The sequence below is a fragment of the Pagrus pagrus genome (genome assembly GCF_965226575.1).
Source record: "Pagrus pagrus genome assembly, chromosome: 11".
Classification (NCBI taxonomy): Eukaryota; Metazoa; Chordata; class Actinopteri; order Spariformes; family Sparidae; genus Pagrus; species Pagrus pagrus.
Genome location: NC_140195.1, coordinates 22,483,426 through 22,588,917, shown reverse-complemented (window position 1 = coordinate 22,588,917; position 105,492 = coordinate 22,483,426). Strand labels below are relative to the sequence as shown.

The following is a 105,492-nucleotide window of genomic DNA, read 5'->3' as shown; positions in this document are numbered from 1 at the left end:
CTTTTCTCCTCTCAAATGGAGTTGTTTTAGCTGAAACTTAACTGAACTTTCTTTCTCCATTTCAATCTATTCTCCACAACTCACTTTATCACACGAGGCTCCTCCGACTCTCTACGAACCTCTATGACATCTGGTCCTACGCCAGTTCCTTTTCACGCTGTGTATCACGGCCTCGGGGGGATTAAAGCCAGTGGCCTGCAAGCTCATATCTCTTGAATTACAGCGAGTGAAATGCACATGTACAACTTATAACGAGGAGCTATGGCCAAAGATTTTTGCCCCCAGGGCCGGAAATAAATCACCTCTCAGTGACTTTATGCAACGTAGAACATTTTGAATCTACGTCTTTATTCAGTTTATACATGTTAATCACTAACTGTATAATATTTAGGCACATGTAAGTATTATTCAGTGAAGGTCTATATGATTCTTCTTCATGTGGGACAGGTAGGGCGGCGCCCTAGCGCCCCCTACTGATGAGCCGCCACTGGCTGAAATGCTAGGATACTGTTATACTGCTGTGTTCGGAGTTGTGAGTTGTATAAACGTAGGCAATCTGACAAATTATTGTTTATGATTGATCAGCAACAGAAAAGATAATGGCCAACGAAAATCAGGGACATCGGAACGTATTTCAAGTGAAACAGTGAACTTGTTGTCTAACAGAAGCTAACAGGATTCATCAAATCTCTTTTATCTTGAAATGTGGCTTGATGTCCCTCCAGATTTTCACTATCCATTCTCTTTTCAGTTGCTGATCAATCAGAACGTGGTGGTATGATAACAGTTCATCAGATCTCTTACGTTTACACTTGCAACCTTGAACACAGCACTACGACATTTGAGCTTCCCACCCTGAGCGTGACATCAGAGGCCACCGTGTGACGGCGGTATATACACCTTAACATTGGATTTGAAGCAGTAATGGTAGTCTCTACAGCTGCAATGATCAGCAATTGATCTACGGCTTCATTGAATGAAAATTAATTGCCCAAAATGTTGATAATTGATAAACTGTTTCAGTCATTTTTCATGCAAAATGTCAAACATTTGCTGATTCCAGCTTACATGTGAGGGTTTGTTGCTTTTCTTTGTTGTTTTTGATGGCAAAAGAAGAATCTTTGGATTTTAGACTGACAAAAGAAACAATTTGGGAAACTATGAATGAGGGTTTTCACAATTTAGTCCAACTTTTTTGATTAACAGCAAGACTGCCCAGGGTGAAGTGCCTTTAAATGTGTGCACTAGACGCTGTTGCTCTGTTGAATTTCATAGATATAGACTTTATTGTAGGGAAGCTTTCAGGACCTTCCTCTCTGACTGAAGCTGTATCATCCTCATTGAAAGCAAAGAAGTCATTCAGTGCTGCTGGAGGCGAGGGTCTGTTGTGTTGCATTCTGCCCTTCGTGGGGGAAAGCACAACACTTTGTAGGCAGCGGTGTCCTCAAGGCTTCTCTCCTCGTCTCTCAGCCACCACACTTTAAACTTCAGCAATGTGACCAGCTCACAGTGGGTAACACAAGTAACGACATATTGTTTTATTAGTAAATGTAATGTGTAGTCCTGAATTTAGGAACAGTAATGGGTTACAGATAAACCTGAGTACATCCTCCAACACTGGCTGCGATACAAGGGTTTGTTGTCTGTCCCTTTGTTTAACGGTTTCATTGTTGTCAGTGATAGTGAACTGATCTTTATGAAAACGACATGAAATCACACGTTATATTCACACAGCGGTGGTGTTTTCAAATTTAGCCGGCTGAGCAGAGGCTGTGCTCCATCATTCCTCCCCCTTCTCTCCCTCTCTCTGACAGGCTGGTGGGTCTCCTGTTGAGAGGTGACCTTTCTCCTGAAGGAGAGAGAGAGAGGGAGAGAGAGAGGCAGCAAATGAAGCGAGAGAGGTAGTGATGTGTGTGAATGAGTGAATGATAATTTACCGGGATAGAAAGATAATTGTTTGTGTGTTGTCAGACGGAGATGTGCTTGTGTATACACAGTATGTCAGGATGGATGGTGACGTAAATGATGAGTGTGTGTGTGTGTGCATGTGTGTCTGCGTCTGTTTTTGACATATGTGTGAAAGTGATTGTGTGTTAATGTGTTTATGTGTTGTTGTGTGTCACACTTTCTAAAATGTGTGAGTGCGAAAGAGACAAAGAGGGTGTGATTGTGCATGTGTGTGCATACCATATGTCGTAGGCTTTGTAATTGTGTGTGTGTGTGTGTGTGTGTGTGTGTGTGTGTGTGTGTGTGTGTGTGGTTGTCTGATGGTAAATAAAGATATTTACAGCATTGTGTCTCCATGTGGTAACCATGACGACATCACAGTGGGAGAGGCTGTCTGTCTCAGTGCATTATGACATCAACACACACACACACGCATACACACGCTCTCTCTGTTAGTGATTACAGCTGGTAAACACACACATAGTTGCTGCCTGGTTACATACACAAACCATGAATTTACCCCAAAACACACACAAACACACACATGATGCCAAGCTGCAGGTGTGTGGCACTCGAGCCTGAAGAGGAGGAACATGCACGTCTCTTAACCTCGCGCACACACACATAGAGATGAAGACACTCTCAAGTGGAGCAGGAAGAAAACCTGTTAACACTCAGAGGGAAGCGTGCCGGTCTCTGAAGTACTCTGTGAACACACTGTAGAGCGGTCATATGCTGTGTGTGTGTGTGTGTGTGTGTGTGTGTGTGTGTGTCAGCCTTTTTTGTACATATTTGCAGAACATATTTCATTAACTTAAAACCACACACGTCTAACAGGTTACAAGCCGTTAAAATGAATCATATTTACACTTCTTTTAATGTTTACCCATTTTAACACTTTTTTCATTTTTTAGATTCAATAATGTCAAATTTTATATGGGGGGTTAAACCCAGAGAATTTGTAAATCTCTGGAGGAGGTCACAGGGAGGACTCGGTCTACCAAATTTTCAATCACATTACTGGGCAGCTAACATGCATAAAATTGCGCTCTGGATCTCAGATACAGATAATAATTGGATCCAACTAGAAGCTAACTCATTTCATTCCTCGTCCTTAAAAGCCCTGGTGTGTAGCAGCCTTCTATTTAACCTAGACAGTAGGACTCCTCTTACCCCATAGCTATCACCACTTTGAAAATGTGGCAACAAATTAGGCAACAACAGCTTCACCTATTTGTAGAAATCAACTCATTGAACCAGCCAGGATTGATTCAAGATTTGCCGCTTGGCACAAACAAGGTCTATCCTGCCTGGGTGACGACCATGGTCCACATTCAACCTTTAAGCACTAACTTGTTCAGGTTTCTCCAACTGTGTAACTTTGGTAATGCCCGAGCTTGGTGGAATGTTAGAGGTCTTTCTTCGCTCTAATACCAGAGGTATTGATACGGACTCTGGGTTGAGCTGGTACTCGGCTGAAACAAGTTCAGATAATGTACTTTTAAGAGCATGCGGAAATCCTCATTGGGTAGCCACATCGTTCTGTGATACCAGGCCAGCCTCCTTCCCTCCTTCCCTACACAGGCTGCTACACTATCCAGTGTCCACAGGGATTAACAACAGTCAGTCATTTCAATTCTCCTGACTGAAATGAATATAGCAAATTCTGATCAACACATCAAAACATCAGACAGGTTGTTAATGAACTCCCTGCTCGTGCCTTGGTTGTCAGATTGCTGTCCTGTTCACACTACAAAACTTTCTGTCATGTAACTGGGAATCTTGAAGTCATTGTGTACTGCACACTACATGACTGGTCAGTGACGGGGGGTCGCATATTAAAAGGTCGTTCACCAAGGGGATTCCCCGATGAGTCAATCTAACAGTCTGTAAATAATTTCATACTTTAAATAAATCATTTTGCAGTGAAACATATAGCTGCCTGCCTGTATTGGGGTTAAGCGAGGACATCTTTGGCTGCATCCAAATCTCCACCCTCCGGATTTGTGGACTGAGCCTTGCTGGACTTCAGTCGTACGTGCTGTGATGCGTTTAGCATCAACTTGTCAATTCTGCGACTGCATGAGACCGCGAGGCTAATATGACAGGCCTTCAGACTAAATTAAATAAACGCATATGGATACCTCGACAGCCTGTACTTCTCATATTTCTGTATCATGATGTGGTTGAATATTATTGCTAGCCCACATGTTTCATGTAGCATTATGATAAAGTAATTGTTTTACACATTCATGAACGCGCCTGCAAAGCCAGTGACACATGTCTTACACTGGTTACATCACAGTGTTGACCTGATGTGGAACTTTTAATTTAAAGATGCCAGCAATATTATCATCAGCATCTTGTTGCTGCTGTTTACATTCACCCTGATGCAAATTTAAAAATGAATGCATTTTATGTTAATGTAAATACAGTATGTATTTAAATAATTGTATGTATGCATGTTCATGTTTCTTGTCCCATTTAACTGCTTTTAAAGCTGCATTCTGAGATCTCAGTAACTGATTTGGTGAGCACAAAAATATTACAGATTAACTGTCAAAACTATGAAAACAGAAATCGATGTTGCAATAAACTAGAATTATCAATTAATGTCAGTTTGACAGGATCAAACAGTGAGGGTTTCATTATGGATCAGCAGCATCACTCAGCATCAGATGCTGAACGTGGGGAGAAATCGGTCACACGAGAGACAGATATAGACTTTCTGCAGAGACACATGAGTGTTTTAAATGAGAGGAGGCACAGCTCTCCCCTTTAAAACAAACACCCCTCTTGCTCTTCTTACTTAGCCATCACTCTTGCTGCTGCTCTTTCCACCTGTTGTTAAAGCAGTTGGATGCATTTTCAATGCACCTCATAGCTTTTCACTTACTGAATTAGAGGCAGACAAATCAGGTTTAGAAGAACAAGAAATAAATCTCAGCACTTGATCTGGAAATATCCCCTGGCGTGCTGCGAACATCTCCGACTGATGATATCTAACAGTGTAAAATAATCTGAAAGAGGGATTTGCCTGTGATGATATTGAGGTAAAGACATGTTTCCAAATACTATCCATCACCTCGCCGTGGGTGTGTGTGTGTGTGTGTGTGTGTGTGTGTGTGTGTGTGTGTGACAGAATGTTTGAGATACTGCAGGTGTGTGGGTGGCGGAGACAAGAATTGGATGGAGAGAGAGAGAGAATGAGAAAGTGAACAAGAGAGAGAGAGAGAGAGAGTGAATCATTCCCCGAGCAGACCACCTCGACAGCGTGATATCAGATGCATTATTTGATGATTGGATCGCTGGCTACAAAAGCTGATAGATCTCCGCCTGAAATTGATTTCTGTCTGGATGTGACTCTCTCTCTCTTTCTCTTGTGCGCACACACACACACACACACACACGCACGCACGCACGCACGCACGCACGCACGCACACACACACACACACACACACACACACACACACACACACACACACTCAGAGGCTATGAGACAGAAAGCCAGGGGAAACTAATTACCAGTTCACAGAGTGTCTCAGAAACCTGAACCTCAATGAAAACACCTGAAGGACTGGCAGGCTGGCAACTAGAGACAAAATAAATTGGGAAATTAATGTTCTATTATTGGACCGAGTGTGTGTGTGTGTGTGCGTGCATGTGTGTCGGTGGGTGGTGGTATTTCCACAGGGTCTGATGATTTGGTCGCAGGTGACTCTTGGTCTTTTTCAGGGGCAGTTTTATAATTGCGCAAAAAAATACAGTTGCTCTGCATTTTGATGAGTCAACACTGAGTTTGTGAAGTTAAAGCTGCGATATGTAAGAATTTTAGTTGTCAACATTCAAATATTCACTTAAAATGATCAACTGAATGTGCAGAAATAGCAGTTTTGATGTTGTGACCTACCGGATATATTTCGTTGCATAGGGTTAGGGTTGGAGATATCTACTGATGATAGCATGCTAAACTGACAGCCCTGTGCTTGCGGTGTAAACATCAACACTCTCCAAATGCTCTGAGCTCCGAGTCCAGACCGCTAGCTGCACTGCTAACTGAGCTAACTCTCTAATGGCAGCTACAACTAGCAGCAGTTAGCGGTTACTCCGGTGATATGCTGCCCACTATTGATTTGGAGAATTCTTACATATTGCACCTTTAAGATTAATTCAAATAAATCAAAACAAACTGTAAACAGCAACAAGCTAATATTTTTTCTGTTCGGGCTGTGCAGGATCATATTTTCACGCCTTGAGCCTAATTTTCTGACCACAGCTGTGTTCTTTATTGCTGTTTTATGTAGCTGTTTGTGTTTGCACTTAAATTAGACATGGTGTACTGATGTGCAGCAGAAATAGTAGTTGATATACTGTATTTATGTTTGAGTGTGGGTTTTACTGTGACATACTCTTGCCATAGAGGTGATAACAGTGGCGTGTGTGAAGTGAGATGAGTAAAGCATGGCACCTGAGAATCGATCTTAATTTTCACACTACTGGCTGCACTCCAGGCCTCATTGTCCAGCGTTAGTGGCTGACTCCACTAATACTCTTGAGGCTAAAGAGTATAAAATCCCTGCAGCCAGGTGACAAAATCTTGTGAAAAGCCTTACCAGAGGAGAGGAGGCTGTTATAGCAGCGTATCAATGCCCATGGTTTTCAAATAAGCTGGTCACGGCATAGGTAATACTGATAAAAGGATTTCTCGTTATGTCTAGGGGATTTAATTACCACTAAGCCTCATGGCTGTACCAGCTGCTAAGAGGCCACAACATAGGCTGAATACCTTGGGTGTCAACACAAGAAAGGATGGAGGCCTTACCTGAACCCTGGTGAGCTCAAGTAGCTCCCCGCACGTAGAACAAATGACAACCTGAAGCTGTTTTTGTGAGAATCGCCCTACTTTTAACCCTTTCTCAGATGTACTCCCGATTGGTAATTTCTCCTGTTAGTCTCCCGATTTCATGGCGCAGTGGTACTTGGAAACCCGACCCAGAGACAGGTGAGCACAACGCACATAAACGACCCTGCTCTCATCACTGCGTTCACTCAAGCCCTCCGCTCTGCTCTGAAGCAGGTCCCAAGCAGAAGACATACGCTTTCTGCAGACTGTAGTCCTGCATCATTTCATCCTTCCTCCTCTTCTCTTTGAAGGTCTATCTGCAATGATAGACCCTCTGCACACACACACTATATCAAAATGTCTGAACATGATGATAATTTTTGTGATGCAGGTGTAAATTTTAGATGTTGACTTTTAATCACCTTTTTGTACATTTTGTATGTTTTTTATATTTATTTTACTGTGAGCTATAAAGACTGGCTAAAACTCATTTTACTTTCACATCCTTATATTAATTCTATTAATCTTTGGTGCAGGGCTCTATGGGGGCGGGGGCGTTGAGGGTGGACCAGAAAATCTCCCTCTTTCTCACAGCCTAATGTTGGCAGGTGAAACAGAACTCTGCAAACTATTAAAAAACACTTAAAAGAGCCAACTCTTTGGGTGAAATTTAGGTGAAATATTCCTTCATTACAATGAACTTGTTGCTTGAGCGGAGCTCATCATCATACTGCAAAACAGTGTAAATGTCCTCTCTGAGCATGCTCAATACATTTTGCCCCACACTGTTGCTGTGGAGTTGCAGGGTTGCTTCATAGTTACATACGCAAACTACATTCACCACAGGTATAAAGGTATAAAAACTGATGATGATAGTGAAAAGATAAAGTAACTCCACCATTTTCCTTAAGAATTACTGCTGTACCTCAACACATTGTAAATCTTTGAGGTTTTAGACTAGGGATGCACTATAACTCCTCGGTATTGACCGATAAAGGTTTTTAAATTGTGACCGCCCCAGGGCCTCTGCTAGGGCTTGCTGTGTTGAGCTGTTTCTGTGTTGTGTGTGTGTGTGTGTGTGTGTGTGTGTGTGTGTGTGTGTGTGTGTGTGTGTCCCTTGCTGATTGGAGCTGGATGTCATCAGCGAATTGGAGGCAACTGGACAGGCTGCATAAAACCTGTCCAATCCTAGTAGTCTTAGTTGTTAAAGTCTTAGAGCCAGCCATGAAATAGAGAGGTCAGAATGACGGGCCAAAAAGATGGCTCTTCAATTATGCACACCCAACAAACTGTTGACTAAATAGCTTTCTTAGCTTGCCCAGTGAACGTGTACATTTTGAAAAGCATTGTGTGTCTGCATCTGCCATTGGGCCATCACTGTAAGAGTAGACGCAATATGTTTGTTCCACCGCAGGAGAGACTCGATGTTCTCTGCAGTCTGTATCAGGATGGGTAACTGACCTAAATGAGTGGAAAAATATCGGCATGTAGGCAAAAAACCCTGTGTTGTGCATCCCTAATTCAGACTGATCACACAAAATAAGTTCATTTCAGTCATGACTGGCAACATTTGTTAGTTGCAGTCTTAACTTTATTTGGAAAAAAGTCAGATGGAGCAAAACCAGCAAGTAGTTTGAGTTCGAGTGAATTTAAACGCACGTTCACCTCCTGCTGCATCTCTGCCTCTGAGTAACATAAGTGGTCATAGTGATGTTGTTACTGGTACGTGTGTGTGTGTGTGTGTGTGTGTGTGTGTGTGTGTGTGTTGGGTTGGGGGGTTACCTCTCTGTCAGAACTCTTCTGTCACACTCGGTAATGATCAAAGCCCTCTGTGGGACCCCCTACCGTACACACTCACAGCCAACCAGCCAACTGGACAGGAATTGCTCAGCCATGCAGCCCGCGCTCCACACGGCTCATACAGGATCTCGCTCACACACACACACACACACTTATACATACACACATACATGCACGCGATTCCTCTCCGGTTTCGTGTCTTTCATCCCTCCGGTTCCTCCTTTTTTCTTTACATCGTGCTGTGTGTTTCTCCGCCTTTTCAGCTCCGTTTCCAGTTAAAAGTTCTCTGTTTAATGTATCCCCTCTTGTTGTCTCCCTCTTTTCTCCTGCAGGCTCATTGTTACACAGCGTTTTTCCTTATACTTTTCACGCTGGTGCACCGTTTCTTTTCTTAAATTCATTCTTTGCTCAGTTTGCTGTCAGAGTCTTTGTCTGAGAGAAGATTTTATTATTTCACTTTCTCTCAGCTCACTGATATTATTGTAATGAATGCCCGATCTCCATCATTTCTAGTATGAGCCTCCCTTCTGTCCCAAATTATTCATATTCTTACTTTTCTACCCTCAGCATGCAACCCAATCGTCAGTATATGTTTGTTTAAATGTTTCTGCAAACTATGGATGTGTTAATCATATCATATCAACATTTCTACATACAGGAATGTTGAAACTTTATGTTTCTTTGTGTTTCAATTTTCAATTTTATGCTGTTGAAACACCCTGGTTGAGGTCTGGTTAGGTTTGGGCAGTAAGAACAACTTGGATAGGGTGAGTAAAATCATGCCTTGGATTAAAATACCTGGATTGATTGACCCACATACAGCTGCAAAATATCCAGACTAGTCAAAGTGGTCTTGAACAGTGGTCTCTCATTTGGCAGCAGTCTCGCCTATCCGTGACGTCACCACCATCCCGGCCTTCTCCTCATATGAAAGTCAGCTCATATACATGTAATCTGAACATAATATGATAGATATTCCAGAAATGTTGGTATGATACGTATAATACATAGAAATATTTGTGTTTGCAGAAACGTGCAATACCAACAATTTTTTCAAGCCTGTCCTCATCAGAAAAACATAATCTGGGGGCCACCTTTAACGTTTATAGTAATTATTAGAGCTGCAAAGGAGGAAGTGAGGAGATATAGTATAAACCGTCAGGTTAAAGAAGCGCAGGACTTTCATTCAGGAGACCGCTGTTTGATGTAATGTTACATCGTGTACATAACATGCTCTAAGTTACTTAGGTGATAGATACATTTGTAACAGATCAAACCACAATGATTTCTTAAACCTAACCAAGTAATTTTCTTATCTAAACCTAACCAAGCTGCGACTGTACTACGAAGGTCTGGTACATGTGGATATTTTGGCACACGCTGACAATCAACTTGTTTAGTCGTTTTGGTATTAACTGGCAACTACAGTATTTGCTGCAGCATATTTCTGTCACAGATATGAAAATAGGACACACAGGCAGGCAGCTTTAATGAGCAAATGTTAAAGTAAGAAATCCAAAATCCGAAAATGAAAAACAAAAGACAGGCCAAAGTCCAAGGAAAAACTAAAGAGAAATACAAAACAGAGGACAAATCACAAAACCACGAGAAACAAATCAGCAACACGGATCACAAAAGGACCGGGGAACAGGCAGAGGAGTACAGGAGACACATGGACCAAAACAGGATGACAAGGACTGGCACGAGGACGGAAACAGAACCTTATCTTATATAAATTTAATTCAAATATAACAACATTGCAATCATGTCAACAAGTAGATAGCAATAAGTTGAATAATTTAACACTGTTGTTTGTTGTTACACTGGTTTGCCATTGTTGAAAACAAAGGCTTAATCATAAGAAATGTGATGTTGGAGCCTGTTTCTCGCTCGCAAAATATCATTTATACTTCAAAAATATTTACATATCAACTTGCAGTAATTAATTTTTCTACAACACTGGGTTGTTTTGTTTCTTTGTCTTTGTCTCTTTCTCTCATGTCATAACAACACAGTACCAACACAAATAATTATTCCCCTCAGTTCTCCTCTACAGTCTTTCTCCTTCTTTCCTTCCTTCCCTCTCTTCCCTTCCTTTCATCTTTCCAGTGGTCTTTTCCATCAAGGACAGATCTGATTTGATAAATTTGTTTTCACTTTTTTTTTTTTTACTTTCGGTGTCTCTGCAGGAGCCCCAGCTTCAAGACGGTCTTCAAAGGATGACGTTAGCCTGACTTTCACCAACAAAATATTGCCATTGCCTAATTATCACTCTCTGAGAGCTTCAAAAGACTCACAATGTGGCACCAGTCCTTCTCAGGGTTATATTTTATTTTGTTAACAGGTTACAAAGCCAGTGAAAAACTACCTGCTGTTGGACCGTCGTCCCTGCGATTACCGGAGTGATTGAACCCTCATCATGAACCACTGATTCATGTTACGTCTCTTTCATTTTAAAGGAGAGCGTGCATCCCACCTCCCTCCGCATCCACATCCCCTCCTCCAGGCCCTGCGACAGCCCACAGAGCAGAGAAACAGGAAATGGAGCAGAGAGACGCGACAGCCCAGCACGAGACTGGAACCAAACCCTCCCACACACACACACTCACACACACACACACACACACACACACACACACACACACACACATACTGATACACCAACCCACCAGGAAGCCCCATTTGTTTTCTGACTTGTCGCCCCCAGAGATGCTTTTCTGCTTTGCTCACAACTGATCATTCCCCACATGTCCAACATGCTGGGAGAATTTTAAATGGGCTATTAATGCTTTGGACGCAAAGTGAGGAAATATTTTTGACCTCTTTGGTGGAAAACCTATTAGCTACAGTACTTTCACAGTTCATAAACATCTTATATTTTTTCAGCATTCCCCTCCAACTTTGTGTTTACAATGTTGTAGGGGCCTGCAGCCAGCTCAGTTACAACTAACAGCTGCATGTTAGCAGTATTAGCAGGGAGCTAATGGTTTAAACAGGTTAATTTATCAAAGCGTCCGATGATAAAGTATAATCACTGGCAACTACCAAGCTAACTAGCTCCTATTAGCTAGCAAAGTTAGAATTATAACCTGCTCCACATGTGTGAAGTGAAGCTAAACAAGGTGTTCGGACTTCTAAACATTAAATGTCATCGGTTCCCCCAGTGAATGAATCAAACAACACTAGGTGGTCAATAAGCTGTTAAGAAACCAAAAGGATGTTGATGTACAACAAAACAGTCAATGTTAAAATGTATGCCTTGCATAAACATTAACAAATTGGCTCCGTTGAAGGGGAAGTCCAAATGTTTTACATATCGATGTATCTGTTTTGTAGAGGGCTGTATATGGTTGGAAAAAAGGGAGTGAACTTACCCGACCTCTGCAGCCTGCTCCTATCTCTCTGCTGCAGGCTAACAGCTTGAGGCTGTACTAGCTACTAGCATAACACATCCAAATCTTTGGCAGAACTGTCAGTGGTGAAGTTGTGCTGTGGGTAATGTACAGTAGCTGTCAGGTTTGACAGGGAAGGAAAATGTGTGGGATAAAAAGTCAATATCTCTCTTTATTGTGTATCAGACTGTTATACTGTAGAAGTGCTCTTCAAACATTATTAGGCTTTTGGGGGTTTTGTCTTTTCTTTATTGTGTTGTGTAGCATTTTTATGCATGTCAAAGGTCTGCAAAGTGAAAAAGCCCAAAGTCCACACCAAAGGGAGTTACTCTCCCACAGAAAAGACACTGCTCCTGCACTGCCTGAAACGCCTGGTTTGGAGTCGAGGCTTTACTTCCGTAACTTATGTCTGTCACTATGTAACAGGCGTTATATAAATATATATTTATATATATATTATAAAATATATACACTCCAGTCAGTCAGAAGACATACAGTTGCGTTATTTTAGATCACACTACCTTGCTTGCCATGACCCACCCTACTCTGCCTCTGATTGGCTACATCCTGCCCGTTGTGTAATGTGCGTGTGCAACCAAAGATTGAACAGAGTGTGAATAGAGATGCTGCAGCAATGCACCATATGAGAAAAATAACGTGTTTTTTTTTTTAATAAAGTATGTAAACCTATTCTACAAGGACCCCCAAATAAAAGTGTGAACATGGAAATTATCATAATATGACCTCTTTAACAATGAAGAGTATTTCATGAGTTCATCAAACTCTATCTCTTGTTTTCATCGTTTTGATTGAGGGACCCCGACTACAAAATGCTCAGATCAGCTCCTCACAGCAAGCACTTTCCTCAGACAGGCTATGTTTGGAGGTCCTATGTGAAGCCATGTTATCCTCATCAAACAAAGATCACTGTGAGCTGTAGAAACTCATTCCTTTTGACTTCAGATGGGAGCAGATTCATATTTGATTGTGCCATATCAAATCTATTGGCGCTGCAGTTTTCTCTGCAACTGGAATCGGTGCGTCACTCTGCCTTGAGACACTGCCAACCCACCTGAAAGAATCTCATTAGCATTGGTTTCAGCTGAGGCTCGTCTGATGTCTGACAGACTACATGCTGTTTCAGGAGCTTCTCAGTGCTGACGATTTGGGGGGGAACCAGTGCTGTGCAGGTAATAAGAGGATGAGCATGGATTCTGAAATAAAAATAGCCTTGTTTAAATGAACGCATGGCATTTCTACCTCACTTGTTAACTAGGACAAAATGGGAAAAATGAAGCACTAAACTGCCTGTATAATAAGCTGCACCAAATGCTCCACAGTAGACACAGGTGCTACCCCCAAAACCTAAATCAGACCCCAGGACAGAATCACTAACCTCGGTCATTCCCAGATTACTATACTATAGCTGGCCGGGGCTGACTGTGCACTGCACCCAGAACAAAGCGGAGAGAAAGACAGAGAGGATAAAAGAGCAAAGAGAGAAACCCAGAGAGGACGATTTTGAAAAAACCTGCTTGTCATCGGCTCTGCGGAGCTGAAATCCCCTCTCTCAGCTCTCTGGCTGGTGAACAAGCAGGGAGCCACAATGGCCAGCAGATTCCCCTGGATTTGGAGCACAAAGGGTGGGCAGTCGTCCACCCAATAACCCTCAAAAACCCCCACCGCCCTGCCACATGCATCCCTCCTCTCATCGCCCCACGCTCCATCCCTCCATGCACATGGCCTTCCATTGGAGCTGAGCGTCAATGGCTGATGTAGCCGCCGGATTCAGTGTGTGCACACACTTACCCAACAAATCATGGAGATTTTGGCCAACTGTCACAGTCATGCCAAACAAGTATGTCATAGTTGGAGTAATTGGAGTTTTGCTGCAGGCAGAAACACACAAGTGTTTGTATTACTGTGTGTGTGAGGACAAGGATAGTGCCTGCCTGGGCGCTAATCCAAGTTTAATCTTTACCATCATTTTACCCCAAAATAAATTCTAAATACATCAATTTGCTGAAATACCAATAAGGATAGTGACACACTGACTTTCTATTAGCTGTATATGTGTGTATAAAGTTTTAAACCCTGGATAAGAGTGCAGCTTTGTCCCTGGCTCATTAAAAGTTACCTGCTGCGTCACAGGTGGACCCGGCAGAGGAGGGCTCGTGACCCATTTCCAGTCCTCACCCTTCGCTTAAGAAACTGTCGGCTTCAAGTTTATTGCAGCCAGGTGTTTAGTGCACTTGAGTTTGGCATAATCATTAGGTTGGTCTCAGACAATTAAACAATGAGACGATTAAGCTCAATTAATGACTAATGTCTAATGTCTCAGGCGCTGTTACGATCCTGCCTGAAGCGAAGGTACGAAGATGGCAGCAGGTGGCTGAGTGTAGCACAGCGATGGAGCACCCACTTAGCCAAGTAACAACTACCAACTGTGTGTGTGTGTGTCTGCATTTCTATGAGAGTGAGCCAAAGCCTGACTCTAATCACCAGGATTGTGCCACTTGTGACTGCCATGACAGTGAAAGTAATTGCAGCAGCATTTGGCTCCAGTGCTAATAGAAGTGTGATGAGCAGCCGGGCGGCCGCTGGGACCAATCGCCTCTTCAGAAATGGACATCAGAAGGTCTTTAATACGACTCAGCCGTGGGTTTAAAAAAAAAAGAAAAGTAATTGCTGTTTTGATGTTTTATTTTCTTCTCTGCACTGAAAGTTCATCTGGGAGGAAAAGGTACAGAGGAGGGCAAAGGTTTCCAAGAAGACAGAATAATGGATTTGTAAAAGGAGAGGGTCCAGGTCTAATGTAAAAGAGCATTTATTTAAGATAAAATCAAAAACTAATTTAGGGATAATCAGTAATCTCACAATGAATCAACAGTCACTTTATTTCTGGCTTGAAGAAATCATTCCACACCGCTCAAATGAGCTTCTTTCATGGGCTGTTCGGACTCCAGCTGATATACTTTAGACTGGGCATTTAATCAGAGTCACCCTGTGGAGGTATTTATTTTATTTCAACTGGGCCACCGTGAACCAGACCAGGATAAGTGGAAGTGGAACATGAATAGATGGAATGAAAGACGATTCCTGTGGTTTTGTATTTTTTTAACTATGAATCTTGTATAAGCTACATCAAAGCCAACACTTTCCTGAGGCACAGGTGTCAGACTACCATGGAGGTAGCCATTTGCTTCCATTTATTTCAGTACTGTCTGAAAATCAGTTTCAGTTCATCCACAGTTTGGTTTTATTTTTGTTAGTTACATTATCCTTGTGCGGTAATGCATTTACAAGGACCAAGCATGACAACATCTCATCTCTGTTTGAGGAGACCTATGTTCATTTTCAACCAAAACATGGGATGTCAGACCACCTCCATCTGTAATTGTGGCGGCCAAAACAGATATTTTAAGACAAATCATTGATGTTTACCTAACCCTAACCATGTGGTTTTTGTGTGTAAACATAAGCAGAGCATGAGCACGGCGTTGTGTAAAGAGAAACATTTAAAAAAATTTAACCAAAACAAACATAAAGTTGCAACATAAAGAAATGATCAGTTTTAACTACTGTGTGGTTTGCAGAAGCATACTTAGATAACATTTATTCTGGCAATTGGGCCGGTTATGAGGACCATTCGGTGAATAGAAGATTCTGCTGAACAGTGACCTTTACACAGAAAGAAGCAAATTGGCCTCTGAGATCATCCAGGTCTCATCAGTCTGCATATAAATAATGAATCGTGTGCAGTGCATGAAGATCCATGGTCAGGTGGCTCTCGTCATCATGGTAAGAAAAATAGACACGTAACAGTCACAGACAAAACTACTTGGGTTGGTAACTTAAATGAAAAATAAGTTAAATACATTACATCTGTTGACTTATGGTGATAATGTTAACATGGACTTATGAGCTGCATTCAGATGTACCATGAAGTCCCTGTCAGCTCAGCCCTGGACAGCCCCGGCCCATTATAACTCCTGGGCTTCATCCTAATAAATGTCTGTACCTAATTTCATGGCGATCCTTCCAAGAGTTATTAAGATATTACAATCTAACTGTTCTTCAGTGTGACATCTCGAGGATGTTTCAAGCCTCTGCAAGCTGATTTTCATGCCATTCAGAAATAAAGAAACATAAATTGTTGCCTTTACCCAATAACAACCTAAATCAATGGGTCGATCGTCAAAAAGAATTAGTATTAAGAAGAATTTTCGTTGCATTAAATATGTGTCAAGAGCAGATGTATTTTTCATGTGTCCGTGACCAGATCATGATAAAACTGTGCAATTAAATTTTGCACTGAGTAGGTTGTTTTTGCTGATATATGGTTTTTATCTGAGCGTGACACAGCAGCGGTCCAGGAAATATTTCCCCTCCTCAGTTGCTCCTCAGGGATTTTATATACACCAGTTTCATGCAGCTCCAAACATTCAATCAGTCCTAAACCCACAGGTTAACTCAGAAATGTCACACAATTTGTTATTACTGCAGTATTATCAATCAAAAAGTCGAAGGGTGCAAGCTGTTTATAGACATTTTTTACTATCAATCCCAACTTTCTTTTTTTACAGCTGTTCGCTTCAAGGCTGTCTAAGCGAGGACGATCCACCCGGCATCTCATTCTGCCCTGAAGAGACGGCGACGAGAGGATCAGCGGCTCAGCTGACCCACAAAAGGTTAAAAATCTGATTTTCTGCTCTCTTGTAAATGTAACCAGTGACTCATACCACGCTGCCTTCAAACCTGGCCCCCACTTCCAAACAGTTTCTGGGCAAATGACCAATGCTATCAAAGAAAAAAGCTTTGATTCCCATGGCATATTTATTGATCATAACACTGCCTTTTGATATGTGCTGCTAGAAGGGGTGCTCTCCCCTGAATATCAATGAAGTCCCACTGACAGGCAGATAGAGTTGGAATATCATCAAGGGCCTATTCATATTTCATATTTCATGTTTTCTATTGCAGCCTATTCTCTTCTGTTGTGTTCAATTCTGCCTCGCACTTTTCATTTTCTGCTGTGTTTTCCCCCCCTCGCGCACCTATTTCAATCTTTCCTCACTTTTCCTCCTCTCCTCGCTCACCTCCTCCTGCCCGGCTAATGTTGTGTGTGTAATCACGGAGCGTGCCTCAGTCAGGTAAAGGCACCCGGAGATTGTAGGAAACATAAAAACCTAATTCTTCCTGTTCTTTTTTCACGGGATCAAACGCCTAACGCAATGATCAAACGGCACGTCATTTCTTTTTTTCTCGCTTCTGTGTGGTTTTTTATCTTCGCATTATCAAACTGGTCTTCCACTAACAATTGTTTGAATGTGAATGTATGAAAACATGGAGCCTCGCCAGCTAAAGGTTTTATTTTTCTCAGCTCAAGATGTGTGATTGCTGCATTGAAATAAAAAACTGTTAAAGGTCCCATATTGTATAAAATGAGATTATGTATTCTCTGACTATAAAGCAGGTCTAGTTACTATATAAATGCTGGGAAAGTATAAAACAATCAATCCGAGCAAGAAATGCACACAGCCCTTTTACAGAAACTGTGCCTTTAAACAAGCCGTCAGGACTTCCGTGAAATTGTGATGTCACAACTATCCAGTCCTTTCCTCTAAGCCACGCCCCCAGCACGCCATGGTTGCAAAAACACATGCAAAGCTGATGCTTAAAAGCAGTGGGTGGTGCCTGCACAGGCCTGTGAGAGCTGACCAATCAGAGCAGATTGGGTTTTTGGGGGAGGGAGGTCTTAAAGAACAGAGCGTTCAGACAGAGGGTGAATAACGGTGCTGAAGCAACACACAGTATGTGTTTTTTGAACAGTAAATCATGCCAACATTTTAGTAGACACACAAAATAAAACCTGACAATTAGCATAATAGGGAGCCTTTGAAATAAGCTGGTTAAGTAGTTATTCCTCACTCACAGTTTATATATTTTGAAGCGTACAACACACTTTTATTAAAATATATCTTTCAAATGGTTTGAACTGACCTTCCTCTCCTTCTCCGAGGATCACTTTGTAAGATGACTTACTTAAAGAGAGAAATCTGTAGACCATACACACTTTCTACTCCCTACTCTACTCAGGCGTGGGAGAATTTTTCTTTTACAGATGCAGAGAAATTAAAATTCCCATCATTTCCAGGTTGACTACTGTTTGATTACAGCTTTAAAATCTCAGTTATGCTTCAACGCTGCCTGATGCATCATCTTTACAGTACAGAGCGGCCCTTCTGCACATTATGGCCTTTTAACAACACTTGCCAATGCGTGTGCACAAACTAATAAGTCCTGTTCAGAGTCATTTACGTTTATAAACTCAAAACAGGAAATGTATGAAAATGAGAAACATAACCAGCCACGCTTTATACTGTACATATTTGATCCTGAGAGTGGCAGTCTCTCTTTTTTATTTGCCATCCGAGAGGCATGACTCTGGAGATGGCAATGTCTGTCAGTTGGTCTACCACTTTGGTCCAGACTGAAATATCTCAACACTACTTGATGGATTGCAATGAAATTTGGGGCAGACATTTATGTTCCCCAAAGGATGAAGCCTAATGACTTTGGTGATACCCTGACTTCTCCTCTTGCACCAGCAAGTCAAAGTTTTCACTTACACTGTGAAATATCTCAACATCTACTTGATGGATCGCCACAAACTTTTGCACAGACATTCATTGTTCCCCGACAACAAGTTCTCCAGATTAAACGACAAAAAAACGCAGTTTGCCCATGGCCTCTACAACAACACATAAAAGGGTTTTCTGATGTGACGTCCCTGTCAGCTGGATGACATTATTTGTCAGTGCCTTCCGAAACACTTACAAATCACTGTTTTGTAAAGTTGTCTATTTCTGCTTTGAGAAAACACATGCAAATAGACAAAACACACTCAAAACAACTTTAGAGATCAGCCACTCTACAGCACTTTAACATACCCATTTTCACCACATCACTAAAAGGCCCAGTGTGATGTTACAAAGAATTTGGAATGACTGTAGCTGCAGTTACATTTACAGCATTTACTCAATCTGATTAAAATCATTCTGATTAGAGATATTACTCAATGTTTACATAGATACTAAATAAAGGGATCCGATAAGATGTGTATTTACATGCCCCAAAAGTATTTAATCAGAATATACAGTAACTTGTTTGACAAGCACAAACTGATCCCGCCTGCTGTGAAGCATCTAATCTAACTGAAACATGACGGCAATCAATTGAGCACATTCTCGTAAATTAGTATACTTTTAACGATGGAGCAACAATTATTTAAGTAAAATTTCAACTTTTTATTACTTTGAGCTATATACATTGGAACATCTTGGTGAAAATGATGGGGCAACAACAGATACACTGATTATTAAAGTTTATACTTTATTGTTATCATACTTCTCCTAAGAACTGTATAGCTTTAGGTGATGAGGAAAAGGTCTTACAGTGGGGTTGTTGCGTTGTTTCTGTCCCTCCTGGAAACTCATTCACATCACCTAATGTTACCCATATGTGGTTAAAAATGAGTTAATACACTTATACCAACCAGAGAGAAACAATCTAATTCAGCGTTTCCATGGATATTCATCGCTAATATACTCCTCTGATCAGATTTAAAGGTTTACATCACTTCTTGAGATGGTAACACGAGGCATTTTTTTCTCTGATCTGGCTATAATGTCAGTTAATAGTGGAATATTGTGTCCATGTAAACACAGCAAGTGACTGATATCTTATCTGTGCAATGTTCCTCCTATTTGCACTTTATCTGTGAAGGGCACCCCAGCGTTTTGATATAATAAACCCGGGTGAAGGCCACTTCAGCATGTCTATTACTGCTCTTAAGTGATGTTTAAGATGTAAAAGAAATGGAATCTGTATGAAACCTTTCAGTGGTGCTGAATAGCTTATTTTTGTGTGCAGTTATGTAGTACAATAACTAAAGAAACTGCAGAGCCTCTCCATAGTTTCAAATCAAATCTGTTACAGCTTGTTCACCACTTCAGCACTGAACAGGTCAGAAGTCATTGTATATTTAATTTATTTGATAGCCTTGGTATTTGAAGGTTTAAAACAACGTCTGTGCATCAGTTATGAGGGTTAAAGTTACTGTGAAGGACCAAAACCCATTGAGGTATAAAATAACATGATGAGAGGCCACTCTCATCTGATCCTGTCTTCACACAGGATTTTCGCAGGCTTTGCCTTTTTTAAGCCTCTCCTCATCTTTATCAAACATTTTCTTTTCAGGACTGCCGGCACTGAAAAGAAATAAATTCTAGCAAAACCTTAATACTTGTTTTTGTTGATGGCGTAAACATGATACACTTTAAAGTGAGTGAAAAATATTGGTATCAGTTTCAGCCTTCAAAACCCAGACGAGTTGACCTGTAACCTCAGTTCCCCTCGCTTTCATCTCCCCCTCTCTGTTCACACTCGGATCAATAAACACCATTTGCAATAATCCTGTTTGCTGTAACCCTCCTCGGAGTACCAGATGGATGGGTTACCACGTTGCAATCCCTGCCAGAATCGCACAACATCCATGAATGATGATGAATGAATCCAGTCCGCCCACCGTGGTCATTATATAGCCCAAAATTAGTCATTAAGTTGGATGTCTGTATTTTTGTGTACAGTGTGTCTTTAGAGATGGACCGTCTGATACAAACTCATGTTGACTCTGTGAAAACATCCTGTTTCCGTTTGTACATTGAGATCCAAGAGTTGAGCTTAATGACTTTATCAGAGTTCATCATCATCATCATCATGACTTATTGCCACTTTAACAAATGTCAATGTAGATGTTTCAGAGACAAATGTCTCCATTTCCTTACGCAGTTCACTCCTGTTCAGTTTGGTCGGTAAAGGTTTGTTGATTTTTTGACTCATCTTGTTAAAAACTACATGAAAGTAGTATATTCCAACTGGGCAAGGTTTCAAAGAGCTGTGTCTCCATCATCATCGTGGCTTTTGGTCAGGAGTGGCCTCTCGCCTTTTTTCATCAAGAGTCCGTAGTCTTCTCGTATTTACAATGGATCCACAACAGACAAGGGGCAGCATATCACCAGAGAAACCACTAAACGTGGCTAACTGTATCCGCAATCAGCTAGTTAGCTCAGTTAGCCGTGCAGCTAGCGGTCCGAACTCAGAGCTCGGAGAGCATGTGCTGCACAGGTGCCTTGGACCAGGACGGGCGGGGCTAGCGGTATAGCATGCTAACTTCTGTAGATCTCTGCAACATTAATTTCTGAATGTTTTCAACTAAAATTCTTACACATGGCACCTTTAATGTTTTGACCCTCCGGCCTGTTGTTTCTAACTCTTCTGGGAGGTAACTCTAACCCACAGAGAGTTATTGCCCAACTTGACACTTCCCTCAGCTCTACAGATCATTTTTGTGTCTTTCATCTCATTGTTTTTGTTTCCAGCCTCCAATTTTACTGTTCTTGCTAGTGAAAAAGCTCTAAAAGAATACCATACCCTACCTTTTGAGCACCAAACATCAGACAAAAAAGGTTAGCGACTAGCTGAACAAAGTGGGGCATAAACCGTATTCACACGGCAGCCATTTTCCTCTGACATCAGGCTCCTGGTTTGGATGCTTGAATTTTGGAATAATGTTGCAAGTCATTGGGAATTTGACAAATTGTTAACATTTCACCACTTTTGGATTGATCAGCAACAGAAAAGATGATGGATACTGAAAATGTGGAGGGACATCGGGCCAATTCAAGGTAAAACAACATATTGCGTAACCCAACACTAACATTCAACCACCTCCTTACTAACATTACCGTTTGATTACATCCAGTACGTTTCACTGCCTGGCTTAAATAAATGAGTCCAGCGTGTACGTTGATATTTTAGAATCAATTTACACGTTTCTCGTATCATATTAGACTATCAAACAGTAATGTTAGCTAGGAAGTGGTTGAACGCTAGCGTTAGCTGGTGTCTAATGGAAGCAAATGTGTTATCAAATATGTTGTTTTACCTTGAAATAGTGATGTCCCTCCACATTCTTACTATTCATTGTCTTTTCAGTTGCTGATGATGCAGTGAAATGATATCGATTTGTAAGATTCCCTGTGTTGATAGGACTTGTAACCTGGAACACAGCAGTACGTCACTTGGGGCTTCCCACCCTGAGCGTGGTGTCAGAGGAAAATGGCCGCCGTGTGAGTATGGTCTATTAAGCAGCTAAAGAGCTGGATATTTCCCTCAGGAGTCACTGAAGACCACAGACAGCTAAAACAGAGTGAATATTGGACTATTAGTGGCCAGATACAAAACTGCAAATGAGTGCTAATGCTTGCTCCTTGTCTGCTGGATGTCTAATAACAAGTCCACTAAATCAACTTACAAAGTGATAAAATGTCAGTGTTGTTTTCACAGCTTGTGTCTGCTGACCTCAAGTGGCCACAACAATCTGTTATTGCAGGTTTAATAAATGACATACAGTACATAGGCCTATATGATATTATCTTCATAAAGTCAAAGCTTATGGAATTACTGAATAATCTAAACTCAGGTAATTACACAACTAGAACGTGATTAACACATCTTTTCAACTCTCACAAGAGAAGACATTATCAAGGACTCCGGTAACATGCCAGAAACCTATTCTGACCTGCCCTGCAGCATTTAAGCACTCTGAGGTGTTTTATTGGCCGACGTCCCACCTGTCTGGTATTGCGAGCATTTTAAAACAAACAGCACCACTTTTCCGAGTACGACTCGAGCCATGTGTGCTGTGTCACCTCTCAGTCTTTTTTATAGTCCCATCCATCTTCCCTTCACTCTATTTAACTCTAGTTTATTGAACTTTATTGAAGCAGGCAGTTCAGAACAAACCCATCTGACTTTAATGGCCTTGAGAGGAGCAAATGATCCTTAGCAGTTATTTTCACTTTTTAATTTTATTGTAATCAGGAACGAGGACCGGGGGAGGGCTGGGGCTGCTGCGCCGTCTCCTCTCTTCAGACACTTCGGTTTCTGTCTTTCTTTTGCATCTCCCCCTCCCTCAATCCATCCCCCCTTCTTTTTCTCACCCCTCTGTCCTTGCCTCTGTCTTTCATGTCTTGGCCCTTCTCTCTCCTTCTCTTCCTCTTCCTCTCTTGTGTCCTCTGTCACCTCCTTCACCTCCCCTTTTCCTCTCTTCTTCCTTCCCTCCCCTCTCTCCCCCTCTTTACCTCCTCACTCACCTCCCTTCTCTCTTCTCACCCCCTTCTTCTTCTACCATCAATCCTGTCTACCACCCCCGCCCGCCCAACGCTCCCACCTTCACCTCCTCCTCCTCCTCCTCCTCTGCCCGGCATGACGTGGGACCAGATCAAGGAACTGTGTTGCCGGGAGTAACGGGGATTGAGAGCGACGCGTTGGAATGCAACTCCAGCCGAGCCCCTGAGAACAGGAGGAGGAGGAGGACGAAGAGGAGGAGGAGGAGGTGGAGGAAGGGGAGATTGAGAGCAAGTATTTCCACTTCATCCCTGTGAAGTGTTCTCTCTCTTATCCTCTCTTTTTCTTGTCATTCTCTCCTCTTTCTGCTCCCCCCTTCTCTTGTCTTTCTTGTCTGAAAACATTTTGGACTGCTTCCCTCCTCGCTCACTGAAATGAGGCTGTTATGCTCCGTCTTTCTCCATCTTTTTGCAGCCCCGTCTCTCCTTATCTCCTCTCTGACTTTATTCACCTGTCTCCTCACTCATCTTTTACCTTCTACCACGTGCTTTAACTCGACTTGGCTTCACCCTCTCTTTATTTTCTCCACTTTCTTGCCTGACTTTGGGGGTTCGTGTTTATCGGCCGTCGGTCAGGCTGTGCAGCCAGCCGTCTGTTTGTCTGGCTGCTCGCAGTGTAAATGCCAGTGAAAGCGACAGGGGGAGAAGAGAGAGAGAGGGCAAACACACGGAGATGCAGATGGACACACACACACACACACGCATTGTCACACAGCTCCACACACACACACACACACACACACACACACACACACACTCTCTCTCTACTTTATCAGCAGAATGAAAGTGCTTTCTGGCGGTATTTGAATGAGACAGAAAAGAGCCCTATTCAGCCCCTGTGCCCGGCTTTTATTAACACTGCGCGTCACTGAGGCGACATAAGCCTCCCCTCCCTCACACCCTCTGTCTGTCTCCACACACACACTCACACACAAGCAGAGGGAGGTCTCCTGTTCAGGTATGATGATGCCCCCTCCTTGCTTTTTTTTTTTTTTTTTTCTTCTTCTCCTCCTGTCCCTTTTCTCTCATCCCTCTTTTTTTCATTGGCTCCTCCTCACTCAGGGGCTTTTGTTACCTCACCCCCTCCTCCTCCTCCTCCTTCTCTCCTTTTCCACCACACCTCCCTCCCTCCCTCCACTCTCACTCACTCTCTCTCTCTCTCTCTCTCTCTCTGTCTCTCTCTCTGCCGGTTTGCTTCTGCCGCTGAATGGAAATACGCACAGATGCGTAAAGGGGCGATCAAACTCCACATATCCACCGGCGGCAGCGGCAGCATCACCGACCCCCTTCTCTCAGGACAAGAGGACTGATCAGGGAACAGACTACTATTTTGGACAATTGCTCAGGCCTCAAGCAGAAGCGATCACAAGCCTGGAAGCCCACCTGTTTGAACCCTGTTTGCTCGGATCACCCGGCGGGGCTGAGGAGCTCCAGCAGCCCGGACGCAGAGAGGAGGGACCCGCGGTGTCCCTGCTCGGATGCTTGGATGCTCCCTTCTTCTTCTTCTTCTCCTTCTTTTTATGTTTTTTTTTTTTTTTTTTTTTTTTTTCTTTCACGAGCTGCTGTTTCTAGTCTGTGGCGATCCAGAAATAGCAGCAGCCAGTCTAGAGGTTGAGTGAGGGAGCGTCTGACGAGGTTTATTTGCGGTAGTTGTTGTTTTCAGGGGAGAATTTTTGCCCGTTTTGTCTGATTATTATTATTTATTTTGGGGTTTTTTTTGTGCGTGAGTCTCTCTCGTCATTTCTATTTCGAGTTTCCAGCTTTGATGCCACTTAGTCTGCTGGAGTCGTACTAATTAGCGCCTTGATTGACAGCTCGGTAATTGGATTTATTTCATATCCGCTCCTTGAAGTTGTGAAGCCTCTTAAGGAGCGACGGGAATGGTTTCTCAGGCTTTATTTCTGTAGAAAACAATAATAACATACCTGCTGCAGACTTGATGGGATACTGGGGGGAGTTTATGCAAATTCTAATGCAGCCACTTTTACCAAATTCTCAGTCCTTCTCCAAGTCATTCCAGGAGCTTTGGGGCCCAACAATGCAGGACAGAGCAGGGTCTTATGCCTTACAGGCAGAAGTGAGGGAATATTTTACATTTCATGACTCTTTTTTTACACAAAATGTTCTCCCTTACTGCAGAAATGTCCCTCTTAACGAGTCTCAATCTGTTCTATAATCTACTTTTATAAATCTTGTGATTCAGGAATATTCCAGAGAAAAAGCGTCCATGTGTGGCAGAGGGAGGAGGATGTCCACGCTCATGATTAAAGGAAAGCAAGTTTTTTGTCCTGTGAAATATGTGAAATCACCGCTCTCCCTGTCAGGTGTTTAAAAATGAGTTTGATTTAAAAAAAAAAAAAAAAAAAGAAAGAAAGAAAGAAAGAAAGAAAAAAAAAACTGTTAATCTGGATGAGTTTGCAGCATGTGGTGGACAACAGGTGCCACAGAGCCCGTTGGTGGAGCAAATTATTTAAAGGAAGTTCATTTTTAATTCAATCCTAACAACTAGACTTACACTGGAACAAAATGTAAAGTTGCAGCTGAAGAGGACAATCATGTTCGAACTGGAACGACTTTATAAAAAAAAAATACTCTGACACTAGCTTTAAAGTTTAGAATATGTGCAGAGCTTATCTAGACAGTGCACGCCTCAAAATAAATTGGACTAAAATCCATTTATAAATGATGATTCTTTTGCATTTTCGACAAACTTTGTAACATTTCTTGTCTTTAGCTGTCCGTATGAGTGTTTCATTTCCTTTCTTTTATTTTGAAGGTCTAGACATCCACCAGGGGCACAGGTATGTGGACTATAGATGACAGCACTTGTTCTACTGTGTGTTATCTGTTCCCTATGAAAAACTAAAGGCAGATAAAGTGATGTAGTAGCGATATAGAAGTATGTGTACACAGGGCAAAATGACGGACCTGTGCTGTAACCCACCATCCAAACAGGGACTTTCGGTGACTGCACCATCTAAAAGACTAGAATAAGACGGTTAACAAATTCAAAAATCCTGCACATCATTTGTACATTGTATACCAGGATAGTTCAGTCTGATCATCAAGAGCCGACAGCTGCACAGTTGGAAATCCAGCTGCCCTCGAGATGACAATGTAGGGATACAAAGCCCATTTCTGTTCTTTCTGTGTGGATGTCACACCTGTTGCCACACCTCAACACCGGCTGGCATCACCCACCCGTCATGATGCTCGTGCTTTTTCCCTCTGACTCACACAATGTGTTCTCTGGTCAGTCTGTTGATCGGTCCTTCGGTCCAGTATGAAGCTGTATTCCCAGTGTTCCCAGGATACCCAGTATACGGTGTCGTCTTCTATATGCACTCTGTCTTCATCTCTTCACCTGCTGTTACCCTGTTTTCCAGTTTTGCAGGCCCTCAGGGATTTTATCTCAATGTCTTTCCATCTATCATCTGATTCTGTGTGTGTGTCTGTGCATGTGTGTGTGTGTCCTTGCTCTCAAAATCCAGTCTTCCCAATGCCCAGTGCGCTGTATGGCTTTTTATTCCTATCTGACTGTACTGATGGTTCATATAGGGATGGAAGCCATGCACCGCGCTGGGAGCACAGCGCACTAGACCATGGACTCAAGCCCTGTCACCTCACATACACACACACTTACACTTACACACACACACACACACACACACACACACACACTACTATCAACTATATGTATAAAAACACTCTCAAGAGCCCACATGCTCACAGGAGGCAATAAATGCATGCACACATGCAGGAGACCGTGAAGCGAAAACCTGTCACACAGTCACACGGAAATATGGATGCACATGCACTGCACACATAAACATACATTCATTTATGCGTATGCATGCAATAGGTGTGCATATGTGTGGTGAATGCTTTATACACACACACAAACACACACACACACACACTGAGGACAGAAATGGTCCCCTTGGTCCCATCAGGCCCCAACTGCAGTGAGTCAGTCTGAAGCTGTCTGACTGTATCAGCTGACAGACGGCTCTCTGAAGTGAAACACGCACATCTGCCACAGAATCCCAACGTGATCGATACGGATCACATCAAAGCAAAATGAAAATTAAATTGAACTGAAATAAACAGAATTGATTCAGATTCAAGAGGCAGAACTCGTTTCACACAGCCCCCTGTGCAGGATGACAAAATAAAAGAATTCATTCAGTCACGGTCTTTTAATTCATTCTTATTCAGGGTCCCAGTGGGATGGAGAGAGTATCCCAGCATGCACTGGGTGGAAGGAAATGGCTGACACACAGAGAGAAGACTACAGCCACATTCTCACGTCTGAGTCCTTATTGTGAGGAAACCTACGCCAATGCGATGTGAATCAAATTGAAAATCGTTTTGTTAGTGAGGTGAGGCTGACACATTGTGATGCTCCAGTTAGAAAAGCCTCAAAACAAAACAATATATTCATTATACCTTCATAACAGAGCAGAATCACATCAGTGTAGAGGCTTGTCACAGCAGCAAAGGACACATTTTCCATGGAAAATGAAGAGAAAGACTGGAACAAAACAACAAAATGAAACATCACACTTCTGTCATGGTGTGAAATGGCCGTAAAATAGAATTGAAATAGAAATAGAGACTTAAATCTGTTACATCAGATGATCTGAAATAGGTGAAAACCTACAGCAACTAATCTGTTTGTGACTACTTATGGCTACTAAGCCAAGTGATTTTGCCTGCCAATGTTGGCTAATGGTCTCATGTGCACACTATGGATCCATTCACCATCATACTACACATACACATTCATATTACAACAGAATCAGTGCCACAAATCCCTGATATATGACTAATATGAGGTCCTCATAAGTACTTTTGTCTAAACTGGACTGTGGCTCTGACCTTCAGTAAAGGACTCTACTGGTGGTTTTATATTGCTTTAGGTAAAGTGTACACCACACTAAATATGGCAACACCATTTTTCAAACCGTACCATCGCAAAGAACTGAATATTTTTCAACCTTCCACTCTTCCCACATTTAAGGCTCCATTCAAGCCTTCAGTGGGGTGTGAATATATTTTCCTGAAATCCTGACATTTTCTTCAGGTAATCCATCACATTGAACATTAGGTCCATTTTATCTATGGCAAAAACACATTATGATAAAGATGTATTATCATAATGTGGTCATGCAGGAGACTGATTTTTAAAAAGGTGGGCTTAAATCAGTAAAATGGCCTGTTCAGGTGCTCAAAGGAAACTACAAAACTGAGTTTATTGCATATGCTTAAAATGGTTAGCAGGAATGGTAGACGATTAGTGCTAAATCAGATGAAATGTGCAAAATCTTTCAACGGCCTTTGATGCCTGCTGGCTTTGGCAATGTGGATGTATAGACAGTTTTGTTATTGTCGGACTAATCTTGTATGCATCTGTCTGAGTGCTTCAGAAATAAAAACAAACCTATTGTTGCCAGACAGTTGTGTAACCGCCCACCATGACTGTCTCTTTTCATGAAACCCCATGAATGTAGTTATTAATGTGTCACTGCAAAAACTGTAACAGCTCAAGATGACATTTTTAATATCTGGAGTGTGTGGAGCTGGAACAGAGACAATGGCTTCCTCGGTGGCACGCCACACCTCGCATATAGCACAACACCGCCGCTCAGTGTCCAAAGTATGGTATTACATCGCTCAAGAACACGCCACACAATATGTGTAAGGCTGCCCTTCAGTTAAGAAAGCGGCAGAGACAAGAAAGAAAGTTTGTGTGCGTGTCAAAATGAAAATACAGATGTTGGGGGTTTAAGAAGGTACATTGTGCCGCTTGGCGCTACTGCAATTAGCGGCGGAGAAGAAGACGAAGGAGCGGACGTGACGTCAGAGTCCTGCCCACCAAAACAACCGGAGTGCAGTCTCTTGTGTTATGAAAGCTGCTGAGTGAAATGTTGAATAACTGCAGTTTCCTCGCCTTTACACAACACCATGTGCAGAGCTGAGGGACTTCCGCCGGTCTAGTTTTGCCAAACAATATTTAAAGAAATACATTTTGCTTTGTAAAAGTTTGAGGAAGGGACAGAAAGGCGACATGGCGAAGCGGAGAGAGTGTGCAGTGACTGAGGCCGACAGCGTTACAAAGAAACTGAAGCAGGTGCTGAAGGAGAAGAGCAGCGGGGCGAAAGCTAGAGGGAAGAAGAAGGATGCAGGTATGAAAAGTCCTGCTATTTACTGAGAAATTCATTGCTAATAAATTATTTTCCTCCCTTTTTGCTGCAAATGATGTGTTTGCCTCCAGAAATGAATAGGAAACCCACATTTAGCTTGCTAACTAGTGCAGTAGTGACTATGTTTATGTGACTGAGTAACTCCGAGTTTGTGGATAATATAAAGTTACTTGATTTGAATAAGAATACACTTTATATCTCCTTCTAAATGCATTCTGTTAGATTGTTAGTATATGACTGTAACGCTAAGATCAATATAGACTGGAGTTATCACATGAAATCATGGAGCCTACACTGTCATTATAATTTATGTTGGTTGTGTTGGTTCAGTGATACAGATCAATGACTGTAACATCGGCTACAAACTGATATATTTTCCCAATATATTTATAAATTGTGACAAAACATAGTTTAATTCAATACATTTTTTTGTTGTAACCTGTCATACAAAAGCTGTCATCAGACAAAAGTCTTCACATATGCTAAAACACAACCCCTTGTTTTTTAACCACACATTTTTGGGAATAATTCATTTGGACACAACATTTTGTGAGATAATAACATTTACGAGTATATTATCATAAAACTTTTCTAACAGTTCAGCCCTAAAGAGCAATGATTCATTTGGAGAGAATTCACCAATCTTATTAAGACCTCATCATGTGGCGTTCATCTTTGTAAATTGCTTTAACGGTGGAAAATGCACACATTTTCAGTGTCGTTTCAGTTGTGTTCATACATACATACGGCTTGTTTTGTTATTGTTTCCGCCAAATACACACTTTTCATGCAACCAGAGTGCAGGTGCATGTACGGGTGATGTGCCAGGTCACTGGAGTGGATCTGCTGGCACAGATACACATCTGTGCTCCACTTCATCAAAACATGAACCATGTTTTGTTTTTTACTTTCAGTAAGCTTGAGACCAAAGGACTATTTCTGTCCTGAGTGTGTGTCTGTTTAAATCATGCACCTTAATTTGCATCAATCTCATCCATCAGTGACTGCGTGTTACATTAGTGTATCTTAATCCAGCTGGTCTGTCTGCCTCTCTCACTTTGCTTGTATGTCTTAATTCAAGTACTTCTGTATCCGTCTCTCTGCTCTTGTCACATTTTTTGAATGCACATTAGGCTAAGCTGTACTTAATTCAGAAAGTCTAGCAGCAGCGGCGGCATTATGCAAATATGCTCTTTCTATTGTGTCTGAGCTGCAGCATTATTGATACCAAGCTGCATGCTCAACAAATGAGGCTATGGTTGAGATGATCGGTAGCCTGCCTTTCATGTCTTATGACAAGTGATTCATTAACTATGATTCTCATAAACCGCTCTGCTTCTTTTTGTGAAGGGGACCTCAACAACCACCACTGTTCTGTTTGATTTCTTTTTATTAGTGTTTACTTATCTTTGGCTTTTAATCTAGAAAACGATCTTTGATCCTGTGACCTCTCGCCAGAAACTCTAAAGCTTGAGCTCCATCTTGTATGGACTAAAAACAGCACCACTTCACTATTTCTAAACACATTTCTTCTTGAGTGTTTCCCCAGGGCTCACAATATAAAACGGCAAGATAGTCTGTGATGGGGATCGTGCTTGTTTAGGCTGATTAAACTTCTGGTTTGCATTAATATGGTTGAGCTTCATTGATTCTAAATATAGCAGCTTTAAATTATAACAGTTTAGACTGTAAGAGGCCAAAAGTGACAAGTATAAGGATGCAAATGAAACTACCGTCTTTTTACTCACAGCAGCTTTAAACCATTTCCCTCCATCTGTCCCTCCAGGTAATGGCATGACAGGGGAAGAGGAGAAGCTTGAGAGGAAGGTCAAACCCAAACCACGGTCCTCCAAAAAACAAGCAACGTCCACAACAGCCACTACTGTCAAAGCCAGTAAATACTTCCAGTCACCAGTGAAGGAGGAGAAGACTGATAGTGAGGATGACTTTGACATGGTGACCTCACCACCACCTACGGTTAGAGTGAACGCCAAGAAAACAGAGAAAGAAGAGGAAAAAGAAGAAGAAGAGGAGGAGGACAGTGAGGAGGATGACGATGATGATTGGGAGGAAGTGGAAGGTAAGTGACAGATTAGTAGAAAACAGCGCAATGTATTGTTGTTATTATTATTATTATTTAATTGCAAAGTGAGAAAGTGGGAGAATATTGTTTTTATAAGGGGCATAGCATGTTTGGAGGAAAGAGGCAAACGAAAGTGACAAAATCATTGAGTGTGTGTTGTGCTGATCAGAGCTGGAGGAGCCGCTGGGTCCAGTTGGACCACCAGAACCCATACTGCCCTCTCAGTCAGTTGAGATAGAGATCGAGACCCCAGAAGTCAGAAAAAGGTAAGTGGATGTTTGTGCATGTTTATATACTGAAGATACATATGAAAGATTATTTTTCAAAAGTGTTACTTATTATTTTATTTGTATTACTTAACTCTAATAATCATAATTTCGTACTGGCCAGGCAAAAGAGGAAGGCGGAGTTTGAGTCATATCTGAGACGGATGATGAACCGATACCAGAAGGACCTGCTAATAGACACACACAAGGTGAAAACACACAGATTGTACCCAGCCGTTCACTTTAACGCTCTTTCCGAATCCTGTCTGATTTGAAGTCACCACTGTGGGATTTCAGTCATTACAAACCTCTTATTGGTCTCTCAGGTCCACCTCATGTGCTTGATAGCTGGTGGGATGTTCCGCAACCGTCTGTGCAGTGAACCAGACCTGCTGGCCATCACTCTGTCACTGCTGCCCGCCCACTACGGCATGGTCGCCAAGGAACGCATCGACCAAAACTACCTCTCCGGACTGCTCAAATGGTGTGTGCTTGTAAAATATGAAATCTGACTTGTTTAGTGGTGCCTGAAGCTCCAGAGTCACTAATCTCAACTCATCAGTTATGATTAACTAGGTGTAAGCACCACTGTTTTTTTTATTTCCGTTTTTCTCTCTCTTCTTCCCTTCTAGGTTTAGAGCAACGTTCACGCTCAACCCCAGTCTTCCCTATGAGGAGCGTCAGGAGCCCCGCGGCCTGCTGGAGAGACGGCTGGCCAGCCTGTCAGCCAGAAACCACCAGGAAATGACTCATGTTGGTATTTTGGCACAAAACTAGTACATTTCATAAAGTAAAATGCAGTGTTTGAGTTTCAAAGGTTGAATAAAGTGAATGAAATAACTGCAGATTTAAATTAGCTCTAAGATAACTCTGGTACAATGCATCAAATGGCCACATTTATGTTTAATATTGTACAAAGTCCCTCTATAAATTGAATATATAAAATAATTCACACACTCCTGTGTGTTTTGTGTTTCCTGCAGCTGTTCCTGTTGGTCCTGAGGTCTCTTCAGCTCTTCTGCCGATTGGTTCTTTCTTTGCAGGCGATTCCTTTCAAACCTCCTTCAGCCAAGGTATACTGACAATCTGTTACTGAGCCCTTTAGAGGATGCTGATATAATTGCAGCAGCCACACTGTCAAAGGCTGAACTCTGTACAAATGTGATTCATACAGCATTATGGTTTAATGGTTCAATATTTACCCTTTGGTACACCTGGAATGGATATCAGTGGTCTACACTCTTCAGAAGTTATGTCTGTTAAAATGTTTCAACAGTTTAATTTCACTTTAAAAAAGCTGATCAGTGGAGGGACAAAAATAACCTCTCTACAAACTATTGCCTCTTCTTATATCTTCGTCACAGACTGATTACACATTATTTAATTGGCTCGTATTTGTGTTCTTATACACGTAATCTAATTTGCTTTTTGTCCTTTCTCCAGGGCAAAGGGGCAAAAACATCTGCTGGTGCTGGAAAGAGCAACACAAGCCAGGATACCTCCAAGACCAGCTCCCCTGAGCAGAAGGTCTCTCCTGGCACCAAGAGACCGGCAGGAGGAGGGAAAACCAAAGGAGAAAGAGGAGGAAAGAAAGCAAAGAGGAGTGAAATAAAGGAGGAGGATGCCAAGGAAGAGGAGAAGACTATAACATCAGGAGGGCAGAGGCCAAAGAACTCAAAACGCCGCAGCATTGCCTCAAAAGTCAGCTACAAGGAGGAGAGCAACAGTGACGGGGAGGGGCTTAGCGATGAGGAAGAATTTCAGGTGACCAGTGATGAGGAGGACAGTGCGGATTCAGAGAGTGGGGCTAAATCAACAAAGAAGAAGGGAAAAGGGAAGAGTAAAGCCAAAGAGACCAAGAGCAAGAACACCGCAGCTCCAAAGAGAAGGAGTGGTGGAGCGAAAAAACAGGTAAAAGAGGAGGAAGAGGAGTGGGAGGATGAGGAGGAACAAGAAGATGAGGGAGAAGGAACGACGAGCAATGGAACAAAGCGAAGGAGTGGGAAAAAGAAGCAGGGACCTGGAGCGGATGAGTGGTTGGAGGTGTATCTGGACAAAAGTTCTTCCTGGGTTTGCGTGGATGTGGAGCACGGCGTTGGGATGCCTCACCTCTGCTCCCAGAATGCAACAGCGCCGCTGACGTATGTGGTGTCGGTGGACGGGGACGGATTTTTGAAGGACCTGGGAAGGAAGTACGACCCCACCTGGATGACGTCGTCCAGGAAGAGGCGGGTGGATGAAGAATGGTGGGAGGAAACACTCGAGCCTTTTCTGGGACCCGAGTACGACAGGGACCTACAAGAGGACAAGGAGGTGAGACAGACAGACATGTAGTCATGCAGACAGACAGGCTGACTGGACAAAAGAGACAGATCTAAAGACATACACATACATTCAACCTCCAACACATCTCAAGCACACAGAAACTTATTTATTACTCTAATTTTTTAATTTTTTAGAGATACATTCTTTTTTTTTCATAGGTGGTGCAATAATCACAGAGAATATTGTGTATTTTATTGTGTCTTATGCAGTTCTGGACCAACAAATGGATGAGATCAGAGTATAGTCTGATCCAAAGCATGAAAACATTTGATCTCTTTGCCTACTGAAGTGAAAACTTGAGCTCAATTCAGTTTCTAAAAGATCTCTCTTTGTGCACAAAGACCTTCATATTCTCTAAACTGGTTCAACATGATACATTTAATACCAAACATCTTCTCTCTGTATTTTCCCCATATTTGGCCTCCTAGCTCCAGAACAAGCTGCTGAACAAACCGCTGCCCATCTCAGTCGGGGAGTATAAGAACCACCCACTGTACGCCTTAAAGAGACACCTGCTGAAATATGAAGCTGTCTACCCCTCAACAGCCACTGTACTGGGATACTGCAGGGGCGAGCCGGTGTACTCCAGGTCAGTAGTAAAACAATATACATTTAAGTCGATAACTTAACGCTGCATGACACGCTATGTAGATTCTAATCTGGGAATTCTGATTTGTAAAAGACTATGAAAGGGAAAGTGGCAGACCTCTTATTTGTAGTGAAGTCAGTGGCTGTGTATTTTATTTTACGGGTTGAGAAAAAAGCATCTGAATGTTGCATGAGTTTTGATCTTTGGGAGGTTAGATCAGCTCATTGTGTGATTCATTGGCTGCGTGCGCTGGGACATCAGCTCAATCGGGACACAGCTAATGTCGACCTGTTTTGAGCATCAGTGTCCACCTGATGGTGCTGTTTGATTACAGATAACGTCTTGTGCTTGAAGCCGTTGTATCCATCTGCGGATATTGATCAGCTAGCTGTGAATTCCATCTACCTTTGTTGTTGATGGTTGATGTTTGTTAGGCGCTGTTCACACTTAATGAAATGAATCAAAAGACATCTTTAAATACAACCAAAAGACAGTGAGTCTGTGCTGGGCTAAAGCCAAGAGCAGAACATTACATTCTTGAACAAACAAGAATTTCTGCATGATAAATAAAACAATTTCTCGTTATTCTTATTATGTGTAAATCTTCTCTCTATTCAGGGATTGTGTGCACACCCTCCACTCCAAAGACACGTGGCTGAAAGAAGCACGAACTGTCAGACTAGGAGAGGAACCATACAAGGTGAGAGAGAATACAACTCTCAAATGTCTTATTTGTTTCTCTTGTTTTTTTCCCTCTTCCATCCACCTTCTCTTCTTATAGTTTGCGTCTGTGTTGGCTTTCATTCCCTTCAAACTCAATCTCCTCTAGACTCTGCTGACAGTTTTGATTTACATGATTCGTTGACTTGACAAAAAAAGAGGAACAACTTCATGATGTTCACCACAGAATGAAAACTTGGTTACAATCTACTCATTTAAATGTAAATAAAGCACCACTCCTCCATCATAGATTTCCTCCTAATATTAAACTGGATGAGGTTTTGTTGATTTGAGCTGTAAAAAATGACAATCGACGTCCAATGTATAATTTGTAGGCAAACAATTGCATTGAGAGTTCAACAGAGCAGGTTTTACATCACTGTGTAGCGTATTATTTAGTTTTGAGAGGAAACGTACTTGTTTTTCTGCATTGTAGACAGATTTTCAGACAAGCAACTCATGATATGCAGCACTTCCCTCTGATGGTCAAATATATTCTCTGTCACACGGATCAGATAGTTCTTTTGCATATCGTTCAATCTTTATAGCAGGGCACAGTTATCATTGCCTCTGGATCTAAAACTTGATAAAAACTGTTTTTGTGAGCCATGCAAAACCAGCTACACACTGAACAACATAACATTCAAATCACTGTGTTCGGTTGTTGTATGATTTGAACTGAGTAGATGATAAGACATGCCTCTGTGCTGCTTTCTTTCAGATGGTGAAGGGCTTCTCTAATCGTTCCCGTAAGGCCAGGATGGCGTCTGAGGCAAAGAATGAGAATGACCTGGCTCTGTTTGGAGAATGGCAGACTGAAGACTACCAGCCACCTTTAGCTGTGGATGGGAAGGTAACTGTCTTATAACTGTAAGGAATCGAGGTCACTGTGGTGGCAAATATTAGGATGCAGCAGACAAAATGGAACACATATTTCATAAACGACCAATAATTTAAGAAGAAACTGTGAATGCGTGTTAAGGAATCAGAGGTGACAAATAGTCACTCATGCACATCACATCAAGTTACCAAAGCTGAAAGTTTTCCAACAGGTTTTTTTTTTTACATGTTTTCTGTGTCTGTTTCCTTCAGGTTCCCCGTAACGACTACGGAAACGTCTACCTCTTTAAGCCCTGTATGTTGCCGGTGGGTTGTGTTCACCTCAAGCTGCCCAACCTGCACCGCGTGGCCAGGAAGCTAGACCTCGACGCCGCCCCCGCAGTTACAGGCTTTGACTTCCATGGAGGATACTCACACGCTGTGTAAGACAACACGATTTGAACCCCCAGCTGGGAAGGGATCAGTTAAACACAAGGAAGTAGACGAATGTCATCAGTACAGAAGCCTGTCAGTGGCTTTTGTCTCTTAATAGCTGCACTGTATTCATTGTGTCTGAATTTTTTTTTTTTATGCAAATAGTAGTTTATTGTTGACTATGGCTTTTAATGCTTAATTTTTTTATATCAAAGCTACAACAGTTGCTCACTAATTTCAGCTTTACTGTTCTTAAATAAGTACGTTACACATATTGTCAGAAAACTTCTGATACAGTTCCAGTCGATTTGTTTTATCTTTTTTTGCTGTTACTATAGTTCTGTTAGGTACTCAGGAAAATCCCTTTTGTCGTTCTTTCTATTTGTTCTGTTGCATAGTTTGGTGTGAATATTCAAAATGATCAAACACCTCAAAGTAAGTCTATAGTTACCTCAACTACTACTAAGAAAGTCCGAAAATCAAAGCAGTGGTTATAAAAACATGTTGAATTCATGGAAAAAAATAATATTTTTTTCACTTTGTTTCAGGACTGACGGATACATTGTGTGTGAGGAGCATGAGGAGATTCTCCGAGCGGCCTGGGTGGAAGATCAAGAGCTTCAGAAACAGAAGGAGAGAGAGGTGTGTGTGTGTGTGTGTGTGTGTGTGTGTGTGTGTGTGTGTGTGTTTTTTAACTCGTTCAATGACATGCATGACTGATTAATCAAAAAGGTCAGAGCATAAGTTATCATGAATCGGCCAACTTTCAAGTTAAAGCAAAACCAGTTTTTAAAACCTGCTGGGCACCAACACAACGCAACACCTTTTCTTCACTTCTTTCCAGAAAAGAGAAAAGAGGGCAACCTCTAACTGGACTCTGCTGGTGAAGGGGCTGCTGATCAGAGAGCGGCTTAAACAGCGCTACGGCAAGAAGAACCAGGGTTTGGGCAGCCTCGCTCAAGGAGAGGGGACTGGTGGGCTTTCGTCTGACGAGGAGGCGGTTGAGGGTGGAAGTCCTGGAGCTAAGACTGCCTCTGAAACTCTGGCCATGTCCTGGCCCCAGAACAGACAAGCCGAGGAGCACGGAGGGGGCGTCAGTGGACTGAAGAAGAAGACGACAACAAAACGGGAAAAGAAAGGACAAGAGAAACATATGTTCCCCTTTGAGAAAGTGTGATGTCGACTATCCAAAACCACACTACGGCTGATTACACTCTGCTCTCAAAAAAGCACTTAACTGACTGCTCCTGATATTTGCTTTGGAAGATGTTCATATACCATGAAAGTAGGATAAAGTGTGTCTCGGGTGGAACAGATTTGAAATCAATTTTGCTAGTTACACTGGAACCTTTGAGTGTAACACTATAAGCAGGAGAGGAAGACTGAAAGAAGGAAGAAAAAAAAGGGGAATTGCCCTGAAGATTGACCTGTCTCTTCCAGTCGTGGTGATTGATGCATTAAACCTGCTCTGTCACCATCAGCTCATATGCTGTTTAGTCAGCTTTTTGTATAAGAGCTCAACAGAGATTCAGTACATGGCCAAGACATGTTGACACACGTACCCTTGTGCAGAACAGACCCAAGTTAGAGAGAACAAACTCTATATGAATGTGAGATCAGGGAAGTGTCCTTACAGTTTCATATATGTGTAAACGTGACTTAAAGACACACTGCTGGACTCCTGTGACACGTTCAGCCCTCTTGCAAGTATTAAATCTGCTGAATGCTCCAGACCTCGACCAGTTCAGTGCTGGTTTGAGCCTGCTGGTCATGCTTTCCTTTTCAGTTCAGCACACAGAACAGCATGCACAGCTCTTGTTGACTTGAACTGATGGATTGTGTCATGAGTAAACACCCCATGTATAAACAACACTACAAACAATAGAGCTAATAAACATATTTCCCATGGCGTGTAGTGGCCAAATGGACAAGGAAAACTGCCAGCACTTAAAACGCTGTGATCTCCCATACCCGCTACTGTCTCATTTCATCCCATTCCTTTAAAGCAGGTTTCCTTGACTGGACATTGTGACTGGCTCGACTGTTCAACATGTAACCTGACACCATGAAAAAAGAAACTTGTACTGATGTTGTTAAGTGAAAACTTTGTATCTCCTAGTTGTCACATTTTCAACAAACAGCCTTGTTTTGTAGCTACGGAGCTGTGTTGAGTCGATTGCGACAGTTTTGGGTATTAAATGTTGAGGTTAACACGAAAAATCACTAAACTGCAGATAAGAAGTTACCAATTGATTCCTCACTCACATTCTTGCTGTATTCTGTCACAGTCTATCTATTTCACATTTATGTCTGTAGACGTGTTAAGATGATCGCTGTAGTTAAGATGGTAAACAATTTGTATGAAACATATTTTCGTAAAGTAAAAAACAAAGCAACCTAAATTAATGTTGCAGTCTATCTTTTTAAGTACTTTTTGCTATCTGTGTTTGCTTTTGCTACATTTATTGGACTTCTTATAAAACACAATTTTAGAATGATCAAATCGAGCATAAGAAATAGTAAAAATCTTGCTTTCAAATTTTCCAAGTGTCCGAATCATCAACAGTCACAGGTTCAGAACAAATATAATGTTCAGCAGGGCTTTAATTCTCTTTGCTTTCACATTTCCTTCCTCATTTGACCATGAGGGGATTTTTGAATGAAGGCCACCAAAACAGATTACCCAGTGTTCTTAGCAGGAGTCAATGACGCACACAACCAGTTTTCCAAACATAATTTCCATCTACTACTTTAATACTGGCAGCAACGTGTGTCTGTGTGTGTGTGTGTGTGTGTGTGTGTGTGTGTGTTGGTACATCTGCATGTTTATCTTACCTTCAAAAAAACAATCATGCTACATGAAGTCTTATTGATTTCTGACTAGGTTTGAACATGTCAAGTAAATTTCACAGGCATTCCTTACACTGAAAATCCACAAATAATATTTTGAATATTTTTTTTTATATGTATTTGTGCATCAGTAAAAAGTGACAGAACTGTTGTGAACTTTGCATTAGATGCTGATGCATCTTCCTCCTCAGAAATTCAAGACCAATTACCAGTGCATTAACCCAAGGGGCTCGACCCTCTGCTTCTCTCATGCATAGAGAGGGTAATGCATTGTTTATAAAGCTATCGGTCCTATATCTTGTGAGCTGAAGCACTTTGAGTTTCCATCCAGTTGTAGAGCTGCAGGACATACAGTTACAGTCCAACCTGGGCAAATTATGGGCAAGGGAAACTACAGCAGGAGCAGTTTAGACCTGCAGATTTTTGATATCATGTCTAAAATGTTGAAGTTTCTTTAAGAAATTTACACTAACCCACATGTGAGGTAATGATGTTACACTGCATTAAGGCTTTGTTGAAGTAAACATCTTTCAGCATCATACTGGGCTGAAGATGTGTTTGTGATGCTGTTTACCTGAGAGCCTAAACACAAATCATGGTCCAACTGTGCCATGGACTACCTGGTCAAAGAACCAGTTTGTTATAAGGGTTAAACTAGCCAAAAAGTAACTATTCTATAACACTGGCAAATACATTGTTTTATAGAGAGTTTAAAAAACATAACCACTGACTATAGGAGGACTAAAACCTCTGCAGCCCTCAAAATGTGGTTGTTAAAGGGATTTTGGGTGTGCCATTTTAGGAAGAGAAAATGTTGCAACATTCATACGATGATGAAATATAATGGGATGTCTGTAGTGTGGGGAAATGGCATTGGGGAAGAAGAGACTTTGCAAACATTTTTCCTTCTGTTTTTTGCCATTTAGACGTGTGTATGCATACAGTACACGGAGAAGTAAGAATGGCCATAAAGTGATTTAAAAACCTGACAGTCTGCAACTAATTTGGTAAACTGGTTGTTTTAAGGTGAAATGCACATGAAATGAAACCCGGAACCATAAACCCTTTGGACGCTGCAGCATCTTGTAATAATGCTTATGTACTAATGGACAGCACTAATGCATTTAGTCAAACTGCTGCATCTTTCCTAGAGGAGAGAGGAGAGAGGGAGGCTGGCATGAGGGAGGCGGACGTGACGTCAGAGATAAGTACCGTCTATCTTCCGCCTACCAGGCAAGCGAACAGAGAGTAATATCGCTCTTTGGGTTTCCCCACACAAAAGCCACTTCAGGCTGTCAACACCGGCAGAAGCGACGCTGCTCTGAGAGGTAAATACCACCGACTTTAACGAGTGTAAATTATTGCAGCAGTTGTTTAAATGTGCCTGTTTACTCCCGAGCTCCAGAGGGCCTTGTTTACATCTCAATCCCCGGACTAGAGTGGATGAGAGGCGTAGGCACAGCGGGAGGGAACGATAAGGGGGTGGCTAAGCTGGCTAGCTCGTATGTTGCAAATTCGTGTTAGAGGACACAATTAACTTCTCCTTGAGAACTTTTGCAAGCTTGTTCTGAAAGTATTCAACATTTTAACTCGTAAAACTCGTCGGTTTGACATGCCGTTACTTCGCTGCTGAATACAACAGCCAGCACGCTAGCCAGGAAGCTAATCCGGCTAACGGTAAATTAGCCTGCCGTCCTGTGTATTTGACTTCACAGCCGTATGTAGCGTTAAATTAGTTTCTTGGAAGCCGGACTAAAATACTGATTTCCAGCAACAACCAAGCCTTTTTTTTTTACGCTGGGTAATCTCTTCCCTAACCTCCTACTTCCCATCCCCCAAGACGTGTTATCAGACCTGTGCTGAGTCGCTGTGATACATTAGCCTAGCAAGATGTGTGTCACCCAGTTTCTGCCTATTTTTAGCCTGGACCGGGCGGAATGCATGCATTCGTCTATCGCTGGGCTGGCACCGGGGCCGGCTGGCAGGCTTTCCTCGCTAACCTTGTTTACTATTCAGGTGGATGGCGAACAACAGACAGCTTTGGTCTTGTGTCTATTGGCTCCAGAAACAAATCGCACGTAGAAATAAGCCTTCTTATGGCCTCTGAGGTGTAAAAGTTTGTGGGATTCTTTGACTTACGCATGGTGGTGAGTAGACACGGGTTGGCAAGGAGGAAACACACACATGCTACCCAGCCATAAAAAAAAGGCACAAAATGGACATTGATAAAATGGTGTGTGCAAGGGGAACCCAATTCTGAGAGGACAACCAATTTGGCATGGCAGTGATGCTGCATAGCAATGCCTGGGAACTGACTTTCCACTGTACAGTTTTTACATGCAAAGGAATTTGATTGCTCTGCCAAAGGGCTGGATAATGTCAGGGTTAAACAAGGCAATAAATGTCACACAAGCTGTTTTACAGATATAAAACTTCATGCTGTGATGTTGATGTCATTTTAAAGTATTTTTGGGAGTCGTCATGAGAAATCTGCCTGGGTACTGGGTACGCAAAAACCTGCTTCACCTGTCAAAATTTTAATAAATCCCTAAAATGATGACATTTGTAGACGAAACACATGCAGTGATGTGTTTTTTCCAACCCCTATGCCATCTTTTTTTTAAATTTTATTTTTTTATCATGCATCCAGTCATGCAACTTTGCTGTTGTGTGCTTGTAGTTTTCTTGGTTTTTATTGCAGCTGTCTCAGAAAGGCTTTCTCTTCCCGTTTTTGTGCACCAGTGTCACTGCACTGAGTTAACTTCAGCTGTGGTTGGTCTGTTTCCCTCATCCCTGAAGCTAAAGCATCTTCAGCTAATCCTCTAAACCATGACATTAAGCCTTAACGCAGGCCTTGTGTCCTGCACGTGTTAAACAGATATACACTGTAGTGGGGTCGAAAAATATAGGCTATGTGAGGAAGTGCAGAGTTAAAATCCTGCCTTTGTCAAGTTCAGTCCGAAGCCGAGACAGACACAAAGGCCAGAAATAGGGGCCGAAAGAGATCCAAACAGAGAATGTGCTGGAACTAATTATTCATAGCAGAGAAATGCAGAAATTGAAATGCCGAGTAGGCTCGGTGGAGCTATGATCTGATGTACTGTGCAGGCTGGGAGGAAGGGACCTTGGACCTAAATCAGTCACAGCCCATGGTCTTTATATCAAGGCTACCCTGCAAAGATTACCAATATCTCAACAGAACAGTGTCTAGTAGATAAACCAAATTCAGGAGCTACTTCCTTTGTTAATAGTAGACCCGGCTCGGTTTATAAAATTCAACATAATCCATAATGAACGTCAACTGCTAAATAGAAAAGGCAGATGAAACGGACACAGCCAAAAGTTCAGGAACAACTTACTAGTGTAGCCGGACTAGAGAATATGATTGCAAATACATTGTTTAAGAAGAGTCAAATCAGTAGACTTATATTATTTGTGGAAAATAAGAGACACCCTAGACTCCAGCGACTACCTGCTGTGGTAGAAATCATAGCATTTTAAATATTTCAGAAATGAATACTGTTGTTATTTGATAGCCACTCTTGAAGGGAGTTAGTTGAACTTTATTGGGAGTGGGTAGTTCTGGCCAAAAGTAAGAGCAATGGCCAACAACTACACTTTTTGAGATATAACCTGTCCTGTGAAATCAAATGGTTGGAGTGAGATTTTAAATGTGTTTTAAGAAATGCCAAGAAGACTGTTGTCAATGACTGTCCACAGTCTGTGAACGAGAAGTTCTGCTGTTCTGAGTTGCTTTAGTCAGCAAATGAGTGTTTTCAGCCACAGGCCACAGGGACAAATGAATATTAAAATTCAGCAGCTTCAAAAACGCTTCTAGTCAAAGAGTTTAATAACACATCTCCAAAAGAGTGCTCCCAAATGTGTTAAATGCAGTCTTTGTATTCTGTGGTAGTCAGCATTGTTAATTATTTAATTTTTGTTTAATAGACTGATAATGTAAGATATTAAGATAACATTGCGTGACGCAGGACTGTGGTCATGATCCAAAGAAGTAATGAAATTAGGTCATCTTAGTATAAATTGTATGTCTTAGCAGATTTATTTTTTGCAGTTGGTCATGGAGCTTTTGCATCTTAGGTTGCGATACACCAGGAAGGCAGTTGGCCAATTTCGGGCCATCACTGAGAATCTGTGGCCCCAGTTTCTGAGGTGTATTCTGCACTGTTGGCACTGGTCGGCCCTTGCTGGCTGCTTTTCGCCTGCTCGAGAAGGCACCCACAGAAGGTATAGAATGGTGGGGTGCCATTTGTAACTTTTTATCAGACATATTCTTGATCAGAATTATAGACACTAAAGCCATCTAAGTGGTGAGCGAGAGTGGTGGGAAAATGGTAGACACACATTGCTTTATCATAAAAAAGGTTAGTATATCCGCAGTCCTGAGTCTTCCGATTATCCTTTTTGAATGACGAATTCAGACTACTGCCACCTGCTGATATGGAGTTATTTCCTTTCATGCAGGCACATTATGTAAACGCTCATTGGCTGCTGCTGTACTCTTTGCAGTGGGCTCAAGTGAAGTGTTTCAGACACAGGTGACAATGGGGTGTCAGCAGTTAGCATTCAGTGTAGTTTTGGTGTGTCTGGGGCTGTAGAATCTCAACCTCCACTGATGATAACATCACAAAGAAGTACAGACATAAATGTTTTGTAATATTTTAGTTAAGATGTCATTCAGTCTTAAAGAAAAATTGTGACTGGGCCTAGACTTTAGGAAAAAAATGCACAAATTGGCTAGTTGGTACTGTAAGAGATTTTATAAGCTGAGCATTTGTGTGTATTGTGTGTAGAGTAGCTATGTCCTCAGCAGACCCAAATAACCCCCCCAGCAGTGATGATGCAGATGGCTGGGCTCCCGGCGGTCAGAGACTGATTTAGAGACGTTTTTTTTTTTTCCTAATAGGGATATTGTTGCACCGAATAATTATTGGTATTTCCGTTCACCAATACACAACTTTGGGGAAGTTAGTGGACATTTTCTTTCAGTATAATTGAGGATAACCAGCTGAGAATAGTGTGGGCATTCATTATGTTGTTTGTATCACTGAAACTGTTTACAACAGATGTTCTGTAAATACATTTTCACCTTGTCAGCCAAATGCTCAAGGTATTGCTCAAAAATTCCTAGAAAGAATACCTTTATCACTGAGAGTTATCAGCACACTGTAGATGTCTGACAGCCATGACTCAGTGCTCTATTTTCCTTATCTGTTAGCTTAGCTGACATGTATTTTTAATTTGTGTCTTGCATGTGTAGCTAGATGTGATTCTGCTGTCTCGGTCAAAATTTGATTACTACTATACACCTTTATCTCACCAGTAATTATCAACCCCAGTCAGATTTAAATAGTTTCATCTCGAAGGATATGCACTGTTACTTGACATATTGAAGTTAATGATTTAAGTATTGCATATAATTATATAAAAAAAAGAATATTCAGGAGTTAAAAAAACTTTGATCACTTAAACAAACCTCCTCATACCTTTCCTCTTCTCTTCTCCTCAGTCTGTTCTTCCTCTTCTCAGATCACCCTGTAACCAGCTTTCCAAATGAGTGACGGGGAGTGTGACTTCTTCTGCTTCTTCCGCTGCTGCTGAGCGCGGATCTACGCGCCTCACACAGACGGGAAAGCGGCGTGTCTCTGACCAGAGGCACTAGCGGGTGGAAAGAGGTGTGGGAGGAGACACGAAGAGGTGGAGCTTCAAACAAGCCATTTCTGCAAATAGGAACACTAGGATCCGACAGGTAGGCCAGCCGTCTACCTGTCCGGGTGATTGATTAAATCGACTGCATGTCTGTGGACATGAACAGCCAGGCGTCGGACAGTAATGAGGAAGACTTCGGGGTGAACTCTGAAGAAGAGGAGGATGAGGACGATGGGGGAGACGAGGAGGATCAGGGTGACATCGCGAGCTACTATGAGGGTGTCGCCAGTGACGTGGAGCAACAGGGTGCTGACTCCTTCGACCCAGAGGAGTACTTGTTCACCTGTCTGACTTACAAAGAGAGTCAGAGGGTGCTAACGGAGGAGGTTACCACTGTGGCTGCTGCACTGAAGGTGAGTTTGTATCTGCAGCTAAGTTGTGTGATGCTGCACGTCATTGTCATTTTAAATTACCCAAGCTTTTTTTATAGTATTATTATCTTGTAACAATATTTTCCGTAGTGTACATATGGGAAAACATATGCGCCGAAACAGGTCTGTGATAGGCCAGTATAATCCGCCGATATATCGGTCGGGCTCTACTAGAAATTTTGTCCTTTGAAACAGACCTCACTTTCAAACCTGACAGGCCACCATTGCAAAAAACTTGAAATTCCACACTAATGCCCTTTTGACTCTGGAAAACGGTGCAAAGAGTAGACAGTCTGGTTACTCTGCATGGTCTCAACAGGTTAAACTTGTACTCTGTTGCCTACTGCTCTTTATGACTAACAATGAGGTGTTAGGCTGAACACACATTTTTGTTGTTCCTGACATTCTGTCATATGAAGCCTGTATGCAGAGTATACAATAGCAATTTCACAACAGCTTAGAAATGCTAATAAAATGATGATTCCTGCAATCCCTCTTTCATGCTAATTTGAATAAGTAATCACCGAAAAAAATCGAAGGTGATAGAAAGTGGTTTTCATTTCACTTTATTTGGGAACACTTACTCTTTGTCTAACAGTAGAATGACAATTTTCAGATGTGGATGGCAGGACAAAACAAGGGGAAAAAATGTGTTCAAATTCTGTCACATGTTGCGATGTAGTCCAAAATATGGTGTCCATTTTCGAGTCAGTAGGGTGTGGTGTTGTTAACCAAATGGTCACCAAGAATTTTTTCAGGGGTAAGTACAGCGGTTACTGATAGTCACTACCTGAAAATAAAGTGATGTGGCAACAAGAAGAAATGACCACTTTCCTCCCCAAACAGGAAAGAGACAAAGATGCATTTTGATGAGCGTCATCAAACCATTTCCTCTTTCCCTGTGTATATTTAATGTTCAGATGTATACAAAAAATAGTGTGCATGGCTTCACTTTGTTGATTGAGGTTATGGCTGTATAAAAATGATCCGCCTGAAATAGTTGCAGTGAGTTTGCTGTCACAGAGGGCTAATTGTAATCTCTGACAGTTTACATTGTTCTGAGTACAAACATTAATATTAATGCATTCTTTCAGTGACAGTGAAGGAGGTTGACGAACGGTGAACATGAATATCATCCTGAATACGGCCCTTCATACCTGGTCATGAGCAGTTTACTCTGCAGTAGCTTTGCTGAGTCTGCATGTTTATTGCAGTAAGACCTTATTTCACACTCTGTTACACACAATCACACCTGAGACCTGCACAGCCACAACCACAGTCTTCTGTTAGCAACTCCCAGAGGAGCCGGTGTGTTGATGGCATAAGGTGAAGGGGGACCCAGTCATCTTACTTTATTTAAATCGTCGACTTCTATGCACTTGTAATGTCAGTGACTAACAGCAGCCATATACGTCCAGCTTGTGGTGCAAAGTGATACGCTAAAGTAACCCTAGACATCTTCCTATGTACAGTAACCATCCTGCCTCATCTAATATTCACTGTACAGTAACAGCTGAGAGAATCCATCAAGTCATCAGCTGGGAAAGCACTGACTGACTACATTTCACGTTTCCAGACTGAATCTTTTAGTTTGTTACGATATCACAGTCTGAAGTGACGTCTTTAAATATCTTTTGCTATCATTCCAGTGATCAGTTAACTGAAGGTACTCTATTTACAACAGTATAACAGAAAAAGCAAGCAAATCTTCTTCACATTTGAGAAGCCGTTTTGTTGTTTACTTAATTATGCATTTCCATAGATTTATTTTATTTTGGTGAAACAATTCACCAATAAATTGCTTCAGTTCTACTGGGTTTGAACTGTCCTCCATATTTGGTTGTATTTTGTTGCTAGGTTTCCTGTTCTGTAGCCAAAATAAAAAATACAAAGTAAACCTCGTTATCAGTGTTTTACAGCAGGGTCATGATCATGAAGCATTTCCTTCTCATGAGCAGCAGAGTCTGCTTATTATCTATTTCTGTAATAACAGGCAAACTGGGGATGTGAGTGCTGTGTGTCATTACAGATTAGCTGACTCTCAAAACAGCTGCGTCACTCATGTGTCACTGAAGCAACATTTCATTGCTTTGAAGTATGATTGAAGCAACTTTTCAGCAGTTTCTCTCTTTTCTGTCTCTTTCTCTCAGGTTTCACCAGCAGTAGCAAAACTGATCCTGGTGCATCTTCACTGGCACGTTACACAAATACTGGACAGGTACGTCTCCTCTGCTCCGTCCTTGTTCCTGCCTTTTTCATTTTCATTCTTGCAGTCTTTTCACAACCACTTACCTGTTCACAAAAGTCCATTATTATATTCTGAGGTTCTTTCTCTCTACCTCTCATTCTTCTGCACTGTAGTTTTAAAATTGTATGTCTTTAATCCTGAAATGACCCATGATTCTGTCCATGTCCCCTACAGATATAAGTCCAACTCATCTCTGCTGTTGTCAGATGCTCTTGTCCAGCCCAGCAGCACCTGCAGAACAGTCACTGTGAGTAATAAATCACATGCCATAAATGAAGGCTCACTTGTGGACTTACTGACTGATCGGTTACTATGTTTCATTGTGGTGAACACTGCTTTGAAAATTGTCTTAGGCTTTACACAAGCATTGCGAAACTTTGTGTAAAATTCCTGAAGACGGTTTCATATGTTTATTGAGCACCAGTGCAGTTTTGTGTTTGATGACGTGTTTGTGATTGATGTGTTTGTGTTTCAGGCCCCTCAGTCCCTCCAGTGTGGTGTGTGTCTACAGGTTGTACGGAGAGACTCCCTGCTGGCGCTGCCCTGCCAGCACTCCTTCTGCAAAGGATGCTGGGAGCAGCACTGCACTGTCCTGGTCAAAGATGGCATGGGAGTGGGTGAGTAGTGAGAGTGTGTGTTTGTGTGTAGTCATCAAAGCTGGTATTAGAGTGCACGAGTCACACTTTGTTTGGTGTGTGTGTGTGTGTGTGTTTGTGTGTGTGTGTGGTTTCATCACAGTTTCAGCCTCTGATCCTTTTTGAAGATCATTTTGGCCTGTGTTCTCGTTAGAGCAGCAGTGTCTGCAGATGAGCTCCATCAGTAACTTAATGATAACGTTTTAATGACAGAAAACACCAGAGATCCTTACTGGTTGTTTATGTGTTAATGTGTGTTATGTGTATGTGTGACTTTGAAGATAAGGGAGCTGTTATATGAGGTTTTGATGACTTCCATCTGGTGTAAACTCCACCAGGGAGGCACGCTCCCACTTCTGATTATTAATGTGTGTGTATATCTGAGAGAGAAAGTGTGCTTGTGTCAGCAGGAGCGCAGATGGGTGTGTGGGTGTGTGCACGGTTCAGCTCAAAGTTTTTGTACAGTACGCTGTATGTGTGTGGTAAAGTGCATACAGTTTACCAGACTCTCTGTGTGTGTATGTGCATATTTGTATGCAGTTGTGTCTTTGTGCAACTTTCCAACAGTCTTTATTGGTCTGTGCAACAGAGTCCTTCATTGCCTGATAAGTGTTTCACTATCAGCTGTACGAAGGACACTTTCATGATGACAGATGACCTCAGTCTAGTTTCTGGGTCAATGTAACTAGAAACCAGCTCGCTTAAACAAACCAGAACTGCAGGGCAAGAACTCTCAGTCCTGGATGAAATTAAATTGTTGAGATAAGTTTATTGGTCTGTTCGTAAAGAAACGCATAAATAGCAGTAGCAGCCTTTGTTCGGCCGTGTATGTAGGCTACATGTTGCTTTTCTCACTATAACCTGTCAATGATTGAGGACTCCTCATAACACGTGTGTGTATGTGTGTGTTCAGGTATCTCGTGTATGGCTCAGGACTGTTCCCTGCAGATGCCAGAAGACTTTGTCCTGCCGCTGCTGCCAGCAGAGGAACTGAAGGACAAATACAGACGCTACCTCTTCAGAGACTACGTCGAGGTGTGTGGGCTGAGTCTGTTTGCTCAGATATACATACAGTAAATAAGATGTCGGAGGCATGTGGAAAGGGAGTGAGAAGGAGAGGGAAAACCTCAAAGAGCCCTTGTGCTTTTTTTTTTCATGAGTGAATCTTTGAATCTCCTTCACACTGTTCAAATCTGAATCGACTCTCACACTGCTTTGTCACTCTCTTCACAGTTTCTCTAGCCAGCTGGGTTTCCATCTATATACTTGTGCAAATGATTTGATATCTCAAATTAGACATTTGTTCATTCTCTCAAATTGCAAAAAAAACCTTTTTCAGTTTTACTCACACAGGTTTTGAAATAACTGTCTGAGATTTCTGCTTTCAACTGAGGAAAATGGAATTATTTGTGAAATATTACATATAAAAATTCAACAGCAACACCCTTTTCCAAAAACACTGTCCCTGTTACTTTGAATCATCCACACAATTCAATGTCAAGTTCTCATCAGTCCACTCAATTCCTAATTTTTTCTTTGGGTGAACGGACCTTTCAAAACTGACCTCCCTGTTAAAGAAAATTGAACAGAGCTGAAATCTTTTAGCTAGTTTCATCAACAGAGTTATCATTACACTCATTATCATGATGCATCTGATCGTTTTGACATTCTTTATGTTACTTAATCTCACCATCACTCTCTCTGTCCTGCAGAGTCACTTCCAGTTGCAGTTGTGTCCGGGTGCAGACTGTCCAATTGTCATCAAGGTGCAGGAGCCCCGGGCGCGCAGGGTGCAGTGTAGCCGCTGCAGCGAAGTCTTCTGGTAGGACATCACACATTTCTTAACTATGGTTAGAATTTTGTTGACTGCCTGCTGGCTGTGTGTCAAGGTTGTACCCAATTATCTCTCTGACTCTGAATTTGGATGTGTATTTGTTTCCATAAACCACTTACCAAGTTATTCACAGTTTCCGTTTTGTCAGAATTTGAATTCCTTGTGTAGTCTTTTTTTCAATCGACCCAGAAAGCTACATTCTTTAACAAAGTGGGAGTAAGAGGAAAAGGTGAATGAGAAAAGCTCATATGATTCACAGATGGCCATGCATATAGTGTGATTAAGTAAATTAAATGCTTTTTATACACAAAGTTCCCTTGGTTATCTAGGCTCTTTAAGTGGCCTAAGTTGTTAACCTGTTCTAAGGTCCAAAATTTGTCCTGAGTGTCTCACAAAACTGATGCTAGTATTAATTTTGAATTAAAAATTTTAAAAAGTAGCTGAATATCAGTTCAGTCTTTTATTATCCCACATGGAAAAATTTGGCTTGCAGCATGGCAGCAACGGACACACTAAACCCGATTCATCTGTCAATATAATATGCTATAGAGTTTAAGGAAGCTTAAACAGGTCAGTTAATATTGACGCTGTATGTTATGTGCTTGGTAACCGTAGAGTCTTGATATTTCCTTTCTCTTTTTTCTGTCTCAGTTTTAAATGCCGTCAGATGTACCATGCACCCACAGACTGCGCAACGATCCGAAAATGGCTGACCAAATGTGCAGATGACTCGGAGACGGCTAACTATATCAGTGCACACACTAAAGATGTAAGACGGATCTTTACGTGTACACATGCTGTCATGAACATAGACAACAATACTTGCACACATACTGTAGTTTTGTATACTCACATGGTCATAGATGATCTCACAGTTTGAAAACACATACAAGTACACATTATTTATTATCTGTTTTACAGTGCTGTAGCTATCACTCTTCCTCAACTGATTACCCTCATTCTCCTCTAGTGTCCTAAGTGCAATATCTGCATCGAGAAGAACGGAGGGTGCAATCACATGGTGAGTCAGAGCTGAAAATCACGCTTTACCAGAACATGAAAATGCTAAAAATATATCCAGATTCTGAGAGCTAGTCCTCAACTTTAATAGTATAACACTTGATTAAATCCAAATGGGCATATACATATGTATGCATCTTCTATTACATTTCGTAAGCTATCTGTGTTAAAGCGTTAAGCAGCTGTGTTAAATCTAGCACTCTGTGGTTTTGTGTAAAAACATTCAGCTGCTGATTTGCTCAGATTTATTTGAAGTCAAAGTGTGACACCCATAGTTGTTTTGTCAGATTTCTGCTTCACTAATTGACTTCCTCCTTTTTGTCTTTATTTCAGCAATGCTCCAAGTGCAAACACGGTAAGTAGTTTGTCTCAGTGTGATTCGCTGAAGCATGAAGTCCTTCTGTAAGACACTTTGCATCCAGCCAGTGGCACAATGTGTGCCATAATGGTTAGAAGATAAGAACAACTGAGAGTTCATGTTTAGTTAGGAAAAAAGTCCTCTTTATCTTCTTGTCTGCTTTTTTGGTTAATGCTGACCGCTGCTGACCGTCTTAATGAAGCTTATGGTTGAGTTGAATTTGCAAAATTAAAAGAAAAACCTTCAGAATAACTTTTGAAGCTACAGTTCAAGAATTGTTTTTCTTTGTTCCCATCAGTCATCCCGCTCAAATGGAAAATACACTACCAACCACAGGAAAAATAACTGTCATAAGACAAAAAGACCTGAGCTGAGCCTTTAGGCTGTTTTATGATAAAAGTTGGTAAACATGTATCTCCTACTGTACATTATGTGTAATGCATGTCTGTAGTGTGAGTCCATCATGTGTGTTTTGTGTCTCCTGACAGACTTCTGCTGGATGTGTCTTGGTGACTGGAAGACTCACGGCAGTGAATACTACGAGTGCAGCCGCTACAAAGAAAACCCTGATATAGTCAACCAGAGCCAGCAGGCTCAGGCCAGAGAGGCCCTCAAGAAATACCTCTTCTACTTCGAGAGGGTGAGTACTTTGGATCCCCAATTATATGTATTTTACCTTATTGTTCAAATAATGTTTAATAAAAACAAGGTGCAAAACTGCTCAGTAAAAGTCCGTCCTCAACAAAAGTAAAGTTATAAACTTCACAAACGTGCTTCATTTTCTCTTCTAACCAAATGCTGAGACTGGTGGAGACATCTGTGGAGCCCATGTGAAATTCAAAGTGCCAATCCCTGTTTTATATGAACTAAAACCAGATGACAGATTTCATCTTTTGGATTTGAGGGAGATTAATTCCCGACAGATTCTCTCCTGCACTCTGAACAGATATTTGTGTCAGAAAAGCCATCCCATACTGTTTTAAAGAAGCTTACAACCAGAACAATTTATTAACACACAAGTTCCGTACCAACATAACCCTATATATACAAAATAAGTATATCCTTTTGTCTTTCATTGTTTTTTTATTATTTTATTTTTTCAATCTTTATCCCACCAGTGGGAGAATCACAACAAGTCTCTGCAGCTGGAGGCTCAGACATACCAGAGGATCCAGGAGAAGATCCAGGAGAGAGTGATGAACAACCTGGGAACCTGGATTGACTGGCAGTACCTGCATAACGCTGCAAAGCTACTGGCTAAGGTACTGACACACACTAAAATGCAACAGTGTGTGTTGTAGATTCACATGTAGTAGGTTAGGGCTGTGAGGAGGAAATTAAATAGGTAAAATCAGAGAGAGTAAAAGATGGACAGAAAGACAGGTACACAAAAATATAACATCATGAAATCTTTGTTTCGGATTTATTCAGGAAACTTTGCATGCAAATGAACTATGAAATTACTGTTTAAATAAGCTACCTGACAAGTTTAACAGTGACTTAGAAAACCTACATTTCTGAGAGTAGAAAAAGTGACAGAAAAAGTGACATCAGCTCTCAATCATGGAATTTGGATCTCTGGAAAGAAATCCTTTGTTCATCAGTCTTGTCACATCTCTTCCATGTTGTGAAAAGTTCTGGGAAAAAGACAAAACCTACTTCTTAGGTTTAATATTATCCATTTAGTCTCATGCAGATGTGTGAAGTGGTAGATTAAAGTTCATATCGACACATTTACACAGCGCCTTTCTTCACTTTTACACAGCCTGACTTTAAGCAAGCATTTTCCAAACTTTCCTCAATTTGTACAACATCATGAGTGCTTCTTGTTTTTTTTGTTTCCAGTGTCGCTACACGCTGCAGTATACGTATCCTTACGCCTATTACATGGAGTCTGGCCCACGCAAGAAACTGGTGAGGAACAAATGCCTATTTAGAGTCTTGACCCAACAATCAGAATCAGAATCGGAAATATTTTATTATCCCCTAGGGGAAATTGTTTTGTGTCTGTAATCATTGTTGTTTTTCTCAGCAGAGGGGAAGTGATTACCTGATTTTTCTGTTTTTTTTTCATCTCTCCTTGTCTGCAGTTTGAATACCAGCAGGCCCAGCTGGAAGCAGAGATAGAAAACCTGTCGTGGAAGGTGGAGCGGGCCGACACCTACGAGAGAGGAGTGGTGGGAGGCGAGGGGGAGCTCAGCGCCAGTGACAGAGGGGTAAGAGCTATTAAATGGACTGACTGATTGAGCCATTCATGCACCCCTCAGGGTGATTTTTAACAACTTTCCTGGTCCTGTGACGGTTCATCTAGCACCATCATCAGGTCAAACATTTAATTTGTCCAACACTTTGGTTTATGATTTAATACTTCCTTAACTAAATTGCCAGTGTACGGAAGCCCTAAAGGGCCATGCATTCATACATTTCATTTCCTCCGTTTTTCCATGATAACGAGTTAATTTCATTTGTTTTCTCGTGATCTCGAGTTATTATCTCGAAATAACAACTGCCGTTTTCCCGAGATAACGGGATTATTTTCTTGAGATCTCAAGATAACGAAACTTTGTTTTCCCGAGATAACGATATAATTAATTCGAGATCTTGAGATAATGACTGTGATATGATAGGCCTGAGATTATGGAGACACCTGGGACCTCGTAGCTGGTCAGCTATGTAGTTAATGACAACATCAGGCTCACTTAGATTGCGCCGCCGATATAGCTGAAGCCTTGCTAACTGTCTTTTTAGATTACGCACACTAATGTGTATATTATCTATAATAGCAAGGCATAATGCTATTTCAGCCTGTGTCAGGCCTTGATTGAAAAGATATGTGACGCGTTGATCGATATGCTCCTGCTCCTCTGACTTTGCTACACTGAATGATGTTTCCTGCAATGATTTAATATACTACACTATCGCTTTGTTTTCTCAAGATCTCGAATTAATTATATCGTTGTCTAGGGAAAACAAAGTTTCGCTATCTCGAGAAAATTATCCCGTTATCTCAGGAAAATGGCAATTATCCCGTTAACTCGAGATCTCGAGAAAACAAATGAAATTAACTCCTTATCACGGGAAAACGGAGGAAATACAATGTATGAATGCATGGCCCTTTAGGGCTTCCGTACCATAGCAGGTGAATATGGTCTACATTATACCTGCTAAACATCAGCTTGTTAGCATTGTGATCGTGAGCATTTTAGCATGCTAAAGTTGGCACTTAACCCCAAAAACTTTTAGCATTGCTGTAGATATCATCATATCATATTATAGTATCTCTGTTTTAAGTTGTCTTAGTCACTTCCTCTTGATTTAAAATACAAAAAAGAAACCCAAACAAAGTGTCTTAAACAATAATAATTGTTTTTTGTTTGTTTTTTCCCAGGATCTTGAGAATCAGATGCACATTGCTGAGCAGAGGCGACGCACGCTGCTGAAGGATTTCCACGACACCTGAAGCGCCATCGCGACTGCAAAGCACCAGCATCTCCCTCCCCTCCTTACTTCCTTCCTTTTCCTCCTCGCCCTCCTCCCTTTGCTTCCTTCCACAACCTATCCTTCGGTGCAGTCATATCTGACCCCTTCTTTTCGCTTCCCTACACTTGCTCATTTGCTTCCTCCTTTCTGTCTTTCCCTCCTCTCACTCCCATAATGCTGCAGGGTCACAGAATGGCACGATTGTATCTCCCCTCCCTCTTCTCGTTCTCATTGCACATCATGTACATGTTTTGGCTTCAGAGCATCACATCCAACGTGGTTACACCTGTTGCAGCTTTTCAGATCTGATCATGACGGTGAATTTTGAGGTCTGAAAGCAGTGGGTATTCTTTTATTTCACGTCAAGCATCTAGAGACTGACATGAGCAGCTCAAAGCAACATGTTGCCTCATGAAAAGAGTGTAAGAGCTGTTATTCTCCCAACTTTATCCCTGTGGTGCTTGAATAATCATGAGAAAGTAAAATAACACTGCTATGAATAGAGAAACTTTTGTTATCATGCAGACTAGGAAGATGTGGGAGATGGAATAAACTTTCTTTAAGGAGAATGTTTGCTGATTGTGGATTTGTATTTTGTGGTTTCACATTGACCATAATGGCTACCAGGCTGTTTCTGGCAGTTGTTCCTGCGGCACTTGCTGTGTTGGCCTGAACACATGCAAAGTTACTGATACTTTCAAACATTTTAAATTACTGCTCTTAAGCAAAAGGTTACAAATACAAGAACTGATTACAGCAAAAGTGATGAAGTAGTTCTGGAAGGTTTTATGGAAGAAGCTGTTTGTTTCCAGCAGCTATTGCAAAACCTGGAAACTATGCCAACTAGTGTAGCGTGATACTTCCAGATGAAAGGTGTCACTGCCCTGGCTCTGTTTGAACAAACTTTATTTTCATCTAGTACAGATATAACTTGACTTGCCAATGACCTCTTCTCAATGGCAGATTATGAGGATGTTTAATTGTAAAAGCTCTTTTTTTAGATAATATATTCTGCCATAAAATGTGTATATGGTGTGTTTACTGTGGGCAAATGGTGACGTCACACTCCCAGATACTCCTCAAAATACTTGAAAAAAAGAGTTCAATATTTTACTACGTATGATGCATGTTCATGTACACAGAATACTAAAGAATAAGATGAATGTGTGTTTAGAAGACAACTTTTTTTAGACTTTGTTGCCGGTGTTTCACAATAAACACACCTTCCTCCTTTGCGTGTGTTAGTACCAAACCGGACCTGCTGCAGCCACTACAGCCAACAAATAGTTGCCAATTGTTATGGTCCAAGTAAAACTACTGAATTACTTAGTCCCATTCTTGTCTCTTTACATTCTCCTACTGTTGTTGTTGCTTGATCGTGTTCAGATAATGTAGATAAGCCAGACCCTCTCCAGAACAATATAACATTTGCACCTCCACTGATCAGATGATGAAGTTGTTTTGAAGCAGCAAGTGTAATCTCAGCCATTCACGCACACTACAGCACCACCCATCGACATAGCATTTGCACGCACATACCACAGCACACATCGACACACTCACGCTCAAACACTCCGCTGCAGAAAATAAACGTTAAGCGTTTACTGTCTCCTTCCCCCCCATCTCGTGCTCTTCTTCTCTTTCTTTACATCCATCCCCACACTTCTTTTTGCTCTTTATTTTCTCTTTTCTTCCTGCTCACATTGTTCACATTTCTTCTGGAAAATGGCTGTTGATAGATAGATCGTTTAAAAAAAAAATGGGGAAAAAAATTACAAAAAATACAAAAAAATTGTTGTAATTTTCAACGGTTGTACATTAATACAGAAATAGAGTTACTGAGAGTTTTTAAAACCGAACCCCGTCTCTCGTGTGTTCATTACACACATACACCCACACGCACATACACAAAAGGAAGTGCTAAACTAAATTTTACCTAAATTTCAACAGCTCGCAGTCGAGTAAAAGAAATATATCTGGCAAAAATGTAATGGTGGTGTTTTTTGCCGTATTACAAGAGGAAATGTGATGAGTTAATGATTCTATTAAGTAAATGTTTCTTGAAGCCTTAATGGGAGGTTCCTGTGTCACTGGAAGAGTTTTTGACTCCTACATTTGAGGAATAACATCTTAGAACAAAACCACGTAGAGACTGATTTTTGCAGATGAAAATACAACTGAAACATACGAAGCCAACCTTGTTTTTGTAGACAGTTTTTAATGTATAGTCCATGTTGTGTTCATGTATTGATAAGGAAAGAATTCTTTGCGATCATTATTATGGTTTACATCATACTGTCCTGCTGTCTAACACATACAGTAAGTACTCAATGTGCTTCCCATCGATTATATTGGGACTTTAGATCTGTTTGTATACATGTATAAACTGTAGGTGTTCTATAAATATTACTCCAAATATTCAGACTAATTTTAATGTGTCCCAACAGTTGCTGCAGTGTTGATGCATGCTGCACAAACCCAGGCCACCTCTGACATTATCAGATTGGCACTGCCTCGTATCGCGTAGGTCCCTGGGTGTCTGCCACAGCCTAATATAGTTAGGCATAATAATGTGCCAAGACAGTATTAACTGCTCCACTGCTCTGCCTGACCTTATGTGTTTGACCCACTTTTACCTTCAGGCAGTAGCGTGGTGTGTGGGGAGGGATTGCACCCTCAAGTGTTTATTCCAAAACAGGGCAGGCAGGCACTTCCTGTTCTCAAACATCTGGGCTGCAGGATGTTTTGAAGCCACTATAAGAAACAATGTGTTCAGATAAAGTTAGACACTTGCGTTTGTGTGAAATCCATCAATTTCCATCAAACAGCCCGGCATACATTGGATAAAGATGAAAACAATGAAAATTAGGGAATGCTAATATTGCATATGTTTGTTTTTAAAGGTGCAATAATGGATGTTAGGACACATACACACATGGACAAAGTTGCTGGTACCCTTCCGTTAAAGAAAGAGAAACCCACAATGTTCACTGAAATAAACAAACTTCATCAGTTTGTTTTTTAAATGATTCTGTTGAACCACAATTCAAAAGCAGTGTCTGATTTTCATTAGTTAATTTTCAGTACATTTTTATTTATTACTTTTGTCAGTTTCCAGTTATTTCAGTGAACATTGTGGGTTTTTCTTTCTTTAACAAGGGTACCAACAATTTTGTCCACGTGTGTGTATGTGTTGCAAAGCATGTGTAGCATGCTAACTAGCTATGGTCTATTCTCCAGGGCTTTGAGCTCCCAGTCAGGACCGGTAGCTGCACGGCTAATTGAGCTGACCAGCTAACAGTAGCTACAGTTGGCAGCGGTTAGCAGTTACTTTGATATGCTAAAATGGTTATAAAAACTTCTGTTACATGTCTATAATAATAAAAGCTGTTTTACGTGAATAAAATTAATAAAATAATATAATAAAAATTTAGGGGGCGGGTCGGCCGGACGTGACGCCAGTGTCGGAAACGCTGTCACACGGGAGTTATGCACGTGTCGACGGGTGCTGTAGAAAGAAGAACATGAAAGCTCAGCTCGGACTGGCAGAAAGGCCTGAGAAAGGATAACGAAAAGTGTTCATACCGACATTTTGTGTTCAGTTTCTATCGCTAACACAGTCAGACAACGGGAGTCTTCCCGGCTGCTCGCGGAGCAGGACGACGGTTACTGACCCAGAGGGAGAGCGAAGCTGCGGGCTGAGGGAGAAAGTTCTCGGTCTCTGTTCCCGGGCCTGTGTGTGTTTGTGTACACTGTCCGCACGTTGCCTTAGCTTCGTGTTAGTTTTATTTCTTATTAAAGACTGAAGCACTGCTGAGTGTTACTTGGACGTCATGGCGGACTACCTGATCAGCGGGCAGACAAGTTACGTCCCCGATGACGGGCTGACGGGACAGCAGCTGTTCAACGGAGGAGACGGGCTCACATACAAGTAAAGACACCGCGATCACTCCTCTGACCCGGGCTGTCCGGGCCGTACACGGCTACACACTCAACAGTCAGCTAGTTTTCTGTCTTTTAGCTTAGTGTGCTACCAGTAGCCCTCTGTGTTTAGCTGGTTTCCACTGCTTTAATGTCAACTCACTGATGTACGCTAGTAGTTAGCTAGAATGTTTGTCAGCTAACAACTCGTCTTGGAGCCACAGTCAGACTGAGCTAACGTTGTACACCATCTGTTATAAAGTCAGGTTAGCTAACATATCAATATTACATGAATGAATGACGATACACTTGTTGAAAGTCAATAGCAAACCGGCAGTTAAACCTGGGTCCATGTTTTGGTTCAGCCAGTTTACTGAATGAATCGATCGGTTATCTGGGTTGTTTTTTGTTCAGTTATTGCGCTTTAAAATAGATAACTAGTCCCTAGAGGTCAAGCATTTCCCACAGTGCACCCAACATCATGTTTCATTGTGACATCACCAGGGTTATTATTATTCTGTGTCCAAACTTTAGCAAGCTCCTACAGATCCACACAATACATTAGACAACTGGTCTCACAGGTTGAACAACACCCACAATGGCAAGTAAACTCAACTTAATGTAAGTCAGTGGAGTGTCCAAAATAAGCACACAGTCATATTAGAAGCTACAAGAGCCCAAAGTGGCGTCTGAAATAAATATGATGAATAATAATATGCAATTTATAAGAATAAACTGAAAAGAAACCTTTCTGCTTAGATGTCGCAGCTTAATAATATAAGAAGAAAGAACCAGAAGTTTCATGGTTAGTCTACTGTTCAGTGACAAAGTTCATACAGCTGGTACTCCTGTGTTTATATTAACTGGGTGAACACATTTGGCAGCAGCACACACAGACAAACATGGTTGTATTTTAACCATCAGTGACCGCTTTGATATTGACTCTGTTAATCGTTCTCACCTTTTAAACGACACATTGCCCACCAACAAGGTTTTCTTGGAAGTGAAGTAGCTGTCTTAAACAGTTAAAGTGTGTGTGTGTGTGTGTGTGTGTGCGTGTGCGTGGTCTGAATGACAGCCTCTTGGAAATGAAAGGAGTACACATTCCTTGTGTACATACGCTGGCCTCAAATTTAGTTCCTGGCTTACATGGTTCTGTGTTGTTATTGTGGACTGTGTGAGCCCTGGCTATATTTAGACCATCTCCCTGGTAGTCCTTTATACAACAAAGCACAGATAGTAGTGACATGTACTGACTTAATGTTGGCACCTTGCTATGTAAAACATTATTGGATCATACCTTTGATTGTATCATGACATCAGTTAGGATTGGACGACATGGCATAACTATTGGTACTTTCTCAAAATATTAACACAATGAGATAAGTGATAAATAATGAGATGGCCAACCTAAAGCGTAATTAACCCAGGAATGAGACTAAATAATTAACCATCTTTCTCTAGAATTGTCTACCTCAGCTTTAACTTGATTTAACTGATGGGTGTGAACGCTCTTGACGGTGTATTAAGACATAGTAATGGCTGACAGTCACTCGTCTCACGTGGTGGGACAACCTGTTTTGCCCTCAGTCTCTTCTTGGCCTCACTGTCACTCATGACACATGGATAGACATGCATGGCATTTAAGAAGTTCTCTGCAAAAACATTTCACACATGCACTCGTACTGTTACGTGACACCTTTTGAAGATTCCCGAGAAAGAAATGTTAGTCCTGTTATGGCTGTTCGGAGTAGTTTAAGTTACAATTTTCCTGGAATTTCTTCCTTTTTCTATTTCTGAACTAGAAAATATTCACCTGAACAAGGTTGCTGTCTTTACTGTTACAGACATGTGAAGTACATACATGTTTTATTAGTAGGGATGCACCGATACCATTTTTTTCAAACCGAGTATGAGTACTGGTATATTCATTTGTGTACTTGCCGACACCGAGTACTGATACCGATATTTCTACCACAAAAATAACTATTAGGTTACAGATGCACTGAATTTGAAAGACATGATTTATTTTCTTCTCTGCTTGTTACAACAAATGATAATAAATAAAATAAAATAAATATAAATAATCATCATGTCCTGTGTCAAAAAAAGCCTCCACATTGGCACTGTCTTCACGTTTGACAAAGTCTAACTCCTCGAACGGACCCAGAACAGTTAGCGTCTTCTCCAGCAGTGTCCACTGGTGAGCCGTGAGAGTATCACGGAGTCCATATTCGTTAGGGAACTCCGTATACTGAGCCTTATGATGCGTCTTCAGATGTTTTATCAAATTACTGGTATTAAAAGACGTATTCTCCTTTCCTCCCCTCGACACCTTAGCAGCACATAGCTTGCTGTCTGCCTTGCTTCTGTCGTTGTCCCTTATCTTGAAATAGGTCCACACTGCTGACATGACGCTTGTTTCCTATGTCGCCAGTTCAACTTTCTCCTCCAGATTATGAATTAAAATTATTGCCATCCTAACTTAATTTTTCTTTTCTTTCATTCAGTGACTTCCTGATTCTGCCAGGCTACATCGACTTCACATCGGAGCAAGTGGTGAGTAGCAGCAGTGGTACCAACATAAAAAATCTGATTAAAGCTACTGTTGTGGTATTAAACTAATCTGGGATGATGTCCGGGGTGAGAGTCAGGATTATCAGGCGTGTTCCTCCCATCACAAATGTTCCCTGAATTAGGCTCATAATGCCAGAGCAGTAAATAACGGCTTCCCAGAATTTATAGTTGATCCTGGTGTTTTCATTTTAAAGCACAACTGTGTTACTTTTGCTGAAAGCTGCTTTGATATATCGTCCTGTCCAGGACCTGACCTCAGCGCTCACCAAACAGATCACCATGAAAACTCCCTTTGTCTCCTCTCCCATGGACACCGTTACAGAGGCCAACATGGCCATCGCTATGGCAGTAAGTAAGACACATAAACACACAGTTTCCCTCATTATTTCCTGCAGAGTTTTCCTGCTATCTATCATATTAGCGCACCATAACGCTCACTCACACACTGATGTATTGTCTCCTCCAGCTAACGGGCGGTATCGGCTTCATCCACCACAACTGCACTCCAGAGTTCCAGGCCAATGAAGTTCGCAAAGTCAAGGTAGTGATGATGGTGTTCGTTTCTCTTTACACTCCTTCATCTCTTATTTCATTTTTTTGAATTTTTTTTTCTTCTGTATTTCACCTTTGTTCTTCAGTATCTGGAGTCTTTCATGTGAATATGTTTTGCTTTTTTCTTCATTATAAAAAATAATCTCTCATCAGCTTCTCTTTGTCTTTGTTTTTCTCTATTTTTATTTTGCTGATGTCACTTTGAAAGATATAGAAGCATGTTTTCTCCCTGCATCCCTCGACCCTCTCCTCTAGATTGTAGGCAGTAAAAAATGTACATATTCCCTTATTTTTTCCTCAATCAAATCAAGGGTCCAAGGACAGAGGATGTTGTACACTGTACAGATAGTCAAGGCCACTGAGACAATGTGATTTCTGATTTTGGGCTATATAAATAAAATGTGATTTTCTTTTTTTGTTTTTTTTATTGAACGATTTGCACTTTTTCTTTTAGACAGTTATACCCCCCATTATCCACCCGTCCTCCAGCAATCCTCTGTCTGCCCATAACAACAAAATTATGACAAATAATACAAATAATAAGACTTCTAGTTGAATAAATACAGATAACAAAATTATTGTAACAAATTTATTGTATGTAAATTTTCTCGGTTGAGCCGTGGACAGCAAATTTGAACTTTTCCAATTTGCTTACATATTCTTTATCAAACCGTCCTTCACTGAATCCCATGAACCCTCTTCCCTTCTGTTACTCTCACTTTTTTGTCCCGTGATATTCCTTTTCGATACATCACTGGTCCTTCTCCTGCCCCTCCTTATTTTCCTCACCTCCTTCCTTCCCTCCCTCCCCCAGCGTTATGAGCAGGGCTTCATCACGGACCCTGTGGTGATGAGCCCCAACGAGCGGGTACGGGACGTGTTCCAGGCCAAGGCTCGCCACGGCTTCTGTGGAATCCCCATCACAGACAATGGCAAAATGGGCAGCAAGCTGGTGGGCATCATCTCTTCTAGAGACATCGACTTCCTGAAGGAGGAGGACCACGACCTGCCACTGAGCGAGGTGGGTGGACTTAAGACACAAGACAGAGGCAACTAAAAGTACTGTGATGTTAACGCTTTATTTTAAATGCTTCCTTCATTTATGTTCTGTATGTGTCATTATTTTGACAGGTGATGACAAAGCTAGAGGATCTTGTGGTCGCCCCTGCTGGAGTGACACTTAAAGAAGCCAATGAAATCCTCCAGAGGAGTAAGAAAGGTGAGGAGGATGTTAACTTTATTTTTCCTGAAGAATTATTCATGACTCATATGATTTAAAGAAAAAAATATTTTGTAATATTTCAGTTAAAAAAATATGATATAAAACCTACATGTAGGTGCAAATGTACATGGTTAACCTTTCTCCTCTCCTGCTGCAGGTAAACTGCCCATAGTGAATGAAGAGGGCTCCCTGGTGTCCATCATCGCCCGCACAGACCTGAAGAAGAACAGAGACTTCCCTCTGGCCTCCAAAGACTCCCGCAAACAGCTGCTGTGTGGCGCCGCTATCGGCACTCACAACGACGACAAATACCGACTGGACCTGCTGGCGCAGAGCGGCGTGGATGTGGTTGTACTGGTAAGGAGAATTTTAGTACAGGTTTTAGAGATGGAGATTGTTGTTAATGATGAAGACCAGACCACCTTTATTACTGAGGAATCAGTACTGGAGCTGCCAGTGGAGAACAGATTTCCACAGATTTGTAATGAGCTAGCTGGGTTAGCTGGCTTTACTTAGTTTAGTAGTAGTAGCTGCACATTTACTGTGGTGCTCGGGTTCACAACCGACTGGATATCAAAATCAACGAGGCAAAATTTGCACACTTACATTTTCTTCCACTAATTCTGTTAATTAGAGAGGATCTTGAGGTTGTCTACCAGCTGTGACGTGTACAGATCCAGATGAAAGATGCTTTGTAAATAGCAATGTTGTGTGTTGCTTGTGTACCTCCAGGACTCGTCTCAAGGCAACTCAATCTTCCAGATCAACATGATCAAATATGTCAAAGAAAAGTATCCAAACCTACAGGTCATCGGAGGCAATGGTAACTAAACTTATCTCTACCTTTACTTAGGTTTTTCATGTTTCCATATACGTATGCACTTGTCAGACTGACCCGCTAATGATTAATCAAACTCATATCATTAGTAAAAAGAGGAAGTACGGATACTTTTGTCATCAGCTGGATAATTCTCTGTGTGCATCTCTAACAGCCTCTCTGTCTCCCTCTGTCTGCTGAAGTGGTGACTGCAGCTCAGGCTAAGAACCTCATCGACGCAGGAGCGGACGCTCTGAGGGTGGGGATGGGCAGTGGCTCCATCTGCATCACACAGGAAGGTGAGCGACAGACCGGCAAACTCAACAAACACCACCTGCGTTGCTCCAACCCCTGATGTGGTTATTGAATCAGTCAAAGGGGGGAAAGGAAATTCTTGGTGAAGTGATGTACAGTTTGTCTTTTTCACTTTGGTTCTGCAGTTGAAAGCTAATTGTCTGGTTTGCTTGACTGATCCTCATGTGTGGACCAAACTACATGATATCAGCTCAGTAACGTCGCCACAGTAATCATATGTTTCAACAATTTGTTGTTGTATCCTGTGGTGTGTTTTTAGCTGAAGGACTCGGGGGTGTGTGTGTGTGTGAGAGTGTGAGAGTGTGAGAGAGAGAGAGAGAGAGAGAGAGAGAGAGAGAGAGAGAGAGAGAGAGAGAGAGAGAGAGAGAGAGAGAGAGAGAGAGAGAGAGAGAGAGAGATGCGTCTGATCTGCTGTGACCGCCTACAGACAAACTGTAATGGGTTAGATTGTGCAGTTGTGTTTGTGGTGAGTCAGTTCCCAGGTTTAGGTTCCCTTAACTTGTTTTGGTGTGAAAACCAGTCGGACTGTAATTGTAAATTGTGATTTATCTGGTACCTTTCAGAGGTATACAATATCGTTTGTGCTTCTTGTTGTCTCTGACTTGTCTCTTCATCTTGTCCAAGATTCCTCTTAAATCTGAAATCATCACAAATATTTGTTTTAGTTCATTTTATGTTGCTTACCGTTTTCTTCATTTTTGTCTGTCCATCATCTTGTTGTCTGCTTCCCCTCTACTTTCTCTTCTTTTCTCTTTGCCTTCTACCGCTTAAATTCTCTCCCCTACCTCCCACCCCGGTGTGTGTATGGTGTGTATTTGTGTGTGTGCGCGTGAGTATGTGTCCACGTCCAGCTCCCCTCAGTGTACCACCAGCAATAAAGCTCCACAGCCCCAAAACCCCAACCACTGTTACGGGATACTCCAGTAAGTTTCCCCCCACCAACTTTGGCCTGTGCTGGGCTCCCATTGGCTCCACTATCACAGTGTGACCGCCCCCTCCCCAACTTCACAGCCTGCTGCATTGATTGGTTAACAGCTTTGCATCAGTAGACATAGCAGAGGTAGTGGTTGTAGGTTTTCGGTTTGTTTTGAGAGCTTTTGGGGTTTTGGGGTTTTGCTTGTTCCTGTGTCCTCACTAATCTGTCAATCATCCCCACCATCACTGCCACCTGTGTCAGCTGATCGCATCATTCATCCATTTCTAACACACAGCATAGGAGCAGGCGTAATGTAGCTTGCAGCCACAGGGTGTCTCTGTTCAGCAGAGGTGTGAAACCTGGTGAGCTGGTTAGGACCATGCAGGTTACATTTCAGCCAGTAACTTTGCTTCAAGACTTTAAAGAGTCATAATAAATCATCTTTATCAAGGTGGGGTTCAACACTGACTTTCAAAAGTGGTAAGCAGTCTCTCAAATCCGACTTGAATGTCCACACTATTATTTGCAAGTGATCAGATTTTTGGATCCAGACCTCACCAATATATCTGCAGACAGACTGCAGACTGTCCAGACTTTTGCTCTACATGTTGTCTTGCATACTGCTCTGCTAGTAGCAGCATGGATTCTGCTCAGCTGCACCAAGTCGCATGGATGCACTTTGTCTCTCTGGATTTGATGTTGCCGTTAAAAGACACTTTCAAATCAGATATGAGCAGCCCGAGTGGCCAGATTAAGATACATCTGTAGAAAGCTGATGTTTTTCCAACCACCTCCATGTGGTTTGGGTCTGATTTGCAAAAATGGCGTTTGATGTGGGGTTTTTTGCTACCCCAAACTTCCTAAAATCAATCTGGATTTGCCAAAAAAATGTATGTGGGCTGGTGGTCTGAACAAAGCCTTTGAGATCAACTCATTTTGTGTTTGGTCCGTTGGCCGGTGTGCCACCTTTTGTTATAAAGTGGTTTCCACTGACTGCAGCCAAAGGCCAAGAATTGGTTGCCAGTTTCTCACAATAGTTGCCAATGGCAACCTGGCTACTGTGACTGCAAGCCCTTCAAGGATGAATCAGCCTTGATAACTGTAAGCTTTAGTTCAGCTTATTGTGCCATATTCTAATCTCTGTCAACACATCACATTCAGTCTGCATTCAGACATGCAGTTGCACGCCTGCACAGAGCTGATGTTAAAATGTGCTGCCAACCGTGTTTGCTGCACACATGAGAAACCTTTTGATTTGTAGCATGGCTGTATGAGACGACGTTTCAGTGCTCAGCTGCTGTGTGTAGTTTGAGCAGCATTGGGCTGAGAAAGGATGGAAGTGTTTCTATTCACTCCCGTTTGTTGTTTTGTTTTTTCATTATGTTTTCATAAACGAGACACATGCAACAGCAAGTTTTCTAAATTATAATTATGAAGCCTAGATTAGACTCCAGGTACCCTTCAACTGCTGTCGTTCAATATTCATTTTACAATCCTAAAGATTTTTATGAAATCTGACCAATCTTTGATACCATTTATGGCTGGCTGTTTTTATTTAGCAATAGTCATTCAATGTATTCACATTCTGTTATACCCCTGTCCACCATTCCAGCCCTGGCTTCATACTGACTACTGATGTTTATCTACAACATGAGTTTTCTTGGTTACACTGTAACAAATATGCCCCCAGAATTGAGTTTTAAACTGTACTGACATCATAGGATTATCATTTTAAAGATGCTGATAAATTAAACAAAGAGCCCCTTTACATATCCTGTCTTAGATCATGGCCGTCAGTAAATAACAGGATAATCAGGATTAGATTGGTAAGTACCGTGCAGCCCACAAGACAAGAGTCCACAAGAAGCAGAACAACTACTAGTGAAAAAAGGAATTGGAATCTTTCTCTCTTTTTCTGCACCTAGTAAAATCGAGTGTCATTGTCCTGAACTTGATGTGAAAGATTAGTTGAAACCTTAGAGATGTGATTGAAATTTATTGATTAGCAGTGTTCAGCTGAACAGACATTTATTATATGAGTCCGGTGTGGCGTCCCAGTGTGGGGTTGCAAGAATCTGCTGATGTGACAAGTTTAACTTCCCTATTCTGTTTTCTTAAACATGATAACAGTGTCATGTTTCCACCCTGTTGGCTCATTCACTGTCTCTGATAATGTTTTTTTTAACATCACTTGAATGACAGGGACTTTCCACCATGCATGCCTTTTAAAACTGAACTCAGTTGGGATGCTTTTGATGTCAGTTAATCCAATTATGAGTCAGTTGATGTTTCGAGGTTCCGAAGGTCATTAATATTTATATTAAATTCATACTAAGCCAACACTGGAAGACAGAAAAGAGGAGTGCAAGTATCACAGCCACGTTCCTGAAAACAATTAATGATGATATGAAATAATTGGCTGGTAAAGATGAAAACACCAATTGTTTAATCCAGTTTCCAACACGACTTCAAGTCTTTGTGTCGTGAGCTGTGTGAGCATCCTGACAACTTCGGTCGATTACTCTTTAAGGTGAAGGACATGATGAGAATAGAAACATGAAGACTGACTTCTACAGCTGTGCTCATATTATCACATCATTTCATCTTCCTCCGTCTCTCCTCTTCCTTCCATCAGTGCTGGCGTGCGGCAGACCCCAGGCCACAGCTGTCTATAAAGTATCAGAGTACGCCAGGCGTTTCGGCGTGCCTGTCATCGCTGATGGCGGCATACAGACTGTCGGCCACATTGCCAAAGCCCTGGCACTGGGAGCATCCACAGGTATGGAGAACCAAATAACTAATTGAAATCCACCTCCATTATATTGAATTGAGTTTAAAACTGAAATGAAACCATTTTATTTCAGGTTTGACTACACAATCCGTAGGTTATAACTAAGATTAGTTTCCAGCCTTTTGCTTAACTTCCACTCACAACCTTCTCTCTCTCACTTTTTCCAGTGATGATGGGCTCTCTGCTGGCGGCCACCAGTGAAGCTCCTGGTGAATATTTCTTCTCTGACGGCATCCGGCTGAAGAAGTACCGTGGCATGGGTTCCCTGGATGCCATGGACAAAAACTTGGGCTCCCAGACCAGATACTTCAGGTACAGAAACACAGGAAACAGACTACATTGGTCAGAGTTTTTAGTTAGGTAACAGCACCCTAGAAGTGACTGAATATCTGCAGGTTTAAATAACAAAAATACAAGGGTCTCGCTCTTACCCTGAAAGAGAAGGAAAAGGAAGAACGCTGGTTCCCTCCTACACAGTATAACTTTGTCTCAGCAGCATGCCTTCAGTCAAGTCTATGGCAGTTTTTCCCAGATGACAACACATCTTCCTCATTTGATTTTCAGTGGTTTTAAGAGCGTTGGAGATAACTTCCTTGTGGGTTGGTGGTGAGAAGTAATGTTCCCATTAAAAAAAAGACAGTGGCAGACATTTTACTCAATATAAATGTTTAATCTGTACTTTACACACACAGAAGGGAAAGAGTGTCCAAAAGACAAAGTGCTTTAATCTATTCACCTTATTATGGTTCAGATCTTTGGCCACAAGGTGGCATCACACTGACATTTAAAGTGCACTCTGTCTATAACACTAACCTCTTCATGTCACACTTCTTTTCTCCTCACAGTGAGTGTGACAAGATTAAAGTTGCTCAGGGTGTTTCTGGAGCGGTGCAGGACAAAGGCTCCATCCATAAGTTCGTTCCCTACCTGCTGGCCGGCATTCAGCACTCCTGTCAGGACATCGGAAGCAAGAGTCTCACACAGCTCAGGTAAAACTCAGGCAGACACATACTGATGTGAATCTGCATTCAGTGAGCCATTTATGGGTAACAGAAAGAAAAAGTCTTTGGAAATGTGCACAGAATGTGAGGGGATATTATCTTGATGCAAGACTTCCATCTAGCCTTCAGAATAAAAGTGAAGGGTTATTATTCTATGACAATACAGTATTTAATTATTAAGATTATAAAGACTCATAACTTGTGTCAGAAAAACGGTTAAAATACACTCAAGTGGCCATTATTCATCAGATTAGTATAAAATGGTTAATTTTAATATTTTCTTTTAATACTAACTGCTGAAGCGGTACACTATGACAGTTGATTTGGGACACAGCCTCAGCCTTGGTACTTGCCCACCCACTCGTGTTACACTATATTCTTCTGGTGTGCTTGTGTCGAGCAAAGTCCTCTTGATATCTGCTGTGGTGTCTAACAGCCTCTCTTCTCTCCCGGCAGAGCCATGATGTACTCCGGAGATCTGAAATTTGAAAAGAGAACAGCGTCTGCTCAAATGGAGGGTGGAGTCCACAGCCTGCACAGGTACACGAGCATTGTAACACACTCAACTCAAAAGATTCAACTTTGTCTTTCTGTTTGGTTTCCTATTTCATCTTCTTTAAAGTTCAGTTTAGTTTCACGTCTCGCCCACGGCCAAACAAGCCTTCAGTCAGACTTCCTCTTTAGCGCGTCCATTGTGTCTTAACAGGAAACCTCAGGGAGCCACATGGATCACTGTGTGACGCTCTCCTCCTGACTCTCTCTTCTTTCTCCCACAGTTATGAGAAACGTCTGTTTTGAGAAGAAGCCAGCCAGTTAGCCTGCAGATGGAGAATCCTTCCAACAGACACATTATGCAAACACACTACTGAACTTGCCAGGCCCTCTTCCATTTAAACTCGACATACGCACCACTAAGTTCTCATACAAATTCAAAGATAAGCTCACACACATCCACACTGTACTCTTCCAAGGATCCATCAGTCTTCCTGCCAGTGTCATCTATGCATCATCTGTGTTTAGTATAGCTGTTTGTGTGTGTGACTGAGGGGAACTGAGCATTTATCAATCAGTGCACGTGTGATTGAGTCCTCCAATGCCTTTCATGTTGTGATTTAAAAAAAAATGTCTGGTGTGTCCATTTGAACGCAAAAAAGTTGTCCAAGAATAAAGCTTCTGTGTTTTTCCACGAGCTATTGTCATCTGTTTTTTAAAGATTTGTGATAATCTGCGATCAAACTACTAGATCTAGTGTTTCAGATAAAAACTTAACATCTGAAAACAATATGGAGACAATTTCTCAGCTGATGCAAGTTAATATCTGTGGATTCTCATGTTACCTGCAGAGGGGGAAGCATATCCTGAGACGACGTGCTGCAGCTTGTCTAATGAGAAACGGTCACCTCAACAACCACAAGTTTCTGTTGAGCTGATCGAGAAAATCCCATCATTTAACTTCCAGTTTGTGAGGAGATGTGACTACAATCCATTTCATTTGTTACTAATTTGGACATTGATTAAACGCAGCGATAGAAAATGATGAACATTTACTCAAGTACTGAAGTACAAATTTAAGGTAGTTGGACTTTCCTTTTTTTGCTACTGTATACTTCCACTCCGGAGGCAAATGTTCTACTCTCCTCCACATTTATTTAATGCCAAATTGCATTTGTATATAAATTTACTTTATAAGCAAATCAGTTCAAAAAAACAATTGCAATAATTAGAAAAATACTTCACATTGGACCTGATAATTGATCGACTCATACAGTATATATTTAGATATTTGCAATACATAACATGTATAACTTACTTGCTCTTGTGTCTTTTATATATACACATCTTAATTTCTAGAAAATGACTTGTGATACTTAAGTCCATTTAATATCAGGTACTAAAGACATTTACTCAAGTACTGTTCATATGGGTGACTCACTTTTACCAAAATAATATTTTTTTACTTTTACGTAAGTATGACATTTGGATACCCTTCAGCACTGATTAAACATGAAGTATTATTCCTGAAGGCAGCACCGACTCCTTCCCAGTTCCAGACCAACAAACAAAAGCTAAAGGCAGCGTTGGGTCAAAACCTACAAATACTGTAAAGATAAACGCTTCATTGTTTTAGGTCCCATAATTTCCAAGTTTCATGAAAAAAACATATTTTGGTAGTAATCATAAATATATTGAGACATTTGATAAAAGGCTGACAGATCCTTTTAAGCCCAAGTTAATACAATCTTAACAATTAGTGTTCTCCAGTTAGTAACAGTTAACGGAGGTCACAAGGTACAGCTTGGATAGGGTGAAAAGATTTAATATCACCATTAAATTTCCCCAGTTGATTTACTCACACCGAGACAATTATTTTTCTAAGTTTTCCGAAATGTTAAATAAGACATATGCACCAATTTGCATACATGTCCAAAACAGAAATGTGAACACCAGATAAAGCCAGGTTCACAATTCTTTATTTGCATCGTTAATATGCAAGAGTCAAAGGTTTTTAATCAATCCACAAATAAGTAAATACTGTCAGCAGCCATTTAAAATATTTCAGCATGTTTTTAAGAATTAAACGATTTAGAAATCAGGCTATGGATGATATACTGTGTGTAGATATGAATAAAACAGGACAGTTTGGTATATGTTAGTGCTACTCAAGTGGAGATTTTTGGCTTGGAGTCAAAGAAAAACAGCCTTTAAAAAGGTGCACTATGTGACTTTTTTTTTATTGGCCTTTAACAAACAGAGCTCTTGATACACAGAATAGCTGCCATATGTTTGTATTTGTAAACCTTAGAGAGAAGCGGGCCTTTACTTTGAGTTATGGTAGGGTGAGAACAAAAACAGCACATAGCCCATCGAGAGTTCAACAATATAGAATTATATACCAATTGTTACTTAAAAAGTTACATAGTGCACCTTTAAAGATATGTATTGTAAAATTCACTATACTTTAAGACGAAAAGTGGTGAATAGGGTAAATGTTTTAAATAGGTATCCCCATGAAACTTCACAATTTTATTACATGAATTACTCATTTTTTGTTTTACAACTTTTCTAATATTGTATGTTTGAATGTGACCAATTATTTTTGTTGTGGATGTTATACAAATTAAAATAAACACCTACATTTGTATTTTGGATGTTTTCTTTCTGCTAAAAAAGAAAAAAAAAAAACATGTTAGGGCCCTGTGCACGAGAAAATGGTGTTTTCACCTCTTAAATTGTTTATTTGACTGTAGACACATTTTTACTTTTACATGCTCAGTTAAACTACAGTGCACCTTCTAACAAATCATCTATGCTACACCACACCTCAGTTTCTTTTTAGCAAAACACTGATCTTTAACTATGACAAATGTTTTAAACTGAAAATAGCCAATAAATTACTTACATGCATTTGATTATTTTGCTTTTAAAAAGGTCCCAACTCGTCAAATACTGAAGCTTTGGGATTGAAGTTCAGCGATGAGTTGGGAATGATTCGCAAAAACATTTACGATGTTTCATTTATTTCAATTTTCACTTTAGAGACGTAGACGTTTGTTGGCCAGTCTACTCAATACCAACATACTGCATAACTGCTGAGCTGTTAATTTCTGAAGTACCTTCAGGGACAAAGCGTGGGAGTAATGGCCAGGTTTCCTCCATCAGACGACAAGCAGCCACCTTCTCTCCACCTACAGGACCTCACCTTCCTCATGCCTGCTGGAGGAGGTCTCCGGGGAGGATCAGGTACTCTTTGGCAGAATCCACCGGACTTTCCAGGCTGAAACCCAGACAGACTGATGGGACTCCTGCAGTCACACTCTGTTGGTCACACCTGTCTCACATCATCCATCATGTGGCCGCAGATGTTTCTAATTAACAGACAGGGAAGGAGTCACATTACAGACTCAATTAGCTCAACTGAAAGATCAGGGTTTTACATGTGATTCATGGAATACTATTACCACCACCAGTGAGACATCTTCAATTCTTAAAGTGTCTAGTGTGCGTATAACTAGTTTTAATTCTTTCATTTTTCAATGATAAGCAGGTCTAAACTCATAATTGAAATATATTGTTGAAATGCAGCTGAAACCAAACTTCTATGTAATCTACATGTCTAAAAACTCACTTTTCAACAAGATTTAACCTATTTTATACCTTTTCACATGCAAGTCACCAAATTTAAGCGTACTGGGACCCACTGCTGTCACTATCATGATCAGTGTGAAGTGTTAAGAACAGTTTTACAACTATTACTGTACCAGTACTACTACAACACTTACTACTGCTGCCAATTATAAGTGGTGGTTTACATTCACTTTACATTAGCAAATAAAAATAGCAAGGAATTTAACATTTTAACTATTTTAAAAAAAAAAAAGCGTACATATATATTAATTAAGAAACACTGTCTACAAGCTGTTAAACTATCACAGTACATGCTATAACTTTATGTGCATCATTTACATCCCGTCCATAAGTGCTTCTCATTAAGCATAGACATTTACTACAACCCGTCTACATCACAGTTTATTCATTTTGTCAGTACTGGACACCAGACTACCTCAGTATAATATTTAGATTATATTTTATTATTTTTCTATATATTATAGTTCATTCCTATATATTAACGTCTTCACTTCAATTCTCTGTTTCCCACTTCTGTGAGTTGTGTGCAGAGCAAGATCTAAATACGGAGAAGTGGCTTTTAGTCGTTGCGCAGCACAGCGCTGCTTAATAGTCTCAGGAATGTAAAAACCCTTGCTGATTTATATCCAGATCAAAAACATATTGTTATCAAGTGATTTTCAATAAATGTCTTTAAAACCCAATCATTTTAATAGTTTTTTTGGTTGTTTTTTTTTTACCTTTACATTTTTATTTCTATATAGATTTATCTCTTTTATTCTGCTCTTTTTTTGTGTTGTGTTGATTTGGATTTGTATGTGTTGTGTTTTAATTTAGAATTGGTGTGTGTTAACTTTGTTTTACAAAGTAACTAAAATACATCTACACATCTGTAATAGGAAAGTTTAGAGAATAAAATCCCAAAACAAATTATATAATTTACATTATTATGATTTCACACTCACCTCCTATGGTATGGTGCCACACACACACAGATCTTTTTTATATGTCCAGTTTTGAGATGTGATCTCTGTCGTCTTTGCTCATAGCACTGAAAAATTACATGGAGAAAAAAACACAAACATCTCTTATTAGAAACAGCGTCTTCATCAGTTTTCATACAAATAGTTTGTTTCTCTTAGGATCAAATATTTTCAGTTTAACCTTTCACACATTGGGATGTTTTGTCATTTGTTTTTTTTTTCTTCTGTAATGTCAGAACCTCAGCAGGTCCAAACACAAACCAGAAACAAAAAAAATATATACACATGTATAAAATAACCTTTTTTGAGTGAGCTGATCCTTTATGAAATGTAAATCGATTTTTAATCTCGATGTAAACCAGGATAGTCATGTAACAACTGTGAAATGTCCACACTTAGAAAAGAGACGGGTTCCTTTCAGCTCAGTCAGGGTGTTCAGACATATAACATACTATTTAACTGATTTCCTCCACTTGTGTGTTTCCGAGATATTTAAACAGGAGAATATAAATCCCTCATTATATATGGAAACCTTTAATTCAAATGGTGTCTAATCAATACAGGTTGAATTAATACACTGAAAGTGACAAGAAATCCAACTTCACAACACCTGACTGCTTTGTCCTTCACAAACAAGCAGCCAAATGAAGACAGTTTAATAAAAAGCAGGATGGCAGCCGTTGTCTGTCTCCAGCGGGGAGAGGAGCTGAGGAGGGAGTGGATAAAGGAAAGAAAGGAGGAGTTTTGTCTGATCAGGAGAAGTGAAAGTGAAATTAATCTCTAGAGTATTTAAAGAGGAAGTTTGGACTCTGAGCTGTTGGCAGACGGGTCCACAGAGGAGGACACACACTGCTCTGGGACGTGGGTGAGAACTTTTACACTATTTTTCAAACCGTGTCATGACTGAGAATCATTTAGTGGTTCATGAAGTGTTTCTGACAGCTCCTGCTTTACTTTCACTTTGCTTTCACTTTGTTTGCTGTGTCCTCACTCCACCTCTCTCTCGCTCTCTTTCTTTGACTTCTTACTTTTAAACTTTGTCCTCACATTGTACTCATAAAATCTCTTTCACAGCTCATCTTGAATGTGTTTGTTTCAAATTTTTGTCTTCAGGCTTTCTTATTAAACTTGACGTACAGATGACAAAGTGAAAGCAAGCCTCTGTTATATCTATTTCACCAACTGCCTCTTTTCTTTCAGGGTCTAGTTCCCATTTTTTTTTAAGGGTTTCTGAAGCTTTTCAGGACATGAGTAATGAATGCGGCCTTAAGTCAGGGTGTAAAAAGCTATTTTAAGCTCTACAGGGAGAGTCCTAGCATGTAAATCTCTTCCTTAATTTTTTCTCTACTGCTCTCTCCTTCCCTTTATCGTTCTATCAGCTCTTCCTTGTCAGGCTGACCTCCCGTGCGTCGTCTAGCTTGCTTGGCTTTCCTTTCAGTTGATAACCAACAGGTTTTTCAAGATGTGGCACGACTATCAAGTGTGATACTGTAAGTGATAGGTATGCATTCCCTGCTGCAGTATGAACAGGATGTCTTGCAGAAACTTGACAAGGTGGACGTGTTTCAGTTGGAGAAATCTTCAACATCTTCTTTTAGGCTTTCTCAAAATGATCTTGTTTTCTTATGTCGAATTTATTTGTTTTAAATTTCCTTGATTTTTGATTCCTGTATCATAAAAGGAGCCGTAAGATGGAGGCTTGATAGTGTAGAATAGGCTGATACCAGTGTTTGATCTTAAAAATTTACCAGTAAGTCCTCGGAGATTAATCGAATCTCTGTTCTAAACTTTTATAAGTTGCTTTGTTGCGGAATTTTCAAATATGGTTTCACCTGCAAACACAAGGAAACATTTATGTACAGTGGCTGTATTTATGGTTTATTCAAATACAGAAACTGAGTCGCAGTGTCTAATTTGCTTAAATTTGTGCTGCAAAAGCACAAAATCTAAAAACGATTATAAAATATAAACGATTTACACTTTAAAATGTCGATCGGATGTGTTATTTTTGTCTTGTTTTAGGTTACACCACAATCCAGTGAACTTGGATTCCCCCCCACTACGGTTCTGTTGAAGCAACGAGTAAATGTGAAGGGTTAGTTTTTGATAAATCGCAAATAATTTATGAGCTAAACTTAAAGAGCAAATTAAATAATTTTCTTCAAGCAACCGAAGTGCTCCACTCATCTGTTTTGATGTTTTCTCCAGTGCACTTAGCTCAGCATTATATTCACATTACATATATTTATAACGCAGAGATTTAGATTTTCCTTTCAGTTAAAATGTCAAACCACATCTTACAGAGCCACAGTCATTAGACTCTATGAATCATTACCGGCTCTTTTGAAATGAGGTTGTATCAGCACTGAAAAATCAGAGGGGACAGAACAAAGTGAGCCAGAGGAAGTCACAGCATTTTTACTGCGATAATTATTTCACTGAGTCCCACATTAGAAACAACGCTCATTTGCAGGTCGTCTAAATAATGTAAAGGATGGTTAAGCTGCACTGAAAGGAGGAAGGTGGCATTTGTATATATCTTAACTATAGTTTATGATGAGTCAAGGACAAATGTAAGATGTTTAAGACATTGTTACTGCTGCAGAAAACTGGATTTAAAGGCTCAGTCTACCCAAATTACAAAGGGTTAGGGTTAAGGTTAGGGAGTGCGAGGTTTCAAAATAAAAGGTTAAAGTTCTTCACTGACAGACTACCTGTCCACCAAACGTAATGTCATTTAATGGACGTTAACTGACCGTTCTGTTCTTTACATTCACATTTCTTCTGAACGCACGCTGCTTGTTTTCATTACTTTGAAAAGCTGTGACTAACAGAACTGATCACTTTATAATAACCATTAATGGTAGAAGTATAGTTAAAAGTAATTACACTGTGAGCTTCTGAAAACATTTATTATCCAATTGTTTATTGTAAAGTTGCAAATGATGCTTATTAACCTTTAGAACTGCTTAATAAATGATTTAAGAATATCTGTTTGCAGTGAAATAAATATTAAATCAAAGTTTAATTAATTATAAATTGACCACTTATCAATGACGGTTGTGATACAATGTTACCAAAACTGTTTCTTTCATATTAAACCTGATCATTTTGGTCGATCAGTCCTACTGAGGTCATTAAATTTTTCCCCTGTTAATGACTCGTCTTTTTCTTTTAGCTGTGGGAACCCGACCAGACCCGAGTGCGGACCAGAAGCTTGTCTTGGTGGGTGGGATTGTAACGGAACCCATAATGCAGCTGTGATTCTGAGCTCCAGCTGGTTATGGGGTCCGTTTCCATCCCACAATGCACTGCACATCCTGATCAGACTGATGCCAAGCGCCTCAGCAAGAAGAAGACACCCGAGCACAAAAACTTCATCATATCCTCACTTTTACATTTCGTGGTCGGCATCCGTTTGAAAATGAAAACTTTATTGTTCCATCAATGAAAAAAAGAAAACAAAAAATGTAAAACAGTAACACACTTGTAACAGTATATAACAGTATAAAAGTATCTACAATAAAACTTAACATCTCAGCTGACAGAGCCACAGGTATAAAACCAAAGTCTCAATTCGGATTCATACAGGCAAAGTCTAACTGCTCACAAGGTGGAATCAGTCTCGTTTCTCTCAAATCAATATGGAAAGTAAAACCAATACCAGTAAAGCCTGTAAAGTGTTTAATGCTCTGCTGTGAGCATGTACAGGATATAACTGAGTGTTCCGGGCTGAAGTGTGATGTTGCGGTCTGATGCAGAAGGTGTTTTTCCTCAATGACACGTTTTCTCCCGGATTGCTGACAACAGTGAACGCAACCGGGAATTTCGTGTCAGCCAAGAAGGACTCCTGGAACAACGTGGGAAAATTATTTTTAATCATATATTTTATTATTGTAGTTTACCAACACATTTTTTGGTTTCTGTGTTTAGTATTTCTAAATGGATACGAGTTGATTTGTTTTTTTAATGGCCTTTTTTCTATCTATGACTATCTGTATTTGGTCTGTTTGTTTTGTTTCCTCAGTTCCTCTGTTTATTGATTGCTTTGTGCATGAGAAGTGCTATCCAAATAAACCGATTGGCTGAATGAATATTTCTGATAACTCTCTGAATTTTACTGTTTACTACATATTATTCTTACAATATGCATCACATACCTTATTTATGACCTGCGTTACAAATAGAAACCAACTGAAGAGCAGTTTTTTCTTCTACTGAAGTGTTACAGAGGTGTATATATAGCTTACTTTGGTTTCCTCTCCTTCTGAGCTGAAATATGATTTCCATCAATGACTCAGTAACACTTTCTTTGTCCCGTTATTATGTACTGAAGTGACACTTTAGAACAGCTCTTAACACCGAATGAAAGGCAATACTTAGTCAGTACTTTCCTACAACAGCTGCAGCTGTCAGTGTGATTTGTTTTACTTTTGCGGAGGAGTCTGGTTCAGTGTTCACACTAACATGTTCAGGTGGTAGAAGAAGAAGAAGTGTATCCGTCCACACATTAAACACCACATCATGATTTTGGGACGCGCATGTCTTCTGCCATGTTAACTGAAGGCTATATCCACACTACAAATTCTGATTTTCAGCCAATATGACTCAGATCTGATGTTCTGATTGACACATTCAGAGATTCTCAAGCACATTTTGAGTCAAATACTTATATGTAATAGTGTAACAGGGGTGTCATGATTTCCCTCAGCTACCATTTGATTTGACTTTCAATTTTAAAAACCTGTCCAGATTAAACCATCTTCTCAAGTGAATTAGTCAAGGATCTTTGGCAATGTTATCAGTTTAGTTCAGTACTCGTCAATGATGCATTTGAATTTGATTGTGAGCGCTCATTTAGATCAATTTTCTATTTAAAATTGCGACACCTGTTATATGTAATAATATATCTTTAAATTATTGGTTAAAATCTGCTTCGCTCCAAGCGATTATACATTATAGTAAATACTAGGGATGTCCCGATCAGGTTTTTTTTTACCCCGATCCCGATCTGAGTCATTTAATATTTAGTATCTGCTGATACCGAGTCCCGATCCGATACTAAGCCCTAACTAATATTTTCCTAGATAATGCAGCTGCATTAAGAAAAAAATCACCTGCATCCAAACTGTTCTTAATAGCTTTTTTTATTTTTTTGAAACAAAGTAAATACTTTCATATGGCTCTTTCTTATTCTGCGTATCCTATTGCAACATTGGTTTTCATTTGTTTTTTGTTTGTTTTTTCTAACAAAAACAACCAAGTAAACAAAGTCAGTAACTAAACCCTGAACCTCTACCACGGAGATGGGCTGGTTATCCAGAGCGATGAATTCAATGACCTTCTCTGTAATATTTGTGGCCATGACGCTGACTCGTGGATATTTCTCTTTCCTTTTGAAAGTGTCCGCGAGTGTTTGTTGCTTCGGTGCCTTTGCCTGTTTTGCTTGAGTGAACTCATGTTTTTGTTTATGTGCCGTATCAAATGTGGTCATATTGCAGATGTTACGTGTTGCCGTTGGACTGCTTTCGCTTTCTAATTTGAAATATTTCCACACTCCAGACATTTTATCCACAGGTTCTCCAGACTAACGTTACGCGCGCGTCTGCATTCTGCAGTAAATTGCGCTCCGTTGACGACAGCTGATGTAAAAATAATCGGGCTTGGGTCCACGTTCAAAATTGCCGATCCCGATCAGTGAAAAAATGCCCATATCGGCCCCGATCCCGCGATTGCCTAGTAAGTACCTACCAATTCACAGTCCAGCTAGCCAATTTAGAGTTTATAAATGCTTTATGACTTTTGTTTTGAAAATGTGTATTGCCAACATTTTCACCTTAGCCAAGGAGGTTGTGTTTTGGACGTGTTCATTTGTCTGCTGGTGGGTTTGTCAGCAGGATGACACCAAAACTACCAAACAGATTTCTACTAAACTTGGAGGAAGGGTAGGGCTCGACCCAGAACAGAACCCAGTAACTTTTGGCTGCAGGAATGGATTTTTTTCTAATTTTCTTTAACATGTGAGATAAGGCGTTTTTCAACATTTCCGATAATTTTTATCCATAATGAATGGATCTTGATGAAATGGTTGAAAAAAATAAAAATAAAATTAAATATCGGCATATTTAGATGGCTGGTATCTATAAGTGAGTACAATTTGTGTCTTGATTTGATGAGCTTATATTATGGTTAAGCACTTAGGGGTGGTTTAAAATTTAGGGCTCTCGAGTTTGAAATTGGATTAGACTTGAATTGGACCTTGGTTGAGATGTGTGCTCTACTGAGTGCCAATCTAGTTTTTTATTTTGCATGGGAAAATTACATTTTATCAATTATTTCTAGAAGTGTAAAAATGGTGCTACAGGTGGCTGTCATGGTGTGGTGTTCTTGTTTTTTTCCTTCAAATTAGTGTTTTGTTACCGTCTCTCTATTTCGTCAGTTCACGTTGGTGTTGTTCAAGGGTTAACCAGGGTGTGTAGTGTAACGGAGACCCGTGTGAGCAGAGTCTAGGTTAAAGCTGAGATGTTCTCAGTGACTTTTCTTTCCTAACATTTTTAAAGAATACAGTTAAAACAAAATGTGGGTTTAGGCACTCGTCAGCTGGTGGAAGAGAGAGTCAGTAGTGCTCCCCCCACCTCACTAACCCTGCGGCACATCGTCATCACTCACACAGGAAGCGTCAGTCACGGACCTGACGATGGTGAAGGTGAAGGTAACCTAGAGAGTATCGTGTCCACGAGTTCAATGTGTCTCTCGTGGTTTTCTCGGTTGAGCCGTTCATGCATGGCAACCAGCTGATTCATTAGATTGTTCTGCATCTCCTTCTCGTGGTCCATCAGCTTCTGTAGCCGGGCGTCCTCCTGTGCCTGCATGGCGGCGTCCATCTCTCTGAGCTGGGCGACTGTCGCAGACACCAGTGTGGTGACGCTATCCATCATTGATGCTTTCTTCCTCTTTGTTGGGACTTTGTGCACTAGGAAACAACAGACAGTGGAGCCCGTCAGTAAGTGTAAGAACAGTGACACCTTTTTTTATTTGTAGTGTTCAACAAGTGGTTAAGAGTTGCAATAATTTAAATACACAGGTTGTGATGGAAATCTTATCATGTGACATCAGTAAACAGCAGAAAGCATTCATGCATTTACCTGACTGGTCTGTACGTTTCCTCCACTGATGGTCAGTTTGATGGTCTAACAGTGAGGATAAAAAAAAGGAGTTAAAAATAAAAGACAGTCACGTTTTTGTCTGCGAATGCTTGACCACTGTGTGCACTATGATTAAATCTGGGTAAAAACCAGGGAGGCACCGATATATTGGCCAAACATCTGCATCAGCCCATGTTCACCTTGTGACCCGCTGTGGCCTATTTGCAAATAAGATGTCAATCACCAATAGTAGCAGCTGATGTTTATCTGATGCGTCACTACAATTTTTTTATGGCGCATTCATGAGCTACTGGCTGGTGACATCCCTACCATCAGTACTGAAAAATTCTCATCATTGAGTATGTAGTTATGTAGAAGGCTTTTGAAGCAGTTACTTTTCATGTGCAATAAGGTTTTTGTTTTATAAACTTTAGTTCTTTCAAAGATACTGTTATGAAAGGCTAAATGACTTTAAAGCAGTTCAGTTATTTTTTTGGTGTAAAACGAAATAACCTTCAGTACCGCCTAGAGCCTGGTAGATAAATCCCCTGGTCGATTTGAGCATAACAAGGATGTATCAGTACCTGAATATATATTGTCCAATGTGCACTGATATGAAAATGTTATAATTTTTTCATTTACTTTTTTAGTGTACTGTTATTTTCGACGACAAAGTTGATTGTTACACTGTAAAATACCCTGCCTCTGTAAGATAGAAGAATTGTCTGATAACCACATTTTAGGGATCAATGCTGAAGATGTGTGTATATCGGCTGGAATTTTTTATGCCTTCTTATCAGAATCTGCATCGGCCCAGAATGTTGAGTATTGTGTCGGGCTCTTGTATTGGCATTGACAATCGTCCAAATAGTTAATTTGGTATAGAATTTTCCCAATCGGTGCATCCCTAGTCAAAACAAACACTTCAATCTTCACTACTAAATATTCAATGAGATGCAAGTACGTACACACACACACACACACACACACACACACACCTTTGGATAATTAGCCATTTGCAACATAAGACTTTGGTTTAGCACCACTATAATAAAACATGCTGGGAAGGTGCATCCTCTCAAATATCAACATCAAGCTTCACCTTAAGAGGACAAACAGCATTACGCAGAAAGTCAAATTAAATTGGGGGTTATTTTAAGGTTAAAGCTACAGAACCAAATGATCGTTAGCTCACATATTTACATCTAACTCCACACACCTGCCACAAAATATGGGAGCATTCACAGATAAAGTCAGGAGATGTTGCTGCTTCTAGTCTTTTTAAAACTATAACTATTATTTACATTACTTCATGAACATAATAAATAACCCACATTAAAGTTTTTGAGAGTACCTTTTTCTGTGGTTCTCCATTTGTCTGACTTCATGACAGAAGAGTAAACAGAAACCATAGGGCATGTTTAAAAACATCTTCTGTGTACCAACAGACTATTCCTTTGCTGTATTTTAACCACAGCACAGAATTTGCAGTTTCCCCAGACACACTGTTTGCAGGCCTCGCTACAGGAGACGGTGCAGTATCTAAAGCTCAGCAACTGAGCCATCGCAGCTTTTCTTACATAAAACAGGTCTGATAAGGGATTGGAAAGGATTTTGAATCTGGAAGTGGATTTGTTGCAGGATTCACATTTGAGGAAATGCTGTCAAACCAACCTAGGTCTTGGTTATCACCCAGGTATCCTCACGCATGAATAACAGACACACACACATACTTACTGACGGTAATGGGCTCTGTGTGGTCTGATGGGCTGTACTGCTCATCCTCGTCGTCCTCCGCCTCTACCGGCTCCAGACGCTTGTTCATCTCCGTCTCTTCCACCTCGTCCCAGAGGCTGACTACAACCTCATCATGCTTCTCACAGATGCCAGGCGGAGAAGGAGGAGGAAGAGGTGGCGGCGGGGGTGATGGTGCGGAGGGGGGCGAAGGACTCCGCTTTCGTTTCGCCGGGTTACTGGAGGAGGCCTTCCCGAAAGCCCTGTGGCACTGCTCATATAACGGCCAGTCGACGCGGTCGGCGCCGCAGCGGATCTTCTGCTGGTGGTACTTGGAGTACTGCTTCCTCAGCGCCTTCAGTTTGCTGATCACCTGCATGTGAGTCCTGTACACCCCCCTGTCCGCCAGCAGTTTGGTCATCCTGCTGTAAACTGCAGAGTCCTTCACGGTGCCCGTGATCTGGTGACGGATCGCCTCCGACGCTCGGATGGTCAAAAGTTCTTTGATTTCGTTCTCCTGCCAGTTGTGCATCATAGCTATCGGGAAAAATTGTACCGATGGAGCGTCTCAACTTATTACAAACACCTCCCTTGTATCTTTGCGCTTTGTACGTCACTTTTCTGCGCCGGAACAAGACAGGGCTCAAAATTAGCGCATATCCGCCAGCTCGAATTACACTTGTGGACGTGTTCTGGGGCCATAATACAGTTCTGGTGCATAAACCCGACCAGAATTTCCCAAAATGGGACCGTTTCGCATCGTGACCTCGTTATCGTGTTGTTATCTGCATTACCCCGCCCACATTCAGCGAGGCTCGCCTTACTCCGCTTCTGATTGGCTGGTGTTCGTTGCCTTCGTTGGTAAAGTTAGGGTGAGCCAATCAAACGCAGGCTAGGGCGGGTCTTCACGGAATATAAATCATTTTTAAAAAGTAGCTACAAAAAGTATGAAAATATTCTCGTGTTTATGGTAATATCTTTTTCAAATTAGTTTTTAAAAAATAATTTTAAAGTTTTACTATTTCACAATAATTATGCCACACCAAGTCAGTCATATTAAATCACTGCAGTAAAACAAATAATTTATTTTAGGATCACCTTCTACAAATTCTGGATACAGCATGTCTCATACTTCACTGAAAAGTCTATTCTCAGTGTACGAGCACTGAAGGATTCCGTTTTCCACATTACACTTGTGTTAGTTGTATACTGAACCACACTAGTTGTGATGTTACTAAGTTAGTGTGTACTTACATCTTAAACTCAGAAAAACCTCCCCCTTCAGCAGATTAATTTAAGAACAGCCTTCTAGTATAAAACTCTGTATATACACTGGATATTGCTGTGCACAGTGAAGGAAACTGGAAATACTGAACTTTTAGTTGCTTTAAGAGTGACTTGAATGATTATTCCACAAAATCGTTGATTTCTGTTGATAAACCAATCAATTTAATAACTACTTTGGCAACTTGTTATTTAATAACAAGTTGCCAAACTTGAGAGAAGGCAGTGTGTGTAATAAATAAATTACACACACACACACACACACACACACACACACACACACACACCCCTAAAAGGCAGTATTTATAGTTTAAGACGAGCTGCAACTTCACCTCTGGTGTTCTATTAAAACCCATGAGGGTTGGGCACTTTCTGTGCTATTATTATTTTGAGTAGTAGCAGTAGTGACATTACTTATGGCACAGCTCACAATTGACATGGCATTTATGTTGCATGTGCACAACATGGCCAAAAGTATGAGGACATTAAACACCCATATGCTGGACATCTTATTCCAAAACCATGGGTATTGATAGGCTGTCATAACAGCAGGGTTTTTTCCTCCTAATTTAGCCTCAAGAGCTTCAGTGAAGACAGTTACTGATGTTGGCAAGGCTTGCAGTGAACCTCACAATTCTCTCTCATAACAGACAGCAGTCATTAAAATAGGTTGACTTGTATTTAGATGACTGTAGATGTTTAATACAGCTCGACAACTGAACTCAACCCAAGACCAAGATATTAATTTTACTAAAACAATAACATAACTGTCATCATCATCACCATGACAACAATAAAATAAATTAAATTATTTCCGATCACAGATCTGCTTACAAGGTAAAGGACTATTAAACATATTAGAGACATGTTTTTCTCCTCTGTTGGTCAAACGATGAAGATTGTAATTACTCTGCCAGACAATGGAGGGCGCTATTAGGAGCAGGTCCCACACGGAAATTCACCTCGGAAGAAACACGAATTACATTTCAGTGGTTCCGCCATGCAAAAACAGCCAATGCAGTCCTCCTTTACAGCCAATATCTGACATCGACCAGTGATCAACCGTTCGGCTGGAAACTGACATGTAATACGACCGTGTTGAAGCTTAGCACAGCCTGCATCAGCACCAACCAGCGTGACGGCGTGTGAACATAAGATATGAGCAGGGTGTGGATGTGTTGAAAGCCTGGTAGTGAGCTCACCTGTCAGTGTCGGAGTGGTGATGGAGAATATCGAGGAGTCTTCGCCCCTCCGGATCACTCCCACCGTCCGGGCGCTGAGCTCCGCACTTCGGGGGAAGCGTGAAAATGTGTCCGACTCGAGACGGGAAAACGGCGAGAGGATATTCCCCGACCCGGAGAAGCTTTGGTTTAAGGAGAGCAGCGCTAAAAATCTGCGTAACAGGGACTTCTTGTCGCCGACCACGATGCTCAACACGCTGTATGCGGACGGGCAGGTTGGTTTGTCTGATACCTGTTGGCTCTGTCATCACTTTAACGTCGTTAATGCTCATTTCGCGGTGTTTTATGTAACAAGCTAGTACAATTCCAGTTACCGTGAGGGGCTCTCAGCTGAACAGCCCGTTTTAGGAACACGCACATGTAGCTAGTAACACCGCTGATGTTAGACATAGCTGGATGTAAGAAAGTCTACGTTGTATTCTTCCGCTCCGCAGAATAGTCTCTGTTGAGCTGCTGGAGCTGTTTGCTAACGTTTTAATCAGCGCAGTAATATTTAAGTGAAGCGTTTGGAACGTGACTCGGCCAATAGGAGCGGAGGACGGGGACTATCTGCGTTATGAGGCTCATCTGCGTCCACTGGAGGTTTACACTGGCTCTGATGAATGACACCTGAAGCCTTATAACGCATATGTCTGATTGATACCCAAATATCCTGAGCTGCTCAGCCTCATTCGCTGACTTTGCCCCATCATGATCGACCAGACACTATCAGCCTGCGGCAGTAATCATTAACCCACGAGTGGCCGTGCTATATGGGTCAGACAGAGGCGCACAGCTGCACGCGGGGAAGGCCTCTTCCGTAGCTTGTTAGACAAGATTTGATGGAGATCATGTCAGCCTGAAAAATGTCTGTACACATGCATCATTCTGCCCCCACATCTGGCACGTTACATCTGTGGGCGTGTTCCTGCTTCCCTGTGTAGGAGGAAGCTGGGTTTATTTTCATGTAGTAGTTTTTTGCTTTATATATAAACTTATACTTACAATTCATATTCAAAACAAATAGTGGGCATCATATGAAGCTAACTGCTGCTATCTGTAGCCGCCCTTAGCTAGTGAACTGAGTTAGCCGTGCAGCTAGCAATAGGGTTAGGAGCTCGGAGAGCAAGGTCTTAATATTTAATTCACTTGCATAGGAGCTTTGGACCAGGATGGGCCAGGGCTAACTGGTTTAACTTTAGTAGATATCCTTCAACAGAATACATAGATATCATACTGTCAAAACTGCTATTTATTCATATTCTGTTTAATTTTAGTTTATTATTAATTGTTTTCAACTAAAATTCTTACACAGAGCCCACTTAAGGTAAGAGCAAAAAAATTAAACCCTCAAACAAACATGTTAACTGTTTCTTAGTTTTAAGTATTGAATAATATACTAGTTGCAAATCTCAAAATACGAATTCCACAATACTAATGTAGCTTTTTAGCTAACAGTATTAACTGAAGTATTATACTCAGTTTATATGCATATGTAATGACCTGAATTCAGTATTTTTCTCTCATGTATTACCCATTTTACATACTCTCACGTACTTTTGTCCATGCGTACGTGTATATGAGTCTCTAATCATTCCCTCAATTTATCCAGGTCCCACCAGCAGTGATGTCCAGGGTCCTGTCCCTCCGTGGCAGTGGGGTTCTCCCTGTGGCTGGCGGGGAGGTCATGTGCGAGGGGCTGAGGGTGAGGGTGGATCGGGCCGCAGCCTTCAAGGCCGTCCTGGCAGGAGGAGCCACAGAGTACCTGAAGCCCTCGAGTCAGAGGCAAGGCTGTGTGGTGCTGAACTGCCCCGCGTTGCATCCTAAACCCAACACACCCACCCCTGATACACTGACTTTGGGCCAGCTGAGGACTGTTCTGTTGGCTGACCACATGGGGGCGCTGTTGAGAAGACAGGGGTGAGTCTGTGGGTTCATTCTATTGACTGTAAAAAATAGTGGCAAAGCTGCTGTTTTGTCACCCATATGTTTCTGGAGAGCCAAAATCAAATTCAAACTGGGCATTTTTCAATATATTCTGACGTGTTTAATCAGTTAAAAACACAGATGAATTGCTTATAATATACTTGTTAGTTGCAGCCGGAGATTGAAAATGCTGTTGTGATCGGTACATATCTCATCATCTTTTTCAGGTTTGCAGTGTCCTACTGCCCCACACTTCCCGAAGACAGCGACATCATCACCTTTCTCCAATCTCTGGGCATTGATTGGCCAACAACCCCAGCCAACTGGACCAACAAGGAGCGAGAGGAGAAGATTCAGGAGGCGCTGGAGAATTCCCCCTACAGAGAGAGGGAAACAGAAAGAGGCAGGAGGACCAGCGGAGGAGGAGGGAGGAAGGCAGAGGAGGGGGAGAACGAGGGAGCGCTCCGGGTCAACCTGAAACGAGTGTTCCAGGAGGAGGGGCTGCTGGGATACGACCCCAGCCTTGGTACCTGCACAGGTTAGGCCACAAAGGCTTTTTTATATATATATTAATTTTCAGGATCCAATGCTTGTTCATTTTTACTTTGTAAAAGTCTTAGTTAGAATTTCCTTGTAAGAATTTCCAACCTCCGAGCGTTCTAGTTGCAGGACACGTAATGATAACAAAAAACTTGGCTGACCGTGACAAAATTACGTGTCTTTGGCAAGTATACACACAATTGAACCCTCAGCAGAGCAGCCTCCTTGCATTCTAAACAAAATAGAGGAGAGGAAACAACACATGAGGTAACAGATGCCATTATATATTTTATTTTATGGCACTGTTATACTTGAAAATGTGTCTAAATATTCCATTCACAGATATGAGAGTGGCATCTCTCAAAATGCTGAACTACTCTTTAAATAAATTGGCAGTGTCACCGTACCTTTGGGTAAAGAAAAGATCCTTAGGATAACAGATGGTTGGTACTGAATATTTCCTGGTAAGACTTGTTGGTGCATCTGTTTCAGTACACAGCGACAGTGTTTCCCACCTCGCTCAACTGGACCTCGCCACAGCCGACTGCTCAGTGAGACACACACACACACACACACACACACACACACACACACACACAAAATGCAGTATACAAAGAAGCATCAACAATTTCCTTTCTTCTCATTAAAAACAGACAAAAAAGCACTGATTTGTATATCATTGCTGCCTCTTTTTTAGGTAACCATGGCAACTGCGTTACATGTGACTTCCTGTCAGGATGAGTTCCGCCAGCAGCAGATAGCAGTGCTGTGGAGAGCCACTGGAGCGACACATACACAGGTAATCACATACACTCACACACACAATCATGTATTGCATTGTGTTCCTATTTTTACCGGTTCTGTTCTGTGTGTCTGCAGAGACATCTGGTGTGCGGGCCTGTGAAGACACCTGGTTCTCACCTCACTGCTGCACAGTACCTGCAGTAAGACACATCACTTTCTTTGTCTACAGGAGTGTCTCTTCTCTTGTTTCTCATCATTTCTGTCTTTCGCTGTTGGTTTTTTGGTCTTTCCTCAGTCTCCACTTTTTTCCCCACACTTCTTCCTTCCTCCTCTCTTCTCTGCTTCCACTCGCCCTGCACAGCTCTCCACCAGACAGATGTTTATTATCACAATTGACACTCTAACTAGGATCTTCCCTGCACTGTAAAATGCGCGTTCTAATTAAAATAAATTAAAAGCACGCTAGTGGGCGTTGATGGTGATTTTCTTCATCTCTGTGTTGAGGCTGTGTATTTTTAGCGCAGCTGTCTGTGTGACTGAGGCTTCTATTGTTTCTTTCTCCTCTCCTCCAGGCTGAGAAGAGGTCAGATGAAGGAGGCCTCAGAGATGAAGTATGGAGATCAAGTAGAAGGTGTGTGTAAACATAAGGTAGTTTGGACTGACACTGTAATCAAATGCTCTTGTCTGATATTAATTACCATTAAATGAAGTGATTAACTGATGTGAAACCCCACCTGCTCATCCTCTTATAGGTCAGACTTGGGATGACATAATCAGAGTCATGACCTCTGCCACTGTCAGATTTGAGCTGCTGTCAACGGTCCACACAAGTCCTGTAAGTCTTCACATGCAGGGTGTATCGTTTTGATTAATTTAGACGACTGTGTGTGACTTGATGAGCTCGTCTATCATCAGTTTCTGTGTGAACAGAGAGGTGATCATGACTGTCTCCTCTTTGATGTATTTGGTACAGTCAGAATGATTGATGGCTGTCTGTTTAGGTGACACTGGACGTCCAGAGGGAAGGAGGCGTGTCCACCAAAGGGCCCAGAGGAGGAGTGTTCGTGATGTATAACTGTGCCAGACTGCACACTTTGTTCGACAGCTACGAGAGAGGAGTGGAGAAGGGTGAGAGTTGTGCTTTGCTAGAGATTCTTGTTTCATTTTACTGATCAACATCACAAACAACCAAATAATTCAGACCACTGTGGCCTGGCAGTAGTAACCTAGTTCAGAATGGAAGACAAATTTAACTAAAAGCCAAGAAAATCTGGATTACAATTGAAAAGAAGCGGCGACAGCAAATGCAGGAGTTGACCATCTTAAAAGTTCAGCCACAGTGTGATTATATGCTCTTTAATAATTTAAAAGTGTACCAGCAGTTCTATTTCTGAGAACTTTATTTCATTCACGGATATGAAATGGTTGTTTAGGGATTGTATCCAAAGGCACATGCCATTTCTCCTATTAGTAAGTTGGGGCTAACTGAGGTACAGCATATGTTAATGAGCATATGGTGAAAAATGAGTTGCGGGCTAGCGTAGCTTACTACAGGTCAATTGGCCTGATGTAGTGGCATGTATGCAGCGCTATAACATACACACATGGAGAACTTAAGTTCGAAGAGGAACACCAGCTCACCAGTTTGGCAATATTTCAGGTTTACAGCAGGAGAAAATGGCGAGCCAAGGGATTTGAATCAGGCTCCATGTCATCTTTGCCGTATTGTTGTTTATTGTGATATTTGGGAGGGACAATACCGTGATATAAAATGTTGGATATCGCCCAAGCCTAATCCACACTCACTAAACAGTGACCTTCATTTCTTGTTAAATGAAAGTGCTGTTGTTGCCTGAAAAAAATATTTATGAACATTTCTGCAACAGTTTAGATGTAAATTATATAGTATAGTACTGATGTAACAAGTTGAATTCTGTGAACCAGCATACATGTTCCGACTGTTTATCTGCAGGTCTGTACCCAGAAATCCCTGAAGGCTCCCAGTTAGACTTCTCTGCTCTGAAAGAAGAGGTACCACTTTATTCTCTTGTCGGCTGTGTTTAGATTTCCTTTGTTTTAACTCGTCTCTGTTAGACTATACAGTCTCCTCACGGCAACATTTCAGTGTTAATCCTCTCATGCTCTCTCTGTGTTTTGACCAACAGGGCGAGTGGCTTCTCCTGTTCAATTACCTCATTACGTTCTCTGAGCTGCTGGACCAATCAGGACAAGCGATAGACTGTGAAGGGGGAGGGGCCAGAGTCAATATTAAGACTGAACAGGTCAGAGCATTGACGTAAACTGATTATCGCTCAATGGGCACCTTCAACAGAAATGTTTAAACCAGTCTGCTGTTAAGATGTTTATCCAACTTGTGTACATGTTTGTGTTCCTCAGATCTGTAAATTCCTCGTGTCTCTCAGTAAAGACTTCAGCTCGTACTACAACAGAGTCCATGTGCTGGGGGTGAGGATCTATTTACTGTATTTATTCATACATGCTCATAAATAAAGTAGGTCTTGTGTTTGTACAGTTTATGTATAAATGTATTCATTTATTAACCGAAGACAAATTATAAGCAAAGAAAAATGTTAACTCCAACAGTGAGTTTTTGTGGATGAATGTGTGTTCCCTTACTGTTGCACACCAGATTAGTGTGTTAATAACCCATTGCCCTGTCTGGTGACTTTTGGGCACTAGGAGAATGTGATTACTGAGTGAAAAACACAGTTCAGCAGGAGGTTAGCAAAATTTTATCTTGTGTGTCTCTCTTTATCTCCAGGAGCCGTTGCCTCATCTCTTCAACCAGATGTTTAGTCGTCTGTATCTGTTAAGAGCCTTGAGAGAGCTCTACCACAGCGCTCTGGACACCCTTAACCTTCCCCCCATCAGGCAACTATAGCCTCGACATAGCTCACTCATCCTGTGGTCACTGTTAGCCCTACCACCCCACCTATCCCACAAATACTCACCTATGTTTTGCAAGTGTAGCCTCATCACGTACCCACTTCCTTTAGCAATGAAAACAGGTCCTACAAAGTCACATCACCATGTTTCCCTCTCTTTGGCAGTGTTATGGTACAGTTGGAGACTGTTACAGCAATTATGATATACAGTTTTGCCCGCCCACTCTGTAGCTTCTAAAGCTCATTGTCAGTCTGATAACTTGTAGCGGGTCATACTGGAATATTTAAAGAATTACCCATAAATCATGTAATGTGACATCAGTAAACATTTTGGGAGCTATTTTCGTCTTGGAGAGACTGATGGCACTCTGATGTCTGTACAGTAAATATGAAGCCATCGCAAGCAGCTGGTTAGCTTAGCTTAGCATAGAGACCAAAAGCAATGCCGAAATAGCTAGCGAGGCTCTGTCCCATGGTAACAAACCCTGGAGACTCTGGGATGTTAACCTTCCTATTTGAGTAATAGTGCAACCCCCGTTAAAACAATGAATTGTCAATTTTTACACTTCGGTTTTTGAATCAAATTGAATCACCCAAATGGGCCCAACCTGTCCTTCAGTTACTCTAGTTACGCCCTTTGAGCTTTTTACTATGATGTTGGTGCCAAAATCCAACTAGTAGTCAGGACATTGCATCTAATCTGTAATTAGATGTTTTAAACTTTCTAAATCGCCTAATTTTTACTACATTACGGCCCTGCTAAATGTCACAGACTCCACCCTTTGCAACACGTTTAAGTGTCTTAGTCACTGCCTGAGGACATTTTTTAAAGCCTTGTTCAACTGTGAGGTCCCATTTCATGTATGTTACCCACCTTGTATTTATCAGTGCCACATGAATATTTATTGTCAGTTAAAAAAAGAGATCTGTACAGAATATATATTCTGCATATGAGTCTTAATTGCTGTGTTCATATTATTATACAGAGCCCTTCGATTAGTTATCCTGCTTGACAAATCACAAATGTTCAGTATCAACCAACATGTATCAAATGTAACAGGTGTTCATAAGTTATTGGCAAATGCCACACATTAGCAGCATTAAGGGCATTGTGCCACAACGTTAGGAAATGCATGAAATGGCATGAAAATAATATATATTAAGAGTTTTATGCCAAAAATGTTATTTATAAATTTTGGTATGGGAAAATAATGACCTAAAATGTGTTGCCATTTCAGTTAACTGCTGTCTTTAAAATGTGCCATAGCTTGTTTTTACTTTGTGCTCCACACTATTTTGTAAGTTGGTGTTGTTTTTTCTTCTTTTTTTTAGGTGAATATCTCACTTTGGAACAAAACCGTTAATGTGCACAAGTATCAAATATCTTACAAACTCACTGCATGAAATGTTTGATCCCTTCAAATGTTGCTTGTCCCTGAATGGTCTGTGGATTATTTTTAATGTTTTTTTTGTTTGTTTTTTTACATTTTATGGGATGTTTATAAAATGCTGATTTATTTACAGTGACTGTCTTGTTAACCACCACTCTAATTACTGTATTATTAAAGCAGGAGAGATGCAGAATGAGGGACTTCCATTTTTCCCTTTCTTATACTCTCTCCGTATCTGTAAACAGATGTACGGTCTATAATAGATATGGTATGTTCCATATGTGTCCCATTGGTTGTTCTCTTGCTGCCATGTTTCTCCCTTCAGGCCTCAACATCTCTGACCTTATCCTCCCATCTCTCATTTTTTTCCGGCTCCCATATCTCTGCTTAGTGCCCTTATATCTCTTTTTTCTGTGCTGTCAATGTGTCATATACTCACATATAGAGCTAAAGTTTGCCTGTCCTAATTTAGTGCTCCTGGTTTTGGAAGTTCAAGTACTTATCCATCCATTTACTTTACGGAGACTAAAAATCTTGCAACCCAATCACCAGGATAAATGTTGACTGTACGTTTCTAGGTTCAATTTATAATTTCATGTTGTGACAACACTGTGCTTAGGTTATGGTTTGGTTTAGGCACAAAAAAACATGTTAGGAAAACATCATGTTTTGGCTTTAAATACCTGTTTTGTTCACCACAAACATGGCTGGAGATGTCCTGACTTTGCATCAAAAATATCAGATTATTGTCAACACAAACATGGCTGGAAACTTTCCCCAGGTCTCCTTAAAAATATCCAGGAGTGGCATGTTTACAAATGTTGAAACGCTGCGGCCCCTTGTTAAGTTATCCTGTTGTTTCGCACTTACTAATGTTGAAACAAAGTCTTTCCGCTGTCGCTGGCTTAGCGGCCTTTTCGCCTGTAACTGCACCTCCTGATAAGAAGTTCAGGTCATGAACATGTAACGTGAATCTGGTTTGGAGAAACATTAACTGCCAACATTTTATCCTGGTGACTGGGCTGAATCTTGATGACATTTTTCAGCTGGAAACCGAACAGCTTCATGATGACTCACATGGTTTTAGCAGTAGTGTGAGGAGTCCAAATATAATGAGTCTAACCCATAAGAACCCAGACCCATTTTAGGTCACCATGGGTTCTTATGGGCTAAAGAAAGAAGGTGAGTAATTAACTCATCTTGTTTTCAATTGTAAAAATAGAAGAATTCTGTTAATGAAAGCAAATAAAAATCAGTCTAGCAACAGTGCACAAGCTGGCTCAACTTCACAGGACACTATCCTTTCCTCAACAATCTCTATATACAGTATATCTCTGATCCTCAAGCGTATTCGCCCATCTAAATGTAAAGAATACTGTCAAACTCTCCTTCACACATCTGTCAGCCTACAGTTTCTGTGTCTTTCCTGTCTGCAGAATTAAAATAACCATGAGACTCTCCCACTGTGTATTGGTCTCTTGTACATGTACATACTGATACTGTTGTTCTATAGATAAATCCCCTCATGCTCCACTACCACACACTGCCCTCAGGCCACCATAAGTCCAATAATGACCCACACACTGCACGTATATACAGTATGTGCTGTTCACAGTGATTCATCACCGGAGATACAACCTTGGTAATGTGACGTGCCATTTGTCTTTGCCCTTTTTCATAGTTTACATCCCTTCCTCTTGCTTGGATTCCTGTTTCCATCCCCCTTTCTGCTGATCATCACTTCCTTCTTTTGGACCTCATTAATAACTAATTTGCTTCTTGAAAACCTGAGTTTAATTCTTAATTCAGTGGGCTACATCATATTTCTGTGGGTCATTTCAAGCTTAAATAATTAATTAAGCTAATAATTCTATTCATTTAACAGGCTGTGAATCCTGTGGATAGTGATGATTTTATTTGCTCTTATGCAAGGATTACACAGCGCAGTCCAGGATTATGTGAGAGACAGTTTTGATAATTTATAAATGAGGCCCTCTGCTGACTGTGTAAATACACATGAATGCTGGATTAGTGGTCTGAGCTGAAACTCCTTGCTGCCTTTTTCCTCCCATCTCTTCCTGTATTCCTACATAAACTCTTATTTCATTCTTGTTTTCGTGAGCAAACCAGTATGAAAACTGTCGGTTCTGCTGCTTTTACATTTTATATTTAACTTCATACAGATGCAAATGTGTGAATTTGAATTTATGAAACATGACATTGGCTGTTTGTATTTCTGATGCCATCTGTACTTAGACTGTTGTTTCTCCTCTTATTACTTTTCATGCTTATGTAAGTCTTCTATCATCACTCTTTTTCCTTCCTTCATGTGTATGTTCATTTTTGTATCGTTTCGTTTCTTCCCAATTTTTTTTCTCTTGCTTGCTCCCTTATTGCTCTATTTGCATTCAGTCAGTGACAAAGAAATGAAATGAAAGAAAAATGAAAAGTAGACTCAAAGCAGCTTCTTTCCCCAGGTAGCTCCACTCCATAAAATAGGATTGCTCTTTTGTAGCCTAAAAGAGCTTAAGCTAAATTTTGTTTTGCCACCGGGTTTGTAAAATGACTAAGTTAACCTTGAGTCTTGAAATAACTGATACATGTTTCAGATTGCCCTGCATTTCCCCGCCCTCACTGCTTCTATCTATAGTTTGGTGCCATTATATTGTACTATGTGGGACAAATCACCCATGCTCACAGGGCTAACCCAGCTAACTTCAGGCCTCTTAAAGCTGCAATATGCAATATCTATGTAAGAATTTTTAACTCAAAATATTTAAAATACTAATTATCAACAGAATGTGAAGAAATTTCAGTTTTGACATACCAAAGAGAGAGGCTGCTGACTAAGAGTCAGCTTAGGAACACTAGACATATAGCTAATTGAGCTAACAAGCTAACGTCAGCTAGTAGTTTCCACCATAGATAGTGACAGAGAAAGAGTGTACTAAGCAGAAGTTAGGAGTGTCTCTGGCGACATGCTGCTCCCGTTTCAGTGGCCTTCGACTGGGGGTCAATTCTTACATATTGCACCTTTAAGGTCAGCGTGATATACAGCATATATTAATTAAACTTATGTTCTAAATGCATGTGTCCCCAAAACATAAAACCCAGAGAAATACAATGATTGGTTGTGGCAGCTCTTTTAAGTATCATGACCAATATCTGTCGTTTTTTTATCCTCACATCAATATGTCTGTCTAATCCTCTCTCTCTCTCTCTCTCTCTCTCTCTCTCTCTCTCTCTCTCACATTTTTGGCTTATTTGTGCTGTTGGTCTGAAACAAAGGAGTCGGAGGCACAATGACATGTAATGACAGGAATAATTGGTTCTGTTTTAATTAACTGAGCGGCACAGACAAATCAGTTGATTGCCTTAATAATAATGCTATTAGTGGAGAGCTTCACCACGGTTAAGGTCACCAGCAGCGATTAGCATGTAACACAGATAGGAGACTGTGCAGGCAATTAGTGGAACCTCTAAATTTCATGGAGAGAAGATGGTAACTGAGCGTTATTGTTTAATGTCTACAGTAATCCTGCTGCACGGCCGAGTCTTAATTAGCTCAACTAAACAATGATGGAATTAAAGTTTTAATTATCCATTAAAAAATGATCATTACAAGCAACTTAAAATAATAGTGAGGGTGATTATGGCATAGTGGTGTCTTTCCTGAAATGGTTATGAATGAGCATGATAGATGTCAAACGCTGTGTGTGTGTGTCAGTAGAAATAATAAGCTCATTTTTCCACAAACTTAGACCTCCACTTAAATTACTTTGATTGCCTTATATGTCTGTCTGCTGTAAAACTGCACCTAACATATTTCATTAAATATTCGACTAGAATGGCACTCAGTAGAGTGCATACCTCTGCCTAAACCCAACATTCATTCATTCATTTTATTTTATTTGGATCTGCATCAAATTGTAATCACTCAGGGACACCAGTCACCTATATTTTCATCAAGACCCATGTATTATTACCTGAGAAATGTGCAAAAATGTATGAAAACACCCTGTCTCGCGATGTTAAAGAAAGCGAGAAAAAATTCCTGGATCCGTCCCTTTACCTGGATCCCAACCAAAAGTTAATGGGGAGTATTCTGGGACAAACTTTTGTGGAAATGAGTTCAATAGTTTTTGTGGAATCATGCTGACAAACCAACCGACAAACAAACAAGCAAACAAACAAGACACTGGCAGAGGTAATAAAAGCACCTGTCCTTCAAATGCATCTGTGTAGCTATATGTTTATATTTCAGTGTCTCTCTGTTATCAGTATGTTTGCAGATGTCTTTTTAAAAATGAGAGGAAAAGCATTCACTTGATTCGAGGCTTTTTCAAAGACAAGATACCTTCCACCTGCTCTGGCTGTCAGCTTCTTCTTCTAGCATTTCTTCCTGGATGTTGACAAGAGTGAGAGATGGTCCACGCCCACACAGTCATGATCATCCTGCCAACACAGCACACATAAAGAAACTGACTGACTGTTTCACAAAAGCCAACCTGAGGCATGGAGCTGTTTGGGGACTTGCAGAATATAAGCTATAAGTATAACAAGTCAACATTTAAATTTAATTTGAGGTAATGGTATAAACTCCTGACATTTACAGCCCTAAATGATGACAGCCCAGTGAGTGACAACCGATAAACGTAGCGAGCGCAAACTGCAGATTAATGATGTGTTTCCTTCTTCCCACAACCTGTCCTGACCTGCAGTAATGAGCTGCAGTCAGCTCTGTCTGTCTGTTATAGACGGTGTAGTTCACAACTCAGGCACAAACACACACTAACACACACAATCACAAATATTTGCAATATTTGCATCCACATTTAGAAGCACATATGTCAACATACACAGACATGCTGTCTCATCCTTTTTACCCATTTCCTCCCTCCTCTGTGCTGCTATACACACAACACAACACACACACACACACACACACACACACACACACACACACACACACACACACACACACAGTTTTTTTGGCCGATGCAGTTAGAGACAGGTGGGTTTAAGTCTCAAAGGGAGTATGTTCAGGGTGCTATGTGTGTGTGTTTGTGCATGTGCCTGTGTGCGTGCACAAATGCATGAGTCAGGTGATAAAGAGGTCAGTGTCATATCTTCTTATTTGGGGAATCAGCTGCTCCTGGGGTCTGTTGTGTGCTTAGCAAGAGCATCAACACAGCTGTTTCCAGAGCTCCTCGCTCACTGTTTCTGCTTCCTTACATAATATATATTCAGAAATATGTTTCTTTCAGTCGGAATATATAATGATCAAGCATGACTGCACTGCACTGCGAATGCCCTCAATGCAGTTTGCTTCTGTCTTTCACAAATGCCTTTGTATGCATTTTTTTGTGTGCATATTATACAATATGTCTGTGAGTATTATGCACAGTGCATGCATGCCTTATGTCGATGTATTCACTCTGTTGTTGCTCTGTTTGTTGGCCTCATTTTGTCAGGTGTGTGTCATCTCCGGTTGGTTGATCTCCCCAAATGTTCACAATAAACAAACTAAGAGTAAAGCATGTAATGCAATGATGTAATCTGTCCGCAGTGCACAAGGTTCACCACAAGGTGGCAATCTTCAGACAGGTTTGTAACAGGCTGACACCCAAGCCCTGAACCCAGCCAGACACACTGCAAAAAAGACAAATTTAAAAGGTTATGTGTGGTAGTCTCACTTTGTTTCTGTCAGCGTGGTCAGGTTATGTTTTAAATGCAGTTTAAATGTAAATATATGTTCTTTAAAATATATTTAAAACACACAGGCTGTGTGTTTTTTATCATAAGAAAAATATTTTTTTAAATTGTTTAAATTATCAATATTTCATAATTTTGGTACAACTTTAATATTCATAGAATCTAAGAAGTCAGTAAGATCCTGATGCTGAACTCTTTTTTTGGTGCTCAGCATGAGGATCCCAACATGAGCAATTGCTTGCTGCCAGATGCCAACATCTGTCTCCTCATTCCAATTTACCCTTTGGTTTTAGGGTTGTTTCCTGTCGTTTGTTACATCATCAGTTACATCATCACTAATTAACTACATCACGGCTGTCTCAAAAGAGCTCCGATAACTCTTCTTTCAATTGTTGTAAGGTTGTAGTTTTCTCCATGTTGGGAATAGACCACAACTAACTAACACGTTCACGTTCAGGTTTTTTTCAGGCAGAAAACTGAAGAAAAGATGAATGACTCATTTGCCATTAATAATAGAGCTGTCTAGGGCCATAATTGACAAGCCAAAGCCAGTAGTCTTTGGCGGTTCTTTAAAAGGATAATAATAATGAACTAATTCAGAAGTTATGAAAGACAGTCAAAGAATTTGAAGCTGTGATTTACTTATGCTTTGAGACATTAAGACAAAAAAAGACATCAAAAGCCCTTCAATGCAACTCTTTGTGCACACAGTACCAGCACTAATGGTACGTGTCCACAGGGGTGCATTTTGGGGCTGGATTGGACTTGATTTGAGGAACACCACGTGTGGGTTATCTGCTTCAGGATTTGAAAAAGACCAACATAGCTGTTCCTTTGGAAACTTTCTCTTACATTGAAAAAAACCCAAAAGTTAACTGAAATATTTTTGATCATTCTGGGAGAGAAAATAACAGTTTTTTAGGAGTTTCTGGAGAGGGCGAGTCACACTCAACGCCCCTGATTTGCATGAAGTAATGTAGACCTCAACTTTATGCAAATGCAACGCAACATAACCAATGTTGAATTGCCCGGCTGCTTACATAGACATGAATGGGAGGTGTAGAAATGTGTAGTCGTGTGGACACCGAACACAAGCTCAGAGCCCAGTTTGCCACCTGATGAAGACTGCCAGGCTATTACAATTGGCTACAACTAACGATTGTTTACATTATTGATTCATCTGCTGATTATTTTTATGATTAATCAATTAATTGCTAGTCTATAAAACGTCACAATATTGTGAAAAATGCAGAAGCAATTTAAAGACATCACCATTTCCCAGAGCCCAAAGTGATGTCTTTAAAATGCTTCTTCTGTCCAACCAACAGTCCAAAGTTAGACTCAAAAATAAAGAATGACTAAGAACAGCAGCAAATCACATTTAAGCAGCTGGAAGAAGCAAATGTTAGACATTTTCGCTTGAAAAATGACTATAACGACCAGCAAAATGATTTGCAACTAATTTACTTTCAATCAATTAATCAATTAATCATTGCAGCTTTACATTTTTGCTCTGTTGAATTTATACTTCCCCTCTATTACCAAATAAACAGAAACTTGGTTTTCATCATTGATCAGTATGCCGATTACGTTCTGGCTGGCTTTGTTCTCACCTCAACAAACACAGCAAACTACAGCCGTTAACATGCCTGACTTTACAGAAGGCTCTTCAGACGAGCTCGATGTGAATGCACCTTCAGACTGAGCACAAGACAAATTACAATGGATGTTTTTTTGCAGTGCAGTCAGGGCAGGTCCAGGAGGCTTTATCCTTTTCATCTCCCTCACCACCAATCAGAAACTCCCCTTTTACTAGACCCCCGCTTGCTTGTCAATCACTCCCCTCGGGCGATAGGTTGGAGCGAGACAAAAGAGGGAGGAGAGCGAGAGAAAGGGAGAGAGGAGGGGGTGGTGGATGTGAGAGTGGATGGAGAACACGGAGATGGGATGTTTAGAGAGAGCGGAGCATGTAGAGTAATCGCTAAGAGTGGATCCACTGTCTTGAAGAGAGATGAATGAATGGGGTCAGGGACGCCCCTGAGAATAAAGAGAGAGAGAGAGGGAAGGCTTGATAGAGTGAGAGAAAGGGGGATAACAGAAAGTAGGATGGAGTGAATGCATGAGGTGGAAATGGACTGAGAGCGACAGGAATTAAAGAACAGCGAGTAACAGAAAGGAAACATGGAAGTGAGGAAAGAAAGTGTGCAAGACGGAGTGAGAGAAGAGAATACAGCAAATAAGGTCAAGGGTGAGAGAGCGTGACACAAAGTGTAACTGGGCAGAAAAAAAGAAAGCGAGAGGAGATTAAAAAAGGAAAGGGATGAGTGAGGAAAGGACAGTTTAGTGAGAGAGGATAGAGAGACTGAGGGAACACGTCAGAAAACAGAATAGACAGATAGAGGGAGGAAGAGAGGGAGGAAGAGAGGGAGGAGGGTCTAGGCAACGGAACAAAGTGATCTGCAAGTAGGAAACAAAAACAGACAAATGGTTATTACAAATAGAAACAGGGGTGAGCCTCTGGTTCCAGAAGTATTTTTAACGCTGAGAATTTCCTTGTTTAAGTTTCCTTTGAATTAAATCTTCAGTGTATCTAAAACAGATAATAACACTGCAGTCCCTTGAATAATTGAATCATATTATAGGTTCGTGCAAGGGTCATCCATTTTAATCACTTCAACTGAGAAATCATGTATTTTCCACCAGTTTTGCGATGGCAAATGGCCTTAAATACTTAAGCTTGGTCTCTGGGACCTGGAGGGGCTCCCCTTCATTGGCTACATGGATGGCATACCCTGGCGTGCACCTCACCCTCATCCCTATGTCTACTCATATTTTCCATCTGATGCAGGCAAGACTGCATGAAAAATATACAGCCATATTTATGAAAGGGATCATTGTTTATTCTCTCACCCAAAAGGCCTAACCAGAATCTTTTAAATATTGAAATATTTTTTTTTATCACTGGAGACGTTTTATATTGAATCTTACTTATCCCTGTGCACCAAGAACTGCAACCCAGGGTCGTACCTCTGTTAACCCATGTGTGAATATAAATGTAGGAGATTCAGAAGATCAAGTCCAAAGTTTTCATTTCATCCAAAATTGATTGCTACACTCTTAGGCATCTGTGACACCTGATATAACACCTGTTATTAACATGCAGTGTGTATTATCTGGTTAATTACAGCTCATCATGGACCTCTGAATTCATATTAATGATCAAATCTGGTAGTGGAGCTGGCAGCCCTGTCGACAGACATACTGCTGTATGGGCTACCGCTTTCTCTTGAGGTTGAGCTTTCTCGCTTGAGATAGTAGGAAGAGATGGATTTAGTGCTGTTAATAAACATCTGTTTTTTCCTTATTCAGAAAAGATTCAGCCCCAGATGCCACAGTAATAGCAGCTGTTACTGATGTCTGTGAAGGAGTATCTTTTCAGCAGAGCTGTGTTTGACAGGTATTTCAGAAAGTGCATCTTTCTACATGAGTATGTATATATATATATTGTGTGTGTTTGTGAAACACAGACACTCAAGAAGGTAGCAGACAAAATATAAGATAAAGGAATAACAACAACTCAGTACAGTGGGTTGGAAAAATCCATTCCCTCTGATCTCAACCAGCAGGAGATTTATCTCCTCTATCCACGCGAGGTGAGACACAGCTGTGTGTGACGTCCTCTTCTTCTAAGCCTCTGACATATTCACATCAACAGATTTAACACATAACTCAAGACTGAACGTAGCTCATATCTTGATGACGGTGAAGATGCTCTATTTTGAGCTGTTTCCGTCCTCCATAAGCCAAAGATTTCCTTATTGAGTCATCAGGGAAGCTGAGAGAAACAGGAGGATGCTCGAAAGGCAGGTGGTTAACCACTGCTGGTTTGGCCAGCCCACACACTTTACATAATACATGTAGCCTATGACTTGTGATTTTCTTGATTTGCATCTTGAGCCATCCTAACTGGGGCTTAAACTGGAGAGGGATTTTAAACTGAGGGTCAACATTTGAGGGTTCATATATACGGTTTCATGAGAGCAGAATCAGATTTGAGCGTGCAATCCTAGTCTACTCTCTTCATTTTTTCCATCTGTTTTGGCTTCTGAGCACAAGAGATCACCAGAGGTCGCTTGCCATTTCTGACTAGAAAGCTGCAGCAGGACACACTAACATCCAGATGTCTAGGTCATGTCTGTGTCAGAGTTAACATCTGGACAAGGAAAAAGTCAGCGTTTGAACATATTACTCCTTTGTATGCCATGTAGGACAACATGTTATTTATATGTGCCCTATTGTTTACTCTTAGGTTTCAATTATTGTGGCTGTTCAGATTTACAATCCAATTGAGATTGGATGTTTCTGCAAACCACAGGTTTATCTTTCAAATTTGCATTTCAACAAGTTTTGGCTTAAATGACCTAGCTTTCTCGCCACCAACACAACTGCAAAATATCCAAACTTAAAATTGAAATATACCCATGTCAGGTTTTGTCATCAAAAAACACAACTGCAAAATGTCACAATGTTTTGTTATAAATACCAGATTTTGTTGCGCCAAAGTCAACTAGAAAACGTGCTGAATCTCGAACAGCGTATCTGCATATCTGTTCGTCTTGAAGTGATCTCAAACAGTGGCATCCATTCGTCACAAACAGTGGTATCTGCGCTGTACAGAACCATACGATGCCAACATTTTATTCTGCCGACTGGACTCTAGGGTCTGCACTGTAGACTGAAGTCCAGACAAATTCTGTTGATCCAGCTGATCCTCTCACCATCGCCTAATTTATTCATAAAGGCATATTGGATTTGTGCCATGCCTATTCTGAATATAGTGTCATTGTGAATGTAACTACAGTCTATAATAACTCTCAGATAGAAGTGATAAGAAGAAAATCCACAGTTCTTGTTTGGTGCATAAATGTATTCAGAAGTTCATCTGCAGTTAATGAGGCTCCAGCTTGTCTGAATTGCAATGAAATTCACTCTTTGTGTTTGCCTGATGAGCTGCAGTGGAGGGAGAGCAACAAAAAGGGGACATTTTGGATCACAAACACTGGAAAACATCCCCTTGATTTGTCTAACTTAGACCCCTGTAGCCTCAAATTAGCTTCAGAATAACTTCTGAATGCATTTTTAACACAACTGTAACTATGGATTTTGTCCTCCATCACTTAAATTCAAGGTTAGCAAGGGATCTTTTAGGCAGTATGAAAGGGAGGAATGTGTGCAGCAGGAAAAATCTAGAGAATCTAGGTGGTACTGGTATGTTGGGGGAGTATTTTCAACCACAGCTTTACACATTTGGTGCATGAGTGAGTTATGTATGGCTGCAGGATGGTGTGTGTGGGAGTGACTCATGGGATTGGTTGATGATAAGAAAAATATAGAATAATATCGCCAGCCTTGTTCTGTCATATAGAAATACTCTGCCTTGAATATTAATGTGTGATTCTTTTCCTCAAAAGTTCAATTACTTTGTTAAAAATGATTAAAATTACATAAATTCCTTCTCCGTGATTACAAAAACAAAATCTATGAGTATGTAAGTATTTTTTTAAATCTTACATTTAGCTCTTGAATATAAAATGTCTCCTACGACCATTCTCGGTGTATTAATGTTTATATGGGTGTAGCGTTCCTTTAATCGGCAGGTATTCCAGTACACTAAGAGGGAGTTGTTTGGTGCTGATGCACTGGAGCATGGGCAGGCCTGTATGACACACAATCTTCCACCAACAGCAATTTCTTAAATTTCTGTGAACAAGCACACAAGGATTGGGCGGAAACAGCACTGCACTTAAATTGATTCCGTGCGAGGATGAGAGCGAGACTGAGGGCAGGCTACAGATATATCTGGGGCTGCCAGTGTGGAATAATCTGTCTGCAGCAGGACTCAGCAATCTCCTGGATTCAACATGTGGAGTATTTCGTGAACCGTGCCTCTTCAATTAATTGCCAAAACAGTTGCATATGCGCCTGCAGCAGCGGTGTAAGTGACAGACAGGAGATGGGGGGGGGTTTGGTCATGACAAGGATGGAGGAGAGGAGGTTGGGTAGTAGAAGCAGGGCCTGTGTCATACAATAATTGAATAAATTGAGAATTGAATTAAATTAAATCGTATAAATTAGGAATCTGGGTATACCTAATTGCTGTGAACTGTGGCTGCTTGCCCAAGGCTATATGGTTTGTAGTTGAGATGGGGGCTGGGTGGAGGAGAGGCAGCGATGCTCCACCCTTGGGAGAAATTATTCTGCAGTTTTTTGTTCTTTTATAGGCATCAAAAGGCAAAAAGAACAGCCTGTCATCCATTCATTATAGAGTAAATGAGGGTTAAAAGAACAATCCACCCTTAAACTGTCATAGCTCACACTTCTCTGCCTTTTCTGTTTTCTGTGGTGTGTTTTCACAGACAACACGATGCTGCTTGATATGAAAAATATTATTCCTGCAGCTGCAGTT

General features: G+C 41.0%; 5 protein-coding genes across 22 annotated transcripts; 4 read left to right on the top strand and 1 right to left on the bottom strand.

Annotated features, from left to right (window-relative positions):
• The first annotated feature begins 29,122 nt into the window (after nucleotides 1-29,122).
• xpc (xeroderma pigmentosum, complementation group C) lies at nucleotides 29,123-39,080 on the top strand. Of its 2 annotated transcripts, none has more exons than XM_084367893.1 (14): nucleotides 29,123-29,423; nucleotides 31,228-31,521; nucleotides 31,694-31,790; nucleotides 31,915-31,999; nucleotides 32,117-32,274; nucleotides 32,423-32,543; nucleotides 32,774-32,863; nucleotides 33,234-34,103; nucleotides 34,544-34,704; nucleotides 35,323-35,404; nucleotides 36,146-36,277; nucleotides 36,517-36,686; nucleotides 37,227-37,320; nucleotides 37,523-39,080. In XM_084367893.1, exons 1-14 carry the CDS (start codon nucleotides 29,306-29,308, stop codon nucleotides 37,853-37,855), a joined length of 2,805 nt encoding a protein of 934 aa, XP_084224019.1. In that variant the 5' UTR covers nucleotides 29,123-29,305; the 3' UTR covers nucleotides 37,856-39,080. The 2 variants fall into 2 exon arrangements, with proteins under 2 accessions (XP_084224019.1, XP_084224020.1); XM_084367894.1 differs by lacking the exon at nucleotides 37,523-39,080 and adding an exon at nucleotides 37,077-37,113.
• Nucleotides 39,081-40,720: 1,640 nt separating this feature from the next.
• Nucleotides 40,721-57,060, top strand: arih2 (ariadne homolog 2). Of its 3 annotated transcripts, XM_084365722.1 has the most exons (16): nucleotides 40,721-40,856; nucleotides 43,627-43,773; nucleotides 45,056-45,608; nucleotides 47,777-47,844; nucleotides 48,049-48,121; nucleotides 48,350-48,491; nucleotides 49,423-49,544; nucleotides 50,222-50,331; nucleotides 50,995-51,112; nucleotides 51,314-51,364; nucleotides 51,697-51,718; nucleotides 52,210-52,361; nucleotides 52,840-52,983; nucleotides 53,567-53,635; nucleotides 53,812-53,937; nucleotides 55,110-57,060. In XM_084365722.1, the coding sequence occupies exons 3-16, from the start codon at nucleotides 45,342-45,344 to the stop codon at nucleotides 55,179-55,181; spliced, it is 1,536 nt and encodes a 511-aa protein (XP_084221848.1). In that variant the 5' UTR covers nucleotides 40,721-40,856; nucleotides 43,627-43,773; nucleotides 45,056-45,341; the 3' UTR covers nucleotides 55,182-57,060. The 3 variants fall into 3 exon arrangements, with proteins under 3 accessions (XP_084221848.1, XP_084221849.1, XP_084221847.1); XM_084365723.1 differs by lacking the exon at nucleotides 43,627-43,773 and having other exon boundaries at nucleotides 45,076-45,608; XM_084365721.1 differs by lacking the exon at nucleotides 43,627-43,773.
• Nucleotides 57,061-58,668: 1,608 nt separating this feature from the next.
• Nucleotides 58,669-70,502, top strand: impdh2 (IMP (inosine 5'-monophosphate) dehydrogenase 2). 2 transcript variants are annotated; one of them, XM_084366184.1, is made up of 15 exons: nucleotides 58,669-59,132; nucleotides 61,633-61,681; nucleotides 61,946-62,047; nucleotides 62,166-62,240; nucleotides 63,066-63,272; nucleotides 63,383-63,470; nucleotides 63,631-63,830; nucleotides 64,206-64,296; nucleotides 64,494-64,589; nucleotides 65,457-65,528; nucleotides 68,157-68,300; nucleotides 68,480-68,624; nucleotides 69,158-69,301; nucleotides 69,770-69,853; nucleotides 70,090-70,502. In XM_084366184.1, the coding sequence occupies exons 1-15, from the start codon at nucleotides 59,035-59,037 to the stop codon at nucleotides 70,109-70,111; spliced, it is 1,617 nt and encodes a 538-aa protein (XP_084222310.1). In that variant the 5' UTR covers nucleotides 58,669-59,034; the 3' UTR covers nucleotides 70,112-70,502. The 2 variants fall into 2 exon arrangements, with proteins under 2 accessions (XP_084222310.1, XP_084222309.1); XM_084366183.1 differs by lacking the exon at nucleotides 65,457-65,528 and having other exon boundaries at nucleotides 58,670-59,132.
• LOC311264951 (uncharacterized protein) lies at nucleotides 68,677-85,877 on the bottom strand. Of its 14 annotated transcripts, none has more exons than XR_014623507.1 (9): nucleotides 83,304-84,202; nucleotides 81,567-81,611; nucleotides 81,091-81,394; nucleotides 74,404-74,489; nucleotides 73,014-73,179; nucleotides 69,895-70,102; nucleotides 69,667-69,791; nucleotides 69,126-69,262; nucleotides 68,681-68,900 (listed from the first exon to the last, which is right to left on the bottom strand). XR_014623507.1 is itself a non-coding variant. In XM_084366186.1 (4 exons), exons 1-3 carry the CDS (start codon nucleotides 83,833-83,835, stop codon nucleotides 81,105-81,107), a joined length of 867 nt encoding a protein of 288 aa, XP_084222312.1. In that variant the 5' UTR covers nucleotides 83,836-84,202; the 3' UTR covers nucleotides 77,835-78,271; nucleotides 81,091-81,104. The 14 variants fall into 14 exon arrangements, 2 of the variants coding, with proteins under 2 accessions (XP_084222312.1, XP_084222311.1); XR_014623508.1 differs by having other exon boundaries at nucleotides 68,682-68,904; XR_014623509.1 differs by having other exon boundaries at nucleotides 68,682-68,904; nucleotides 69,675-69,791.
• Nucleotides 85,510-94,771, top strand: dalrd3 (DALR anticodon binding domain containing 3). Its single transcript, XM_084366182.1, has 13 exons — nucleotides 85,510-86,040; nucleotides 87,417-87,724; nucleotides 87,958-88,268; nucleotides 88,763-88,821; nucleotides 88,968-89,069; nucleotides 89,150-89,214; nucleotides 89,587-89,645; nucleotides 89,767-89,849; nucleotides 90,016-90,142; nucleotides 90,987-91,045; nucleotides 91,180-91,296; nucleotides 91,412-91,480; nucleotides 91,797-94,771. Exons 1-13 carry the CDS (start codon nucleotides 85,807-85,809, stop codon nucleotides 91,914-91,916), a joined length of 1,713 nt encoding a protein of 570 aa, XP_084222308.1. The 5' UTR covers nucleotides 85,510-85,806; the 3' UTR covers nucleotides 91,917-94,771.
• Nucleotides 94,772-105,492: the final 10,721 nt, after the last annotated feature.

Excerpts from the sequence above, each read along its gene's own strand:
- xpc (XM_084367893.1), top strand. The coding sequence starts at position 29,306 with ATGGCGAAGCGGAGAGAGTGTGCAGTGACTGAGGCCGACAGCGTTACA. Across the intron at positions 29,424-31,227 it reads AGGGAAGAAGAAGGATGCAG|GTAATGGCATGACAGGGGAA; the intron begins GTATGAAAAGTC and ends CTGTCCCTCCAG. Across the intron at positions 32,275-32,422 it reads CTCTCCGGACTGCTCAAATG|GTTTAGAGCAACGTTCACGC; the intron begins GTGTGTGCTTGT and ends CTTCCCTTCTAG.
- arih2 (XM_084365723.1), top strand. The coding sequence starts at position 45,342 with ATGTCTGTGGACATGAACAGCCAGGCGTCGGACAGTAATGAGGAAGAC. Across the intron at positions 52,362-52,839 it reads ACCTCTTCTACTTCGAGAGG|TGGGAGAATCACAACAAGTC; the intron begins GTGAGTACTTTG and ends TTATCCCACCAG. Across the intron at positions 52,984-53,566 it reads CTGCAAAGCTACTGGCTAAG|TGTCGCTACACGCTGCAGTA; the intron begins GTACTGACACAC and ends TTTTGTTTCCAG.
- impdh2 (XM_084366184.1), top strand. The coding sequence starts at position 59,035 with ATGGCGGACTACCTGATCAGCGGGCAGACAAGTTACGTCCCCGATGAC. Across the intron at positions 68,625-69,157 it reads TCCCAGACCAGATACTTCAG|TGAGTGTGACAAGATTAAAG; the intron begins GTACAGAAACAC and ends TTCTCCTCACAG. Across the intron at positions 69,854-70,089 it reads GGAGTCCACAGCCTGCACAG|TTATGAGAAACGTCTGTTTT; the intron begins GTACACGAGCAT and ends TTTCTCCCACAG.
- LOC311264951 (XM_084366185.1), bottom strand. The coding sequence starts at position 83,835 with ATGATGCACAACTGGCAGGAGAACGAAATCAAAGAACTTTTGACCATC. Across the intron at positions 81,612-83,303 it reads CACAGAGCCCATTACCGTCA|ACCATCAAACTGACCATCAG; the intron begins GTAAGTATGTGT and ends CCTCACTGTTAG. Across the intron at positions 81,395-81,566 it reads GAAACGTACAGACCAGTCAG|TGCACAAAGTCCCAACAAAG; the intron begins GTAAATGCATGA and ends GTTGTTTCCTAG.
- dalrd3 (XM_084366182.1), top strand. The coding sequence starts at position 85,807 with ATGGAGAATATCGAGGAGTCTTCGCCCCTCCGGATCACTCCCACCGTC. Across the intron at positions 90,143-90,986 it reads CGAGAGAGGAGTGGAGAAGG|GTCTGTACCCAGAAATCCCT; the intron begins GTGAGAGTTGTG and ends GTTTATCTGCAG. Across the intron at positions 91,297-91,411 it reads TCAATATTAAGACTGAACAG|ATCTGTAAATTCCTCGTGTC; the intron begins GTCAGAGCATTG and ends TGTGTTCCTCAG.